A 141,879-nucleotide genomic window follows, 5' to 3' on the forward strand; every position below is an offset into this window, starting at 1 on the left:
TCACTGTCTGCCCCTCGTAGCCCTTCAAAAATAATTATGAAGGACAGCTACAACTGCTGCAGGGGTCAGTGGAGAGATAAGGAGATTGTAAACGTGTTATATATAAAATATATAGAGAAGGGCACACATTGCAACCGACCAAGTTGTTTTCAAAGAAATTGCGTGATAAATCTCCTAGCGGGATTCTATTAAGTTCTCTAATATGAATGAAGCGAAAGTCGCATATTGCTCCAAACAAGTTGGTAGATCTAACAGAATCATTAAAACATGTTATGATGACTGATAAACTGAGCTTGAGTGGAAATAATTTAGCACTTGAAGACTTTGTCCTACAACGCGACAATTTCATGCTGTGTTGCATTCAAAGATCAGTTTAGAACCTGGTTTAAGAAATCCTCCCTAATCACATTATCTGTGCGGAGTTGCCAGAAAATCACAATATAGAAACTTTTACTTATACTCCTTGAGTTGTGCAGCAGGTATTTAGATTACTCTCACAAACTGGTGCCGGCCTTTTCCCGAACATTGATGAAGTTTGAAGGTCCATTGGAAAAGAGAGTTATGGAATGATTCAGTGATCATCTGACTGACTGGCAGATAAAAGTGACAAAAGTGCACTCCTCCAAATTAGCCTTGGTAAAAATGGTTGCTACCTATCAGCTGGGGACGAAAATGATGTCCCCAATATCTCCTCCTTTAAATTGCCCAGATCTAATGTGCTGAGGAGAGATGGTTTAAGTTAATTAGAAATAAGCCTTGCAGAGGACAGAACAGGCAAACATTTTCAATCTTTCTCCCCTGAAAGGATGGAACCTTTCAGTTGCACTAACCGGATGGAGTGTGTCTGCTCTGGCTCTTCCACATATCCCGCTAATACAGGTACATGACCATGCATGCACATACATATATAGTAACGGGGATATATTCATTGTTTATTCCTCTGCAAACTCCATCGACTATTCTTTTTTTATCAGCGGGTTCAGCAGCATAGATTCTCATGCGACTATGACCTCCCAGTTTGCCTCCCCCTTGTTCAGCGTAATGCATTAACCAATCCCGTTTGCCACCTCGCCTGAATTGGTTTAATTAAATCCAGGGGCCTTAACACTGTCATGAATTTCAAAGAGTGCAGGGATGCGTGTATGCATATGCCAAAAACCTCCACCAGCCTGGTCCTGCCAAGTAAACGTTTGATCGTCATTACTTGATATTCATGCAGCACATAGTTCAGGTCCTAAAAATGAACCTCATATTCTTTAATATTCCTATGTTCATCATCATACATATTAATCATAGAATTAAATCAAGGCTGCTGATTTGTCTGTAATGGACTGTACAATGCATCTTTATCAGTTTCCTTAATTCCCTTTCTCCTCTCAGGTGCTTAAGCTGACATGAGACTACATTATTAATTCACTTAGGGTATAGGAGACAAGGCAATCAGTCAATTTGAGAGACACTGGAAGATTAATGTAGCCTTTTTATATTGATGATGGCTGACTGAATATAAGATACATTTAATAATAAAATTGTTCATAAGCGCTGAGAGCGGTATAATTGATGACCGTGGCAGAGGGGGCGCATATATCTTTCCTGTAATGCTGGAGTTCAAAACACCAGGCAGGAATAAGCTCTGCACACTGTGTTGAAACCAAAGCCTGGCTGAAGCTAGAGTGCAGCAAAGCTTTCTGGTTCCTGTATGCATTTTCTTGATCTGTTTATTCTGCACTGGTAAGAGGGAAGACAGGGGAAAGGAGAAAGAATTAGACTTGAGCTGATGCTTAGTGATGCCTAAACACTAATTACATTTTCACTAATGTTTAAATGGAGTTTACATATGGTCCTGTTGCAGTCATGTGGGGAAAAGCAGTATCTGCTCTACAGACGGTGGAGAAAATTCATTCAGTGTTATTCTCTCTCAAGGGTGTAAAGCAAAACCACTGCCTGCATTTGTTTCTGTATTTGGATGCTAGTGTTAGCAGTTGGGATATTAATATAATGTAGGTGGGATTAAGATACAGTTTCTGTTTCTGGTGTTGATAGTTTTCTCTCCATGGTCTCTCTATGGATAAAACGTTACATTAGATTATAAAACTGTGTTCGGCATTGTGGGGAGGTTAAAGAAAGGCTGCAATGACTGGGAAAAACCAGAGAAGAGAACAAATAGAAGTAAGGATGATCAGTGTCTGGGTAAAGATAATGCAAATAAGAGCGAAAGGCCCAGCCAGATAATCAATGGAGGCAGGCTTAGATTCACTAACAACAGCTGGACAAACAATCAAGTCTGAAAGTGCACGGCAGCAAACTAAGGTACGTGTAAGCAGGGGTTAAAGTGAGCTCTTGATCGTCACCAGGAGAACCAACACCTTGGTATGTGTACCTGAAAGACAATGCTCCACCGTGTAGCACCGTGCTTTTAAGGAGCATTTTCTGTCCTTGCATACTCAATGCTCAATGCTGAGTGTCTTCTTCTTGATATACCTTAGGGATCTCTGCAAACACAGCAGCAAAGCCTTTGATGTGCAATAAATGTAGTCAAATTTCTGCCTATTTAGTTTTTAAGCTAAAGCTTTGTCAGTGCCTTAAATTAGAGACGACAACTCTACCACCAAGCCCCATTTGCACATAACATGGCCGCAAAAAACATACTTGATATTGGTATTTGGATATAAGACCAGGAGCATAAATCTGAGTACAGACCTCCACCAAGTCCTGCTCAATCTCTCAATGGTGAAAGTAGTAGTAACTCAGTATATTGCCTGGAATGGGATCAGGGATGGGCAACTATTTCATCTCGGGGGCCACATAAGGAATCCAGGTTGTCAGGGGCTAAACAAATTCATAATAACATTCCGTCATAACCTAATTCTATTATATATCTAAAGCATTTCCAAACTAACATAACTGTTTCACTGATAAAATGACATGAATTATCAAATGAGACATATGAAATATATGACAGAACCACTACTTTTAAATCAAGATGTTTGGTTCTTAGTCAGGATATGCACACAGGCAGAAAAATGGCTACCTAAAATGGTGAAATGGAAAGAAAGTTGAACTCTTAGGAGGCTGATGAGGGATTGTGCACCTGAGTGTGTCAGTTGATTGAGTAAGGGAGGAAAACTCCGGGGCGGTGGCTCGTGGGCAAGTGGGGATGAGGTGTGTTAAACTATCTATATTCAATTATATTGCTACTACATATCTGCCTTTGAACTTCGCCAGTACAGAGCTACTGATGGCTCTATTGGAATTCAATTTTGTCAGGGCAAGGTATGAACAGCAGGATGTACTGGGTTTTATAAACAAAGAATACCTTTTGCTCAGCAGGATGCTCCTCTACATATTGGAGGTGGCAAAGCGAGACATGGTTGATCTATGGGATATATATGGAGAGCCATTAAACGATGTGGTAATGTGCCGGTTCTCTCCTGAGAATTTAGACTCTGTGATGTTTGCTCTAATTAGCCCACCATCAGTCTTTTATCAGTAATTTTCACTACGATTAGTGATGTTCTTCACCACACAGCTAATGACAGAAAGAATAGAATAGAACAGAAATAGAACGTCGGCTAACATATCAGAGAGAAGTGTTATTCACGGTTATTTGATATCTGTGGTACGGAATGTGTTTTGATTTTCAAGTCGTCAAATTATTTCGAATTCCATTTGTTCTTCATTGTGAATGGGAGGCATAGTTGCATTAAAGTATTCCTGGCATGCCTATGATCATACAATCGACTTGATTTCTTGATAAAAAATTCCTTGTGATGTTGTGAGCTTATTGACCTTGTTGATGTTTGCATTTCTAAAACACTGAAAGCATGTTTTGTACTCATGAATGCATTTTTGAAGTTAAATTCATGTTGTATATGAATACACAGTTGCGCTTTAAATTTCCTTGACATTACTGATTTTGCTTTGCAGTTCGTCCTGGCAGTTCGACTCACAATCAATACTGTATTTTCATGCATTTAAAGTTTCTCAGAAGGCACTAAATAACACATTTGGGATCTTTGTAATGGTGTGTCGAATCGATTACTTCAGCTTTAAGAAGTAAATTGTGGCACAAGCCTGCATACAACGTATTGAAGTCAATGCTATTTCTATCTATTTCTATTTCTTTTAATGTTGTTTATAGTGCATCATGTACTGATATGCAGTGGTAAATCTGATAACTTCTCTAAATTCGCTGGTTCCTTTATTTTTTGCATTTTCTTCAAGTTGTGTAACGTAATGAAAGCTGTTACATGGAATAAATACATTTTAATTGAGACATGAAGAATAATTATGAAATAAGAATAATAAGAATAATAAGAATAATAAGAATAATAAGAATAATAACAATTCCTTTTATCATAATGATGTTATTGTTGTTACTACGATTATACAGTAGTCATTGTCACACAGAATAGTTACCACAACAACCACACAACAAGCTACAGTTTGAAATCTGCCAACGAATTCAGAGCTATTTCTGTTGGAGGAAAAAAGAAGCAAACAGTTACTATGGCATTTAAAATAAACTTCAATCCCGACTTGAATACCTTTTGACTCAATACTATCACACAGAGCAGCATGACATAATGTTTGTTCTGAGAGTGAAAGCTTTCATAGCATTGATAGCATTCTTCCATGGAGATTGTTGCATCCTGATCCCATCAGCAACAAACATTCACAGAGTGTATAGGCCTATAGGCCCCAGTGAGCATGCTCAGTGTCTAGCGGCCAGTGAACAAAAATATTCTTCTTCATAATGTGATAGACTTTAGAAAGAAGACGCTCAATGACCGATCCAGGTCATTAAATCAAAGTACAGTGGATATGAATATTGTTTTGCTCTGACATATGGAAAATCACTTTAGAGAATGAGGAACACAGAAATGCTCGCCTGAAACACACACTGTCAAAGAAATGAATAAATTCAGCAAATGCATTGGGCAATTTCATGTCCATGTCCAGCCACTGATGAGATATGTGATCCTGTTTTGATGTGTACACAGCATAATGTTGAGGTTAGTCATTAATTTAAAAAAGCACCATCTGCTCTCTGCCTGTGCCAGAGCTCTCTGTGCCGGAGATCTGTCTACCCCAGCATGTTATGACGGACAGCTATTCAATAATGCACTTCAGAATAAGAGCACACATGTCACCACCAGAGGAGGTTTCTCTTACCGTGAGTGTGCAGAGACATATTACGCTCCCACAAGAGGTGAGCTGACCCAAATACGGTCAATACTATCTCAGTATCATGGGAGCTGCCCTCTAACGTCCACTGCAGGTCTGCTGGGGTTAACTAAGGCTTCAATTAATCAACACAACAGCTAATTGATCAGCAGTAATATGCTAAACAGAGTGCCAGTGCCATGACAGTTGTTTAGAAAGAGACTAGAATGGTTCATCTGAAGGCATAACATAATTCTAGTACGTATCTTTTCATCACGGCTGACATTTCCACACTAAAGCCCCTGGAATAATCTCTATACTGAAGGCCTTAATCAAAATTAATTCGTTCACCTCAACCTTACAGTGCAGTAAGTATGTATAGTTCAGGATTTGTATGCTGGGCTACACCCAGTAACCAGAGAATAGAAAGATCTGCATTGTCATACCCACAAGTAGTTTGGATGTATTTTAATCTGGGAATGACACACAAAGATATGATTAAGTCACAGACATGGAGGCGTGGTTCTATTACCGGCTCTGGCTCCTTAAGCAGCACCAGTAACTCGACTCCATGGACTCCTGAAAACAGCAGCGTTGACTTAACGTCCGCGCCAACCTCCTACAGACACCCTTCTGTTGATTTTATGCTCAAATCAATATCAAATGAGGTGTTTTGGATAATGGACTCACTCTGATATTGCAGGGTTTCCAACTGTAGACGGGTGAATGGATTTGCACGGATGAGAACAGAGAGCTTGTGAAGAAAAAAGGTTAATTGCTGCTTTAACTGTGTGTGTGTGTGTGTGTGGTATCATCAGCATGTATCAACAGTCATGTAACATCATACCTGTAAAATGTTTCCAAGGATATTTCCAGTTATCATACTTACAGACAATATCACCTTGGTATGCTTGGAAACAGGGTAGAAGAGACTACTTGTCAACTACTTTGTCCTCCCTCTAGTCTGTATTTGTCCCTCCAGTCTTTATTTCAGGCTAATGGCACATGGAGGTTGAGGACCATTAGTCTGCTTCCTGGACTAGAGCTGCACCTATTATACTGCTACAGCATAGCTTTCTTCAATGGGCCAAGCCTACTCTATCACTGCTCACCCAAGACCTTTCCCAGAAGGTCAGACTTCTCTAATGACTCGTGACTTCAGTCATAAGGAGGAGAGAAAAATTGAATGGAGAAAATTGCCTCCACTCAGACGAAGAGTCAGAACAAGAATTTAGAAGAAAGAAAAACAAGGAATGATAAAATAAAGAAATGGAAAAAATGAAGCGAGGAAAGCGTTCGGCAGCGGAGAATAATACATCAGAGGGACCATAATGGGACTAATTTTGACGCTGGTGGACGGGTAAGGTCATGTAGAGGTCACTGTGAAGGATGTGGGTTTAATTTGGTACGTACTCCTAAATGTTAACATAAATTAAGATTTGACTTATACACTGAATATCTAGAGTTCTTGGGTACAAAAGAGAGAGAAGAAAAATTCAATGTAACCTATTTTATATATATATATTGTATATTTTAAGTAGAAAGTGAAACACCAACATCAATGTGGTTGCTGCCATCACAGAGATGATCTGACTCTAGATCTTGATCCACATTTGAACTCCAGGATTCTCCACCGTCCACAGAGGACTAAGAGTTTTTTGTTGTTGTTGTTGTTTTCGTGTAACCTGAATGTCTTTGGATGGTGGGAAAACAGAGCGCCTGAGGAAAACACACCCACACATTGGGAGAACACGCAAACTCAACACAAAAACGTCCCAGAGGCCTTTGAACCACAGATCTGTGAGGCACCAGTGCCGCACCTACCACTTACAATGCCTGCCACTCTGCACGGGCTGAGGGGTGTGGATATTCTGTCTCTGTCCACAATGCATTGAACGCATCGTCAGGCTCTGATAGAGAACCCTGATTGCGGATGAAGAAGGTAGTATCAGTTTCGTGGGAGACTCAGAGAGCATCCCGTCCTTACTGGGTTTTTAAAAGTAGTGGAGATGGTGCTGGAGAAGTTCTATTTACCGTCTCCTGCTGAGAGGGAACATTGACAGACAGACAGAGACAAACAGGGGATGTCTGAGACAAAATCAGCTGGTATAAATGATGGTGAGACATCTGATTCAGACTCCCCATCAGTTTTGTCCCCAGTCTCCTGTCTGACAGAGGAAAGAACAGAAGCAGTGAATGATTTTTGGTACGTGCTTGTGTCCTGACTACTTGGAACCCTGACTGATGGCACTCTGCATGTCTTTGCTCTTCACACACCACTAGAAGACTAGAAGAAGGCGGTGTCAAGTTGATGCTGGACTTGATCATTCAGGTTGTGGAGGTGGAGTGGAGAGATGATTGGAGAACATTTCCATATTATCTCATTGATTCCATCTTTGACATTTAATGAATGTCATGAAATTCAAAGATAGTTTGTGATGTGGAGTGAGAGAGAGGGAGACAGAGAGAGAGAGGGAGGGAGAGAGAGAGAGAGAGATAGAGAGAGAGAGAGAGAAATTGGCTGCATGTCTTACATTCCCCCCGGTCTCAATTAAAAGACATATTTAAAACTTGTTGGAGAAACATGAAATATTATTTTACTCTGTTACACAAATATTACAAATTACTATTCTCCACCATATTGTACAGTAAATAAAACAGTATATTCAGCATGTGTTAGGATGGGAAAAGCTAACCACACACTGGGAAAACCCTTTAAAGTCCACGGAGAAGGTCCCAGGTACTGGACCTTCAGATCTCAGACCTGTGATGTGCTTCACTGCTGAGCATTGGTGCCTCACAGATCTTAGTGGCACTGAGGTATCACTGCATTTCAAGCTGTGTGTGATAAATCAAAATGGGAGGTGGGAGCACCTGTGGAAAGCAAACCCACACTGTGGTTGACGTGGTCTTTGACAGATTTGATCGATGTAGATTTTAAATTAAGAGTATTTTTCCCCAGGCTAAATCATGGCCGATCAATCCAGCTGTATATTATTTGTGTTTTGTTTATTACTTAAGATTTATTTTCTATTTTAACACAACATCAATTTTGATTAATATTATTGATTTTACACCATGTGAATTACAATTTTTTTTCTCTTTTTACAATTAAAAAAATAAACATATTGACTTATTTTTGCACATGACCCTTCATTTACACCAACATACATGTGGGTTTCTGCACACACACACACACACACACACACACTCACACTCACAGGCAGACGTGCGCGTGTGTGTGATGCTTTGGCAGAAAGCTGATCAAAGAATGAGTGAGGAAGTTGATTTCTGCCCCCACAGTGGACCAACAATGTGCAGGATTAATCAAGCCCGGCTACATGCAGGTTAATTAGGGTTAAAGGATAATTAGGATGCCATTAAAAAGGCAAACAACCACAGAGGACCTTTAATCCACACAATGTTGTGGTGCTGTGGCTACAGATTGTTTATTCATGGAAAACCAAAGGTGTGTGTATGTGAAAGGATCCTTTGTGTAAGTTCAAGTGCATACACAGTAGCTTGTTTTATTTTCATTGTTCATTGTAAGTGCTTTGTGGAACCATAACCTTGATGTAAAGGTCTTGACATTTTTTTACCTTTATTCCGTATGCTTACTGTGATTCAGGCGATAATGCTACTGAATTTAGACCGATGCACTCTGTAAACACTGGCATACACAGACCTTAGAAGCAGTAGTTTAGATAAAATGCTGCTGCAAGTAGATGGAAATGTTCAAACTTGTGAAGATAAAAGTATGTTTGATATGTTTCCTTCATTTTTGTCAGGTCCAATTGTCAAGAGGATTTAAAAAAATGGATATAAAATGTTTTTTGGCCTTTGGCCCCCTGGTGGATAATTGCGGTTGTTAATGCTTTTGGGAAATTCTCCAGTTCAGAAGTGATACATTCGCAATTTGTAGTAATTCCTCTGAAAAACAGTTAAAACACAAGTTTAAAAAGCTGGAGGTTAAAATGTCAAGTGCACATGGAGATGGTTTAAGTTGTCTCACTGTTTCTTCAAGATTTCGTGGTTAATTACCCCAAAATTTGTTCTTAAATTTGTTATTTTAATTTATTATGAAGTGGTGTTGGTGGCACAGAGGCCGACAGTGACCAACAGTTAAATATTCAGTAATTTTTCAAATTCATTAAATTTGAAGACTGGAGCTCAGGGGCTACTGAAGAAAGAGGATTGGATAGCTGTTAGTTCTCTTTAGATATGTCAAGGAGACGTTAGAGCTTTGTTTTTCTCCATTTGATCTCTGCTCCTCTGCACTCCTTCTTATGGGTTTAAACTACTGCAGTATTTTTTTCCAAGGAGCATCAAGTTTTATTATAATTTGTATAATTGTAATCCTAGCAGTCCTGAACAATTTATCAAATGTTGTTGACAAGTTTAAGAAAATGCAATAGTGGTCTGATTCATCACATCAGTATAAAGAGAGGACGGCCTTTTCAGTTCAATGTGTGTGTCCATGACTATGTGTGGGTTTGTTGACGTGCTGCCACACTTCAAAAGTGTCCAAAAGGGCAAATTATTCCCGAGCCACACTGTCATTAGATCTGTCCTTGTGAATATCAAAGTCACTCATTGTAACAACTTTGTCAAATTCAGTTGAGATGATTGACAGTTTCTGAACATGCATCCAGACATCCAGTACTTTGGAGATCTGCTGAGATGGTCAAAAGAAATATGCAACGCTCAGCAATCAAAAATCACAGCAACCATCCACTTGCTGCTGTCCAGGTTCTACCTGCCGATGGGGGTGCAAGTGGAGACACTAAACATCCAGAATGACTTGCATAGCCGAGACGTGAATGTGTCAGCAATGACCTCGCACATCCTCTTTGTCTCTCTTCAAATACAACAAATTGCTCCTGTTTTGTGCGCGCAAATGTGACACCTGAATGTTGATGTGACAAATTGGAATTGATTTGAGTCTTGGCTGAACCGTCGCAGGTCGTGACCTCGGAAGCTCAGCCGCAATTTTTTTTGTTCATGTTAGTATTCTGCACCACACAGCTTCTTCCTTGCAGGAGACATTTTAGCGTATTAAAAAAGCCAGTCTGCATTAGCTTTTGATTTTAGCCAATTGCAATAGTGTTGGTAAGTATTATGTGTGTTATTATTCACAGAGTGGTTAGCTTTGCAATCTTGCCCTAAAGTGTAAACATCTATCTCCCTCCAACATAATCTGGTTTATCATTCAGCCCTTTTCTTGGGCAGTAATAGTGAAACATTCATTTAAATATGTTATTTCATACCCCAGACTACCTGCATGACTGAGATCAACCTTCACCGACAGTTCATTATACATTTATCTATGACTACTCATTCTATCCTGTCTTCCTTCCATAAGTGGATGATTTCACAGAAAATATTTCAAGACCCCAGGCTGGACTTAAATATCTATTGTGTGCTGATGGGGGGTATTTGTGAGAGATTGCAAGTTTCCGGCACTACTCTTTATTTTTCTCCTACTCCTAATTCATCATGGCCTCTTTTTCACAGAATTACATTTAATGGTGATCGTTTCCATCTTAGGGTCCTTTGGCCCTGACAGCAGTGGCGGTGGCAGGACCTTGTAATCCTCTTTGGAGCCCCTGAATCTCTTGGGCTGAACTGAACTCTTTCCTTCTGCAGCACCCAGATGTATACTAGTTAAATTTATCAGCTCAAAACACCCTGGGCATGCCTGAGTGAAAGTGGCAGCTTAGCAGAGAAACCGATAGCGAGGCAATAAAGTGGCAGCGGGCATTTTATTCTGTCTTATTTTTATTTTCTTTCTTTCTTTCTTAAAAGGCTATATCTCCAGTCTCATGTGATCTGACTGCAGCCCGACTGAGTAATTCCTGAGCCGTGATAAAGGGGCTGGATAAGCATAATGACATTTGGGGGTGTGAAGTTTTTACTCACTTTAAATGGAGACAGAGATTCTCTTCTCACACCTCTGTGCTTATTTAAAGCCAGAGCCATGGCCAGGAATTTCAATGGACGTTCTTCATCACACACAGGTCGTATACATGTATGTGGGACCGAATGTGACCTGCATAGTTTTGCTGCCCTGCAGGTTCAGCTCCCTGGTAATGAGTAGGCACTGTGTTGTGTCTTGTTTGAGATTAGGGGTCCGTCTGTTTATCTGCCCAACCAGCCAGCTGTGTCAGCATTGGCTGTGTATCAGTATGTGTGTGTGTGTGTGTGTGTGTGTGTGTGTGTGTGTGTGTGTGTGTTTGTTTGTGTGCATGTCTTCATGGATCAAGGCATGACTGGGGATTGCGGGTGTGTGGGTGCAATCCATAGCTGAAACGATGCGAGAGAGAGAGAGAGAGAGAGGGGAAGCGGGAAATTGGCCAGTGAAAAGATTAGGTGGGACATTTTTGGTTCATTCATGTAATTCACTAATGTAACCCCCCCCCCCCACGGGTGGATTTGAGCTAAGATTGGAAAATCATTACAATATAAGGCATTTAAATATTGCTTGTATTACACTCGATAATGGATCACATCTACAGGCAAATATCAAAACTAAAGACAAAGGAGAACTGGCAGGAAAGTCCTAAAATTTAAATGGTGGAGGGAAGATTACCACATATAGATTTACTAAAGTAAATTATAGGCTCGGATAAAATGATTTCAACTCTAGAGCTCTCACACTGTCGGAAAGGAAAACTAAATGTTTGACAGACATAAGCGGTATTTTGAGTCTGGGAGAGATACCAAAAAAGTACATTTTCATCATATGAGTTTCACAGATTCAACTTGTCATACACAGATTGAAATCAAATGAACAAGCACACCCCAGCAAATCAGCAGTACAGCGACTGCAGGTGAGGTTGCCTGGCAAACCCTGGGAAAGCGGCTGAAAGGTCAGGTGACACATGTCGGCTGGCAAACACGACACTGTGTCAGACACATCCAAGACAAAACCCTGAATGCCCCATTCCTCCATAGGAACGTACAGGTAGCAGCAGCCGATGCAGCTTGAATGGAAAAGCAGTGGCTTAACTTTGATCTTTAGCCTTCAAAAGACTGAGCTAATGTAACGGCTTAAACATAATGCCTTACATCAGGGTGTTTGTGTGTGTGTGTGTGTGTGTGTGGGGGGGGGGGGGGGGGGGGGGGGGTGCTTATGTGTTGCATTGAGCAGAATTTTGGTAGGTGTCATTTGCAACAGACACCGTAGATTTGATGCCTGTGTACAGTATGTATGGGACGGTATGTGTATATATCTGCGCTATTTTTGAGCTGTTGTGATTGAAAGGTAACAAATCATATTCATCTCTGCAGAGAACGCAACCGCAGCCTATAATGTCCTTTGAGAAATAAAGAGAAATGTTCACCTGCATCAGCACCTCGGCTTAGAATCTGAAGTTGTTCATTTTTTATTACTTCTTTCAAGGGGTGGATTGTAGCAGTCTAAAAAGTCCTGTTGCAGCTTGTAAGCCCTTAAGACCCGGAGCTATGTGGCTTTCATAGGAGAAATCACTTGACGTTGATAAAACATCTGGAGCAAATGAAACAAGGGGAGGAGGGGCCTGGAAGGCTGAGAGGCAAAGAGAAGCAATTTTATGGCTGAGGTGCAAAGAAAAACACAATTACTGGAGAGGAGAGTTGGAGAACGGCACAGTGATGGCACACAAGCGCAAAAGATGAGCCACTGATTTGCCCTTCTGCATTGACTGAGGCTGAGGTCAAACCACACAGGACTGATTAGCCCTTACAGCAACATATTGAAGAGTCCGCTCATTGCCACAGACGATGGGCTCCTGACATTTTGTACAAATCATCAAAGATAATCATTAATTCCAATGTATCTAGACCCTGAAGCAACTTTTTGATTCAGCTTTTCCTTATAAGTTAAGGTTTGTTCCATGAAATTGCAAATATTTCTTTGCATTGCGTGGTTTTGAGGAGGCTTTGCTGGGAACTATAATAGCCGTATGCACTGCATAAGTGCCATTCACACTGCAGGTACCTTTTCACAAAAGCTCCCTATTTTTGTTCATAGGAAAAAGCCCCATAATGGACCCAGAGGTTTTGTTCATGAACAATTTCCTTCACTGCTATTGAAACGCAGTGTGAATGCCAGGGAGAAGTTCCTGCTGCGAATAGTTCCGGGATAAAATTTAGCTTTCAGTTGAGTCTTTGAGTCTTTTGTTTTGTTTTTCTTTTGGGGGGGGGGGGGGTTTACACCTTATCTGGCGCCGGCGTACATTCTCTGCTAAAAACAAAATAATCAAATGTCCCCAGTTTTTGATTTTATTTCTGTTTATATAATGGACCGACATAGCAGGCTTTCTAGAGAATAAAGCATTTTAACATTCTTTGGCTTTTCACTTAATTACACTGCAGGTCGAGCAGGCTGCATTTGCTGTCTGAATCGCTTCGCTTTGATTTACCTCATTCAGAGCATCCATTCAGAGTGCATTGAATGCCCTGAAGTATTGATTGAATTAGACAAAGAACCTTCATGAGGAGAAAAAAGAGAAAATGCAATCATATTCCCATTAGCACGAGGCTGGATGGGAGCAGTGCAGACTGGCTTTTTCCCCCCTTTTCCTTTCCATATTCAGCATTAATTACTCTTCATTTAACACATTCTGTTCTTTCCCTTTTCTCACTCTACCCACTGTTCTATGCTACATGCCACTTTGAGGTCCTGTCCATCGGGTTAGATCCCCTTTCCACCAAGGGTGTGCTTTGAATTAAACACTGAATAGGATATCAAACAATGGTCTCGGTGACTGCCAGACAATTTAGCGCTCATTTTCATTAAAACTTTTTGAGCCCTTGCTTTAATTTTGAGGGGAACTCAGAAATGAAATTCATAAGGGGGAGATTAATTTGATGTCTGCTGTGCACATGAATCTCACATTGCAGGGAGTGGTTTCAAAGAGCCATTGAAGAAGATGAGGGTGAGAAATACATTGTACTACATGAATGCTTACAAAGGACAGAGAGAATTGTCTCCTTTTATTCTGACATTGGCACCAAAATCTTCTCCAAGCAACTGTCTGTCTCTGTTTTCATCACGGACACACACTGGACTGGAATCTACTGTGTGTGAATGTGCTTTCTGCAGCTTGACTCATATTCCAAACTTTGCATGAGAACTCCAAGGTTTGTGAATTGATGTAAAATGTTGGTGTATTTTCCTCGGGGAGACAGAATGAAGCTCAGAAATCAGACATTTCATAGAACTCATGCACATGCTCTCTCTTTTTACATATGCAAATTTCCAATGCTGTCAGCTTAATCAGCTGAGTTTGGGTGTTTGCGAGATGACAAGCTCAGAGGGCTCCGTTGTAAACAAGCCTAAAGAAGGATGTAAATACCATCAAACCCTAGATGGGCAAATGGAAGCCTACTTTTAAAGCACTTATTTGCAGACTGTTGAGGCTCTTGAGGAAGATGAACACGACATGTTGTCAAGACAGGGAAAAGCTGTAAGGGTTGCAGTGATGGCTGATGTTGATCACTTTTGCAACTGAAAAGCCACAAGGCCTCATTAATGTCCCGACTGACAATCTAAACACCTGACTCCTGCTGGGCCACAATCTTGTGTCATTTTGCTCAGATAGTATATCCATATAACATAATAAATGCACCCATCTATATTCACACCCAAAGAAACAAAGGTAGAAAACTTAACCACCATAACAGAGATTGATTATGTTGTATTGTCTTACTCTAGGTTCTTTGCCATTATCATCCCCATGAGGCTCCCTATCTCGGGAATAAAACATCTGCTGTGTGGGATCTTAGTTTAACCAACGATTATCCACACAACAATTACGTAGGAACATTTTTCATGCTGATTCTTTTCCCCATCGATGCACATTCATCATTCCGGTGCATCTGTTGGTGTAATATTCCACCATAGTGACAGACAGGGCAGTGATTTAATGCACATGAACATTTGGCACTCCTCCATCACATGTTTCATATGTCTCTTGTGTTTATGTACCGAATGCAAATATCATTCAAATGTCATTTGGTGCTTTTTTTTGTAAACACTGCTATCATTTGGGAAATAACTTCGACAGACAAGGACAAACTTGTTTACCTCTTTGGTTTGTGCAACTCAAAGACAAAGAAGCACAACTTGCAGAGGAAAGATTTATATGTACATGTGTATTTATGGTGTGTCTGTGAGCTCTTAAGGCCCCCACACATAGATGACGTTGTGTGCTTGAGCTGCGGTGACCCTATTGTGAATTGGTTTGCTGTTCTCAAGGTAGTTTGGAGTGTGTGCATTTAACGGCTATGTTGGGGCAAACTGGTCTGTCGTGTCGAAAGAGAGAGCCGACCCTGAAAGTGAAGCTCTCAATTTACAGTTCTACTATCCAACCCTCACCTATAATCATGAACTGTGGTAGTGACTGCAGCGTTTTGGGACAGGGTGAGGGGAAAGGAAATAGGTAAGGAGCTCCGAGTAGAACCCTTGGACCCTTTGCATTGAGAGGGCCCCTTTGATCGATGCAAAGGGGCAGGGGTTCTGCTCCCAGTGGATGATTGGCCTTCAGCACATGGACATGATTGGCTGATTGATACTTCCTGAATGCCACAATACGAGTTACTCTACCTATTTCTTTTTTACATCTTTAAGAGAAAATACTATGCAGAAATACAAATTAGTTTCATATGCAAGTGATGTGATAAATGGCCATATAAAATGTTATTAATATTCATACTTACTGGCCCGACCCCCTATGGCTCACCCGTACTGACGGCCCTGCTTCAGCCCAAGGGGTATAAAGAAGCCTATTTGAAGGCAAAATCACTGATCGTGTGTCAAAACTAAATATGGGTTATATGGTTGGACTCTTCAGAAGATAAAAATAGTAATTGAAGTTTAAATGGAGAAGGCTAAGAAATACTTGTATTTTGACAGTGTGCTATGATAACTTCAGGAGTGTGACTTCTTAAAGAGCAGAGCTGAGGGCCATCGCAGCAGGGTGACATCATCCAGATCCTCTTTGAACAGGTTTTTGCTTAAGAGTTGCATCAGTAATGTCTTTAGGGTCAAGCAGTGACAGAAACGTTGCATTGCTTGCAAGTGTAGAGCCTTTTTAAATTGTCCTCTTTGATTCTCTAAAACATTTATTCCTTGAATGTTGTACTTTCAAATCTCAACAACGATAACAAAGCACTGTATTTAATAAAGCTTGCTTGATCCGTATTTATTTTCTTCACTGTAATTGTGCTTTGGATTCAGATTATATCCCCATACAAATGAGCTCGGATGGAACATTTCTAATTTCACAGATCAAAAACCATCGGTGCAGACACTATTGTCATTACTTCACATTAAAAATGCCTGAAGGCAAAGTGGTTCATCTCACTGCACTCCACATCCTCCCTTCAGACAAACTGTTGGAGCTGAAAGCAACATCAAACCTTGGTAGGCCTCGTAATGTGATTCCCCTCAAGGTAAAAGCTCATAATGTATCAGTGAGGCAAGTTTAAGACAATAGACATCCTCATCTTCATTCCCTCTCTGGATGTTGCTTTTAAACCTGTGCATGATGACGCCACATTAAAGAGATTTAAATGTACAAGCATTGACTTTGGGTTATTCTAGTCATTTAAGATTCTGTCTAATGCCATAACAGCTCACTTATAGCTTCTCGGCATTTGAACATACAGGCAATCCAAACAGACTAGACGGTTTAGCCATATATTCTGCCCATGAAATGTTATAATGTGTTTTTTTGCCATTTTTATTTTGACTTTGTGTATTTATGTCATGTACAGATTATCACCGGACCTTCTCCTGCATCTCACATGTTTTAATCTCGTCCCACCGTTAATTTCGTCCCTGTTTAAAATGATTGCATGAAATGTTTTGCAGAAGAAAAGTGCTTCAACTGCAGCTGCCCTATGACATCAATACCCACTGGAAAAAAAATCATAGTTTCTGATCAGTTTGAGCTATATTTATAAAGCTGATGTGATATTCCCTGTGCGTTGTGGTTTCCATCGCCCACATGCTGGTTTCACCTGCTGGAGAAATCTGTGACAGCCTGGCTGACAGTGATGGATTGATGAGGGCAATCTAAACACAGGTTGTCTCTTTCCTCGGAAGAAAAGTCTCGTGCTAGTGTCCCTCCTTTTGTCTCAGTTCAGCAAGAAGGGGGATCAAAAACAAACCTCCAATTGATTAAATAAGTTGCAGGCACATGTTAAGGATGTATATGACCATTATAGAAGGGGGGGGGGGTCACACACACCTAAAGACTTAAATTGAAGGGATAAGGTTTCAAAATGTGTCGTTCTTAGACTCCTAGTATTTGAAAACAGATGGGAGAGTTATGAGAAGTAATACTGAGAGAGTGGTAGACTTGTTAGACTGTATATTATATAGAAGGCAAAGTGTTCTGTGTGTTGTTATTGTAAATGAAGCACAAAAGTGCAAGGGGTTGCTGTCTGCACACAGTGGCGAGTGCATTTCTTATTTGAGCACAGTCGGAATGCTTTTGGTTTACTTTTCATCTTTTCCCATGCAGTCCAATGAGCACCTTTTTATGTCTTTGTTTGAGATTTTGTCTTGAACCAGTGCCCATTTTTCCTGTACAATATTTCATCTAGGTATCGCGTCTTTCACTGTGAAAAGGATCAAATCCATGTGAAGTCACAAATTGCTGACGTTAGAGTCTTTCTTTGTTTTGTTTATGTCTCAACTCAGCAAATTTGCAGCCCGCACCACTGGTAAATAAATATACAGTTCATGACACTTTTTCGGTAAAATTTGCTGAAATTCCATTTATATACTGATAGGAAACCATAAACTGAATTCTCTGTGAAACACATTGTGCCCCTGTGGTGCCTCCTACTTATGGGATCTATATAAACTACACAAATCATTATATTCTCTCCTTTTTTTCCTCATTTCCAGTCAACATTATAGAGCCTCAGCAGTGTCCAATAGCTTCCAGGCAGTAGAATATGACATATCAGCCTACTAGGGAACACAACCACACAAGAAAACCACCAAACAAGTGAAAATGATTTTTATTTTGCTTTAAGGCAGTGTGGCGCAAGTACGATATACTGTATGTAATGTGAGCTGCCTGCCAAGCGGAAAACAATGATAGGATACTCTGCTAAGCATCAAAATGACACTGAGCATTGCAAACAACAAAGAATCAAAAATATGCTTCAGCTTCCCCCGACAGATTGAAGAAAGCTAAGCAATATGCATTATCTGCCAGGGAACAAACTGCTGTACAAGTGGCTGTCAGACAATAAGCTGTTGATCCTCTAAGGCAGTGAAGTGGGTGACTAGATGTGTCAGTTTGCTGCCCACTCCACTGCCCCATCATGCTTTGCTGCTGGGAAAGTCATAGCCATCATCAGGCAAACTCTATACAGTGCAGAAGCTGTGGAAAATACTCAATTAATATGCCTTAACTACTATTGGAGGACATTAATACTACAAATCTTGAGGTCCAATTGTGGTTATCTTCTTTTCAAAGTATTCCATATCTGATGTCTGTATTTCCAAGATTATGTCACGGTGTCGTTTCTGAGATGGAGGTAAACACAAGGGAGACAGAAATTATAAAAAAAAACACTTAATTATGGTGAGTTATGTGTACGTTAAAGGGTTTATCAGGTAATTGGGAATTCTTTGTTTAGGATTTTGCAGTAAAAAAAAAAAACTCACACGCACAGCCTGTTTCACCTAAATATAACTTCTCTTATCTTAACAGTCTTGAGACATTCCACTGGGCAACACAAGTACCAGGAGCATTGCTTTTTATTACAGTGATTCATAACGCCGAACTCTAGTGGGTGATTGTCGACAAAAAACACAACAATATCTCTCAGATGAGTAGATTATAATTAGAATGTTGTAAAGCATTAAGCAAGGGACGAACAAAACGGGTCCTGCATGACAAATCTACATATTAATCATTTTAATTTACAAATAAGTACGTGTTCATGAGCGCATTAATTAAAAGCCATGTTGTCATGAGTACAGTTGTGGGCATGCTTATACAAAATGTAACTAAATTATTCAACGCTAAAAGTAAAGTGAGAGATGTTTTTTTAAATCGTGAATGAATTAAAAAAAACAAACTGCATTCACGACATCAGTTGAGAGCATAATGAATATCAATAAAAATGTATTATGTATGTGTTATATATATCTAATTGGATATGGATATGGGAGGTCTTTTTTTTTTTTTTTACAGGAAATTACACATCATTTGCCTCTTTCCAGGAATTTTCGAACCACCTCAGTTCTGCTTCTGTGCCTTCAGCTCCGTGTTCTGCTTCTTAACCTTGATGCTCACTGATGTAAAAATCCTTCTGTTGTTCACCCTTCATGCCAAACCTGCAGGTGTCCAATAAAATCTGTCATCAGTGGCACAGAGAGCATGCTGATGTGAAAAACTGCTTCTTCAATACTTATAAAAACACGGGGAAAAACTCACAGCGGCACTTCTCCCAGCTGTCATGGTCTTCATCACACACTTTTGTTTGGTTATGTCTCCTGCCTTTTTCATTTCGGCAAAGTTTACCAACCCTCTATGGGGCAATTAAATGCAGATAGCACAGACAGATACAAAACAAACTGACGCAATAAGACATATTAGAGAAAAAATTACAAAACCTTCAGTGGTAAATAATTTAAATGGTAGTAAGATCAAGCTCAACTCTCCTGTGGTGTGTGAGGCCGTGATAGCATTGTGCGCTGGGTTTAATTGGCAAATGTCCTGTTGTAAGAAAGCTGCCTGAGCCTCTGCATACACATACTGAATGTCTGTCTCTCTATTGGAACGACTTCATTCTGAGCTCCATAGTGACCAAACATGAGATCTTTTGAAATACTTAATTCCATCTCTCTGGCTTGGAACTTCTTCTCAGTCCACATTTTCATTTTCATATCCACCCTCTTCAAAAAGAGACAGACAGAAGACAAATTGCTGTTATGTTTAGTTTTGTGCAGCATCAAGGTATATGTCAGTATTATTTTCCTAAAAACTGATTTGGTTGGCAGAAACTGACCAGAGTCTGCACATTCAGCAATGATCCATCATGCAAGATTCACCAGCAGTTCCAGAACCATTAGAGAGTATTTGGACCAGCGAATAGTCCCTAAAAATAGTCTGTTTGGGTCCTGCTTCCTTGATATGAGATGGTTTCCCAGATCCAGAAAAGGCTCCTATGATGCACAGGCCAATAGGGAAAATGTATGGATCTTAAAAAAACAAACTCAAACTGTGCAACTGCAACTGGCAAAATACTATTCAAAAATGTTTCCACCAAAGAATAAGAATAAGAATAAGAATAGGAATAAGAATAAGAATAAGAATAAGAATAAGAATAAGAATAAGAATGAGAATGAGAATGAGAATATGAATAATACATTCCCAGTAGGAGCATAACATGCAACATGAACATGCTTTACACACACTTTTGGGGGAGCAAATGCACGTATTGGACGTTAATGTTGAGTTGCATAGCATTCAGGCAAACAATGCATGTGACTTGGCACAATACTGCATGCAGCCTGAAGGGAAGTAATAGGAATAAGCTGGTTGCCCAAGTGAACAGCGTAAGCAGCTTCTGGGGGTGTATTGTTAAACATGGCCGATGATTCCAAATGGGTTCATATGCTCTCTATCCAACACAACTATTAAATCCCATACGAAATTGCACTCATTCTGTAAAAATCAGTTTGCAATATCCAAGGGGGAAGAAAGGCTTTGCCCCTGTTGCCCCTTGTTTCAACAAATTAATTGAAATGATATTAGAGGCCAGTGAAGACATAAATTGGCAATGTTTTCATTAAGAATAGTAAAACAAAATCCTTTATGAGTTCTGCAGCACAATGAAGTCAAGCTGAATGAAATATACTTTACTCCAGCATGGGTTTATTACTCCACGCTGGGAGCTGAAGGAGATTTAACTCTCCTGTATACGCACGAGACGGACTTCAACCTGTCTGCTTCTTCCTACAGAATTGGCGAGTCACCCCAAATCCAAAGAGAGTTCAGTTCAGGGGGGCAAAAAGTGAAAACAAATGCATGCAGACACACTGTTACTACTTTCAGAACATATATGGACGCTATATTTTGGCAGAGTTATACAAATGCATGTGAAAGGCTTAGAAGTCTCCCCAAGGTGCAATTGTTATCCTGCATGTCCCCTTTCTGTGGCATGACAGGCCTGTATGGGTGCTTCTGTGTAAGTAATGCATTCCAAATGATACACTCCATAACCATCGTCCTACTCCCAACATTGTGCAGCAGGCATTATGTGCACTCTGTCTTCAGCTTTGCCTCCTCTATAATTTACTCTTGCAGCTGCTTTTTCATATTTTTCTAAATTCCATTAGAGTGTGACTCCAGTGTATATGGACATGTCTGATTTGACTACATACCTGTGTGTGTGTGTGTGTGTGTGTGTGTGTGTGTGTGTGTGTGTGTGTGTGAGTGTGAGAGAGAGAGAGAGAGATTCTGAGTGCCACAGTAATATGACAGTGGGAATACTGATTAGCTCAAATCAGGAATGTAAGCTTGACATTGATGTTATGCTAATAAAGCACCACTCTCCTCACACACACACACACACACACACACACACACACACACATTGACTCTCTTAGCATTAGATGTGAATTCTTTAACATGATCCCCTGATTAATGGAAAGCGCAAGTACTGATGCATAAATATAGAGCGTTGTAGCTCGTGTTTGACCGTTACATTTATAGTTCCTTTGTAAGTCTTCTCAAACATACAAGCCTCCCCCCTTGAACACATCGCACGCTGCTACGCAACAATATATGACCTTTTGATTGTGTACACAGCATACAACATAATGCATTATACATCCAGCTTATGAAATATAAATCATCAGCATGTGTGTTTAATTTTTAAAGTGTAGAGGCAACATTAATGCTTCTCTTTCCACGGTTGGTCGCTGTGGGTCAATATGTGAGACAAACAATGGCAATCACAGCGACTCAAGCCTCAGTGAGCATCGCACTTATTCTTATTTTGAAAATCGATTTATCTTACCGCGTGGCTGGACTGCTGTGTGTTCGTGCCAAGTCCTGAATCCTGAAATGTATTCAATAACAATACAGTAACTTTTAAGTTTACAGTGGAGGATTGTGTGTGTGTGTGTGTGTGTGTGTGTGTGTGTGTGTGTGTGTGTGTGTGTGTGTGTGTGTGTGTGTGTGTGTGTGGTGTCCTGTTTCCTACATTTCATTGTGTCCTACAGGCACCCATTTTTATTGCTGCAAAATGGTAATGAATTTTGATCTATATTTAGCGGAGTTTGCTCCCTGCAGACGAGTGCGACTCCTCACTAATCCAAGTTGCGGCTTAAATATCCTCATCCTTGAAATAAAGTGATTTTTTTTTCAGAAGTAACACTATATTTATAGTGTTTGAGTTCAGTGGAATAATTCTGCGGGGGATATAATCCTGTTGAAATACAGTAATGTAAAAGGCTGTTGAAAATTCTTAACGACGAGGTTTGGGAGACATTTCATGGGCGTTGTTCTTTTTGTATCTGATGTGTTTGCACGCAGAGGTGAGTGTGGAATGTACAATACAGGAAGATGCCTTGTGGGAAGAAACAGGGCGCTGGCAAAAACAGCACTCAGCAAAAATGTAAACATAACTGGATACGTCAATAAATCAATATTTGAATAAATATCTTGTAGTGAGGCCTTCTGCATTGTCAAAAAGCCTCAGAACGAGAAGTTCACCCCCCAAAAAACACCTACTCCACATTCTAATTTTAATAAAGCGCTAAAGATAAATTACCGATGCTCCATTTAGCGTTCCCATAGCACTAATACGCTGAGCTAAGCAGGAGATGGAACGTCTTAATTATGCCGCACTCTCAGATAATGATAACACTTGCATTAACCTGCTTGAAAAGTGCTGCATAAAGAGCAAACACACACACACATGCACGCACACACTGATGTACAGTTTGGGCCATTGATACACCAAGGTGAACACACACCTCACATAAACACCTCTTTGTGCTATTGTCTCACTTTTCTTCCCCGTTATATAGATTAACACTGATCAGGCATTTTAGTAGCGGAGGGTTCAAAGCTAATTATGTAAGCAAGGTCAAACTTAAGCTTCATCACCAGCGGCTCTGCTTTTTCCTCTGCAGATACCTGATATGACGGATCATTTCATTAGCTGGGAACTGATGCGCCATTGTCCATCTGCTGCATGAAGACGCTGTGAAAGACAAAGGCAAAGTACAAAGTCACTGGACTCATCTGGAGACGTTTCTGAGCAGGAAGCGGTCCTGAAGATTCAGAAAATACACCGTCACTGTGCCGGCAAAAATAGAAAACACGCTTTCAGCCTCAACAGACGATAACAAAGAAAGCATTCAGTAAAATCTCATTATGTTGGCAGATTAACTTGCATTCAGTTTGCTCTGCATGTATTTAGTGTCTGTTTTTCAAAGGCAGCAGCTAATTAAGCAGTCAACAACTGGGACTGCCTACAAGTCAGAATGTGAGAGTGAATGAGAGCTTTTGTTTAGCGCATAACTCTCAAATAGGGTGACCATTTCCATAACACCAAAAAGGAGGACATTATGCGGCATATCAATAAATTACCATGGTGTACATAGGACTCTGGTATACTCTCATTTACAATACAATTTTGTGTGGTTTGAAGATGTTTGTGTAGCTGAATAGGAAAAAATATTAATGAAGAGTCAAAAAGTTTGTTCACAGTATTTCAATTTGTTCAATACATTTTGGTGTTCAAAAACTGACCACTGAGATGAATCTTTTGTGCCACAAAACATAACGTGTGTGGACTCACTCAACTGGACTCAACTTTTTTGAAAAGCATAAATAACCTTTTATGTTAACAACAAAGGAGATTGTAAATAAAACAACATTTACATTCAACTGCTCAAAAAGTAAAGCATTTCTAAAGTGCTTCAGTCATGGGGGGACTTGTCTTCAGTGTCTTCATCTGTATGTATGTGTGTAGGTGTGTGTGTGTGTGTGTGTGTGTGTGTGTGTGTGTGCGTGTCAGTATGTGGGTCTCTTCACATGTAGCAGCTCAGGAGACAACAGCACCTCTGTCATCATGGCTTCCAAGCCCCCACTGCCCCTCGGCCTGTTTATATCCTGCAGGGACTGGTACAAATCTTCATCTTGGCGTTTCCCAGCGCACACAAACACACCGCAGACGCAGCTGTCAGTTACAATAACACAGTGGCGGAACAAACTTTGCAAATTACCTGAATAATACAGAGCAAAAACACCAACATGGCAAAGGAAATCCCAAGGTCCATAAACCTGACGGCCCAAATCCCAAACACGAAGGCCAGTTGCTCGGGAAAAGACACTCTGGCGTCCTTGGACTTTAGTTTCATTGATGAAGTGCCATTACTCTTGCTAATCCTTGCTTCTCCAACCAAACTATCCAATGTCCGCAAATATCTGTGTGATTTCCCGTTTCCTCCCACCATCTTAAACATGTATGTTGTTGTCCCTATACGTCATGCTTAGTATGTGATATTAAAAGAATCTTAATCTAGAAGTCTCTGTTCTGACGATGCCTTTACTTGCTTAAAGTTGCGTAGAATTCTTATGTAGAGCCTCGGAGACATATTAAACAACCATTGAATGTTCTCCAGGGTGAATTAACAGGCAACCTTAGATGAGAGAGAGAGAGAAAGATGCTTAAAGTTAGTCAGAGTTCAGCAGCAGCAGAATGTGCTGAGGAGTGGCTGAGAGTCCACGGGCTCTTCTTCCCCCCCCTAAAGGGAGGGAACCAGAGACTTAAACCCTTCATAAGCAGCCACCTGACAGCCATTCCTTGTTCGATCACAAAAAGTAACCTCATCTCCAGATTATCACTTAACAAGTGCATCATGGGAAAACAAAGAGACATTCTGGAGAAAGTAGCGTGGACCTTTCAGACCCAGCACACGCTGCTGCGCCAGGTCCTGGCAGAATGCCTCGGAACGCTTATTCTGGTGGTAAGTAACATTTATTTTTCATCCTCTTAAAGAAAAATATTTGAATAAGTAAGTTATCAGTCAGTCCACCCATTTGTTTTTGTGATTTTTGCTCTAAAAACAGACTTTGCTGCGAAATTTTCTGAATTTTGCGTCACATTTTTCAATATTGTTCCCATTAATCACAACTTTTACAAATTTGACTTATTTCCACAGCTGTTAAAAAGATCGACATGACAAATGAACACAAACTTTATGCATAGAACAACATTTACTTTCTCAGCATTCCAATTCCTGACACATCATCAACGTTCTTATCATCATCTAAAATTACAGTTAGGTAGCGTAGACAATCAATTCTATTTTTTATTTCTAGTAATATTTACAAAAAACAGCCAGACTTAAATATTCCAGCACAGCATGATGATAATGAGCTCATACACTAGGGAGGAAACCCCCGGAATCTTACTACTGTGTGCACCCCTGTTGCTTTAAGAGCTCCCAGAGTGGAGCGTGCTCCCTTTACATGCAGCGGGAAACAGTGGCGCTGCTCTCCACTTCACTCTCCCGGGAAATATAATACGAAAAAATAAAGAAACAAAGAGGAAGAAAACGCTAATGTCACTTCCCGCTCCTTTGCCTTTTACATGTTTCATATTAAATGACTAATTAGATCAATTGCAAAATGTTTACCACAGTCAACAGTCAGTTTTTTGGGGCGGTTGAACATTTGTCCATTCCTTATCAAATGTACCTGATACGGTTGATCCACTGAAGTATTTCAATGCGTTAGCTGATCAACCAGAATATGTGCATGTACTTCATTCGTGACACTGTCTACTGGAGTTGATGTAACATTTTGCTGCTTCATACTGAATGTCGTTTCTTTTGCTATTGACCAATGGCACTTAAATGCACCGTTTATCTCCAGCTGGATGGCACATCATGAGCTGGTTCACATCCGTAATGCAAGATAAAATCCAATGAGCTTGAGTGCTGGGAGTTGCAGCAAAACATATCCAATGTGAATGTTCCACTGGGAATACAAAAAAGAATCTCAGATATTCCCACTGCGACCTGCTGCTCACATCTGCTAACCTGTGCAAAACAACCTGGAATCCTTTTGTTTCTCATTAAAAACCCAACAGACAAACAAACGTACCCACAGAGGGGGGCCGACAGTGAAACGCCAGGCCCGTTTGTTATGCTGCTACCGAGCACCGACTGATCTCTTAATTCCGTGAAAACATTTGCTCTGCTGGCAATCAGAACCCCTGACAGGCTGCAGTTTTTTATTGTCAAGGGTCTGGCACACAAGTCCACCCACAACATACACATGACCTCCGAGGTCAGAGAGACACACCCTGGATAAGACGAAAAGCAAGGCACAGTTAGAGCGCTGACTCAGGGTCAGGACACTGTGGAGTTTTGTTATCCTCTCTGACTTATTTCATCTACTGTCTGTGTGCACTAAAACTTCCTTCGTCCAAAACATGTTTTTGTCCATTTTCTGGGTGGATTCCAAAAGATTAAGGTTGTATTTTTTGGTGTCCCCTCCCGTCTGCAGATGTTTGGCTGTGGCGCTGTGGCACAGCTGGTCCTGAGCGGAGGATCTCACGGCACGTTCCTCACTGTTAATTTCGCTTTTGGCTTCGCCGCTACGCTGGGGATTCTCGTGAGTGGACAGATCTCAGGTGAGGCGTGAACTCCTCATCTTTGGGAGGAAGTGAATCTATTAATACAGGATGGTGCGAAATGCCACCATGGGTTATACATACGTGAGTGTATTTACATGCATACTATACACACTGTTATCTATCTGTGCACTGATTAAGGCAAAGCTGTGTAAGGATTAATAGGGTAATAATAGAACTGAATATAGAAGTCTTTGCTTTATTGGTATCACATATAGCAATTCATCTTTCAATGTGTCTCTGGGAATGTTTTGCTCTTCAGTTTCAGCCGAAACGGACAAATGTTTGAAAAAAGAAGTGGGCTTAAGGAGGATAGAGAATTGACTCTTATGCGTATAAAGCTTATTCAAATTTCTAGTCAGTCTAGGTCTGTTACTCAGGCTACGCCGACGCCAATTCTACTGATCTCAATCTGATTATGGTGCTGGTTTGTGGCCTTAATCGGATTAGAGTCATGCATGTAATCCCACTGAGTGTAATTTAAGGGTGCATCATTCCGAAACTGTTTTTTTCATTCAAATTTAGTCTTTAGTGACAGGGAGTCACTGTTCTTGATGGCTTGATGGATGTTAAATATCAGCGAAAGGTACAAGCAAAGACAGTCACGTCACGTGGAGTGCAATATATTACCTCGCTGATGTGATGACAGCAGGAGGAAGTGGACAGGACCGAGAGAGAGAGAGAGAGAGAGAGAGAGAGAGAGAAATGTGGTCCATAATTGAAAGGAAAAGCAAGATTTTCAATTCTCATCTAAGTATCTTCTATCGTATGTAGCGACACTACAAAGGGTTCTCCAGTTCACTCATGCACACGTCCTCAGTGCCGTTATAATGAGGTGGTCCCCCTCTAACACGTAGCAGCAGAGGAAATAAGCTCTTATAATTAGGTAGATACCAACTCTGGCATGATTAAGGTGTGAACACTCGGCGTCGGACAGAAGCACATATAGGAATTTGGCCATTAAAGAAGTTTCTTCCCTCCATTGAGGTTAGAAAAAGACTTCTTCTTCCTCTGAATCTTTTCATCCCTCCAGTTTAATTTGAGGCAGGAAGCCCTTCCATCCTAACAGGACTTAACCGAGAACACAATTACTGAGGATAGTCGTGGAACTTGAAACTGTTTCTGCTTCACCATCAAAAGGAGGGAAGGTTTATATACCATAAAGATAGAAACAGTCTCTGGTTTTGGTTTCCTTGGGCGACTCTGATCATAGATATATTGTTTATGAAAGTGTTTGTTTGCTTTTCTTGTCTGCAGGCGGTCATCTGAACCCGGCTGTAACGTTCACGCTGTGTTTACTCGGGAGAGAACCTTGGAAGAAGTTCCCTGCCTATTTCTTTTTCCAAACTTTGGGTGCCTTCCTCGGTTCAGTGATCGTGTTTGCCATGTATTTCGGTATGTAGATCTCAGCCGTGATCACGGTAATTAGAGTAAAATGTGTAAAGTAGTCATTCAGGTCTTGTTTTCGGACTTTGAGAGATGGCCTGAGTGCATTCCTGTACTGCTATAATGCAAAGATCAAGCAAAGATGAGCAGGAACTGTTAAAAGGAAGAGTTACGAATAAGCCTCTGTGTACGTGTTTTCACCAGATGCATTATGGGACTATGGCCAAGGACAGCTCATTGTCGTGGGGGAGAATGCCACAGCTGGAATATTTGCTACGTATCCATCTAAGCACCTCGGCTTGGCGAACGGAGTCTTTGATCAGGTACAGTTCCAGTGACTTAATGCAAGGTTGAGTGCTTAATCTGCTCTGTGAGACTGATTCATGTTCATGCTCACAGATCACACACACACACATACACACACACCATCTAACTCACTCCAACATCTGTCTGCAGCTCATCATTAACACACACCACTTGTCCTTCAGTGTCCTCTGAAGTCATCGGTTAGGTTTTGTCTCTTGAATACAAGAAAAGACGATAATACACACACAAACAAACACACACATTTTGAGCCGGAGCTTGTTCAGAACGGCATTAACAAGATTGATTACAATGAGTTGGTGTCGCTATAGACCGATGCCTGACTGATACTGACTGGATGAGTGGTGTTCAGTGCGGACAGATCGTAGGCCGAGCAGGAGTTACGACCTGAACAACCGCTGCTTGATACATCGTGAAACCACAGAGACAGATTAATGAATGGAGCCGTGTCCGTCTCTTGGGAGGAAATGTCCTAAATCTCCATAAATAAAGAATAGAAATAAAGAAATAAAGAGTTTGTGTGTGTCATATAAAACACCCGTGCAAGTTCCAATAGGAAGACGGAACCAAATGAATCCAAATGAACCTCAAACTAAACCAGGACTGTGCTTAGAAACACACAATACACACACAAATTCAATTAGTATCTTAGAAAAGAGGATGAGAACAAGTTAATTAAGTGATAATATTAATAATAAGCTTAGGGGGGGAGTGAGCTACAGGCCAATAGGCTCCATATTGTTCCACCCTAGAGGAAACAATTCTGATGGATAATTGCAGAAACACAACAGTTGGTTAATGCCTCTAAGTTTTGGTCTTCATTTTTCATTCACTCCTGGCCTCTGGGTTTTTAAAAAGAGGTCTCTATATATTTGGATTCAATCCCCAAAGACTGAAATGCAGGTTTCTCTGTCACGCTGAGACGAAAACCGTTTTTATCAGTCGTCTGCGGCGTTTAATCGACTCTCGTCTTGATGTTTTAATCAAGCTTCCGCCGCATCTGTGAGATCAGCGCCTCTTTAATCCACTCTGGGAACGGCCCCTTATCCAGAGGTTCGCCCAATTTAAAAGCACAACTGCCATCCATTGAGTGGCCTATCGAGGATCTGGAGCGGCATCAATCCGAGCTCCGTTTCACGATCGGCCCATTTTGAGCCTCAGAGGAGCCTTCACTTCCCCCCCCCCAAGCGGAGGAAATGGTTTCCTCTCTGCATCTCTTCTGTCACCCCCCCCACACACACACACACATCCCCACTGCATCTGCTATCACTTGGCCCAGCTGTGCCCGTCGAGCTCGTTAGCCATTAACAAACAATTCCATCCAAAGCTGTCAGTCGACTCCAGCAACCCTGAAAATAATCATCCAGTTTATATTTGTCTTGGAAATGGCTGCCAGCCGCGTTGCCTGTCGTCTTTCTGACCGCGCGCACGCATGTGTGTTTGTGTGTGTGTGTGTGTGTTCCTTCACCTCATCTTGTCCAGCAAACCGAAGAAAGGCTTTGTTGTTCTGATCACTACAGTTCAAACAGCCCATAGAGCTGCACACAAAATGGCCACTTCACACTGTTGTGATTGAAAAAAGATTTTTCCCATCGATGTGCAGGTACGACGTGTAGGTAACACTATAGATGCTGCCTCAAAATTGTTGTCCACTCGCCCAGTCAACGAGTGTCAACACCTTTGAGTTTCTCTTAGTGGAGTGTGCTTGGCTCTACCTGTCAGCTCTGGGCAGCTTCGTTTCATCATCCAAGCTCAACCTGCTGATCTCGTCGGCCAGGAGAGCCGCGACCCAGCAGCTGCAGCGGGAACGCAAGCCGAACACCCGGCTGCTCCCCGTCGCTCTGGCTTTACCGACCTGCCGCTCTGTGCTGCTGCCTGTCGGCCTGGCTGCTAGTTGCCGGTCCTGAGCAGCAGTGGCACCTTGACTATCTGCTTCTCTTTACTGTATTTCCTCAGTTGTTAAACCACACTGGCTTTTGTAAATCTACTTCACCTCTGACATCGTGCTCTATATGAACTCCTCTGTGTTTGTACCATGAAGCTGATTGCTGTAGTGTCCTGAGCTGCAGTGATGAGGAAAGAAGCCAAGATATCCCTGCGCTGCCTCTGCCATGACTGACAGCGGAACACCTCAGTTGATGGTAGACATTAACTAGGCTTCCACGACTTATTGAATTTATTGAATAATCATTCAGTACATTAACACCAACATTATATCTTTGATTCTGATCCAATTAAAGCAATAAATCATTGGATTATGGGATTTACTGTCGCATCTAAACACTCCATCTGCCTACGTTTGGCGTAAGCATTCATCACCTGGTGTACTTCCTCATGTAAACAATAAAGTAATGAGTCATTTATATTCAGTGCACACAATCCCTGTATAAGGACCGTCCCTGTCCCACTGACAGTGCCAAGGCGGAGTGATCGCACGCTCTGCCTCCAAGAGAAATGTCTTTCACAGCTCAACGACCTAAATCGATCCAACTCCATATATTAAAGGGTTAAATGGTGATAATTTAGATCCAATTGTCTGAGCCTGTTATAGATTAATCATTAGTTAAATTGTTTGAATGAGAATTTATATGTTTCAATCCTCTATTCAGAGACTGAGGCCAAATCCCTCCTACTGACAGACTCACCTGAGGTCACACAGGAGTCAGACTGACTGACACACATACATTATCTATTCTCTCTATATCTATTCTCTATTCTACAAGTATCTATTGTAAGCTCAAGAATCAGATAATGCCCCCACACATCTGGTCACTAGGAGGGGTAATTAACAAACACACTGATGGTGAGGGAATGTTACAAGACTCCTGACCTTTGCTGAACCTTGGAGAGAGAATATAAATGTAAACAAAACAGAGCTGCATGTGTAATCTGAAGTTTTTCTATTCATAAATGGATAGAACTGCTTAATCTATGAACTATATTTCAAACATCTCTTGCTTAGAATCTTAAGAAGTCTAACTTGATGTTTATGTGTTGAACCAGCAACCTTGAGGTGCTTTGTCTCTAACAATGAAGTAATTAATCTGTAACAGCAATGATACCCAGTAACAAACAGCGATTCTCTTTGTGTCTCAGATTATTGGAACAGCTGCATTGATCCTATGTATCCTGGCTATAGTCGATCCATACAACAATCCCGTCCCCAGGGGTGTGGAAGCGTTCACTGTGGGCTTTGTGGTTCTGGTCATTGGCCTGTCGATGGGCTTCAACTCTGGCTATGCTGTGAACCCAGCTAGAGACCTGGGGCCCCGCATCTTCACTGCACTGGCAGGTTGGGGCGGTGAGGTTTTCACGTGAGTATCTGTGTGTGGTGTCGTGTCGTGTCAGGTCAGAGAAACGTCACCCAGAGAGGTTTTCTGAAGGGAGATGTGAAGCCTTTTTACCGCTCGCAAACATCTCGTCAGTGACTGGAGCTTAGAAATGAGAGCTATAGGCAAGTATCATTACACTTTCCTACCTGCCAAAGTGTAATAGCACGCCTCCAAACAACCATTCAAATCAATTCAGCATTTTTGCAATGGTTCAAACATCATTCCGAATCCCTTTCACCATCGCAGTATAACAACATGTGGGAAGAAAACAGGTTTCTGTGGAAGATTCAGCATTTCTACAGGAGACAAATATAACGCTGCTGTAAGCATTGCAACTATGACCTTCACACACCACCCAAAAAACACATAATGTAGGTTTCACCTGAAGGAGCGGCTGAAAGTATGAAAGCCGGAATGTAACATTTCCAAGTGTTATTGAACTGCGGTTTGCGATATAATTAAGGCAGTGCAACTTTAAGGCAGCACAAACAAGCGTTATCTACTGGAATAGTTCATTTGAAAACACCCATCAGCAAAACTTAACTTGAATTGTTGTGAGAATTGTTGTGTTTTATAAAATATCCTACCCCCCTTAACCCTCGACTACTGCTGTGAGAGTTGAACAGAGATGTCAATACCCGTGTCTCCATCCCGTCAAATATGGCAGACAAGACACGCTGGTAAACTTGACACACTGCAGGATGTTGCCAGGTCTTGCGTAAGCTCAGTCCTGGCAGTGCGAGGAGAACTGTGGATCAGATGCGTGGTTGACCTCGGGGTTACAAAGGGTCGCGGTTTTCTTGATAATGGCAAATCCAAACAAATCACCGACATTTCTCCGTGTTATAAACCAGCATGAAGTCTGCATACATATAATCCAGCAACCAACCGAATGAGAAAATGTAACTCTCTCGCCCGCAACACTTTTTTTTTGCCGAAGTGCAGAGTGAAAAATTCTGTTTTAGAAGCTTTTTGTTGTAAACGTAATGCAGAAGACCGGAGTTCATCCGACCACTCCTTCATCTTTCTTCTGTCAGATTTCTGTACTCGTTTTTTAAAAGTGCAATTTAAAAATCTGTTTTTGAAAGGGAGCACACAAATGAATGAAGCAATTAAGAAGCAAAAATGTGCTCTGATGAACATAAAGGGAACACGTCTTCATTGGCAAGACAGGAAAAATGTTCAATTAGGCTGAAAATAAAGTAAGATTTGACCCTTTTTGATACAAATTGAAAGTTTGACAACTGCTGTATAAAGTATGCGGTTCTGGTCCAATGAAGCCAATTTGAATGTGGTACAGTTTGCAATTTTGTGGTATTATGAATAAAAGAAATTCAAATTAGAGGAAATTCTAATCTGATGCAAGAATTTGTGGTGGATTCAATCTGACACAGTTTCCAGACCTCATTGTTGCTGTTGTCCTGAGGTGAAGGAAGTCTGTGGACTCTAAAATGGACTCTGTTCTGTCGCTCCAGCAGTTTTACAGCAGCAAATTATTCCTGAAGAATGAGGCAATACTTATTTGTCAGTAATTTGGAAGTTATAGAATCTCTATGAATCTCAACTGTTTTGATCCTACGCTGAAGTTTCACCTCACATACACCAGGGGGCGAATTAAGTGCCATTGTATCCGTTGTATCCGTGTGTGACAAGGAAAAAGGGGAAAACCACACTGATGACGATCCCAACAGATTCACCTTCATCGTACAGCTTTGTTTCGGTGTTTTTAACGAAACAGGATCGGTGACTGGAATAGAAATGAATCGCTTAACTACTACGTTTCCAATTTTTCTTTCTACAGAGCAAATTCCTGCTGGTTCTTTGTGCCCATTTGCGCCCCGTTCGTCGGTGCCGTAGTGGGAGCCGTGATATACCAACTAATGATTGGATATCATTTAGAAGGAGAAGCTAGAGAGAAGCAAAAGAACGAGGAAGAGGAGAGATTCAAACTTGCCACTGTCACAGCCAATGAAGATATGTGAACCATTCAGTCTAACCTGCTTTCTGTGTCTTCACGTCCTTATAATAACCAACCCATTGTTTGTTTAACATATGAACACTCAATAAAGACCTGAGCTGACTCCACTGACACATAAATGCATAGAAGAGACCAATTGCATCCTTGTCATTTGCTTACATTTGTCCCACTTTGTGCACAAAAGCAACATTTAACAAGCCCAGCGGTCACTTGTGTGTAAATCCTACTTAAAGGCTATATGTGGCATATAAATGCATCCTGCTGTGGGTTGTAGATCGACTCTAACAACCCCTATAATTATCTACCAGTAAGTCTTGCACCCTAAAGTGAAAATGTCCATGCTTGCCAACAAAGAGGAATAATTATCGAATTACTCAAAGGTTAATCAGAGCTGTGACTTCTTGTAAGAAAAGGTTCCAAGATATTTTAGGTCTCAGTGACCACTTACAAAATTTTCTCTTTCTAGCCTTCAGCTGCTTAGATATTTTCTCAAACACACATATTTCATTGCAACAGGTGATGATGAGGCCTCACTGATGTTTCTCCCCCCACACACACAAAGTCATCTGACAGAGTTGAATACAAGTTTTTAGGGATCTTGCCATTCTCATACTTTTCCATTCATAGCATATATGAATTGAAAGAAAATGACTCTGAACTCATAAGAGGAAAGCAGCGTCTATGCAAATGAATTCTGATCCATTTTCAATTGATATCAGACGTCCCCGAGATCCAACACAATAAGAGTAGGAAATCATATTCTGGAAATACGTTTCCAACATTTACCTATGGGAGGAAAGTGTGTTGAAAACTGTTTTTAATACCTAAACTTTATACAGTGGCTGGTATAGTCTTCTTAATAAAAAAAGCACAATATTATAGCTTTATTTTGGTGGCTGGGGATGCTGTGAGAGTCACTAGCATGCAAATAGTGCCCTTTCGTGATTTATAAATGCCCTTCAAAGCTGGTAACACGGCCCTTATAGTGTTTGGTGCCTCAGGTGGTTATCACTGTTAGAAATTCGATCTTGAAAGGGCACTAAGGGCAAAAAAGGTCAGAGGTATTTACTCAAAACACCACACAACCGCCCAACACAGGCGACCGTTTCACAACAAAGCCTGCAGTAGATGATATCACCAAAGCGTCTGCTTCTGCAGACTTCCATCAGCGCACAGTTATTATTATCTAAGAAGAAAACTCTGCATACTCAACATCAAAATAACAGCGATGACATTTTTGGATTCTGGGAAAGAAGATCAATCCGTCAGAGCTTACAAAGGTTTAAACTTCAGAGACGGATGTTTGACATTTGGAGTCCCTCTCTGGCGTGACCTTTGCAGCGGTTCAACAAACATATCTGGGCGTCAATTGAAAACATTCGCCTCTGAAATGATGATTTGCTTATCTGTTGACTTGCGATAAGGCAAATAAGCAGGTAAGCAGCAGGTTTGTGTGTTTAATTCAAATTTGTCACAGCAGATCAACATGCGGCGTGGCGACACTTTCTCACGGAGCTGATGAAGCCACGTAAAAAGAACAATCTGATTTATCCGTAAAACAAATGAGCATAAAGAGTGTGAATTCTTTCCAAAGTTAATTTGAAGAAGCGTAACTACCAAGCAAAACTGAATCAGCTTCTCCTTTTTGTTTTTGGCAGGAAATTGTTTCTTATATGGATGTTGAGGGAGACATATTGGCAGAAAAAACATTTGGGAAATGAAAAATGGTCTCTGTGACCATAAAATCAGCAGTGTGATTTGCAAGTGTAATATCCAGCCTCTTCCAAGACGGGGTACGTTTGTTTTCCTCAATTTCCGCACAATATCAAATATCACCCGGTGAGCAGACGCAAACATACATGGATCGCTAGTTTTCATTCAAGGTGAAACACAGTGAACAATATACTGGATATCACGTTCAGTCCCTTAGCTTGTCGCCGGCGTGACACCGGCCTTAAGAGTCCAGAGAAGGCAGCGTGGAAGCTTGAGCCACAGCGCCTCTGTGTGGTGAAGAGAAGAAACTGGATTGTTTAGCGAAGGTTAAGCAATTACTAATTACATAGTGCAACAATGACAGACAGAGGAAAGGTTCTCTGTTCTTCATGTGGAACTTTACCACTGTGGAAATGTAAAGCCTGATTGATCAAGTCAATGCTTTACAATTCCAAACCTCTCCAACAGCCGTGTTTATTATATTTAAAAGGATTATAACATCTATCTGGAAGTAAACACTTCAGCGGCAACAAAGTCAACTCACCTCTAAAATAAAAAAAACTACTTGTAACTATGTAGAAAACAAATTTCCTGAAATAGGTCTTAACTTAAACATACCTGGACTTCTCATTCATCATTTAAGCATTTCACTATCAGTCAATAATACACAATAAACAGCTGTCATCTCCTGTTTGATTCTCCTCTGTGCAGCATTAACAACATAAACATTGTGCACCATCTCGCTTGTTCTGCAGTTTGTTTCCTTAGCTGTGTTATTCCTTTGTTGACCAAATGATGGCATCACATCATCACATGGCTGCAGGTTATGTGAGTGTGTGACATTCAGATTGGAGATGGCATGAAGCCAGCTAAGAATGTAACAGATTATCACACGGTATATGTTCAGTTAAATTGCAGGTTTTGTTTGATTTAGCTTATCATCAAGTGGAAAACGCAATTAATTCTACATTTTTCATGAAAATCATACTTTCATGCATTAATGCGCATGTAAATGTGAAGAAATATTTACCTCCAAACATAAATAAATCTCTATATGATCTCCTTGCAGCAATATCGACACGCACATATCTATAAAATCCAATTTTAAAAGGTGCTTGTTTAATAGATTTGATGCATTTCCCAGAGTTGGATGCATTCAAAAGTCATAGGGCCTCAAAAGAACAATTGTCTCGCTTGCAAGATTCTGATTTCATTCTTAAATGGCATAAAACAATGCAAATGAAAGCAAATTTGCAAAGATATCATCACAATAGGACAAACCGTATCATGCGGAGATATCAATCCTTTGTCAAACATCTACATTATCTAATGTCGATAATGATGGTTGTGTGTTTTGTGCCCCGCCCTCACACAATTGCATTTCAGAATAGGAGTGCATTGTGACGCAGGCGTTCCTCAGCTGATGGTTAAGTAAGGTAGCAGAGGAAAGAATGAGAAACAGGCTTGCATAACTTAAAGCCACACCTGAGAGAGCTGCTGCTGCTGCTAATAAAATATGTACAGACAAGAGACATGACTCTATTTTCTGATTAGCACGGAACTGTAAACCTGACACCTCGACACCTCGACACCTATCTGAGCTACATCATAACCAACTCCACTTTAATCCCTGCCTGTTCTGTTTTACTGCAATTATTTCAGACACCAACAAGGCCCTAATATTCCAAACAGAGATTTTGGATTTACACATTCACACACACTGTTAACTACAGGTGCACAATTTTACACTTTTTTTTTTTTTTTTTTTTTTTTTTTTTTTTAAGGTCAGAGGTTGGGAACAATAGCAACAAAAATGCACCAACATAGATCAAACTTTGTTGGCTGTAACAAAAACGATTGAAAAATTGGATGATATTGGGTTGTATTGATAGATCAGCTAGAGCAGCAGTGATGTAATCTGCTGTCATGACATGAGAGATACACGCTCAGCCAGACCACCCAGCAGTAACCCATGCATCTGGTCTCTTCATCCAGATGGCCCCCCCTCCCTCCTCCTCCTCCTGAAGGCCTGCGTGATAATTCATCAGCTTATCAATTATAAATTCGAACTTTATTAAACCTATGCTCATTCAGCAAGACAGCCTGGTATCGTATTGGGAGAAATGAAACTAAATATTGCAATATTGCACCGTCAGAACTGGCAGTTTCACAATGACTTATTCAGTATCTAGAAACCCTGAGTCAAAGAGATTCATTATGGGAAAGAAGTACAGCATCGTGGATCGATCATCGCTCTTCTGTATCTTTATTCCTAACTGTTTCAAATATTGCTAAAGTGTTCTATCCTGCTGAATCACCAACGTCTTAGCTGGTTCTATATCTGGATCTGGATACATAGACATGGTTTTAATGTGAAATAAGCCAGAAACTTCTCTATCTGATATCCGGATCTGGATCTAAGTCTCGGAATCAAACCACAACACCTTTATACAAATCTATCCGTTCCATTTTCAGATGATGATGACACACAGACAAAGACGGCTGGAAACTTCCGAAGGCAAACACCTTTTAAATCAGTATGTTAATGTGTTCATTGACAAATCTGATTACGTGTGAAGTCGTTCATTTCTCAAAGTCAGGGGTTTTGTTTGCTACAGAGAAAAGCTCTAAATTGGTGAAACATTACACACTTCCCTGTTAATTCAGCGTGATAATGAAGGCAAAACAACCAATAATTTCCTCGCGATTCTCTCTATTGTTTGGCAGGTAGAAACCCAGGGTGTGTGCCACTGTTTGACTTAATTAGATGACAGTTAAGGGATCTGTAGAGTGGGAATAGACTCCTGGTTCATCTGCTACAAGCTCAGATTCTGAACTAAACTTACTCGCGGGCAATCAGGTTGCATCACATTGAGTCTATGTTCATTACGCTTCAAATGAGCTGGATAAAATGTCGATGAATAAATAAAAACCTTCAAAAAATGAACTCAGGCTCCAGAGGGTTTAATTGTAGAAGCAAAAGGAAGTAGGCAAAGGGAATGTCTCTGGTTTGTCAAACGGCTTGTTTGGGTCTCGTTTACTTCTCACGTCATGTCAGATCGTCGGTGGAGAGGAGTGTGTGTGTGTTTGTGTGAAGTGTGAGGAGTTTACTGTTCAGACTGTACTGAACCTGTGCTGCCCAATCCACTGCCAGACGTTACCGCAGGTGTGTAAGTATGTCATCATCAGTGCAATAGTCCGAGAGGGGCCGATACGCCTCACATTTCAGAGAATTCAGAGAAATCTTAAACTGATTTGATTTCCATTTGACATCACATTTCTAACAAATAAAGGATTACACAGCTCTCTTGTCCTCTCACATTACTGCATGTGAAATGTTGAAACTCACAGACGGAAACTATTTGCCCAAGTGAAGAGCCTGCTATTGCACCTTGTTCTGCAAGTTTTTCCCGACATCCTGGAAGACATGAATTATTAAAGACAATGCCGGCTGTTGTTTGTTAAAGCGATGACACATACCTGGCACTTCAATTCTTTTGCAGTTTTCTTCATATGATTCCACAATAGCTCGATTGTTATATTCGTATTGGAAGCAGGTCACCGCTGAGACTTAATGCACTATTATGTTTTAGAGAAGCCGATCCTAATACACCTTCATCCCAAACTGCCGAACTGTTTTTTTTTGATTCTACAGATGACTGAAACTTAACACGAATACATAAACACAAATTTACATTCCTCTTATGACTCCTAATGATCTATGACGCTCGTAAAAATGACAAAATGCCACAGCCAACTGCGACGATGCATTCAAGTTCAACTACCAGAGGAAAATCTAAGCCGAGAGAATTTCACACGCTTAATTTGAAAGCGAAATAAGCAAATATATGGAGTGTTTCATTAAAAAATATTCTGGTTCTGTGTGTTTTTAAGACCCCAGCAAGTAGTTGAGTAGTTCAGTCAAAGCATTTCTGTAGGTGTTAATACCAAACTAACCTGAACTAACTTGAAAGTGCACCAGTGGCATGTTGCTGCTCTATAAACCGATGGGAACTGATTTCGTTTTCATTATAGAACGAATGGGATGGAATTCACATCATCCCCTGAAGGCATCACTCAGCGGGGACGAGGTAGTACAACATGTCAAGTTCTCATCGCAGTCAAAGCTAATAGAGCAGATGCCAGCCACATATTAAGATGTAATTAAATACCAACCGTATGTTATGTTTGGATTGCCAATTTGTATGAAAGGAACAATACAATATAGTAAAACACATGACGGGGACAGTAACATGTTGCAATCTCTTCTGTTCTAAAGGGCTTTTTTCGCAGGAGGTATGGTGATTGAAGACCGGGGCAAAATCTCCGTGGATCCAAAATTGGATGAAGCCTTGATCCAATTATCCCTCATTAGATTATCAGATCAGTGTATTACAAACAATGTAAACCCTCTTCTGGCGCCTCTCCCAACTGTAGCTACAAGAGAAATTCATTAGGCTTCCAGTTTGTCACCAGAACTTGACCAAGCCCATAAGTATGACACACTCGTCTGTTGTTCAGCCTTGTTTTTGACCAGTAATGGAGACCATCTTCGCTATTGCGCCATCACACGTACAGACCCGCCTATTGCTCAGATGAAATCCTTATCATTCCTTAAAACACAACACACACATAAGGCCTCTTAATATTACTTCCAACCTATTCTCTTCTGTTCTAATATGAACAACAACAGATGTATATCCAGGCACCCGAGTTGAATACGAGTAATATTATACACAATCGCCACATAATCTCTGTTTCGAAAGAAAAACGCCACACCCAAAGACGTCAAACAATATCTTGTCACTTTGACGTTTCTCTGTGGACATAACACTTCACAAAAACCGAGTTATGCGCCGGCCCAATAAAAACAAGACGAGACTAGCTGATGACAGTTTCTATTCAGGGAGAATAAAGTATGGCTGCGCAGTGAGTCACCCCCAGAGACAATAGACAACTGACAACTATTTTTAATAGCGTTTAATTCTACAATACTTGTTTTTAAAGTACAACACTGGCTTTTTTGATGTCCTTGAATCATAATACCAAAGCAATTAGGTGTTATCCTGTAAATTTAAATGTCCTCAGTCACTGGGACGGATGCAGAATCATGCCATCGTCGCCGGCCAGGAAAAATGGTGTTGCTTAAAAAACAAAACAAGTTACACTTCCTGTTCCTTTACTAGTAATTACATGGCACTATTCCTGTGATTAACTTTCATGAGAACAACATCTCATTAAATTCTGTGTGAAGATACAACCACAAACGCTGTCACGTCACATGTTTCTGCTGCTGCATTCAAACTCTGGTGACAAATGTAATGCTGCAAATGACATCTGACTCTCAGATTTGACTTCTTTGTGAACATAAAAATACGTAAGTTTGATGTGGATACTTAAAGAAAATCAATGAATTGTAAAAAAAAATTTAAATTTAAAAAAAAATTGAGACATGACATAAACAAATTTCGTCTCTATTCTATATTATGTGCGGCATTCAGTTACACAGGTTTTGGGCAAACATCCAGTAACTGGTTGGACTGGTCTGACAACACAAGTCTTAGTAAGTAGTAAGACTTTGGGAGTCACTATCATTTGGGCACATTGTTGCGAAGAAACTGCAGGAGTGTGACTGACAGAGGCGACTTTATCCACAATCCTACGCATCTCAGCGGAGGAGAAACTGACTGACATCTCTATCCTGTCATTGGAAACACAGGTGAGAAACTACACTGAACTCTGAATTACACTTTGATTCATTTAGATATTTTAAGTATGTATGATGACTTATTTTATGGCTGCATTGTTTATCATGATTCATGACGCCAATACTGATGAAACGGGCAAAATCAGGTCTTCAGAATGAGGTTAGAAATATAAATACATGTGATATAACTAGATTAGAAGTTGAGAGGTTTCTGTCTTGCCGTGAATGGCATCAGATTTAAATCACAGATATTTCAACCATCAGTCTTGAAATTTGACCCACACACAAGTACTACAGTTACAAAACACACTAAGTAAACATAAGACACTTTTTTTTTCCGCCCTCACATGGCTGTTACACTCCTGCTGCCTCGTGCTGACTCAACTTACAAGTACAAACATGCAGTTAATATGTGATAAATGATCAAAACCCAGATTTGTTTGCCAGTCATTAGTCAAGATGTGAACCTGGAACACGGAGCCCATTGTCATTCCGATTGAGAGGCATGTTTCGGTTCAATACTGCTGTCAATCATATAGGATTTGAGTTTTTCCGGCGTTGTTCTACTTCAGACCGAGCTACATTTTTACATTTTAAAACATTTGTCATGACCTATAGTAGATAATGAACCCTTTGTCGTGTTCACCGTCAGCCCAACATGGAGACTTCGCACAGAAAGGACCAAGAGGAGAGAACCTACGCCGCAATGGAGGAGATCAAAGAGGAGAGCTTTTTGACGGATCTTTACGTTTTCATGAAGAAGAGAGATACACCCATAGAGAGAATACCACACCTGGGATTCAAGCAAAGTACGTACTTATCAAAGAGTGTTATTGCTTATTTACTAAATATTTAAAATCGTCAGAATCAGCAATCAAGCAAGATAATATCCTAATAATTTTAATAACACTGTTCATGTTCCTTTTCAGTTGACTTATTCATGATGTTCAAGATAGTCAGAGAGCTTGGCGGCTACCATCAGGTAAACAAATATGTCCAATTTAATCTGAGTCCATACAGTTTTACTTGCATATAGAAAACAAAACATAAGACCGAAGGGAAAAGGCTCATATTTGAGATTGTTACGTTTTTCGACGACTCTCCCAGGTCACCGCTCAGCAGATGTGGAAGCAAGTGTACAACACACTCGGAGGAAACCCGCGGAGCACAAGCGCGGCCACTTGCACTCGCAGACACTACGAGAAGTGAGTCATGACCGAGTCTGACACGGCGGCATGTGTTTGTGTCTGAGAGCGCTTGGCAGGATTTGCCCTTTTAATTATTTTAATCATCTCATTCTTTTTCCTTTCGCTCCTTTCTGCAGGCTGCTCCTGCCGTATGAATACCACATGAAAGGGGAAATAATGAACGCTCTCCCCCATCAGCAAAAACACTTCCACTTCAGCCTGGAGGACGACGGCCAGAGACCGGCTAAACGCAAACCTTTACCGATGTCTCTGCTCCAGGTTGGTTATTATTACACACTATTGTGACTCTAGGTGGGCGTTGCTCCAGAGTTCCAGTTCAATATGCCAAAGTAGTTCTGCCAGTCAGAGTGACAGGGGGCTGAAAAACACTCGGAGGTTCTGTTACACTCACAAGAGGCAACAAATATGAGCATGTGAGATTCTGAACTATCGCTTTAAGACATTGGAACGTCATGTCAGACGCACACAGCAAGGGATGGGAGAGGGGACAGAGACAGAAAACCCCAAACTGATTTGATTACAGTTAAATATTCATTATTGACTCTGTTTATCTTCTCGACAGAACCCTCTTAACCACCTGGCAGAGCCGCATGCTAGTAGCATCCCTCTGCAGCTCCACTACCCGCACTTCTATCATCCATGCCCCCCGATTCTGCCACCCTACGTTCCCGTCTCTCCCCCTGCGTCTCTCCCTCACAGCCCCCCTCCCGCCCAGTCCCAGTTTTCTTACCATCCGTCCCCTCTGACATCAACAGACCGGGTCACGCAACCGCTGGAGCACCTGCGGTACCTGGCAGAGCAGTACAAGACCTCATCTGGATTGGCTGAGCCTCTGAACCTCTGTGTCAAAGCATCGACGACGGCCAACAGTAACCCCAAGTCGTCCTTTTTTCCGCCCGCTTCCAGCAAGATCCCAAAGTTTTTGAATAAACCCTCGCCTCTGTACCCTTCAAGTATGGTGATGAGAAATGACGGATGTGAAGCGGTAGACAGCGAGGCAGGTGGAGGGGGATATTCTCCTCCAATCGCACCGTATTCCCCCAAAGAGACAGAGGGAAATGTCGTGGAACCCAAATCCACCACAGGCTCAAGCATCCCCATGTACGACGACCCTGCTCCGACTCCCACCGCATCGCAGGAGGAAAACGGCGAGGGCGCCTCAATAATGAGCAACGGGCCGGACTCTCCTAAGACAGCATTTACAAGGCCCAGGAAAGAGAGAGAGGCGAGTCCTGAAGGAAGCAAAAGGGCACTCGGCCTCAATCATCCCCTGCCAATCCCCCCTCAAGAATATGGACGCAAGATGGAAATCAAGATACCCTTGTCTCTGCTGCAAAACTGGATCAGGCTGTACGGGCCCCCGAACTCCAAGCAGCTCGCTCCTCAAGAGGAGCACAAGACGGGACAAAAGACTCACACCTCAGACATTTTCCCTACCAAGCTGTCATTTCATTCCCTAAACCGGGAGTGGAGCTCAGCCACCGACAGCCTAACGAGGGCGTCATGGCCCCCAACAGTCACCCAGCCAGCCAGCGATCACCACACCCCGAGCCACCATCATTTCAACAGCTACAATCCTTCGCATCAGGGTAGCATTCTGAAAAGCGCATCTAGCCGGGACGTTTTTCCATTCAATCGGCCGCAGGATATCAATAATAAGCCGTACAGCTCCAAACCCAGGAATGTATGGGATCCGTACCAGACAGAAAGCAAGAGTGCCCCTGTGCAGCTGAAGAGAGACTCTAATCCCCTCAGTGCTCCACGAGACTTTACAGACTCTAACCCCTTCGCATATGTCAAAGAGACTCCTGAGAGAGTGAGGCAGAGGCAGGAGCCGGGCAGCTCGGCTGGACTTGTGCTGAATTCTGGCCCCACCACCTTCCTGCACCTCTCCGAGGAGGAGGTGGTAAAGCTCAGGAAAATCATCTCCAGCTCATCGTGAGGGCCAGACGCCTTATGCACATATGTACATTGATATTCTGCCTGCTTACAACTGCTGCTACATATGTTGTTTTGTATAAAGTTCTTTGCATGTAGTTACATTCAGTAGTTACTTCATTTGGGACTGCTTGTATAAAAGTCGAAAACATTAATTTAATAATGTCAATAACTAATAGGGACGCATCCTATTTTTTGGTCAAATTAAACCGATTCATTCAAAAGTCATTGTCCTTAATAACATACTCCTAGATTAAGATTCTTCAAGTTGTGTGTAATTGCGTTTCTGTAGTCTTATTATTGAAGCGAGTGCATCAAAAGAATCCAATCAAACTGAATTGTAGCAGTTTTACGCAACAAAACTGTCCCCTAGATAAATAGTAAAAGTGAATTCAATCGCACAAGTGTGACCAAAGGTTTGCACACGTAGTAAACGTAAAAGTTTGTCAGAATAAAACCGCGTCAAAAACTCCCACTTGACTGGCAAAATGGAACAATCGACTGGAATCCATTTGGTTGTTTTTATCTGGGTTAGGCCGGAGGAGACGCCCTCCCTCACCAGGCCAATGGCAAACTCCTCTGTTGTGCCAAATCTAGCCATGACAAAGACGCCACACCTGTGTCACACAAGCTGAATGACATCTGTAGACTAGCTGACAATGTTCCAGGTTTGGGTGATGGACACTTTTGTTCCATGAATAGGGGTTTACCGTTTTAGCAATTAGAAATAATGTCGTTCGGCATAAAGGCTTCAAAAGCTTGATTTTTGTGCAATGTGCAGAGTAAATGTGTTTTTTTTTTACTTATTTATGTACAGAAATAACAATGTTATTGAACCTTTAAATATTTACCATGCAAATAAATCATAATCATATAAATAAAGGCACTTGTTGAATAATTTGTTGCTTGTTCATCTGTCATGTGTCTCTGCCTTCAGGCCTGTTGTTCCGATTAGAACAGAGCTACGTGACACTCGTTGTTCTCTCAGGAATTGATCTTTGCTTGTGTTGCATTTAAACCTGATATGTAAGTCGCTTTGGAAGTTTAAAGGTGATTAAAGCGATGAAACATATCGTCAGGGCAGCATGGTATATAATTACAATATGATCCAGGTCCAAAATCTTTATCGATGCGGCACTTTTTGGATTCCTTCACCGGTTCGATGCCAAGAAAAACATGTGCGCATCCTCTTAGCCACTGCCCTGGTTTAAGATTTTAATTATCTGCCATCTTGAAATTTCAGACATTCTCTCTCTCTCTCTGTGTGTGTGAATAGAAGATTTGTTAACCTTGCGTGCCGCCGCCGCCTCAGAGTGTCAGCGAGAGTTCAAAGACTAGTTGAGGCTTAAGTGTAAAGTATTTTGTTGTTGTCTTTCTTCTACCAATTATTAGACACTTGTGTTGTTTGCAATATTTCAAGTGTGACAACATTGCATCAAAGTCCCCGACACTCCCAGGACCTGCCTTTTCATACGCTGCATGCATAATACACTTGGAATGACTCCATTGTTTTCAATTAAGGGTAATAGCACCACTTCTTTTTATGATTTGGATACTATGTAATTATATCTTGCTTTTAGAAAGAGAAGAGATTGTTATGAATTGCAGCAGCATGGCCTCACCTCGTCTCTTTATCAGATTTATGGAACTTATTACAGGCATCAAACAGTAATGCCTCATCTTTCACATCAAAACCCAAAACTCGGTGATAACCTTTCATACCTTTTATAAGCATTTTTCTTCTTTGGTTCTGCTCCTGTATGAGAATGAATCTAAGTCAGCAAATATGTGGGCTGTTACAGTCCAGATTCCAGATGTAGATAAAGAAAGCTGCTGCTGCTACCAATTCAAAATAACTTTATCAGTGAGGTGAGCTGTCAAGCGGAGAACTTTCCGATTGAGATGCGATCACAATGCAAACCGGACAACATCAGTGCTCAACATACTGTGTGTTGTCTGACGGGTAGGATTGCATTCTGATCACGTGATTACGTTGTGAATGTAAACAGTTTGGAGATACTGTCCCGAGATTATGAAATGACTCGGTTTTCCATGTCCATGTCCGAAAGTCCATGTCTTTGTCCAGGTGTGGTCACAACATGCACACAGAATAAGAAGTTTGTCACAAGTCAAGTGGCAACGGTGGCCGGGGTCATCGGTAACTGGAAACATAAAAGCAGAGAGGACTGAAAAAGTACTAGAATAAGAAATCGGCATGCTTGCAGTGTTTTTGTTCTTTGTCCAACACGAATAGTATGCGACAACTCGGTGGTGGTAGGAGAGTCCTATGATCGTTAATATCAAAATAATTCTCAAAAGTCAAGCCCTAACAATTCAAGTTGAAAGTCAGAGGGTGGAGCACAGAGTGTTTCATCCAGGGAATTCATTGATGCTTGTTAACGCTAACATGCAAATGATTAATTAAATATTTGATTAAACAGGAAGCGGAGAGTTGCATTCAAGCATCCAAAGTGAAAGTATCAAATTGAGAAGATCGGGGGCATGACTGGAGGACTAGTTCGACTGTTTGTGTGTTTGATAGCAGGATTACTCAAAAAGTAAGATTTTGATGGGTTGTAAGAGTTACAGTGATTAATTGAGACTGTGGAGGAGAGAAAGTGGATGGTCCGACTGTTGGGCTTTGAATAATGAATGCTGGGATATGTTGTGTCGCTTATTTGAGAGTGTGGGTGTCTGTAAAGCGTACGCCGTGATCTGTTTTGCTCAATGTGACCTATTTTTATCTTGTAAGCAGCTGGTTTATTATTAGAAAGGGAAATGTTTCCATGGCTTGGTTGACTGACAGAGGAATGCGCTCAAACAAGGACTCCTCAAGTCAATGCTTCCCCTTAAAAAGTAGTGGAGTTCAAGAATTCACAGAAGTGTGAATTCCCTGGAATTAGGAATCAAAAGTCACCCCCGGGCTCATGACTCACCCACTGCCTAACCATAGAATGTAATACAAAGCGATTCATTGTGAAACAGGACTGCCATTTATTCTAACTTGTTACCTCACATATATCAACAATCAGTTCCTCTTGTGCCACCAGTTGGACCAGAATATCAATGCTATCCGTTGACCAATCACTGGCCATTCTCTGTACACAAACCATCACGTTCGCCAACACTGACACCACTTGCATCATTCTGTATTTACCAAACTAGGAAGACAAATCATCTGGAAGGTTAGTCAGTTATTGCTCCATAACACAGCCTGTATTGTAAATGAGAACACTATGGAAAGTAAAAACGGGTAATTATCATATTTGTGATCTCAGTTCTTTGTCAGCCAAAGATCCGGTTTCCTTTCATGTCTGTTTATTGGCATCAGTAATTGAATGATTTTTATTAAATGTTGTTGCTAAGTGGCATCTTTGGTCAAGAAGAGAGTTCATGACAGACTGAGTTGGATCAGGATCCACATATACAATTTCCTCACTTCCTCTACTAGGACATTTTTGCCTATATTAAGAAAACTAGATGCCAATTTTTGCTTCATTTAAATGAATTCTGGAAGTCTGTATCCTATGATTGACTATCAATAGGTGCACTTGATCCAGATATTGATCCAGGAATCCCAGATCCAGGCTGGAAACATTCAACCACCACCAAAGTATAGCTATGATGAACCTGATGCAGCAGAATAAAACAAAAAAGAATGCAGATCCAGAAGAGGATCGCAAGGAAATGATAGTAAAACTCCGGAAAAAAGCGACAAACAAAACAAGAATCTGCTTTTTGGGCATTAACGAGCAAAACATCTCCAATCTGTCAGTCATTCTAAAGTCTCACACATACCTCGTCTCACATTGTTTATGTTGACAAAAATGACCCATTGCAAGAATGCAGAAAACATCCGCCCGTTATCTGTGTGTGCAGGATTTCGCTGTGTGGCCTCACAAAGGTCCAGACTGACACATGGTTTGTCTTTATGAGTGTTTTCAGTGTTCATTCACAGCTGTTAGAGTCAGAGCAGGGTGCTAATTAGAGCTCATATCAGCTTCCTTATGGGCACACAAACAACAAACCTGGACTCGCTGGGTGTAACCTTAGTTTTTGGGCCCCCTAATAACTTAAAATACACAGAGTTTTTTTACTTACTTATTTTCGGTATCAATGCAGCATTATGTAATTTTATATTATTACTGCAATAGCTGTTATTGGCATACATTAACAACTTGATTATGTACAATCTTTGCAATTATGCCATATTTAATGAGTCCCTGCGTGCGTCTGTGTCTAGGTCAGTTGCAGTTCCTCCTTGTTGATGCTGTGAGGCGTAGAACAGATTTAATTACAAGGTAAATAACCTATAAACATCAAGGTGGAGTCATGCGACACACTTTACATAGGTTAACACGTCAAAACAGCAGACATTTATTGTCAGATTTAAAATTTGAATACACCCTCGGAGAACAAAGCAATCGTTAAATGTTGTCTACCTTATAATTTGCTAGTATTAATAGGTTCTAATCCTGGGTGCGTCTAGGATTTCCAAAGGAACTGAGATCATGTTACTCTTCCTCATTTCTGGGTTTCATGAGCATCAGCGGAGGTAAAATGCTTCATGTTAATGTTTGAGCTTGTGAAGTATTGGGGTCTGTGAGGTGGTGTTAGAATTATCATGTTTACCTTTCCTTGTGGTAGGAAGAGAGCAAAGTGCGGATCTCTGCAGATAAATCCTGGGACGCAAGCCCCTCTCTGCGGGACGGGGGTGTTACTGAGCAAGAGAGGGAAGAGGAAGGACAACAAGAAGATGAGCCACATACAAGTCACAACAACAAGATCAAGAAAAATGTCAAATATATCTCCCTCAGTTTCAGGAAATGTTTACTTTGGTTGAATGACTCATTGCTTTGAAAGGGGAATTCAAGTGAAACCTATTTCTATTTCCTGGACGGCTAAACTTTTGTTTCCTTATCCTTTTTCAGCTTTCAGCTTGCTTCTTATTCTGCTTGGAATGCAGTTTAAAACAGGTACATTCACATGCAACGCCGTCAACTAACCTCATTTTCCCTACTGTTGCCAGAATGCGAGTACATTTATATGTATACTGTGACGAGCACGACAGAAATTTGTGTAGGGAGTTGTTGGACATAATGTGCCTATTCATGATGATGGTGTCTGGGCTGTTGTCCCAGGTCATTGATGGAGAACGCCGTTTATCCCTTTTCAACCCTTCCATTGACTCTGAAACTGGTTTGTCGAGGCCAAAGCCATGCCTCCGGCTTTCTTCAGAAGAGCTTTAAGCATTTACAAACAATACATTTCATCTATCATGAAATTGGCAGAATGTTTGGCATGGAGGAATTGTTATTTTAGTACAAGCACAGCAAACCACGCATACTGATAAATGCACATACAAGTGAATACATGGGTATCGTCAGTTTGACCTTTGACTGACAAATTGGCATCACTTTGTTTGAGTTACATTACCTATTTCATGGTATAGTGACCCCTGCTTCAGTGTGACAGACTTCCTGCGGCATTGCTTTTCAATCTTCATGAGGTCGTCGCAGCAACGCCCCCAGTGACCTTCGGTGACATAAAGTACAGGAGTACTCAAATGCACTCCTGCAGTTACAGCACGTACTGTTCATACATTCCTGTGATGTGATAAATAAAGTCAACATGCTTGTGTGTCTGTGTTGTACATTATGTACTGTATGGTATGGCTGTTGCAGGCAGATTTACAGGCTGAGGGAGAGATTTCAGTTGCAGTACAGTTGGCAGTACAGCATACTAAAACATTCACAAGCCAAATATTCTAGAAGCACTACTTCCGTAAACGGATTCTGTAGTTGTGGCGAGGTCGTGCAATGAGCCACGAACATGATTTTCCTTAGAACGATCAGTCTACCAGGTTTGAAGCAAATAAATTGTACAATTATACGCTATAACACCATTAAAACCAATGGTGTCTAGACGATTACACTACAACACTTAGTTTGGCATAAAGACACAAGGCCATTGAGAGTGTTTTAATATTATTTTTTGGAAGTAATGTTCAATAAGTTCACTACCTTTGGGTGTAATACCACCTAAGTACCAATACCAACTCCAATACAGAGGATCTCTATCTGTTTGTACTACAACATTGAATTTGGCATTAAATCTGTAGTATTTTTATAGGAAATCGTGGTAAATAACTGACTATAAAGTGTACTGCCACCAAAATCACTGGATGGATGGATGGATGGAGAGATGGAGGGAGGGAGGGGTGGATGGAGAGATGGATGCACTCGAATGTAAACATTGATGCAAACAAAATCTGACACACTGTCAACTAAAGCTGCACACGCTAAGCAGAGGGGCTGTGGTGTGGGGCTGTCTATCATATCACGGCCAGTCATTACATACAGTAGAAACTCTCACTACATTCAGACAAAGGTTCATTTTGTGTGTGTGTGTACGTGTGCAAATGTGCGTGTCTTTGCTTCATGGAGATGCAAGTGTCAAAAAATTACCAGGAAGTCTTGAAGCAAAACGTGCATTATGCCAAACAAAACACACACCCTCACTTACCACACGAACAACAGCTGCTGTGCCAAAAAAGCTTTGGCACAAATCAAAAATCAAATTCAAATTGAGAGCTGGGAGCTGGGAGGATTTTATTGTTTAGTCATGCGTGGTTACATAAAACCTTCAAAGAACAAGGTCATCAATCAAAGACGGTCAGGTATGTAATCAACAGGATTCTGGAATTCCCCATCATGAACATGGGAGGAAGTAGCTCAGTGGGTAGAGCTTCCGTTTGGGAACCGGAGGGTTGCCGGCACCGAACGGTGCAAGGCACCGAATCCTCAATTGCTCCCCCCTCTGCGAAGGGTGTAACGTAATGTAAGTCGCCTGGATAAAAGCGTCTGCCAAATGCTGGTAATGTAATGTAATATAATGTAATGAACACCGCGGCTTGGCACGACACCATATTCCCCTATTCCAACAATAATACAATTAAACACCCTCAAACTGGAATTCTCATATTAATTTGACTCACAAACTACAGATAGGCGTTCAGTGTCTTGCTCAACAACACTTCAACAGGCTCCCTAGGTACATGTCTTCTCTCTGAACCATTCACTTTGAGGAACCCAATTAATTTAGTGTAAGAAAGCGCAACACATCGATTTCCGCATATATGTGTGTGTGTGTGTGTGTGTGTGTGTGTGTGTGTGTGTGTGTGTGTGTGTGTATGTGTGTGTGTGTGTGTGTGTGTGTCCTTTCCAAATACAGAGCACAACAGTTTGTCAGATCTGATATAAACTCTGAAAGTGACGCCTTTGATGGTATCTGCAGTACGTGAGCGAGTACATTTCATACCTTTATTGAACCGTTATCGTGATCATACCGCTGCATGCATGACCGAGGCATGGCCAGATCCTACATGGATATGAAAGAGCATTCAGGAATTGCAAAAACTAGTGCTTATCACGATTATCAGGATAACTCGCAGGTTCCCGTTTGCAAACGGATGGAAGGAGACTTTATTTAGATGAGGTTGGTATTGTTGTAGAAAGTAACAGGAGGGAATTTTGGAGGCGGTGACTACGCAAACACACTTGCTGTATACATTGAATGTACTACCACAGTGTCCAGTTAGGTGTCTTTATACGTGGAGTGATATCAAACATGGTGATTGTCTGCAGATACACACTGTTCTGTACCGTATGTATATGAGCAGCCCTATGATTACAGTCCTATAGACGCAACAATCCAAATCGTCTCCAATAAATCAATTAAAGGCAATATCATTCTGACATTCTCACAAAGGAAATCCTAAGCGTCACTGCACAACTCAATATGTCCCTTAGCCTCTAAAGTCGTGTCTTTGTCAGCTTTGTGCAAACCGTTTGCCTGCCTTTGTTGTGATTTTGGCTGGATGAAACACAAACACCTCAACAGTGTGACGATACTGTATTCAGTTGACGACACTCACAGGACTAAACACGCCTCAACGCTGCAAGATGTATCCCATTTTAATCATCATGTATCACTATGACAATGTCTTGTACTGTAGTAAATTCAAAGAAGCTGGATTCTGCAGCTTCTATTGGCAAACATGGAGCCACAGATCCATGCACATCACTTCAATGCATCATTGTATTAGAGAGGATTATAGTGTACAGGTGTCTTTCTGTTGTGTTCCTTCCCCTCTCCCATGTGTGACATGTCTGTTGTAATGACTCACTCATGTTATAGATGTGTTGCCATAGGGCCTCCATCCAGCGCTGTGTGTCCTCAGGTATGTTTGTGATGAGTATATAGGCCTGTTCCTTTCTCTGGCCCTGTGTATTGATGTTTATCCTCTGAGGATTTGCCTCTGGCGTACAAACAATGGTTTCCTGATAGGAATGAAACACACACACACACACACACACACACACACACACACACACACACACACACACACACACACACACACACACACACACACACACACACACACACACACACACACACACACACACACACACACACACACACACACACATTGTTACTTTGCTGATGATATTGCCTCGTCTGTAAACCTGGTAATGCATCATATCGGAACATAACTTGTTCCGCCAGTTGCATATTAACTCCTTTAATTCGATTAACTTTCATGCTATTTGTAAAGTAATCTCACAGTTTAAGAGTCAATTCATGCATTTAATGATTCTGTTCTTCAAGCCGCTCACAGGAAATGTTAAAGTACTGCACCAGCGCCCTCTAAAGGCGTCATAATGTCATTGCAGCCACCTACAACTAACTAACTGCGTCTCTTTCTGAGTTGGACTCTGCTCGCTTAGCACCAACCTTTCTGATGGGGATTGTAAGTAAAGGCGCACAGTCTCTCTCTGCATCCTCTTGACTCTGATGGCAGAAGAGGTTTGGCCCCCTGAGGACACCGTAGACATTCTCCCAGCAATTAAGATCGGCTCCAAGCTGAGGAAAGAGGGGGAGGGGGAGAGTGATGGGGGAAAGTGATGCTGGAAATGTTAAATGTTGGTGGTATCACCTAAGCATTAGAAGATGGGAGAATATATGAAAATCTCATCACCTGGACCTTAAGTCTGCCAGTTATGACTTGTTCCATCATGCACCGAGGCTGAGCAACTAACTGACAGCACATATTACCATACAGAGGCAACCAGAATGGACTGTCCTCTGGAAAAGAGAGGAAAGGAGAAGATTAATGGCAGTTTTCCTTTTCTTCAGAGAGGAGACGAGAAGAGACGAGAAACTCACCAGTCACTGCCAGAGACAAATCATGTGTCTTGAACCCATCATGGACATTTTGCATTCTCAGCGTAGTGTGAGCCAGCAGGTGGTATTTTGGTCCTCTGCAGACAGAATCTCAAACTTCATTTACTGTATCTAGTTTACACTCAGTGTGTGTGTGTTTGAGGGTATCTGTCATACTCACATTGACAGGTGTGGTGATGAAGTTGGCGACACCCTGCTACACCCCGCATCTCCCCCTGCTCCTCCTCCAACGCCGGAGATGTATCCGCAGCCGGCAGCAGACTCGAACGCGGCACGGATCTTTTTCCCAGAGGAGCCTCCCAGAGACTCGCCCAGTCGACTCAACCTCCTGGATCCTGGGGACAAATCCTCCTCCACACGGGTGCTGTAGAGCTCCACACGCAGCTGAAACCCTGGACCCACTTCATCACTGCTGACACACGGGTTTGCAATGACACAAAGGCATGAGTGTTGGAGATGGAGGTGGGAATAGATAAAAAAAAAAAAGAAGGCCCAAGCTTTAAGGGTACCTACAATATTATTGTGTCCTCCACGCAGATGTCAGTCAAAGTTCTGTCCACCATCATAAGATCACTCTCGTAGATTTCTGTGCCGCACTGGAACAGGCAGAACACAGCACAGCGATGCAGCTCTAGATTTCATGAAGAAAGAAATGAGTCAAGTATGAAATATAATCTAGATCTTTATTTTTAATGTATTGGTCTGACCTCAGAACTGAACATACTATAGAGACTTAAAGGTCTCATGATAAAAGATCTCAGCGATATCAAATTCTTCACCTTTTAATGGCCTTCGTTATCCGATCCAGATAAACTCATTATTCTTCGATACATGAGAAACAAGTTCACTCAATTCCAGCATCCAGAAAAAGATTATTGGACTTACCACCTTTGTGTTTGAAGTACTCAGAGTCTTTCCACATGAGGGGGATTCGCAGGTCTACAGAGTGCAAATGGATCATTTAATTAATAACACACATAGATTATGAAAGCCAAGTGCAGGAACTCGTGTGTGTGGATTCTGCCAGAACTCACCTGATAATGCTATTTTACCCATACATGCCAGTATCTCATTAGAAGAAATGTCTTCAGAGGACCTGCAGTTTAGGAAATAGAGAATGTATCCACCATTCTACACAAAGCCAGCACAAATTACCACCTTAAAACATTCATTTAAAGCTGAGACACATCACTAACATGGTCTTGTGTCTTAGCTTGATCAGATTAAGTGCTGTTTGGTTGTTTTGCACTCTATTAGATTGTAAGTCAGTGCATAAGTACATGATCAATATGCTGATACAGATAAGTAAACCCATTCAGTGACGTGATTAAATGTATAGCAATGTCTACAGAGTGATAAATGTGTGTCCTCTGTGTAATGTATTGCTGCAGAACAACAACAGCGTGTTCCTCTCCGAGTCTTTGTTCCTTGTATGCCTCCCCACTGATACACCACCTCTCCATTATCAATCTCCTCATTCATACATGCACCCTGTTTATCCTTGCACTGTGTCTGACCTGCGTCCCACTCGCTGCAGGACCTGAGCCTCTCTCATCTTCTGGAGTTGGCTGAGCAAGGCCAGTATACGGGCGTTGCAGGTTAACAAGCTCTTGGAGGCCTCCAGGGCCTGCTCTCTCTGGGAACAGGCTGCAAGTAGCTTACTGGCCCCCTCCCTCATTCTCACCTCCCTCTCAATCTGCCTCTGCACCTCCTCATCCTGCCAGGGATTACAGAGAAACAAAAATGTTAGCCAAATGGAGGGCTTTGGACTGTATCGTGACCAAAAGGAAAAAGGGGAAATCTGAAACAAACACTCGAAAGGGCTTGGAGGCTGAGCAAGAGAGAGAGAAGAACGTGTCACATTTTGAATTGCTGATGGTATAAAGCAATGATTTCATTTAATCAGGGTCTCATTTCTTCTGCCACCCTGCTGTTTGGGGGTCACCTTGGTGTCCTCTGGATTCAAACAGACTGATTACAGAAGAGTCCAAGAGCCCTGAGGTGACTCTCTGAGTCAAATTGGCGCATCACATTATTCTGTGGCTGAAGTCCACCTGTCAGGGCCCCAAGACTGAAAGTCACTTCAAGTAGATTGGATGGAACATGAGAAACAAAGCAATGGACATTGTTTATTTACCGTTTCATGATGGAAAATGCACTGTGCATTCTAGTATTTAAGCTTGATTACAAAAGAAAGCATGCATTTTAACTTAACTTTAATTAGTAATACATGTCGTTAAATGGTTGATAATGGATTTAAAGGCATTTTCACGGTCATTTCCATGTTCTCTTTGATTGTTAACAGCTGAATATATAATTTTATTTATTATTTGATATGGCCATTGTAATGATGATAAAGTGTTTTTCCTATTTTTCCTTATATTTCTTAAATATAGCCTAAACAAATTCAGCATATTACATAAGGATGTCCAGCATTTCAGTGCACAGTGGCTATTATGAATGGCAGTGGGTGTTACAGTATTGACGTCACTGGTCAATGAACATCCCGATTATGGATTAGAAGGTTCTTGCATAATTCAGTCATGTTTTCTGAACCAATAAGCCTCACTGGTATGTTGTGATTTAGAGTAGAAGATAAAGAGTTACATAAGCGTATACATTTCCTCATCTTACTCAATGTGAAGGTTTGAATGATTAATTTGTTCTGCATAACAAATTCCTATCTTAAGTCAAGTCACATTGGCAAAGGAAACAGATTGACAAGCTGCTTTAACTCTTTGTTTTTGTAGCCCAGACCTTCAAAGTACAGACCAAATCCAAAATCTTACAAAGATCAAATATGTGAGATCAAATTGAAATCTGGTGGAAAATCAAGAGTTAGGATTTCCTCTTGTGTTCCCTCAACAAGGTTAATTATTACAAATGAAATACGGAAGTAAATACGAGAACCAATTAAATTATTGATTTTGACGACATTTTGAAGTCGGTCCAAATCTCCACCAACTGTACAAAAGGTCTATTGATCTTGTTTTTGTTCTGAAAGTCAAGAAAGTAAACAAATGAGATGAGATTAATTGTAGATGTTCATTGAAGGCTCAATGTTACCCAAGAGTGTTAAAATACTCCATTCCAGGATACTTGACGAGTGGGTTAACAACTTAAAAGACATAACTTAACTGTAGCTCTAAGAAACTATAAAAGCAAATGTTCTCAGACCTACTTCAAATGACCACAAATACATAAACCAAGAGTCCAAAATATATCTCACATACCTGCATAGTGTCATTCATGTTCATTTTGTGAGGCGTCTCAGAGGTCCATGCAGCAACAAAACAATGGACCCAAGTGCACTGCTGGAATGGAGGTGAAAACAGCAGCAACAGGGCTTAAGCGTCACTGCCATAAAGTAGAGGCAGGGATTAGTGGGTAACTCTCTTTGCTTAGCACCTACACTATAAACTTTCATTTATTATTAATCTGTTGGCTAAAGTTGTTTTTATTGCAGGTTTTAGATGTGTTATCTAAAAAGAGACAGGACAGCCAGTTCTGGCTTGTGAAATCTATGCATTCCTGCTAAGATTGTAAACAATTGAGGCTTCAAAAGCATGAAGGACTATCTCTATCTCTAAAATATATCACATGACATTATTGCTTTTTCTCCAAAAGCAATAATGTTTTGGAATGTTTTCAAGGTTTTATTGGAGCTCATAGTACACTATTACCCGCCTAGAATGCTGCTCTCCCAGAATGCAGGCTTCCTTGTGGTTCCTAGTATCTCCAAAAGTAGAATGGGAGGCAGAGCCTTCAGTAATCAGGCTCCTCTCTTGTGGAACTATCTTCCAGATTCAGTATGGGGGCAGACATTCTCTCACATTTAGGAATAGGGTTAAAGCTTTCCTTTTTGATAAAGCTCATAGTTGGGCCGGCCAGGCTGTCTTTCGAAAATGGAGGCTGATTCCATAGAACATTTCACTTAACCTAAATCCAGTGCTGGAGGCATTTTTAACCCATCTCAAAAGGTGACATAATCTGACTTTCCAGTCCCAAGCAACAGCAAGACACAGATTGCATTCAATTTAGATCCAGCAGCACCAGTGTCCTGGTGCTGCTGGATCACAGGCATACTTAAATGTAGCTCAGCCGCCATTAAGATAAACATTTAAAAAAAACAAAAAAACATTTGCCAAACAGACAGAAATTCAGAAAATAGCAGAACCAATAAACTAGAAATGCTACACCCGCGCTACACATTTTACGAGTATATTGTGGAATAATAACTTAATGTTTCTGCTTAAATGCTGTAAGAACACAGGCTTAGGTACAGGGCTGCGGCGTACAGTATGTACCTTTAGTAGAATGAGCCACACTCACTCAAATTTGGCAGCAAATTGAAGCAATATTATGTTGATGTGGAAATCATTTTTCGAAAATACATTTTATTCCAATCATACAGAAGAATTAGGGTAACTTTTGTTTTATTTCTATTTTCAGTACGTGACATAAACAAAAGCCTGTATATCTGTACAAGGATGAATTTTCATTCCATATGCCACAAAATATCTTAACCTATTCTAGTAAGCAAAAAATAAATAGGTGTTTGTTTGTGAAAATGGTTGGATTACTTAAAATGAGATACACATATGCAATATTTACATTTTGAACCTGCAGCTACCATAAGTGCTTTTATATTACAACTGTTTGCCATTCATTAGGCTGAAAGCATAAGACATGATGCCCTTTCTCTGAAGGGAAACAGCGCACACAATGGATCACAGTGAGAAGCTGCCATGTGTCAGTTTGTCAAACTGCAGTCTCTATTTTGCTTGTTAATGTGCAGACCTACAATTCCACACCATCATCTACGCTAATGGCAGTTTTTAAAAAAGGAAAACGCATTTCAATTTAACGGAAACTTTTGTTCATGTGAACTCCTTTGCCAAAGTAAATTTTGCTTCACTTTAACCCTACAGAAAAAGAATTGTGATTAATCTTCATCCACTTCTGTAAATATGTCACTTAAGAAGTACTGAGAAACATTGGTGGGCTCGTCTTCTACTGAGCCTCCTTCCGCATGGTCGCTTTGCTGAGATGCTGAAACCTGCAACACAGAGGAACAAAGGATCAAATGGAATTCATTACCTTTCTTTTCTTTAAACGTGGTTGTTTAAGAATCCTTAACCCCACCCCTGCAGCCTTCTTACCACATCTGTACACAGAGATGCCGATGTTGGTTCAGGAGCTCGTTTGGCTTCCACTTGGGTGCGTGTTGATACTGTGGGGGGGGATGGTGACTGAACTGCTGGCGTTATACTGGGTGAGGAAATAGCATCTTGTGGCGTTGAGGCCGTAGGTGCTGGCAAGGATCGTTTTCTCTGTGGAGCTCTAACCTTTGGGCCTCGGAGAGCTGCTTTGGTCGGTGGAGGGCTGCCCAAAGAGGCGCTGCTGGTCTTCTCAGAGAGGAAGGAAAGGAAGCCTTTGGGTTTTCTGTCAGGCGGAAAATAACAAATACATTTTATTGCAATAAAGAGATGAAAGCATAATTCACAACATGGGAAGAAACACTTTTTTTCCTAGTTTGTCTCACCTGTTCAGATTGCGAGTCACTGTACTCTGTGTCAGGGAGTGAGAAGTCTGAGCCTTCACGCCTGAGTGCATGAGTGTGTCCTCATGATCACAGCTACCTTTTTGAGGTTCAGTTAAGACGTTGCTGTCTGCGGTTTCTGGTACGACAAAGGTTTGCGGTTGCACTGAGGGGCAGTGAAGTTCAGATTCTCGGTCAGAGTTTGACTGGGTTGGGATCAGTTCTGCTTCCTGTGCAGTGACAGTCTTGCTCGCTTGCTTTTTTGTGATAATGGGCTTCACCTGCAGCTTGGCTGAGTCGGAGACAAACAGGTATAGAATAAACTGAAGTCTGATTTGCAACGAGTATGCGTGATGAGGCTGAATTTACCCACCTCTTCTTCCAGTTACTCTCCGATTTTTAAGGGGAACATCAGTCTCCGCCCTCTCCTCTGTCTCTGGTACCTCTGGCTGGACTGTAGTTCTCTCTGAGTCATTAAGAAACACAGGGTGCGTCAACGTTTTGAACCACAGGTAATGACAGGAAACAAAAACACAACAGAGAGAATAATGCAATCACTCTACCGCGTGGATCCACTGGTTTTTCTGTGACGGAACTCTGTTGACAAAGAGAAAAGAACAGGTTGAAATATAGACATTTCATCGCGTCGCAGACAGATGCGATTCCTTACAAATTCACTCACTGACGACGCAGCTCCATCTGGCCCTGTGTTTTCTGTGCCACTTTCCTCTATTGGCCCAGGCTCGACCACATTAGAGAGAGGCTCCTCTCCCCCCGCTGCCAAACTCTGCTCAGGGGCTGCCTGGCTGATTAAAGTTGGCGCTAACCTCTGTTGCTGTAACGGTGTATTGTCTGCTACAGAGGGACAAAGGAGGGGTTCAGACCCGCTGCCAGCTGCCTGCTCTGATGAGGAGACGGGGATCTCGGTCAGAGAGAGGATGAAGAATTGTTCTTCTTGTTCAGAAGGGGCTTGCAGCCCTAAGAGAGGGGAAGATCAGGCAAAACCAAGGTGTCAATATCAACTTAGTGATGTATAATGGAGACTCTGGCACTATGATCTATGAATGACTTACTGTCCTGAAACACAACGAGGTTTGGGCAATTTTGGGTCCCTCCAGTAAATGGCGTACTTGCCTCCTGAGACTAAGAGAACATGGCAGAAACATCAGCTCTTCTTAGTTTGACTTTAACGGGATACATAAATGAAAAATCAATCGGTGACTTGCTTTACTTTGAATAAAAACTTGTATGTCCCTGTTTTTTGGTGAGACGTGATCAATTGCTGTGGCAGGACAAGAGAAACTAACACTTCTGTTACCTGAGCAGAGTGTCCAGGTGTTTGTGTCGGAGAGCACCCAGCATCATCTTGAGGGGTGGCTTGATTACCAAGTTGTTCAACAGCCCCATCTACTGGCTTCTGAATGTCAGGGCTGATTTCACCGCCTGCTGTTACTGAGTGAGGAGCAGAATCTGTGGACCAGAGGTTTCTTTAAGATGCTGAACAATCAACAAAGGCCAACAGTTAACAAACAATTCTGATTATCTGCTCGCCATCTTTCGAGGAAATGAATTCATTCGATAACAATTTCAAACCTGATTCTGGTTGTGTTGCGTTCTGCGCCGCTTGCCGTTGTGGAGGTCGAACGCTGCGGCCCAGGTTGGGTTTGGGTTTTGGAAGTCTTCCTCTACGGGTGTGAGGAGCTGTCTTTGAGGACTTGGATGAGTGTGTTGGTTCTGACGTACTGTTACAATAGAGAAAAACCCTTTTGCTTAATTTCATGGCATTAAACACGTTAACTGGTGGATCAGGAGAATGTGGCTGATGTCTTACCTTTGAGTAGCTTGTAAACTATCCTCCACTGTGTGAGTAGTCTCACTGCTCCCTGGGAGACATTGCTGGACAGCTTCTCGACTTGTTCCCTCCAAACTTGGCTGTTGGGCTTTTTCATCTGGTTCTGTGTGTTCATTAGTATGCGGTAGAGACTCAAGTTTGGACCGTGTGGAGCCGACATCTAAAGTCTGAACTTCAGAGACATCAGATGGGTGCTCTGTTGGTTTGGTGTTTGACTCTGGAGTGCTGGCGGGTATTTCCTGCTCGTGTTTGGAAGCAGGGGCCGTTGAGTCCTCAGTTCTTATCCTCTCCGAAAACACAGCCTTACTATTTGTGGTCTGGACTGTTCTGTCTGACTCTGGTTTGTCAGAGTTTGTTGAGCAAGAAGACGTCAAGACATCGTTGATATTCTCTGTGCTTTCCAGTTCTATGAGTGTACTGTTCCTGTTGTACGGTTGTGGCTCTGATGGCCCATGTGACAGGCTGTCCATGTGGTGCTGTTCTCCTCTGTTGGAGTCCTTAACCAATTGTAATTGTGACCGCCTAGTCCTTGGAGATGATGCCAAATTGGGTGTGACCTTCTGGCGTTGTTTTTCAGGCACATGTTGTTCTGAGGTCTCCGAGCTTGACGCAGGCCGATCTTCAGGTACAATATTTGTCTTTGCTTCTTCAACTGCAGAGGATTCTTCTGTGGTTCTTTCTGTGGAGCCTAAATCCAATGGTTGTGTCTGAACTGAAGTGGGACTGTTACTTTGCAGTGTTTTGTCATGAGGGGTAGTAGCACGTTGTGATTGAAGTTCTGCCTGTGCTACTGTGCTGATGGAGGACTCTGGGTTTGTAGTTGGGCTTGAGGACTTCTTGACAGCCTCCAAGTGGGTGACAGAGACTTCTGCGACTTGACCCTTAGAATGTACAGCTCTAGATGCCTGCCTCAAGTTTGGTTTGGGTTTGACTTTAGGGAATCGAGTCTTCCTGCTCTGACAAGTCGATGGAGCTGCACTGTCTGCATTCTGACTGGTAGATAACTGATCCACAGGTGTGACACACGTGGGAGAATGCTCACTGTCTTCTTTCTGACTGGTAGATAACTGATCCACAGGTGTGACACACGTGGGAGAATGCTCACTGTCTTCTTTCTGACTGGTAGATAACTGATCCACAGGTGTGACACGCACAGGAGATCGCTCACTGTCTTCTTGGACTGGGTTAGGATCTATTGTGTTTGACACAACTTGTGATTCTGTGACTGCTGAATCAGAGCTTTCTGGATTGACAGGTGTTGACTTCAGTTCTTCATCTGTGGACTGAGGGGTAGTGGCTTGTCCTGAAAAGGAGCAACTCGGAGCTGAGGTGGCCAAGTCTGGTTCAAGCTGAATACCAGGTTGACCCTCGGGTGTATTCTCCTGACTTTCAGATGGCTCTTCTGGCATTTTAATTTCAGTACAGGGAGGCTCATCTGTTAAAGATGCTGGACCAAAGTCTGCCATCTCTGAGAATGTTTCATTGGGAGCTGACTGTGACCGAGTGTCTTGAAACGGGTCCAAAGCAGCCGTGTGGCTCTCCTCCAATGTCCTTACTGGTGATCTCTCTGGTTGGGATGCTGACTTGGTGATCCTAGAGGTGTGGCCAAGATTAGGTTTAGGTTTCAGCTTGAGTGAGCACCCTCTCCTGGTCTGCATGGAGTTTTTCTTTGAGATATCTGAGCTCGACTCTAGTTGAGGAACAGGGTCCATTTCGGAGACGGCCTGCTGCATCTCACATGTTTCCTCACTTTTTTCAGTGACACATACATCACCAGTCTGAGATGGTGGCTCGCTGTCTGTGATGCAATGTTCCGTTTCCACTACATTAACCAACAGTGGTGTGTCTGTGACCGCATGCTCAGAGGCTGCAGGATCAGCAGGAGCCACATTTTCTACTTCTCGGGCTGCAGGCTTTAATGGAATCTCCTCTGGCTGTTGACCACAAGTTTCAGTCACAACAACTGATGTTGACCCTGCGATAAACAGACAGTTTTTATAATGTTTGAATGAAAAACAGTGCTGAATGCAGATTTCAAAATAGATCCCAACAACGTTCTGTTTCAAACCTGATGCGTCATCTTCCGTGCATGTTGGATTCTGTGCCGACTGACCCAAGTGTCCAATGGTAAGTAGGGTTTGAGCCGCCTCATTATAAATCTCATCCTGAGAAACTGGGAAACAAACCAAGACAAAAAAGAGCAAATTAATCATTTCAAACGATTGCATATTATGCTTGTCCAGCATACTGGGTTCAGCGTACCTTCCACATGGTCTGAAGACAAGAAGTCGATAACATCCTGAAAGACAAAACACACGATCAAACAATTAGTCGAAACAAAACGTATTGCAGAAGCTAGACTTAGTAAAAGTTGTCCTTCGCTGTCCTTCCTTTACAATTGCCAAAAATACACCTGGAAATAACGCCGGGTCCCGCAGTAACTGATTCAATAATCACCATTTGATCACCATCACATTAAATCTTTAAGCTCTGATCTTAAACCTTTTTTCGAATGTGTTAAAGTGCATATGTGGCAATGAAACAGGTACTACGTTTCAGGGAGGGGACACTTACAACCAGCAGGTCCAACTGATGCTCACAGGGCCCAGCTATGCCCGTCTCATCTTGTACCTGCTCACATGCAGCGTCGGGACACAGGGGGTCGTGGCTCATGCCCAACACATCGGGGACGCTGGCCAAGATGTCAAGCTAAGCACGGGATGGAGAAGGCGGGGTGGAGGGCGTGGATGACGCAATGGAAAAACATGCAACAAAGTAAGAGCAATTAATAAAAATCTGTTGAACGTAGCCTGAAGAATGGGAGCTGATGAATTAGAAACACAAAATGGACAAAACGGATAGAATGTATCCATGCAGGAAATCATAGTGGGTGAGTTTCTCCTCCATACCTCCTCCATAGTCTCTTCCACCTGTGCGATCACTGGTTCTGGGGAGCGCAGGCCAACTGGCACAAACACGGGGGCGCTGCTGTTCTCGTTGGAGCCGGACGGAGGATTCTGCCCTTCCTCCAGCTCCTCTTCCTCCCTCTGGCTTTCATCCTCTTCGTCGCTGTATTCTGACTGAGAAGCCCTGAGTGTGACCAGTTTGGGCTTTTTGGACTTTGGAGATAGGGTTGGCTTCGACGCTCTGGCTCTCTTGGCTGTGCACTTGGGCTTCGTTTTGGCGGCAGCCTTGGCGGACGCTGCTGGAGAGGCGGAGCCAGGTGGGCTTTCAGGCGCAGAGGCGTGTGCGTCCTCCTTGGCAGGGTAGTTTAAGTGCCGGGTGGGTTTCGGCAATCTCCCGTACCTAAACAAAATGATCAAGCATTTAACGAGTAACAATTAACTAGTACCACATTGAGTTGTTGAAAAATGGCATAAAGGTAGTTCTTGCATCCTTCCCTTCCACCTGGTCTTCTGCCGGCACGCCATTGTCTCTGGGTGGTGTCGTTGGGGTGCTTGGACTCAAATATATTTATAAATTTAGTACTACAATTGTACCTGGTAGGTCTTGGCGGCATAACACTGGAATCTTCCCCTTCAGAAATGTCATCAGCGCTTAATTTCTCCACCTTTGCTGGCCTCGACGGTGATGCATCTTTACAAACCTAAAAATGTAATGTGATGTTCAGTAAGACAAACCTGTACTGTATGTAGTGATATGTAGAAAGATCTGATTGTTAATATGTCACTCCCAACCTGCTTCTTGAGGCCTTCATCAGCCGTGCTCTCGTCCTGTACATCTGAGGTGCTGTCGTTAGGCTTTGTTGGGGGTGTTGGGTGTTTTGTAGCCCTCTTCCTGGCCAGGGCCAGTTGTGGCTTCAACGCTCTTCCTCGGGAGAGCTCAACGAGCCGGACTGTGGCGCCTTTGGCCGCTTTCACAGGCGTCTCCTCTAGCCTGAACAATCGGACAAATTATTGAAGATTAATGCCTGAAAATTAAAAAACACGCAAAGTAGTATTTCTTTTTAAATTCCCAGGGACCTCACATGTCTGACTCTGTGTGGTCTTGAGGAAGTGCAGCCTCAGCATCTTCAGGAACACAGGCGTCACCTACAAACAGAAAAACATAAACTTTCTAGAGCCAGGAGGTGAATCTATACAGTACGTGTCATAGTCAGTAGCATCCTGACATCACTAAAGCTCCTGTACCCTGCTCACTGTTTCCCCCATCATCGTCCTCCATGTTGTTTGGCTCTTCGGTTGATGCCTCATTTTTGTCCTTCCTCTTGCGCTTCCTCTTGGGTTGTGAAGCAGGGCTCCCTCCCTCATTTTCCTTCTCTCCATCCTCCTCTTCCAAGTCAAGAGCTTCGTGCTCTTCCTCCTCCTCCTCCACATCACTCAGCTTCCTTGCGGCTTTCTTTCCTGAGGAAGAGAAATGCACAACAGCTGTAAGATAACAGCTACAACCAGCAAATGTAACGAAGTGGGAAACATATCTGAGAACACTTTGGTACCTTTCGGTTTCCTACTGCGCTTCTTGGGAGTATTCTTCTCTGTGAGCGATTTGAGTTTCTTCTTGTTCTTCTGATATTCCAGGATCTTCTCCAGCAGCTTGGAAAAGTATTCAATATCCAGTTTGCGCTTCTCTTCTACAAAAACACAGTAGCGAGTTTAAACTGGAGCCGGAACAAACAAAGGCTTTCCTACCCGGAACAAAAAACCACGCTTGTTTAGAACCGGAAGGCCAATCTGGGGTCCCTGGATACTTACTGAACGCTTTGTCAATCCTCCAACCATTCTGTCGCTCTTCCTTTTTGAATTTGTTCTGAAAGGTTAAAAACAATTCCATAAGTTCTAACAACACTAGCATCCTGCTCCGTCTTCATCGTGATGTTGTGAACATCAGTGCCACAATCACTCACCTTTATTTCTGATCGAGCTCTGTGAGGAAATAGCTGACAAACCATGGAAAAGTCTGTCCCCACCATACTAATGGCCAGGAAGAACATGTCTGTCTCTGTTGACAAAACAGCCATCAAGTTAATTAACAAAATGCAAACAAATGCATAAGAATGAATCCTGTACTGTTATAATGTCAGGGTATTGAACCTTCATTGGACCAGGGCTTGGTGTAGGTGCCTTTCCTGAAGCTGGAGTAGGTAGTAGTGGAGCCGCGTTCAAAGATGGGGTCTCTATCCCCAAATGGATTTGGTCCTTTAGCGCGCTGGACCTCGACTGTCAAGCTGAGACGCAATTACACACATACTTATTCTTCTGGCAAGCATCTCACATTGTATTGAAATTGAATCCAATGTATCAAGACGGATCTTAACTCGTTTGTGTCTTATCCAAGGATCCACTGACCTCTCCTCGTCAATGATGAGTGAGCCGTCTTCTGCCACCTTCACCTGGGGAACCATGAGTCCGTCGTCGTCCTCCTCTGCTCCTGCTCCTGCTTCTGCCTCCACTCCGTCCTCCTCCTCCTCCTCCTCCTCCTCCCCTTCCTCTCTCTGACTTGGCAAGGAGGGGGATGTTTTAGGTGCATCTGCGGGGACACTTGGTTCCTGGGCTCTCTCTGGTGAACTATGGTTGGGGGTTGGGGGGGTGAGGGGTCATAGAATACGTTTGCAATGCCAGACGGAAGAAGGGGGTTGATGTTTTGACAACCTGTTCATCTGAGTGTGCCTGGTGGTCGGTAATGTCCAAAAACAAGACTACGGCCGCTCCTAACCCTAACAATCTTAAGACAGTTTCCCCATCCATCTTACTTATTTAGTCCTGATGCACAAGCAGCAGGAAAACCCCACGTCCACAACATCCAACATGAAGACAAACATTCATAAACCACGAGGAAGGAGATTGAAAAGGGACTGAACTTACTCCTCTCTCTCAGGAGAAGGCGCGACCACCGTCTCATTCTCCTGCCCGCTCTCTTCCAAGGCCGATCTGAAGAAGTTGAAACCATAGTCACGTGGGATAACGGCTGATGACAAAAGTGTTGTGTCTCAAATCAAATACGGAAACAATTACAACAAAACCCTGTACACGGAGGAAATTATGGTTTTCCATCTCTATCTATCTTATCTTGATGAAAGTGAAGAGGAGGCACTTACGTCATGGGGTTGGACAGTGGCAGGTAGTGGATAAGGTCCCTCATGGTCATCTTGGCAGGGTCCAAGGTATATTCCTTTACGCAAGACTTCTTTCTCCGGAGCTTCTGTGAAGTTAAAGAACAAAGCTTGTTTGACACTTTTAGTCATAATCCACAGAACAGCTAATACACCATACAGGAGACGGATGTTAACGATTCACTCGGCTCACCTTTTCTTTGTGAATCTCCTGTTTCAGCAGCTCTCGGAGCTTGCGGGCCTTTTCCAACCTCTGCAGGTCTGACGGGTCGTTCAGGAGTCGACTCAGGGAACACTTAGGCGGCAACGTTGACTGCCGTCTCTCGGACGACACCAGAGTCTTTGCTTTCTCCGATATTTCTCGAGCTTCTCTATCTGGTACAGAGAGGAAGACTTTATCTGGGGGCCTGGAAGGATCCTCTTTAGCTTGACTATTTTGACCGTTTTCTTTGACAGTTGTATCCTCATTCTGTTTCAGTTGGGGTTGGTCTGATGAATCCCCAACTGAAGAGCCAGAAATAGCAGAGGAGGGACCGGTGGGTTTGGGCTGCTCTTTGGGCGGTGCGCTCTCTTCTGAAAGCCTCCGTCTGCTTGGGGATCGGAGTCTTGGCGTCGTCGTTCCGGTTTGGCTCGACGTAGTTGGCTTATCGTGGTCTGGACTGGCACTATCAGATGGTTCCGAAACGGCCTTGGCGGGGGACTTTGGTGTTCGAGCAGAGATGGGGGTGCGTCCTGGGATCACTTTGGGCTTCACAGTAAAACGCTTCCTTCTCTGGAGTGCAGCCGGGGAGCTTGTACCTTCAGTCGTTTGTTCATTACCATCCCTGCACAAAGACATCTATCAGCATATGCAAACACACAAAATAAGAAACCTTCTGACATGGTGCACATTTCTCATTTGAGGCTGAATGAAATCTTAGTGAAAGGAATTATTAAAAGAAGGTGAACTGACTGGTCGGTTTACAGTCCGACCCTTGATCAAATCAATTTTCATACCTGTGAGGTTGTGTCACATCTGAGACAGAGCCAATAAATAACACAACACACACTCACTAAGGGTCAAAGAGCACCACAATGTTTACACCTTAGCTGCCACCACGAACAGTAAGAAATAAACAAGTACATCAGCTACGTTTTATGTCTGAACACAACAAGTCCAATGCAATTAATTTACCTTTTCTGAAGAAACTTTGCATAACAAAAAAGTAACCACAGCCCAAAGCAGCACTAGGTCGTACATTTAAGCAGATTAGTATAAATGTAGCGACAATTACGTGATTTTTTTATTTGACAGGTTACTTTTGAAAAGACCTGTGAATCTGTGAATCTGTGACACACACAACACACACAATGCACACAAAACACAAACCAGTACCACGTTCCAAAGTCTAGGTTGTCATGAAGAGACAAGAAGACGACGACTCGGTGTGAACGGACCTTTCATTTTCCATCATTTAACTTTAACTTCAGGCTTTTGTTGACACTAAAAACAATCTCCTTGAATCTGTGACTCACCCGGCAGCTGCTTTTGTTTCAGACGGACCGACAGCAGCCACAGTGACAGCAGTGTTGCTCTCACTCCCTTCAGTGTGGGCTTCACCAGTCTCTTGACTCTGTGGAGGGCCATCTTGAGGCGCTGCTGGAGCTGCAGGTTTGCCCGTACTAACACTGGGCCGAGTACTGACATTGGGCCGGACACTTATCCTGGATCTGCGAATCATTTGGATCTAAAAGGACAAAAAGTCAATAACAACAACAACATCACTTCTACTGCATCTAGGAAAGCGTTTTAAGAGGTGGTGCAGTGGGAAACACAGCACAAGTGACATTAAACGAGACATGGAAGAGAGTTGGCAGAGTTCAAAACATCACTGCTGCATTAGAGCTTTGAAATAGAACATAATATGAAGCATTAAGCAAATTAAACCAAGCAGTGAAGCCAAGAGGTGCCTCTCCCGAGCCCCATCATCTAATTCATTCACAAGGAGTCAAAACAATTAAAGATGAAATGAGGAAAGTGTGTCCCGGCGAGTAGAAGACAGAGAATAACGTGTCGATAATGGACAAAGGCGGAAAGTGGACAAAACTGTAATTAACTCGCCCAATTCCCGGGGAGAACTCTTTCTAAAGTGGCACCGCTCTGCTGTTTGTTTCGACGCCACAACAGCTACTTGTCTAAATTCGTCATAAACAATGTTCCTTGAAATACCAACATACCTTATTAGTAGTTTGCCATTTGTTGGAGGAAATAAGCTTTAATTAACCAACGGTGGAACATAAGCAACGGATTTCCATGCATACACTAATCCGCCATGTTGTTTTTCTTCTTCTTCTTTTTTCCGAATTGTGGCAGCTCTGGTGTAATACTGCCACTATCTGGACTGGAGTGACATGTCGTTTGTTTTGTATAATATTTCCAAAGAGAGCCCTTCAGTTAAAAACGTCATTGTCTCCTATACACATGAGCTCTAAAGAGTTCGTTCTCCTGCTATGTAAAGACAGTTTTCAGTGTGAAGGGATTGTGGGAAATACAGTCAGACTGATGCAATGGCGCGTTCCAAACTGAGTTTAACGCTCAATACCCCCATCTAGTGGACGGAGTAAGCCAAGCGCGTATGCTGATGAAACATACAGAAATATTTGAACACTGAAAACAATGACAATAGACAATAACAAAAGCTGACGCAATGTTGGAGTCATTAGTCTGAGCAGGTAGATGGTCAAAGGTTAAGTAATTAAAGCCTTATCAGCTGATGCCTTGTATACTCATGTTTTACAAATATCTTTTAGATCAGTCTGCTCTGCACATGCACCTGGAAATAAAACATGTGAAGTCTGTTTTATGGGTTTGTTTTATCCAGGGGCAGATGTAGACCATTGTGATTACAGAAGTGTATATCTTTATACTTGGAATACACTATATTATCATGTATACTAAGCTTTAATGATTAAAAATATGCCCTTTTTCCTATATTAAGACTTTAATTCAGCTAAGGAGTACCAACTTTATGACTGAAATCTGTAATATGAAACTTTGAAATGAACTTTGAATAAATGTCTGAAAATATATATTAGAAAAAAAACAGTTAATATCCCATCCTCAACTTTTATGTCATAATAACACGAGTATGGTAATTCTATACTGTGGCAAATGTATGTCTTTCTTTCTTCTTTGGATTCATCTGATATATGGCCTGTGAATGTGTTAATTGTCACCAATACAAAAAGTTCCATCAGTTTAATAAAATGCATCATCATGCAGTGGTATGATTGAATTATTTTATTTCTTTCATACAGACAATATCAGCAGTGAACATCTTTGGGCATGCCTTCTCTCAAACACTTTGCTTATTCCTTCAGCAGATCATGACGCATTTACTTCATCTGCCAGATCAACGGAGTTCAGAAATAAGGAAACTACTGATTGGACAGAAAAACAACAACATTAAGGGGTGAAGGGGTTAAAGAGATAGAAGGCTTCATCATTTGGATTGTCTTTTGCGTGTTGTCACAGCTTGTCCCCAAGATGTTCTTTGATGGTGTAGATCTCTGTTCACCACTCCATTGACTCCATCCAAGCTGCTCTGTGAGAGACAAATTGTGAAAATGGCAAAAACCCAATACAGACAAAGACAGTTAAAGAAAAAAACACACGTGAATAAAAAAAGCACTTGCCTGCAACCAAATAATTGATCAAGCAAAGGGATTTCCAAAAGGGTCATCAAAAGCAGCCGAGGAACCAGATGTCTGACCAACAGGAGTGCTCTGAAGCAAGAATGAGGACGAAGGACAAAGAGGTCAAAGTGAATACAGACATCAAATATGGGACACTGTGACATATAGAGAATTAGAATCCTCACTCAGGTGTGGCGCTTTCTTACCATGGGTATAAGTGGTGCTCCGAATGCACTGGCACTTGGAGCCCCAAATGCCTCATCAAACATGTTCTGATTGACGGCTGGTGCTGGAGTGTTTGTAAGAGGAGCGGGTGAGAAGGCAGCATCGAGGAGGCCTGGGTTAAGGCTCTGAGCTGGGACTGGAGCTGCCACAGGAGCTGGTTTAGGAACATCTACACGGACAAAGAGAAGAGGTCACAATTAGTCACAGTTCTCTCAGTGATGCATGCATCATCTCGACTTTCGCGATGTATGCTGTCGTGATTGGAGTCACAGCAGGTTTACCGTTCGGAACTGCCGACAGTTGTTTGATATCAAAGTCGTCATGATCTGCAGAATCCTGGGCCATGCCTACTTTATTAGAGAAGTACTGATCAAATGCTCCACCTTCACTGTTGCCAGGCGCTGCTGCAGAGTTGGACCCTTGCTCCCCCTTCCTTGCTGGGATGGCAGGGGGCTTGGCGAGCTGGAAGTCCTTGAACATTTCCTTTCCGGACTTCTTCTCCTTTTCTCCAAGGGGGTCCAAAGCCGTGAAGGCACTGTTCTCCACCTTTGGAGGGGCCTCCTTTACTGGTGGCCTTGGAGGGGGGCGTGAAGGATTATGCTGGTCGCCCATTACAGCGAACGGGCCGGGCAGGAATGGATTAGTCATGGCGGGCTGACCCCAGCCTGGGGCACCAAGTGGCCCAGCTTGTGGAGGCTGGGCCCAGGTGTGGTGCGGGGAGACGGGTGGGACACCAAACTGAGCTGGCTGGCTCCAGGCTGTTGGCGGTATAGGTGGGCCACCGAAGGCAGACGGCTGTGGGAAGGCGGGCCGGGGGCCTGGAGGCGCCACATGGGCGACACCACCTGGCATGGAGAACATGGAGGCGGGGGCTCCCCACATTCCTGCACCAGGCATAGTCGTGGCGGCAGGAGGGCCTAACTGGAGAGTCCCTGGAAAAAAGAGAGAGGATTTTTATAGAGGATAAAATGGGAACTCTTACTTACTCTTACAACTCCTTAGCTACACCTAAAACCCAAATGTCCCTATTGTGTATTACCCAGAGCAGCTATGGAGGAGGTGGCAGGTGCACTGGTGAACAGATCATTGGGACCAGAAGACCCCTCAGGCTGACTAGGAGCAGCAAACAGGTCTGCTCCAAACAAGTCGCTTGATGAAGACTATTCACATAAAACAAAGCCCCAAAATAATGTTACAACCATGTTTACATCATTCCCATACATGATAGCAATAATTGGTTTATTGGTGATTCAAAAAAAAACATAAATAAATGCTTTTAACATGAACATTATTACACATGCAAGCACCCCAACTTACCACTTCCTTATTCACTGAAGCATGAGTGTTAGAAACAAACGGATTGTGAGCAGAGATGTCCAAAGGAGATCTGACTGTTGAGTAGGACAGTCTGAAGCATGTGACCACCACGCATGCAGTTAGTCCCATTCACATTAGAGATAAAGCCAAAGAAAGGATGCCTCTACAGTGCCCTTAGCTGCCATTCTCAATCAAAAGTCTAATATTTCCTCTAAACCCAAATGCATCCTCAGGTATGTCGGAACAAACAGATGCTTACAACTCAAATGTGCAGAAAAGGAAAAGTCAGATAACTAAATAACATTTTTGGGAGCTGTGCATAAAACCAGTTGCAGACATCACACATGCAACAGAATGATTCATCCCGCTATGGAATTTCACCTTTGCACTCCTTCGACCCCGTCCAGCCTTAGAGCTCTGTGGAGGCGGGTTAATGACAACCGAATCCTTGCAATCTGACACTGGTGGTCGTTTGTCATGAGTAATGCCGTTAGAGAGGGAGGAAGTTTTCAAAGACGTATTAAAAAATGGGTTTTTGTTTGAAAGAACAGTCCCAGAGTCCGTCCCCTCCACCATGGCAACCGTGTAGCTCTCAGCCATTGTGCCACCCAGTGGCCACTGGCCATTACTGAGAGCAAGGATCATATTCTTACTGGATAAGCCGTTCGTCTGCTGACTGAGGTGTTGGGAGTCTCCATTCTCAACACCATTCATAATTGTTGTAATGCTACTGGCGGTGGTCTGTGTGTGATTGGTGGCATTGTGGGGAATCTGTGAGTTATTGGGGGCTGATTGGGTGGGTGATGTGGAGAGGGGGTCATCTCTGAAAGGATCACTGTCTGGGGTTGGAAAGTAGCCAAATCTGGAGCAAAAGGGATTCTCTGTTTGGGGAGATGCCCATGGGTTAGGGGCACAGGAAGTTAAAAAGGAGTTTCCCTTTATGCAATTCTGATTGTTGTCAACTTCAGCAGTAAAGTCCAGCAAGAGAATATCATTAGAGTCCTGGTTAACATGAGAAGGAAGGTGGGAGAGAGAAGAGACAGATTCATGAATCAGTTCTGCTGGAGGAGATAAGCACGTGTTAACATCATGTCAAATGAATCACATGGCGTGAAAAGACAATGCAAAGCTGCTACCTGTAGAAGATTTATGTTTCATAGTATCCCTTACTTCCAGTTCCCGCCTAAAGACTGTGCCTGACTGACATATTACTGATTCTCCTGGTCGGTTTGTTGCACATGTAACGATGGGACACATTACACCTTTGATTCTTTTATATTAGGTGATCTCTCAATACCGACGGTCCAATCAGTCGGAACCACTGGAAATATTCCCTGGATGTCACGTCAGCATACGGTAGAAAAATGGAAAATTCTGTGTGTTGTTTTCTACATTTTAAGCCTGAAGAGCAAAGTCACATGGGATAAAAAAGACGTGGATAAACAAATGAAGAAAAAGAGGAAGAACACTAACGCAAATGTTGAAATCAGGAAATTCAATGAGCTGGATAATTTCAAGACTGACTTGAGGGGATTGACTTTAATATTCTTATTATTCTTCCAATTAGTGCATCAGAATTTGAAAAAAACAGAGATTATTAATGAATTAAGGCATTACCAATATTAAATAAAAATGGATTCATTTTCTACTTGTAGCAGCTTTGAAGGATGACAACAAACAAACAACATTGTGATTGATAAACACATATCGGAAACTCAATTCCTAAAAGACTCTTTGGCAGAACCAATTTTAATTCGATTTTCTTGTAAGTCAAGAGTGAAATTGTCGCTCTTTATAGAATTGAGTTTGCACACAGAATGATCTGGGAAGGGATGAAATGATGAGGTAATGGAGTGAAGCCAGTTTGCTCAGATCCAATGAAACATATCTTAGGGAACAACTCCATCACCATGGGAGATAATCCAGAGTGACTCTTTCATATGCTGTTTTCTGAAAGAGACACAACTAGAGTATTGAGAGAAATACTTCCCCAGAAATGGATGACTTACACGGCCCGCTGTGCTTCAGTGACTATGTGCAAGTCCATGTCATGGCTAAGGAAAAGGGCACACTTGACATGAGGGTAGTACTTACAGTTGGGCCCTGGATGTCCGGAGGGGTTGACATGTCTCCAAAAAGGTTAAGCTGATCTACTGGCTGCATGTCAGAAAGTAACACAAAGACATAAATACTCAATTTCTTGGATGTTTCCGTTTAACCAATGGGTTCAAATGCAACAAAGCCTTACTTGGGCAGGTTTTACTTCCCCGTCCATACTAAGCAAAGCATCGCCGCCATTCTGAAAGAAAAAGCAGAAGGCTCAGTGTTGAGTAAAGGGGATCTATTTGAAGGAGAGACGGTTAGACTGCTTACCTCAACAACTGTGCTGCCATTTTCAACCTGTAAACAGAAGAAGACTGTAAGTGCTTATGCTTGTCGCATAACTCCTGGCAGGACGTGTCAATGCAGCATTTTAAGGTGTAGTTTGATGGAAAAGGCACAGGGAGGCAGTGTTGACACTCTGGAGGACGCAGCAAAACCTGTCAGTCTTCCCAGAGGAAATGTTTTTCATTTTCTCTTGGAGAGCAAATGTTCTCTCTGGACTAGTTTCGAAACGCTTTTGTCCAACTCCCATAATCCATGTTCCCTGTGCAGCCGTTACCTTCTGCGAGGCCTCTGTCTCTTTCTTCCTCATGTTGAAGATGACTTGGAAGAGATCCTTCAGGTCAATCACGAGTGGCTCAGCCTGGACGATGACAAACAGAGCACATTGTTCACCGTGGTTCATTACACGTTGCAGTCCTGCGGTCGTTGTGTGTTGTTGTGTTTCTCTCTGTGTGTTACCTGTTGGGCAGTCTTAATGGCAAAGAACTGATGCTGCCCCTCTGCTCCACACACATATCCAAACGCTCTGTTATCTGTCACATCTCTAGCGATGAAGGAGATCTTATTCACCACATGCTCCTGTTCAATCACCTAAGTGACACACACATATCATAAACATTTCCAAATGTCTGAAGGGAATACAACAGCTTGAGCTCCTCAAATGTGATTGAATGGCAGAACTCACTCCTGATTTTTCATCAATGATCTTGATGCCTGACATAGAAATGTTGACCCAGATCCTCTGTTTGTGTTTCCCTTGGGATCGAGCTGCGAATGCCATGCCCTGGACCAAGAGACACAATGAATAAGATAGAAACAAACCTACATATTAACTTATTTTGTATGTGAATTAAGTAGGCATGAGGAATGATTTAAAGCAGTGGTTCTCAAAGTGGGGGGGCGCGACCATCCTGCTGTCCGTGATTTTCAAAAACTTTTGATCTATAAAAGGGGGGCGCGAAAGAAATAGTTTGAGAACCACTGATTCAAAGCTAGAATCTGTAACTGTCTGAACAATGTCGCCCTCTGCAGGGGAAAAAGGTCTACAGCAAAAATAGAGGAGGCTTTCTGAAGGGAATAACTTTTTTTTTTTTTTTTACAAAACCTGGAAAATGTGACACTGTTGGACTTTAAGCAAAGCTCAAAAATACAAACATAGTGTGAGAGTCAGGGTGTCATCTAAGACATAATCTTAGTAAAATGCATAAACTGGCACGCCATGACAATTTGATTCCTCAATAACATGATATGAGGAACAACGTCTAATCTTAGTAACATGCAATTTCAGATCCTCACGCACATTTGTAGGAGTTTATTACAGGTCCCAGCTTTAAGAATTCAATATCCTTAATGTTTTCCATGTATCTAAATCGCTAACAGGACACAGAATTGGTCCCATGCTGCACCTTCAGTTTCATCATGGAGTCCTGGCACATCTTGTCTCCTCTGGCGTCTGGGACATCATCAATGCCAATCAGCTTGGCCTTATACCGCACGCCGTCCCCTTGAAACCTGGCCAGCAGGTACTCGTCTGATTTCTCTGCGACTGCAAAAAAGAAGAAGAAGAAAAAAAAAAAAAAACACTGTTCACCTTCACTAATCGACAAAATCAAATTCAAATTCAGCCTGAAAATTCCAATCGAAAATCTAAGCCACGGGATCAATGTGTCGCCTTTTACTACTCACCTTTCTTCTTCTCTTTCTTGAGTGGCGGCTTGGTTGTGGCCGTCGCAGGAGAGTTTGGAGGGGTGGTGGAGGCGGGTGTCGCAGGCGCCGACGGGGCGCTGGGGTCAGCCGGGACAGGCGCGCTGTTCTCCACCTCTGCCGACATGATGTGGACTCGACCTCAAGAGGACAGGTGAGCAGGCGGGGGAGGGGGGAGGGCTAAACGCAGAGATGGCGGCTCCGTGTTCCGGGGGGGTGGGGGGCAGGGAGGTCAACTGAGCAGAGGGTTTTTAGAAGCCGCACATGCTCTTCTTCTGCACGTCTAGGCCGGCGGAGAGTAGCAAAAGAGGAGGAAGGTGGGGGGAAGGAGACTGTTAGAGAGGGCAAACCAGGTCCTTCACACCTTTTTGGAAAAGGTTGTGTAAGTGGTTGCAGATTGATTGTGTGCACATTGTGCGCGATCATATTCTTTTAACAGCGCACTTGTAAACCTTTACAACCTCTGACTTCTGTCAAGCAAAGAAGCACAACAATCCAGATGATCTATAAAACACCACGTCTTCAGAAGGGTGAGACGGAGTAACAGCCTGTATCACACATTTAACCCGTTCTCCACACTTGCTGCGTAAGTGCTTCTGCCCTGTAAAACAGTCAGGGGATGATGAAGGACTTTCCTTTTTTTCATTAGATCCATAGTGCTGACCAGGCCACTGGATTTGAGAAGTAAATCACCAGTCCTGATTTAATAATAATGGTCACACCTGGATGCCATCTGTGACTCAGGTATGCATCTTCATACCAAGACAAGCAGGTCGACGTCTTCATCTGCCAACTGACTCTTTCATGCAAAACTCAACATAACTGCAGAGAAGAAAGTTAAACATCCCCTCACCTTCCTTGGGCTGCAACAAACTGGCTGTATTGTGATCCACAAGAACTCTCAACTAAATCGCAGTCTGAAATCGGCAAAGACATATGATAAAATAAAAACAAAATCTACTCTGAGTGACGTTGGACACAAACATCACAATCGGCTCGGTGAGGGTCGGACGTACCTTCGGGGCTAGATGGCTTCACTGCACTGAAGCAGAGCTGTGGTTCTGAGCAAAGGTTGCCAAGTGGACAAAGGTTGAGCAATTACAGGAGGTTAGTTTTTACGCTAACAAGCAAAAGACCTCGTGATGCCCAGCCAGTCGATTACAGACTGAAATCAGTGTCTTCGGAGTGACCATGAACACATGTGGAAGCTGGTCAATCTGGTCATGTGAAATCATGGGGCAAATGACCCAGAATGCAATGCAAAACGTGGTCCACACTCGTTCACCTTCAGGCAGGTAATCTGTTCATTCACAAAGGAAATTGCAGCTATACAGGATGCGATAACAGATAAGATGTGAGGTTCATTGCCGGTTTGAGCCCACGATGACCTCATATCTGACCGTATCAGAGGTCCACGTGTGTGTATCGATACAAATACACAGCAACGTGGAAGCTGCTGTACGCAAACTTTGAATCTAAACTGAAGTGTTCAACGCAGACGTATGAAAAATGTGCTATAATTACCAATGCCTCACAAGAGCTACTGTACAGCTGTAAAACAATAAACCTTTCATTTTATGCAGAATGGAGCTTTGAAGACATGGAAACATGCAGGGCAGAGTGTATGTTTGGGGACGGACGCGCGCACACACACACACACACACACACACACACACACACACACACACACACACACACACACACACACACACACACACACACACACACACACACACACACACACACACACACACACACACACACACACACACACACACACACACAGGGTGGTTGTTAATGCTCCATTACCAGGGACTGACACATGATTTTAGTTGTCCAGTAACTTCAGTAGTATCAGAGTCCTAATGCTTCACCCCCACTGCCAGAGAGAAGCCTAATAAAAAAGGATGAAATGTCAGCAGTTCTGAGCAGATTGGAGTTAAAGGATTACATCTTAATATCTAACCTGCTATTTTACTGCTGACAGATGACGGACGAGGTCAAAACAGGGCTATAAGATCCTCCATTATAGAACGTGGGCCTATGCTCACAATACAAACAACAGCGGGGGGGAAAGTTTCAGCCTGAGACGGACCACAGAGCACAAGTGTGAATTCAGCAGAATAAGAGCCGTGAAAGGACAGAAATGTCACAATCCTGAGCTGTCAGGAAATGTAAACTACTGCACATCTGGAGGAAATCAGGGAATGACTCAGTCTGCAAGTGAATGAGATGGTGAAATACCACAGGCCCACTGTGAACACAGAGGGCAAACACTTTTTCATACAACCTGAAAGCGGCCCAGCAGTAAAACCGGGCTACAATGGCTTTCTGTACCACTTAAGAACCCATTTACAGTCGTGTTCCGAGAGGCCTTTTACTGGGGGAAAAACTTTGAGATGACATGCCAAAGTCGTTTGTGCGATCGGAGCCAGAAAAAGATCCCGAAAATGCCACAGAGTCACAATCTAAACTGAGAGAACAACTTTAAAGCAGTTTATCTCAAAGCTACCAGTAGGATTTAGGCGAAATGAAGGAAGCTGGGTTATTTTAAGCAACCTTTTTCTAAATTTACTTGGAAGGAAACCAGTTCAAACCAGTAGTTCAGCTCGACTGACAGTACTTTCACTAACTTCAGCCAAAACACTACCTGTAATTCTTTGGTTTCCCTTGAGTGAACACACTGATGCAAACTAATGTTAATAACAGAGAAACTCACCTTTTCTTTTTTTAAACGCACCCAGAGTTCTGTAAATCCTGGAAATGTGGAAATGCTTTTCAGTGTGTGTGTCTCCCTGGTGATGCCTGTGTGCAGCTCTTGGTGTGAATGAGTCAAATCAAACACAGCTTCGGGAAATGAGCTGGAGTCAGATGTGTTCCGCTGTGCCGTGGACAGAAAGGAGAGAGGGAGAGAGAGAGAGAGAGAGAGAGAGAGAGAGAGAGAGAGAGAGAGAGAGAGAGGCTACTGCAACCTCCCAGTTTAACCCTTAACTGACAGAGGAGTGCTGCACAGAAATGGGGGAGGTTGTCTTACTGGGAACACACCCCCATACACCCCCCCACACACACTGTACATTTCCTGTAAGCTTGCACATAATGATGTAAGATTTTCCCCTTTATAATCTGATCCTAATTCAAATGAAGTACAACTTGAATTGAAGTGTGTATGCAAACGAAATGGCGTCAGTAAAGTGTGATCTGCTCTGGTGTTTGTCTGTCATGGAGGAGCAGGTTTGACGTTTGGCTCATAGGGTCACCGGGTCACTGGATGGAACCCGGTGGGAATATCACCCAACTTTGCAGCGCTTCATTGATTTTTTTTTATAACTTTCATTGGGTTCCAAGCCAAGAAACACACACTGTATGTTTACCGCTTACCTCACCAGATTCCCCCATAAAACCACATGGTAGACAGCCACTTCCAACAAAGACGCTCTGACAGCTGTCCAGCACCAAACAACCAGGAAACAAAAGTAACTACTGACCTTTCCCAGATAAATGACGACGGGCATCACATGGATAGAAACAACAGTGAGTGGATACTGTTGCTATAATTAACTTACAATGTTTATCAATGGGCTACAACTCATTTCTTTACATTTTGAACTTTATACTTACATTTCTTCAGCTATTTAACTCACAAGACTCATTTGTGGGTCGCACTTGTGTCTGATGTGGTGTGTGTGTAGATGTGAAAAGGCTCATTCTGACACAAAACAAACGGCCGAGACTCCATCACACTTACCTCGCGCAGTGACACATGCTTCTCCCACACACACACACTCACACACTGCAGGCATTAGTAGGCTAAATATCTCCCAGCTGACAGATTTAATTTTTAAACACAAGGTGCAGCTAATAGCGCTACTATTTACAGTTTAATTCCAATTAGTGATGTCAGCATTGGGGGCCCTGGTTCTGTGTATGCGGTCTTACAGAGACGCCTACATGGAGTAGAGACATCATTAATGTTTATTAGTAACACCTGCTGTTCCTGTTTAACAAGTAAAATGTGTAACAGGCATGAAAGGCCTATAATTGGCCGGCATGGTAACAGTTGTTGTAACAAAGTTCTCCTCCCCTAGTAGTCAGAAATTGATTAAAGCAACCTTAAATTATATATATGAGTGTAAAGTAAACTCGTATAGTTTATTTTAAGGATTTGAATAAAAAATGGCTGCAATATTTAATTTACTGCATCATAAAAACCTGTCAATCATTTAAATTAAACCTTTCTTACCAACTAACAATGTGCAGCTAGTGATGCTGTTTTCAATTGATTTTATAGGATTTATCATTCTGGTCCTTTTATACAAATCAAATATCATGACTCGGATGATTTTTCATTAAATGCTGATGTTTTAAAGTTCCTCTTTGTCTTGTCATTATACGTTACATTCTTTCGTGGAAGATGCTTTTAGAATCTTTATTGCAACATACTATATTTCTATTATTAATTGATAACAAATAGGCTATCAATAACATCCATCACCTTGTTCTAATGATCCTAACTTCTGGTTTATTATTAATTAAGATGCCATATCATATAAATTTATTTATTTATTATCTTATTGGCATTTACAATTTTGGCATTATGAAGCATGAAGAACTAGATTTTCTATTGTTTGTTGCCAGGTTTGTGTAACAAGACCGGACAATGTATAGAAAGTGGAAATGTTTGGGTGCCCTTTAGCCTAGAATGGTAAAGGAATTCATTCTTACACAACATGAGTGACACAGACTCACTTTTGCTGTTACCACAAGATGAAAACCGCAACATCCCTCTTCCATCTTCTCCTGCGAGTCCAAAGCACGCTCATTTGATTTGCGATAAACTTAAACAACACGTAGGTTAATACCATGACAGAGAAAAGAAAGAAAGACAGAAAGAAAAGCCTTTGAACAGAGTGAGCTGTTGGCTGAAACCGGCCTGCTTCGTCATCTAAGTCAAGTTTGCTTCCTTCACTAAATGATAAGGAATAATTGTGACTCAACTATGACAGTTTTGTTTTTGCTGTTGTAAGCATCCAGTGAGCACATTTCAGTGGAAAAAACATCATCTGTCAGATAGGAAATGATGTTATGTCTTGAGATTCACAATTTTCGCAATATGTGTTTGTTTAGGTTCAGTGAAGAGAAGAATGTGGTAATATAGCAAAATCGAAATGTAATCAAATGATTTGAAGAAAGATAAAGCAGGATACATCTGAGTGATCAACCCATAATCAAACACTACAATAATAATATTCTTTGTGCTGATTCAACTCCACACAGTAGCAAAAAATAGTTTAGTTCATAATACAGAATCAGAAGCAATTTTGTCTGACCTCAACAATGAATTCCTTGCAAACCAAGATATGTGAAGGTGTCTGTGTAGTGTTAGAAAGGGAGGAGGAGAGAGAGGAAAGGGACAAAGGAAGGATGTCCTTCCTGGCTTTGTATCCTGTATTCTGCTGACAGAGGCTGTAATTAAAAAGATGAACCCCTCGGGGAACCAGATTATAACACACTGAGAAAGTGTCTGTTTTCCTATCCAGTGGCCAAAGTCCAGATTGTATGAACGAACGCTCCTTTTCATGACAAATTCAACAGCCATTTTGTATGAGGAGACATTTTGTCAGATTTGAAAAAATCCAAAGACAAATGCAAAAATTGTGGTGATCATTATAATATTAATTTCCACATACAGTATCTTATATTGTGCAAACAGACAGATGCCCATTTTGACATTTAACCTATAGTCAACAGTATTCAGCATTTGATAATAAAGCACACAAACATTTTTTTCCCATTTTGGCCATAATGACATCTGTGTGTGTTGTGTCTCTGTGACCTAGTAGCATGTCTGATGACGTTAGGATAAAGTAATGCTTTCCTGTTCTTCTGAATATGTCAGTGACACGCCCACAACCGCCCACTTTCATAGGTCAAAACTTTGGATTCCACATTTTCCTGTCGACGATAAAATAACGAGAGATTTAGGATTTGTGTTTTTTCTTAAAGGATGGTTCAGAAAATAGACCACACAGTATTTCAGAAGCCAGTTCAGTTCAGCACATTATAAAAATGCTGACAGAGGCAATCTAATGGGAAGCGTCCTTTCCTTAGTTTATGACAGGAAGGCCACAATCCAAACATCAAGCGTTTAAGGCCTGAATCCTGCAGTCATAACCAGAACCTCAGATAGCCACTTATCTCCAGTCCATAATTGAGGCAGTCTTTGATTTTATCCTCCCTCTGTCTGTCTCCATTCTTTTAACTCTCAACTGCCAACACAAGTACAACCTTTTTTCTTTGCTGCAGAAAAATGTACTAAGTAATGACATGGTATTCTATAAAACATGATGACAAAGCACTTGTAGTGTTTAAATGAGTGGAGACCAGGACACCAGGCGGTACCAGAAGTCCGTCCACAGACCGTTCAAACGTACCCTCCAAAAAACAGGAAGTCTTTCTCCGGAGAAATATGGGCCAAGCACCTTACCTACCCTCTGGTTTCCTGAGAAAGCAAGGGGAAACTGTCAAACATGGTAAAAGTGGTGACTTCAGCACATATTTGCGCCTCTCTAGCGGGCCATGACCACGCAGCCATGAGACTAACCCGACTCTGCATGCAGGCGTTTATCAAGGCCAGGGAAAGAGACGGGAGAAGGCAGGCCCCAGATTGACTGTGGAGACATCAGGGAATACAGTTCGGCTTGTGTTTATTCAAGTCAGCAGAAAATATCCGTCAGTTTGGGAACTTAACAGCTCTTTTACACTCTCAAATGAACGAGCGAAGACATCTGACTGTAGTTTGTGTGTTGCTGAATTATTCCAACGATAATACAAAACTCATACCTGATACCAGATCAAGGAAAAGTGAACAATCTGATTGTAATGTCGAGTCCTACATGCTTTCCTTATTCTGCTTTCCCTTAAGTTTATACACACTCTTCCCCCCCCCCTCCTTTTGAAGAACAAGAACTGCTCGGTCAGCAAACGCCTTGAAGATCACATGATAGATCATTAGGTTCAACAGACTGGCACTTCCTGCACATTGTGCAAGTGCTGCTTGCACAAAACAAAACCAAAAAAACACCAAAATATAAGAAATTGCAATACATAAATGCAACTGGATGTGTTATGTCATACTATTGACATCTTCACACTTGTGTTCAGTACACAAATCCAAAAACCGTGTATGACTAAATATACTGGACATTTAATTTATTAAATGTCGCCATCTAGTGGAAATTAACTTACACTGCAACACATACTACACAAATCAGAGCAGCAAACACTGAGCTGAGTGGACACACACCCATACACACATACAATGTCCTTATGAAAACAAAAGTGGTCTGTCATGTGTGTGTCTGTGTGTGTGTTGTATGTGTGTGTTGTGTCCTGTCATACAGTTTCCTAATTTCCCACAATGACCTAAATGTACCATGTCAATGTACTACAAGAGGGAAAAAAAGCTGCCTCCTTCAATATTTGCTCTGCTTTCCTGTAAACCTGCCTGAATAATTGCATCACCGCGGAAACATAGAAATTAACAAACAGACAACAAAAAGATCACCAGCCAAATCTCAAACCACAAAACAGAGATAATAAAGTTATGAATCATGAACAATCAATGTAACTTCAGGATGTAAAAAAAAAAAATTACAATTTAAAACTTATATCACTGCAGAGAGGAAGATTAGTGTGCAAGAAAATGTTTCCTGTGAGTAAATAAACAGTAAACAGAATGAATGAATGAACGAATGAATCATTTTGACTTTTGCCTTCTTATTGCTTCATAGGACTGACGAGTCTTCGCCCACGTCGTGAAAGAAACGCAAAATATATTGACTCGAGAGAGTAAAACGTCCAAATACAAACACACTTGAGCTGTAGAAACTCTGCCTTGGGAGTATCCAGACTCCAAATCAATATTGCTACACTTGAAAACTAAAAAAACTAAAGCATTGATTTTTTTCGGGGACAGAACAACAAAGTCCGTTTTTTGGGTGCATAATCATTAACAGAGTGGGTGCATATAAGAAGCCTACCCTACTTACCTGATTCGATTTCACAGCTTCATCATGAGGACTCTAACATTCTGTGGCCTGTGTCTAACTCTGGCACTCATTGGTGAAGTAAAGTACGTACACCTTTTACCTTTTTCACGACAAAAGAGTTCCGTTTGTCATGTGCTATAAAAGGATCTGGGGTATAGAAATCAGAATTAACTGAGATGCTTCAATTGTATATTTAAGGGGAGTTCCAGATCCACCTGCAGTGAACTGTGCATGGAACCGCTGGTCAGACTGGACCCCCTGTGATCCCTGCACCAAAACTCGGGTGAGTCTGTTGAAGGTGTATCAAAGTATGAGTCTGTAGTGGCAAACAACAACAAAGTGTTATATTGTATTGGGTGAATTCTCAGAGGCGCTCTCGCAGCGTGTCGGTGTTCGGCCAGTTTGGTGGTCAGGCCTGTCTGGGCTCCATCGGTGACAGGGAGTCCTGTGCGACAAATGCGGCGTGTGTTGTCCCGATGCCTCCTGTTTGCGGCGGCACAGAGTTCCAGTGCGAGTCAGGTACTGCAGTTTCTTCCTCTTCTTCTTCATCCCTTTTAATCATTTTAGTCCCTCATCATCGTCATCATCAACTCTATCCCACTGCAGGTTATTGCATCAAGAGGAGACTACAGTGCAATGGCGACTACGATTGTCAGGACGGATCAGATGAGGACTGCGATCCGGGGAAAAGACCCTGTGGTCAGACAGTCCTGGAGAGCAATGAGCAAGGCAGGACAGCCGGATACGGGTAAGAGCATTGTCAGTGAACGGGCGCTGGACTGTTAATTGGTGGGATAGCATTAAAGCGACATACTGGTATACATAGACGTAAATAAGTGACTCTTTATCAAGTTGCTGAACCTCTACATGAGCAGGAAGCTCAAATACCTTAACATGGTCATTGTGTCCACACACCAGCGTCAACCTCTTGGGCTCAGATCCCAGAATGAACCCCTTCAACAATGATTTCTTCAATGGCATGTGCCACCAAGTGAGAAATCCCAACACTGGGATTACCGACAGGCTCCCCTGGAATGTTGGCGTCCTCTCATATCAGGTAGGCCTTGTGAGGAAGTATGCGTTTGCATTGACTATATGCCCTCCTGTAACACTTTTCCGACCGCGCCTTTCCAGACTCAAGTTGAAGAAACGTTTTCCAGAGAGCTCTACGAAGACACACACAGCCTTTTAAAGGAAATGATGACTGAGATTACTCTCAAGCTTGATGCCGGATTGTCCTTCAAATTCAAGCCGACTGAGAAGTCCATGTGTTCTAGCAACTGTGGCGCAATCCCTGAACCTGAAACTAATTCTGAACCTGAAACTAATTCTGAACCTGCACCCGATGCCGACTCCGCACCCGATGCCGACGCCGCACCCGATGCCGACGCCGCACCCGATGCCGACGCCGCACCCCGTGCCGGTGCTGCGCCTGCTGCGCCTGCTGCCAACCCTGTCGCTAAACTTAAACCAGAGTTCAAGTTGTCTTTGGAGGCAGGATTCACCAGGACTGAGATGTTAAGGCAAGTCAACGAGTACACCAAAATTAAGGTAAATAGTCTCAAGCTATTTCCAGAGCAGAAATCAATTTCTAGCACATCAGAAAACATCAAAACACGCAAACTAAATCATCTGCATTGACTGATTCTTCCCTCCTGTACCCTCAGAACAAGAGCTTCATGCGAGTGAAAGGCAAAGTCCAGCTGAGCACCTACAGGATGCGCTCACGTCAGCTCCAAGTGGCAGAGGAATTCATCGAGCATGCCAAATCTCTGCCTGTGCAGTACGAGAGGGGCATCTATTTCGCCTTCATCGAGGACTACGGAACTCATTACACCAAAAACGGGAAGTCCGGTGGCGAATATGAGCTGATCTACGTTCTCAATCAGGACACCATCAAGACTAAAAGTACGTAAATGTGCGTTCCTTAGGTGTAGGTTCCCGAAAAAGTTCATGTTCTTTCATCAGTTTGACTTGATTTCCATGTTTCACGCCCCTTTCAGATCTGACGCAGAGATCGGTTCAGGATTGCATCAAAGTAGGCATCTCGGCAGAATTTAGTGCCGGGGGCCTGACTGATGGATCGGCTCATGTCAAACCTGAATATTGTAAAAAAGTAAACCCAACCGGAACAGGTCTGTACGTCCATTCTGCCACACCTGCGCAAATTTATACAAATCCAAGAAAGTCGCTATAAACGGTTTGCTTCCTTTACACAGATGAGCATTCCGGAAAAGCACTAGTGGACAAAGTGATTACGTCGGTAAAAGGAGGGACTCTAGAGAGTGCTGTCGCCATGAGGGCCAAATTAGATCGAGAGGGAGTGATGGATATCAGTACCTACCAGGATTGGGCCCGGACCATAGCCATGGCCCCCGCACTGCTTCACAGCGATGTAGGGAGCAACAACACCTCCTACTTTCCTTTGTCACTTCTGCTCCAAAACATAACTGAAAATCTCTGACGTTGCTATGTCTACTCTTCCTCACAGCCGGACCCCATCTATTCATTGATTCCGCTGGATATACCCGATGCCAACGCTAAGATATCCAATCTGAAGCAGGCCACAGAAGACTATGTCGCCATGTACAACGTGTGTAAGTGTAAGCCTTGTCAAAACGGAGGCACCCTGGCTCTGATGGATGGGAAGTGTATCTGTCTCTGCCAGAGTCTGTTTGAAGGTTTGGCCTGCCAGAATTTCAGAGGAGATAAAGCGCCATATGGAGGTAAGGGGAAACAATGAAAACGCAGAGCAACTGGATTCGACCCTCTTCTTTCTTTGGCTTGCTCGAGTTAATGCGGACGTTAATGGCTTTGCAGGTACCAGACCGACCGTCCCTCAGGAGGGCAACTGGTCATGCTGGTCCAGTTGGCGTCCGTGTAGCAGAGGGATGCGGACCAGGACACGCAACTGCAACACGGAGGGTCTCACCGGCGCCGCGTGCAGAGGAGATGCCGTGAGCGAAGAGTACTGTTAGATTTCTAACACATACATCACTTTGGTTGAACTGTGAAAGAGCTCTAGACTCAAAGAGCGGATCCATATTGAACAGTTCAGAGACAGATGAAGCAAATTATAAACATGTTCGTTCATTCATAGATGTTTTGTTTGTAGATTTTGTGTAAAGAATAATATTGAATTTGGAAAGTATCGAGATTGTAAATTTGTCTTTCCTGGTACATTTACATGTGACCCCAACACCAATAAACATAAATGGTTCCAAAAACATGTGTGATTTCATTAAATGCCCTCTTCAAAGAAAACAACATCACAAATTGTATCTTTTGATTTGTTGTACATGTATAGTATAACATTAAATCATCTAAGTGGTTTAGTTTAATAATAGCATGCTGAGAAAAACAAGAGTGTGTGCCGTCCAATAGTAAATCATGCTTCTATCTGGACACTGGAGAACTTTGGTTTTTTTACCTGTAAACAATACCGTCTTTCAACTGTGGCTCGCTTAAAAGAGTGTTCGCAGAAGTCTGTATTAATGGGCTAATAACTCATTTGTGAGAACACACACACACACACACACACACACACACACACACACACACACACACACACACACACACACACACACACACACACACACACATTCCAGCCAGCTGTAGTAAATGAGAACCAGATGAGTTGGAGGCTGACCGTGAGCCTTAAGGATGTCTCTACTATCTGTATGTTCATCTCTTAGGTGTCATGTAGCTGAAGCTGCTCACCCACACACATGTGAACACGGAAACCTGATGGGGATTTTTCCATATTGCTGTAATACCAGTCAGTTTTCCTTAAAAAACACCTCAGCAAATTTGAAATAAGGGATCTAACAATATTACCTAAAATGTCCACCTTGTGTCCTTTATTACACTTGGGATACGCTATGATATTAGATTTTGTCTCAGTCAAGTCGAGTCAATTTTATTCTCAAAGGGCTTTACAGACCCACAATATCAGGAAAATTCCAAACCCCGCCCAAAGCGCTTAAGGAAGACGAGGACAAACTCAAAGAGAACCTTAACATATAAGGGAAAAGGGAAGAAACCATCTCAAGAGGCAATTCCAAGAGAGATTCCCACTCTTCCTATAGCCACATTTTCCAATTCTGCCAGATCACGAGGCATTCGGAGAACATGAGAGAATACCTCCTACCTCCTACCTGTTCTGGTTGTGTCTGCTTGATCACCCTGGGAGGTGTGCTGTGTTGTATTCCCCAAGACAAATGGGAACAATGTCAAGATATCAGGCAGAGCTACATCATCTGGAATAGGGAACCCCAACAGGAGCTATCAGGTTAAGATCTATAAGTGAACACCTGAACCTACTTTACCTTACCTCACCTGGAGATGGAGGTTCTAAATGCCAAAAGCAGCTTCAGAATTGACAGGTTTGATTCGGATGAGAAGCTTCAATGCTTCACCTCTCCCTGCTTCTGTTCATGTCATTCTTTCCCTATTCTACTCTTCACCATTGCTCATTATTTCTTTGAGTCCGTCCGCTGTTCAAACAAATTATCACAGTTTGGCTCCTGCTTCAATGCTCGTGGATTTGCTCTCACAACACCGAGAGGGATGAGTGTCATATTTGCTTAGCTTAACAAGCTTTGATTTTCCCGTGTGCTCTGGGATTTATATTTATACAGACATTTCAGCGCCAACAGTAGAGGCGTGACTGGAGATCCTGGTACCAGGGCCCAGCCGTCTTATTAAGCAAACTAAAGCGAGTGAGACAGTGGCAAATCCATGTGAGCGCTGCTGCAGCCTTGCACAACAATCAGGAATGTGCACAGGCCAGTCAAGTAAAGGAGGAAGAAGCAATGACACAAGCTGATTTTGAAAGTGTTAAATATGCATCTGCTACATACAACAGCTATTAGAGACATTTTGTGGAGTAAAAGGCGAAATATTACCTTCTTATAGTGGAAGAGAGTGTGCGTGTGTGTGTGTGCGCGTGTGCGTGTGCGTGTGCGTGTGTGTGTGTGTGTGTGTGTGTGTGATGGATGAATACATACTTGAGGACTAGCTGCTGGGGGTGGTGGCCCCTGGCCTTCAGGATGTCAGCATAATGGAGTAAAAGTTTGGGACCTTATTGTGCTGTGGGAGAGCCCATTCACTGTGGACAGCGAGCCGGCCTGGAGCCATTATCTTAGCCTAAAATGTTTTGTTCTTTCTTCACTCTTCAACATAACAGCTCGCACAAAACAATGAACCTCTGCTCACCGATAGACTTCCCTGTTCTGTGTTTACTCATATACACTCATAAACCGAGTGACAACTGAACATTTGACTTTTTTGGTGCTTTTTTCAAGTTTTCAGTGTTCTCTGTAATTTTCTTCTTATATTTTATTGTCTATTTGTATTTTGAACGCTAATCCATGAGTGTGTACGATCACAGAATCTCCCTGCAGACAATAATTGTTTTTGCATGTGAAAATACAGTTCTTCAATCTCAATACACACAGAAAACAGATTAGTTTGAAGATATTACTTTTTATAATCCCACAGAAAAAAACTTAACACAAATAAAATAAATCTTTTTCCCCTTAATGACAAATAAATTATTTTTTAAGATTGTTGTTCAGGCACTTACACAAAATGGAGATTCAATCAAAGCTTTCTTCCGATTCTGAATTCTTTTGCATTTTGTAACTCAGATCAATTCTGCGTTTACTTTTAAAATGTGATCCATTGTCGTCTCATCTCGTAAACACATAGTGCTCCCTTTCACTAAGGAAGAGGTAAAGGATATTCCTTCAACAAAGGGTGTGAAAGGCTCCCCCCCTCCCCTCTCTCTCTCTCTCCTAAACGCCTGGACACAGTTGGAGTTGCCCCCTCCCCACTTCCCTGGGTCACCAAAGGCATTTGATGTTTTAGAGCGCGGCTACGGCAGATTACTTCACACAGCTGCCCCGGCACCGTGGAAATGAAGTTATGCCCCCTTGTCATCCACGTTTTTTTGTCTTCCCTCCTCCTCCTCCTCCACTTCTTCCTCAGCCTTTCTCACCACTCTCTGGCTGAGCTGCAGGGGAGGCAACCTGCAGAGAATCCCTTGCAAACCCTCCCACGTAGGAAAAACTTATCCTATTGGTTGATAATATATTCTCTCTCTCTGCATCATTATTCAGAGACATTCAACTCCAAACTACCTCCCCCTCCCAAACCAAACCCCCCCCCTGACCCTCAATCATAAATCAACTCCCCCTCCACCGCAAACCTTTCCCACCTCTCTACAGCCCCACCCCCCTGCTTTTTGTGGGTCACCAGGGTTTATTCACTCCACGCCGTTATGGGTAGGTTTGTTTATTTTTGGTCAGAACTGAACTGCAATCCAACTGTGGCGGTCTGTTAAACTGATTCCAGCATATAGTCAGTAGCCTCTTTTTTATTTAATCCCACTTAAGGTAGATTTTACGAGTTGGTTTCTTCTTTAAATAAAGAAAAACAAACCCCAAACTGAATTTAATTGTGCAATATTTGTTACACGATGGTCTTTTTTTGCTATTTATAGTTGGATTACTTGTGCTGTCAATCTGTGTGCTACATGGAAGGAGAACAGAGGTGGGAGAAGTGGATTCCTGTTTACGTTTTGATGTTGCCAACATATTCAGACTGTCTCTCTTTGGTTGAAACGTATAACTCAATTAGCACCAGCTTTCTTTAGTCAGGGACTTTCAAAATAGGCTCAACAGGAAAAAGAAAGCCAAATAGTTTTGGAAAGTTCCACTGTGACTGAAAGACGAAGACAATAAGCCAAGTGAGAAAAACAGATTTGGAAGTGAAGCGGCTTAAAAACCTTAGTTGCTCTTTCTATGTTAAAAGCTGCACAATGCACCAGGCAAGGAGAACAACAACAACAACAACAACAACAGTTTCTCATCTGAGCAGATGTTGCCTGGGAAAGTGATCAAGTCTAGTCACCAGTATGTTTTTACTTACTTACTAGACTAACCTTGAGGGCGAAGGATTTAGTTACGGGGCAGTGGGTGAGGGTGGGGCTGGCTGGCTGGGTGGGTGTGGGGGTCACCAAGCAACAGTTTGAGTTATGATGAGGCAATTTTAATGAGCTTCTGCTCCCTACAGCAAAAAGCCCCGGTTGACTCTTTTCTGTTTCAGCATGGGAAAAAAACAACATTCCCTTTTTCCTCTGGTGCCAAAAGTTAATTGAAAACATTTCAGGGCAAAGTATAGTCTGGGGCCCCTGCATGACTCTCATCCCTTCATTATCCTCAACAATAATAAAAAGGCATTACAATTATTAATGGTTGGAGCAGAGGCCGGCTCTCTTAAAGGGACAGCGCTGAGTTTTTTTGCATCTCGTGACAAATGATCCAAAGAAGCCTTCAACGCAGCCATTATGTATTGTTTGCTCGAAACACATTCTATAGATCACGGCTCAAACACAAACTAAAGCATATTTATTTCATTGTTATGATATCAAGTGAGCCAGATTTTATGAGGCCAAGCCAAACAAGAGGGCACCATTACTTGGAATCAATACTCTAGCGTACAAATTATTAGTTGTTTAACTGCGGAAGCGCTGATGCCGAGCTTAAAGCTGAACTTTCTCACATAACTCCCTCTGTCCGTCCTCCCCCTGGGACCGCATGTGTCCCCGCTCTCCCCCCACCGTCTACAAGGGTGACAGAGCAACAGAGGGAATGAAGTGCCCCCACATTGTGCTGCTCCACCATTGTGTGTTTTTGCACCTCCACAATAGAGGTGCCACTCGACTTCTCTTCCAATCTATAGGCTTGAGGGCCCATCTCTCTTCCTTGAAAAACAACATGGCTGCTATCAATGCTTTCACGGAGAGGACACTTCTCTCATCATGCGACAAAGCACAAGCATGTAAACAGACGTACGCAATCACAACCATTAACACCGATCGTTGTAGAGTGGATCTGATTGTGTATGAGGCGAAGTTTCTGCCCTATGTTCAATATGGTGCAACGAATAGAAGCCAGGATTTGCTGGACACACTGTCAGTTTATGAAATGTTAACCTGTTTACAGTAGGTGGCCTTTTGATTACTGCTGATGTATTGCTCACTCAGTCTGTTATATTTACACACTTTAAGGAAGAAACAGAGATAAGGAAGGAGACACCTTAATTAAAAGTGGAATAGAATTGAAGTTCGAGGCAGAGGAAGAATAATTGTAAAACTCATATTTATTTAATGCACATATACATTCAGAGGTGTGTGTGTGTGTGTGTTTGTGAGTGTAATGGGCACTTAATAGCTCCACTCACACAGACACAGGCTGCTTTTTCTCAGCAGGTCTGTGTGAAGACTTCTAACAAAAACACAGGGGTGGGGATAAACAAACTCTACCAAACCCGTCTCGGCTCCATTTGTGCTGCAACTCCCCGCGGGGAGGAGTCGATACTTTCTCACTCGTGTTTGAACACTCTTCACAAATTAACACTTTATACCTTACACAAACAGCTGTGTTTACAAGGTCAAGTCTGTCATTCTTAGACGCATTATCTGCACAGGGATTTAGACCATTTACAGTGGCTTACATCAACTTTGGTTTGCAATGAAGGGCTTGTGGAGAAAGTATCGGTGCAGCTGGTGACAGAAAAGCTGCCCTGATGTCACAACCTGACATCTGACACGCTCACACGCTCACATAGTGATGGACTGAACCTGATATAAAAACTCTGGGCCTCTTTCAATGTCTGACAAAAATGTATTTTCTTCTTCTGTGGTCACAAATGACAGTAAGAGAGTGGGTTTGACCTTTTTCTCTACAGTGCAAATCTCTTATCATTGGTAGACGTTTGACAAATGTAACTTTTTTTTTTATACAATATACACTTTACAAATGACCTTTATTTATATATCTCGCATACAAAAATAGACTCCTTCAATATTCTATGATATTGTTGAGTGTGAAAGAGGACATTTGACACCATAAAGTTTGAATTTGAATTGTTTGCAGTGATGAGTGAGTTTCTGTAGGTGAAACTTATAGAAGCTTTTTTCAGTTAAACTTGCTTAGAACCAAGATGGTGGTCAAGGCACTGAGCGCAGACTGACAGGGTGTGGATCCGCTTGAGTTCTCCACATATGTATAATCCTCTTGGTCCAAATAGTCATCGTCAGAGTCTTCCTCGGTGTCTGAGAACCCGCTGCCCTCGAATCTGTCCTCGAAGCAGAATGTTTTCATGCTGACTTTGATGTACTCACATATGTTCCTCTCTATGCCGTCACACACGCATGTATCAAGTTGTTGCGCTTTGGGGATGGATCTCATGCCGGCTATGACTCTCCGGCAGCCATCGGAACATCTTTCTCCTCCGAAAAGCTTCCGACAGTGAAATAAATAATCCCTCATCGCGGAGCTGCAGGCCGGATCCTTCTCGCACTGGCGCCGGGCCTCGGTGCAACCCATGGTGCTGGTCCGGGGCAGGCACGGCTCGATAGCTCGTTTGGTGCTCATGCAGACCGGGTCCAAACCGCAGTCGCAGTCCTCCAGTGCCGGGCCGCTCTGGGTCAGATTGAGCTGGATGAGGGAGGATATGCAGTGGCTTGGACATTTCCTGCGGTCGCCGTTGATGACAGACGCACACGCGTAAAGGTACTGATCGTACGCGTAATGGCACTCCGGCTCTCCGTGGCACTTCAGGATGGCTTGCCAGCAGACGAGCCGGCGACTGTGATTAGGAGATCCGACACAGAGAGCGACGAAGAGGACGAACACACTGCATATCAAAAACGGCGTCTTCCTCCTCCTCCTCTTGTCCACCAACATGGCACGACTTGCCATTTCCACGGAGAGTGAACTTTAGAAATGTCTGACTTCATAAGGGCCTCGGTAATTCCATAACAATATCACAACTTTTGGTTTTAGTCCACATTGGTGGTTTGCGTGTGATGTCAGCGAGTTCCTCTAAGCCACTACGGCGCCACCGAGAAACAAAGTGGCCATAATGAGCCAATACGGTGCCAAAAAGCGGTGGAATAGATATCTGACGAGTTTTAAAAGCGTGTTGGGGGCGTCAAGCTCCGAAGTAAGTCGATCTTTTGCTATTAAATAACTTTAAGATCCACAAAAAGAGTCCGAAAAACTTTCTTTGCAACTTACTTCAAAGACTCCCCGGTGTCCTCAGTTATTCTTAAAGTTAGATCAGTTATCCGCCTCCGCGTCCAGCCCGCATCCTCTCATTCCAGCTGCAGCTCTGTAATGAGGGCTGAGCCGCACTGATGGGCTGATTAGGTTACTGCGACAACGGATTCTGATTGGTCCAATAAACTGTTGTGATTCCCCCCGTCACACATAGGGCAGTGACGTCAGGCAGAGTTTGAAACTTGATAGATAGATAGATAGATAGATAGATAGATAGATAGATAGATAGATAGATAGACAGATAGATAGATAGATAGATAGATAGATAGATAGATACATACATTGTTAGTTCTATTTGAGCTCCTTCTATCTAAAAGCGTCTTACTATAAAGTGTGGCTCTCAAACTGAGGTGACTGGACCACAAGTTGCCCCTTGGATAATTCATGGTGATCCGGCCACAAGACTTAAACTGTCAGTTCCTCACCTCGTGGTTGATCGGGACACGAGGTGCCGCCTACATTAAATTCAAACTCATGTTGTGTTGGAAGAAAGATGGCTGTGTAAGTTGTGGGTCACCTACTGAGAATGCCATAGTGGCTACAGCAGCAAAGTGACTGGGATGCGATTTCAAACATGACCCTGAGGTGTTGGGTTGCCAGCAGAATGATATAAGGAAGCCCATGGAATTAGGCCAGGACACCTCGGTTTGACCGGTTTTCCAAATGTAAAGCTGAGAAAATAGCATTCAGGAAAGAACTAGTTTATACAGCCCACTCAGCTGTGCAAGTGTAACTACAGAGTGGTGTGAAATCCTGAAGGCTCAACAGCCTCACCTTTTGGCAGAGGACATTTCCTATTGATTCATAACACGTCAGAGGCAAACAGGGTGAGGGGAAATAACAACTCCAATCACAGGGTGCTGACAGACACAGCAAGTGCACTGTGTGAAGCCCCTCTGGAACCAAACACAGCTCTGTGTTTACTTCTTGCTCCTCACCAGTTGCCTGTAGTGCAATTCCCGGAAGGGGGCCACGGGGGCCAACAGGCCAAATGAGAAAAGAAAACCACTCAGTCACTCGGATCGCTCTGTTCCTCTGACCCCATCACATCACCATACTATGATCGCAAAGATGTGGCAGCTCTCAGGGGACTCTTCGACCCCCCAATTCCAATTAGAGAGATTAGAGAGGAGTCAAGACAAGTGCAGAAGAGTTTTCTCAGCCATTGCTCTCATACGCCGTCCCTCCCCCTCCCCCTTCCACCTCATCCAGCTGGCATACCACAACAACAGGCTGACTGGAGACTCGCTTTACAGCAACATCAAAGTGGAGGGCATCTCGAGAAAAGGCCAAATGGTGACCTGCTCTGTGTTTTCCGTTAACTACAAATAGCCTGAATTAGCTCAGACTGAACACGGTGCTCAGCAGTGAGACACACGGCTGCTGTGTCACTTTTGTAGTCCCGCATTTAACTGTGGTTTTCTTCATCTTGGTGTTATTGCTGTTCTTGGCTCTTTACAAAATCACACACTCTGCAGCAGCGCACAACTAGAACAAAGCTGTGCTCCTGAAAAAACTTCCCAGCAAACTAAAGAACACACCCTGTCCATACTTTCACTTAAGTGCATAATGCAAAGCAGAACCAAAATCCCATCAGCGTTGGACGGAGGCCAGACAGGAACAAGGGCCAGTTTCACTCGAGGCTAGCGGATCTGATGGAGCAGACAGCTGCTTTCCCCCCTAACTGTACCTCTTGAATTACTTTAATACGTCACGTACATTCCTTACTTTTATACCTTGCTCCTCAGATCATTGTGAGGGAAACATGGTGCACGGTGTCTTTACTGTTTCACTCCACCGTCTCCATACATCTCAAAGGAGCAGTTTGTGATCCATAACCCGTACATGCGGTTTCTCGCGGCAACTTGCATATAATAACGACTCCAGAATTGGAATGCGGTTCTCAGGAATAGACGCATGCAGAGACAGACATGCTCCTCAGTTTGTCTCCACTGCTGTCAGAAGTCATTATACACAGGAGCGATGCCAGAACAATCCTCTGAACGTTGTATTCAAGACGTTCCAAGCCCACAGAGAGAGAGAGCGAGGGAGAGAGAGAGAGAGAGAGAGAGAGAGTAAAGCAGAGAGGGGGGAGGGGGTTTCAATATTAAAAAGCTGCCAAGTGTTTTCCTGCCTTCTTCTTTCTTGTTTCTGTAGCTCATGGAAAATGCTACTCAGACTCCAACACAGAGATTTTCTTTCATTTTTCTTTGGACCGTGCAAGAGACTTAACATGCTTTAAACCCAGTGGTTCTCATAATGTGGTAAGAGTCCCACTAGTGGTACTTAAAGTGCCCAACGGTCCAACATGTGATAAGACATTCCTTTTAACATTTAAATATATTTGAATAAACTATACAATCTGAAAATCAATGAGTTGGGTTCAATTCAACATTTAATTCAGATTGGTTCACTATTTAAACACGTGCCAAGAGTCTGCAGATCGGTTTTCATTATATAAGGAAATGAATGGATAGCAGTTATCTATAAGGCAGGGAAAACCTCAAAAATGGTGAACAGGACATCAAAGAGAGGAATTGATGCCCCAAAAACATCTAACATACCCGATCTGTGCATCAGCCAAGCTTTTATTCTCATCACTCATCTTATTTATATGCATGTTAAACCTTTGAATAGACTCCTAAGTCAATAAATCATCATGTAAACATTATAATTTGGTAGCAATATACAAAAGGTCATTGTGAATCAAAGTTGCAAAAGGCTGATGTAGAAAATGAATCATATTTTCCCGAAAGGTGAAACCACAGAGGTGCTGCCTGCTTCAAAAAGAAGAATCTCTCAGGCAGAAAGGGGGATTCAGTTTTTGAAATGTGACCTTTCCTCCGCCCTGTTAACTCTAATCATGTATCTCTCCAATAGGAAATAGCTGCTCAAGCGACTTACATTACATTACCACCCTTCGCAGAGGGGGGAGCAATTGAGGGTTCGGAGCCTCGCTCAGGGGCACCTCGGCAGGGGCTCGAACCGGCTACCCTCCAGTTCCCAAGCGGAAGCACTACCCACTGAGCCACTGCCTCTCCTGCCTCATCTACAATGCATTTATTTTTTTTGCCAGCATTTCATCTCCAGGGTCGAGACATTGTGCTCACAATTCAAGAAATGCAGATGCAATCCGAGTATAGTGTGCATGTAAACATACTGACTGTGACTGTAGTTCCAACATTACAATACTTACGACAACAGATGCTTAGTAACTGCAGTACTTGTGAGTATACTGACAATTTGAGTCATCGTGAGGCATTCAACAACAGGAAGACACACTTATCTGCTCATGGAGATTGCGGTGGACTTGCTGTACCTCACATGAGGCTGTCTTCAGTGACAGTAACCATACACACACTTTTAATCCAAACACACTATCCTGAGTGAGGCGCAGCAGCAGTGGTGGTGGTCTGCTCCACCACCCGTTCCCATTACCAACACCATAGTTTAAATCAATATAATCTCAGAGTTGACTTTTTACCGCTTCCAAACACAAAATACCACAATTACAAGTTAAACCCCTCAAAAGATCACCAAGGAAATCAACCTCATGGTTCCCCCAGAGGTTATTCAGAGTTCAGAATCCTGGATTGTGTCCCTGCTGAGCTCTTTAGTCTGCTCCAATGTCTTCAGCCGATAATGTTTGATGTTAATGGGGGAGCAGCAACATCAGGGGTGGTCAGGTCATTATGAATCAAAGGGGAATATGTAGGAACATCTACTAAGTATGTTACTACTGTGCCGACGTATCAGTGTAATGGCTTTGTGATGTGATAGCTTTACAGCAATTCCACTGTGCCTGCAGCATCTTCAAAGGAACGTATTGATGTGTGATATGTGAGAGAATATGTGATAAAGCATGGAGACTCCTTTTCTCAATATCTAATGTGAGTGAAACACCATTGTTTTTGCATAGCTGGTCGTTATGTGACTGCGTGGTTATTGTAGGACATTTCATGAAATCTTCTTGCTACAAAACATTCAAAATGCAGAGCAAAAACATTTCACTTCTCTGTCCATGAATCTGAGGAATGAGGTCAATTTGGTTGTCACACAGAGCTGCATGCGGAAATTTATGCCACAGGGAAAATGAAATGGAATTGTGAGATGGTATCTGGTGATGTTGAGGTACCAAGCCTACATTTATGGCTGTCAACTCTTAAATGAGAGCATCTGCAGGGGTGCTGGATGCATGAAGTGATCCGTGGACCAGCATTCAGGTACTAATATGGGCCCTGTCTGGAACAACGTTTACAGAGTATTTGGATTAGCAGTTAGCTCCACTCAGGGTGGTCTAGGATACGAAGTTTATGTTTAATTTAAACACAGGGTCTCCTCTCAGGATCTGTGTCCTGTCTCAGTGCTGAGGGAAATCATCCCCAAGATGTCAAATCCATATGGTACATGTGCTGCAATATTATATCTGAGCTATGATGGAAGCCAGTAGCATAGTTTCCTTCTTTGGCCTGTACACATAAAGTGTGTTATCTATGTCATACATGCCATTGACATCTTTACACACACATTACTTCTAACTCTTTTGTCTTCAGTTTGATTAACCGCCGGTCAAACTGAAATGGACCCCGGGGTGAGAAGAGGTTGTCAACCACGCAGACATGCAACAGCTGTGCCACCATAACACTCTGGATCTGAGTGAAAAAGTAAACAGAGCCTGTCTGGACACGGCTGAAGTCAGTCGGACAGTGAAATGAGACAAGAGCACATAGCAGCGTCCTCACCAAGACCCGGACAGGGTGAAGACCACATCAGTCAAACACATGAAACAGCTTAAAAGGAACAAAGCTGAACCAAGTATTGCATATTTGATTATAAATTACCTTTTTACTGTTCTCTTAAATGGACAATCCTTTCATTGTACTGGGTTTTAATGTTCAAAGTTAATATGTTTGGTAGAAATATACAGTAAACAATTGTTCTATGGTGGAAGGCCTGACACATTTGAATACGTTTACCTCTGTTGTTTCAAATCCCCCAGCAGGCGTCCATACCAGGACACAGTCATAATTGTACTGTTTTTGTTGGCTAATTTTGTGACAAATTAGTTCTTTGGCTTAAACACAGTAAAATTATCTTTTCCTACCCATGTTTATCCAGTATTTAGTTGAATTGTATGACTGTTACTAAGTCCAGGCCATATGATTTAATTTTGTCATTTGTAGTTTCATATAAGTGTCCACAGGCGCGCACGCACACACACACACGCAGACATACACACATACACACAGTTGCACACATACCACACACACAGTAGCAAGCGAAAAATAAACAGGCTGGGTTTTGCTTTTCCTGCAAAATCTAAATATTGACTCAGTAACCTATAATCATACAGAGTCTGAACAAAATCGAAATAAACAAGTGTGTCTGTGATGTGTGAGCGAGTGTCTGTGTCTCTGTGGCAATGCAGCCCCTCTGAGTAATGCACAGAAAAACAAAAAGGCTGAAAAGACACCAATTATTTCATATTCTGGCTTGAAACAAAAGAATCCTTTTCAAATAAAAGCTCTGAACCTTCCAGCGCCGATCAAACATCTGCAATCAAATCACATCGGTTAATTTTCATACAAATCACTTTGAATATTCCAGTATGGTGAGGCGTTCAATTGCCAAGGCGCGAGTAAAGAAAAAGGCCATAAAAATTCCATTTTGCTCAGAAGAGCTCTCAGAGGAGCTTTTGTGTTTCCAGGCCAAGTTTCCAAGTGCACAAGCAGTGTGACTTCAGAGTGACAGCCTTTGATCCACATTAGAGAGTGAGAGTCACCAAGATTAAGATTAAGTTTTATAAATGACTGTATTTTGAACAAACTGTATATATGCCTTATGTTGTTCCCGCTGGAGAGTGCAGCACAATATCAGGGATAGTTAAAATATGTGTTTGTTGGCTTTGATTGTTTTGTTGTTCCACGGACAATAATGTCTGTCTAAATAAACCAGGGCTAAATGAGGCTTTTTAGTTCTCATCGTGGATGTTTTTGCTTTTCTCAGGGAGTCTTTATGCCTCATTAGCGCTGCAGAAAGACTGAAACATTTCGGGCTCTGCTGGGGCCTGTTGGGATGAGCTGCCAAAAAACGATCCTTGGCTATCAAAGAACTACAACAGGGTCTCAAAGAGAGCAAGGCTGTTTGTTATGGACCGAAAGATGAATCGGATGCTCCTCCGCCCTCCTACTTTTATGTCTTCTCAGTGTGAAATTGTGGCTGTTGTTCATTGTGTTGTTATTATGGGACCAATGATCAAAGCAAAAAGAGTTAAAAATTACTTTAGGTCAACATTTGACGTCATCATGAACAGAAAACTATTCTTTTTCTGGTACAAATATAAACTAAGGCACCCTGCTTTGTTAAATCTGTCATTCATTTGACTGGATTTGGACAGAGGAATCTATTTTTGCACTTTTTGCATGATTAGTTACTTCTTACCTCTCACACATTTCAACCTATGTGAGCAAAGTGGACAACTTGTAGAACCAGTGAGTGAACGAACACATTTTCACTTTATTTTACAAAAATACAGGGTAAGTCTGTACAAATAATACACAGCAGCAACACCCTGATATTTGCACAGTGTGAGGCAGAGTAGGCTGGTATGATGAGGTTAAAGATCCGTTTCTTATCACTACTTAACATGTTCATTCATCAGTGCTGTTGAGGGAATGAGTAGAAAACACTCGGCTATTAATCCTGATTGGTCCTGCTGGATCCTGGTTAGTCAGTCGCTTTTGATTGTTCTTCACCAAACTTGACCTGTTAAACCGTAAAAAAAAAAAACAGCAACACCATAAAAACTCCACAATTTTGCTGGTTGATGCCTGTTAAGCCCAATGCTATTAAGTGACTACCTCATTTCTCGTGCTTCTTAAAGATGGATATGTACTCCTGCACATCGTCCGGGGAGCCCAGGACCACAGGGACCCTCTGGTGGATGGATGTGGGCTGGATGTCCAGAACATTCATGGATCCTGTTGTGGCCAAGCCTCCTGCCTGCTCCATGATGTATGCCATGGGGTTGCATTCATACATCAGCCTGAGCTAAAATAGAAGGAGGAGTCATGACTGTGATACATCAGTTTACAGTTCTCTTTCCTCACAGCAAGCAAGCATAGAAACCAAACCCTTAATGGCTCTGTTGCATTTAGCTCTCACTCACTTTTCCCTTTGGACTTTTGACATTGGCGGGATATAGGAAGATTCCTCCGTACACCAAAGTACGATGAACATCAGCAACCATTGAACCAACGTATCTCGAACCATATGGTGCAGAACCATCCTGAAAACACAAAATCAGTAAGCAAATTTGTAAAATCCTCTGAAAGATCCTTTTCCAGGAACAATTTGAAGATCAAGCATGAGTATTGTAAACATGCTTGAATATAAAAAATGGCAATTGTATTGGTGTTACCTCTGGAAATTTCTTCTTCTGCAGATACTCTGTCACATCTGGATAGAACTGCTGAGCATATCCCTCGTTCAAACTGTAGATCTTTCCCTTCTTCTTAATCTTCACATCTCTATCCACCAAAATGAACTCACCGATGGACTGGAAGAGAAACGCGAGAGAACCGATAAGAAACTACAGCATATCACCATCAAGACGACTAACCGAGATTATATCACAATAACAACACAGCACTATCATTTGGGGAAGGGCATTCTACTGAGGTTAAATCATTTACTGGGTCCAGCATGAAGCAGTGGACTCCTTGACCGGTGGAGAGAACCATCATGGTGGCACTGCCATACAAAGCATAACCAGCAGCCACAATGTTTCTTCCTGGTTGCAGTGCATCCCTCTCACATGGCTCATCGTCCGTGGTCTGTAGAACAGCACATGAAGAGTGATCAATGATTCATAAATGATTGACAAACACAGTAAAGTTCAAATGATTCTGTGACACCAAACAGTTGGAAATAACAGCTTCTATGTGTTTTGTATCAGCGAAAATGACAATTATTGCAAACCTTTTTGTAGATGGCAAAGATTGTTCCAATTGAGACAAGGCAGTCAATGTTTGAGGAACCATCCAGTGGATCAAAACACACAATGTATTTCCCCTGTTGGCCAACAAATAAGAAGTTTATGAGCAAACACGCTACAGATGTGTCAAGAACAAAAACCCATAAACATAAAGAAACACACAGTTGCACACACCTGCTTCTCAGGTTCTACAATAATGGCCTTCTCGTCTTCCTCTGACACCAGTACACAGGAGGAAAAGGAGGATTTGATCATGTTGATGACCAGGTCATTGGACAGGATGTCCAGTTTCTTCACTTGGTCTCCTGTTACATTGGTGCTCCCAGCAATACCATAACTGGAAACACCAGAGAGAAACTCAATCAAATTGCTTATTCTGTTCCTTTTAATGCTGCTTTACACACAGTGGGTGAGGAAGGCCTAAGAAACGTCCATTATCTCTATGACCCCTGCCCTGGATGATTGCACAAATGCATCGTCAAGCCACCTTTGGCCGTTGCCCAAGTTAAACCTGCTCACTGCTTTGCAAATCTTGTGAAACTACCAGCTAAGATCAAACCCAGACACAGTGTGAAGCCTCGAGCCTCACACTAATATTTAGACGCATGAAACCAAGGAACATATTCACTGTATTATTAGAAGAAATAATATGCTCACAGGTTAGCGATGCCGGCCTTCCTGACAGCAGTGGAGATGGCTTTGACCGCTGTGCAGATGGAGTTGAGCAGGTTGGTAAGCTCCCCTGTTCCATGAGCCTTCCTGCCCTCCTCTAGGACAAACCTGGTGAGGGTCAACACGTCGGTATCGAAGGTACCTTTGTCAGACATGATGCTGTTAAACGTGAAACTGGGACCTGCTTCTACTGGCTCCGATCAAAAAGGTGAGCGGAGTTAAAAGAGGAGTCTATACTGAGATATGGAAGAGACGGGGGTGTGTAGCTGCGTTAACCAATCACAAGTGTTCTCTCTCGCCGCAAGACTGTCATGCATGTGAGTGTGGTTTTTAGGAGAGCAAAGTTCATAGATAATGAACTTTTTTTTTGTTTTAAGGTAAGGACAGTGGTCTGCTCCCGTTCCTGCTTTGAGCTTTATCTTCATTTATCTGTCACTGTGTGCTGTTGAATAGATGGAATTGTTTGAGTGAAAAATAAATAAAATCACTTGAGTGAGTTACAACAGTGCAATGAAAAGCATTTGCACCCATTATTACTTTTTACCCATTACTACTTTCTAGCTCCCAATTCCCTTGTTTGCCCTTTTCAAACTATTTTCTGTCTGACTATAAAATAACATCTTACTATTGTCACAGAAATCGCTTAATTCTAAAATTAGATTGTTCTTTGATCATTCTTAAGATGTGCCCTGCTTTTCACATTATTGTTGACCGACGTGTGACACACAGAGATGCCCCCCCCCCCCCCCCCCCCCCCCCCCGCTCTACAGCTGGATCAATGTGCCTCCTGATTAAATCCAATCTTCACAAAGATCGACATGACGTTTGTGTTTATCTTATTGCTATTCACTTACATCATTGCTATTCACTTACATCAACAAACCCTCTGTACTTAGATATCTGCTGTAATGCTATTTAGCTGAACTGATGAGAAAGTCTAGATTATTTCAGCTATTTAGTTTTACTATTGCCTCAAATGCTGTTTAGACTTAAATTAGGCCTAAATGCATAGTCAGCAATTGTTATGTATTCTTTCGTATTCATAAAATTGGTGCCCAGCTTCAGATTATTGTTAATGATTCAAAGTACTTAACTATTTATCTCTGAATTTATCTGGATTAACCATTGAAACTGATCAAGCACGCTTTCCCTGCATGATCTTAAATAAGTGTAAAGTTCAATTCAGAGGTCAAATCATTGACCTTGTCTGCCCTTTTTATGTAACTTTTCTACTTAACAGAGATAAAAAACATTATGTGGCATATACAGTATATTAACAGGGACCAGTGTGTCTCTGTCTCTCTCCGTCTATGCATTTACATGTCTCCGCACACATCTAACTAGTTTATGGCCATCCCAGTGTGTATAACACAGATTTATAAAGTGACTTCAAAAGGTTCACAGTTACATGACTTGCAACACGAGCAGACTGAAGTTTTATAACAGGAAAACAAAGGTGAACTTTGAACAGAACATGTTCTACTAGGCATGATGATAGACAGCACAGTCAGCTAATAGTGTGTGGTGGGCAAAAAACATTCTGGTTAATTATTAAAATGTTGCAGATGAAAGAGTGAGACCCCTCCTTACTCATCTGATGAAAGCAACATAGGAGTTCCTCATACTTGTCGTACTGTTAAATAGAACACTAAACTGCAGTAGTTTGGCGGAAGGCTTTAAAATTGCAGTTATTTTCTTTGTATGGATCCAGATTAACTTCATTTATCCAATATGTTTCTGAGAGCACAGTACACCTTCAATGATAACCTCCATATTTCTACAGCTTTGGTGTAAGAAATGTCTTTCTCCACTGTGTCCACATGGTGTCACTCTGAAGCAAATCATTGATTATCAAGGGAGAAATATATTTAAATTTGTCAGGAATGTGGTCAATTCCTGCTGATTCTGATTGGTCCTGAATCAAATTAAGTTTATAATTATAAACTTTGTAAAACTTGTCAGTTAAGTTAAAACGTTCAGCAGTTAATATGAGGAGTGTGAGGTTGTGACTTTTTCCTGTTGATTTGAGACTTAGTTAGTTTGGATGTCTTGGCATTTGTCAATAAAAAATGAAAACAGAAGCTTGATGTCAACCTGGGTGCAGTTGTTCCTGGTGTTATGTGGTGCTGCAGCCTGGCAGCCACCTGCCAAAAAAACACACCATACATGCACACATTACTTTTCTCATCATCATCGTCGTCATCTCCATATCATCATCACCTCGTCACTTAAATTGCTGCCCAGAAGAATAATCAGAGACTAAATAAGTTCACCTCTTTCAAAAAACATTTTATTCAATCAACTTGTGTTCATTTTAACAAGATTTTGTTTGATTTGAGTATCATGTGTCTAAATCAGCACCATACATTAGGAAACTAGAATCTTTCTACAGAAAATCACTGTATTCTGCTGGTTAACATCATTCAGAAGCAGCACTCAAGTGTGCCCGTGAATATGAATCAGGGGGCTGGGGTGCTCAACCTCAGCGCCTCTGAAAACGCGCTCTGTGCATCATCAGCAAGCATGTTGAGGAAACTATTTAGCGATCTGTAGGTTGAGAGAAACGACAAGCTCAGTGCTACTGGGATTCCCAACACTGGAAGAAGCCTAGAGCTTTCTTCTATCACAGCTAGGGCAACTTCAACAGTAGATAAGGATAACAGCTTAAGAATAAACTCTCTGCTTATTTTAGTTGCACTCAGTGCAGACTTTGTGACCGCTTTAAGGTCACCCACAGGCACACCTACAGTATCAGCAAGTTTTTGCAGTGAGTGGCTATCAACCCCAAACCCAGCCTGATACTTTTTGATATTGTCGACAAGGATGGCTATGTCAACAGCGATGGAAGTTCCAGGAACTGGTATCGCTGCAACAAGTGCAGAAGCAAGAGCCAAATACTTGATTTGGGCTTCGAAGGCCATTTTCTTCTTGTTGATGACCTCCAGGCTGATGATGGGCATGGCGAGCAATAGAGCCTCCCTCTTATGCGCAGGAAGTTCTTTTTCCAAGGTCTCCTGTAAGTTGGGGAAGTCAAAAAGGTGGAGCTCAAAACTGGAGACCAGGAAGACCTTTGGAGACGCCACGCCTAGTTTTTGAAGACCTGCGTCACAAAAAGATAAACAACAGTGAGAAATATCAGGGTTGGTTCTTAAGTACTGACCCTGGGAGATTTATTCAGGGTCTCTCATACAGGGTCATACGGGGTCGTACGGTACCTTGAATGCAGTCATCTCTGATTCGTGCAAGAGTCCTTTCAGCATTGAAATCTTTCTTGCTTCTTTTCTCATCCTGCATGTTGTGATCAATCTTTGAACGGATGAAGTAGAACTTTTTCTTCATCCTCTGGATCTCCAGAGCAAGCTTCACGTCATTTTCTCGGAACCGATCATTGGAAATGATGATGAAGAAGTCATACTTTTGGAATTCCATGCGCTTTAGGTACTCCCCAGCTGGGAATGTGGTGGTCCCAATACCAGGGAGGTCCTACAGCTTCACATTGGGGTAGACAGGATGGGGGTTAGGCGAGGGCTCTAAGGTGGTTTCCACGCAGCCAGTGGGGGCTGCATCCTCATCCTTGTTGTCTATGCATCTGAAGGCATTGATGAAGGTGGACTTACCAGAGCCTGTCTCTCCTGTTATTGCAATGTTTAATGCAATTCTGTCCTCCTCATCCCGATACTTATTGATCTTTGCAGCTGCAGCAGCAGGGCCGTTTTTCTCCATGATTTCTCTGATTTCATTATCAAAAGGATTTTCCATGTTAAACCTGGAAAAATTAAGGAAAACAAAAGGTGAAGGCTGAAGCTTTTTTTATTCTCTTTTTGATTAAGTGCTGGTTTTCCATTGTTTTTGCTTGGAATTTTCCACAAGAAATGTCCTAAAACTAAATCTGCAGCCCAAACAGTACAACATGCAAATGTGAAATTTGGAGGGTAGATAAAGTAAGATGAGATCTAGCCACAAGACACTTTACAACCATGAGGGGACACTAAAATGAGGCAAAATGTGTAACTTGCTTTTTTTATTCAAAAATCTATTAACGACACGTTCACTCTACTCGAACAGGCCGCGGCAATTTCTGCCAAGTTTTTTTCCTCACATTTGGAAAATATTCTAAAGGTCCAACCACTCTCTAACTGGTGAGAAATGATTCTTTTTTAATTTCGGTCTATATCTTATCAATAGATTCCTCAAATTATACCAATCTTCCGAATCCTTCCGAAAGTTCCCCCCCTAAAACACAAAAAATGTGTAATAAGTTTTGGTGGTATTACATACCGTGATGTTGTACAATCTTAAACAGTGTTCCTTTAATAATGATGCACCATTTGCTATATGACGTGTCCATAAAAAACTACAATGCTGAAATGAAACTGCTCCAAAGATTTTTGACTTGGAGATACCAAATTAGTGGTTCAAGGTTATTTGGATCTTTATTATGAATTTATTTTTTGTATGCTGGAAACCTGGAAATAATTCATTTTTTAATGCTTAAATACCAATTGCTGTTGTGTGATGTGGTAATTCACCTCACTGTAATCAAAGTATATGCTGAGTTATTGATTAGATTTGATCTCAATGCTCTAAATAAAGAAAAGTTTATGAGATCTCATGTTAGAAATAGGAAGAGAACAGAATCACTCACTAACATCAGACCTCGGAGAAATTTGTGATAGAGCGCAGCCCAGCCCGCAACACACACACACGCACACACACAAAAGGAACTCTTTAGGTGACTACACAGAGACCTCTTTATTTGTATTTTTAATATTTTATATTTTTAACTGCAGCAGCAGAGACCTGTGAAGCATGATTTACAAGAAATGCAGGCGTCTACCAGGTGTACTATGAACTGCGCGGGCACACACACACACACACATAAACACACGCACACACAAGGCAAAGCAAGTCAAGGCAAAACATTTTTATTCATATAGCACATTTCAGCAGCAGGGCAATTCAAAGTGTTTTACGATATCATTAAAGCATCAAGAAAACAAAAGGACACTTAAATACAATTAAAAACAGAAAAGGAAATTAAAACAAGCTAAAACAGCATAAAACAGGTAGAAATTAAGTTACAGTGCAGTGAAAGAGATGGATTATTTGGTATGATTAGAGGCAGCGGTGAACAGAAAAGTCTTCAGCCATGATTTAAGAGAAGTGAGAGTTGCAGCTAACCTGCAGTTTTCTGGGAGTTTTTTCCAGATATGTGGAGCATAAACTGAATGTTGCTTCTCCATGCTTACTCTTGACTCTGGAGACAGAGCAGCAGGAGCAGCTGATGGAGCAGCAGCTCAAGTCCTCACACACGCACGCACGCAGGTTTCTGTTTGTTTCTCTTAACATTTCATTTAGAATTTATTCAGGCATTGATTTAAGTTCTTTGTGTTCTATTCGTATGTTCTATCTCAGAAGAAAAACTAAGTGAACAGAACTGCAAACACAGCCTCATTTTATCATGATTATCATGTTTTACAGATGAAAGTGTTTCTTCTATGATATCAGCAGATACTCACTCAGACGCCATCATGGGAGATGTAGCACTCTAAATTTCAGACTTTTCAAGCCGTATGAAGCTTCTGCTGTCCAGGAGATGCTGGGAACTGTTGCGATCCAAATGGTGCAGCGGTTTATAAGAGTCATGCCCTTTCAACAGCAACCAATGAAAACACAGACCTGTGTGAGTGACAGGCAGTTTGAACCCAATGACCATGCTCAGTGCTTCCTCACTGAAACGTGGCAACAGCTGTTCCTGTACATCAGCTGATTTACCAGAAATGCATTGGCTGCTCCCTCACTGTTGTTCTGGGCGCCGCCCACGCATTTCTGGTAAATCAGCTGATTTACAGGAACAGCTGCTTCCAATTTAGATTGACGAATAGGAATCCTGAACGGCTGCTCAGATTTTTTGAGCTTCACAAGTTGTTTGGGGGGTTGTTGGGGAGGCCGAGGTTTGGGTGGTTGTTGGGGAGGCCGAGGGGGAGCCAAACTCAAGTATTGAGACCTTTTTCTTCTTGTTGATGACCTCCAGGCTGATGATGGGCATGGCCAGCAGCAGAGCCTCCCTCTTATGCACGGGAAGTTCTTCTTCCAAGGTCTCCTGTAAGTTGGGGAAGTCAAAAAGGTGGAGCTCAAAACTAGAGACCAGGAAGACCTTTAGAGACTCCATGCCAAGTCTTTGAGGACTACTGCATCAAATTTAGAACAGCGTGCGAGGTCTGTATACTCTACATGTACTGAATATAGGTTATACTCAGAAGTAAAACTAAGTAAACAGAACTGCAAACACAGCCTCATTTTATCATGTTTATCATGTTTTCCAGATGAAAGTGTTTCTTCTGTAATATCAGCAGATACTCACTCAGACGCTATCATGGGAGATGTAGCACTGTGCTCTTAAGTTGTGCTCTCACATAGTCTCTCCATCTTGATCCAAAGGCACCTGGTAGCTTTCTAAGTGCCACTGGTCTGGCACTGCCCCTTGTGGTTCCCAGCAGCCTGGGACAGAGAATGCGAGCACTAAACAAGCCAGCCCGTCTGCACAAATTGCTCAAAAACTCCCAGAGAGTTGACAGACAGACCTCTGAATGTGGCCATGTTCAATGGTGCTTCTCGTCACAGCGACTCTGCTCCCTCGTGCTGCTCTCAGACTTGTGTGGCGTGTGTGGGGATGTTTACAGGGAACTTGTGTGGGGTTGTTGATATTTAGTGTTGACAAAACAGGGAGGTGGTGCCAGTCTGTACTGCTGAAGTGGCAGATTTGGAGTTGAAGGGGCATCGGTGTGCAAATAGGTTTTCGAGGGTCTCCTTGCGACACAACGACACAACGACACACTTCCCTCTTGAGTGAGCAAATACAAGCAGGGAGAATCTGAGGGTGAGCAAAGAACCTTTGAGTGTGAAAGCAGGGTTTTCGGGGGAATTATGCCCTCAAAATAAAAGATGTTGCTATCTATTAGTGGCAGGAAAATAACGGCATAAAGAAAGAAAAAGCTGCAAAGTTGAGTATGAATGTGCGGTTCACGTAACAAAAGCCATCTGATTTAATGTTAATACAAAAATACTGAATAATGCAAGCGTACCTAGACTTTGAAGCTTTAAATCATCTCATATGAAACAACATGTGCCACTGCTGCATACAAACATGTTTTTTTGTAGTTTATTGAGAATACTTAAATGATAAATACATAAATAACAAATAGGTTGGTTTGGAAGACATGATCCCACTAGGAAATATTGTTGACCGGACTAATTCAACTCAGTTTGTGCTCTGTAAGATCATATTTTCAATTCTCAGCTGAATAACAAATAATACAAAACTGTATACCAATAATACATAAACTTCCATCAGTCATTTCAGCAAGGCTGGCTTTTAACAATTAATAGATTTAATATGTTCACCATCAGTCCTTTAGGTATTCTATTTTCTACATTTCAAGTTCGATTTGCTCGTCAGTAAATAAGCGTGTAAGAAATTGGCATTAAAATATTAAAACAATGGCGAAAACTAAGAGGAGGAAAGTGCTAGGAAGGCGTTTTAAACACCTTAAAACACCTCATTCTCACTGGCAGAAGAGAGATGAATTGAATTTGGGCGATTCGTGGACGGTGTAAATGAAAACGATGCAGCAGTGCCTCGGACGATCGATCCATACACCGATAGAGCGCATGAATAATTTATTGAGGAAACTTACTCCACGGAGCTGTGACAGCGGCCCGCGCATGCGCAGCAGTGACCGCGGGGCCGCTCGATGAGAAGTTTCCTCCGCACGGGAGTGACATAACGTTTCAACGGCGAAAAACAACAGCAAAAGACGGTTAAAGCGAGACTCACAGTCGCTATAGTAACTTTGTAAAGTGGTAACGCTGTTTGGGGCATTTCTCTTCACTGTTATTCCATCACCCGAGAGCGTTTTTGTTTACGTGTACAGCCCTCTTCCTCCTCCTGCACAGGTGAGTGACATCTTATGATGAGGGCAACGCAGGCAGCAGCTCTTAGCATTTAGCACGATAAACACCTGCAAAAATGGTCGTACTTTTATTGTTCAGTAGTGTCCACACACCTTAACCTTTAAATAAATACATTGACCCTGCTTTTACCTTCAAAAAGCTCTGGTTCTTAAGAAATAGTCCAAACACTTAACATATTGAATTAATTGATAACAGAAAAGAAAGCACTGGAATGAGCCTGACTTCATCAGTGATGCCATCAATCATCACAGCCTCAGTTTCAGAAATGCAAAGCAGCCCATGGCCACTAGGGGGCAGATAGCTGCTCTGTGTGGTAATAATGAATGAAATAATGATTAAATGAATGAAAGAATCTAGCTATGGAAGTGTAGCGGGGGTGGATAGGTGTTTTTCATCTAAAAATGTGTCTACAAGAACGTAGGACTGAAGTTAAGTTACATTGAATTATACTGTATCTATGAATACATAAATACATTTGGATAAAGTATTGTATGTATCAAATTACAATTAGTATTATAAATATACATATTATAAACCTAGACTCTTAGGTCATGTGTAGGTTACAGGATAGTTTTTCAGATGAAAAGTAAACTAAGTACCTGTAGATGGCACTGTGGAATTTCACTAATGCCTTTTTATTCCTCAGCTGTGGGAATCTTTTTCCATGCCATTTTACAGTATTTAGTTATACTTGCATGTACACCAAATTCGAAATATAGATCACAAGAAGCTACGGCAATTAGTAGAACTGACATCGAAGAGATATTATTTTAATATTTTACATAGTTTCCACTGCAGAACCTATATTCATATTGACAACATTTCTCCAATATATATACATTCTGCAGCTATAATGTATGTATTATTGTATTACTTAGACAACTGCGTATTTCCCTCTTGCTACAAATTGCGTGTGCATTTTGAATTTCAATGGATTCATATCTGTAATCTTGTGCAAAATATAATGCTCAGTCACAAACTGTAGGGGACCCGTCAATCCCTGTTGTTTGTACTCTTCAAATAGGCATAACCTATACACGATGTAAGATAAGATACAACTTTATTCATCCAGAGGGAAATTGCTGATGTGTAATCTACACTAGCATTGCAGACAAATGTATAACTTGGTATATATAACAACAAATACACTCAGAGGTCACTCTATTAGGTACACATCTATGCTACTTTTTGAGGCCACATTTTGTGTTGGTGTATAAAGCCAGATCTGTGGTTTTATATGCATGTATTTCTAAATGTGCAGGATATAATGGTGCTACTCTGAAATACTGCTGCTCATCTGTAAAGACAATTCTGCTACTATACTTCAGATGCAGCTGAATATATATAGAGGGCCTAAATTAAGACACACACATGAGCCTGTTGGCACATTGTCAGTCAGATTCTCTGAGGAAAAAGTCTCCACAACGCAACCGCATGCTGAGAGAAAGAGATGCTTATTTCTGGAAAAGTGATACCTCCTTGCAATACATCACAGTCATTGTTGTGCTCAGCTTTTGCTTAGAGCACATTTACAGAATTATATATAATATGCCACAGTGTTGCATTTCCTTTATGTAAGCATTGTAATTGTAGCTGTTATTGACGAGAGAGAGAGAGAGAGAGAGAGAGAGAGAGAGAGAGAGAGAGAGAGAGAGAGCTTGAACCAGTGGTCCAGCAGGCCAACACATGCATAAGGGTGTTCCCTTATACATGGTAATAAAAGCAGATTATAAACATTGGAAACTTAACTATTCTAACAGGACACAGGTGAATGGATCACTCCACCACTGATATTTCATGACTACGCAAAGGGCTCGAGGGAGTTCCATCTTGCCAAATGTGTCAGGTAACTACTTTTATGATCATATCATTGTTATATCTTGGACACTATCCAAGTCTTATCTGTAGTTTCTTGTATATATATGTATATTGTTTAATGATTTAAAGTAAGTCACAGTACCATTATCATACGTATTTGCTTATGTATAAGTTTCTGAACCAAAAAAAAGATTTCCGTTTTTATTCAGACGCTGAAACCAGAGGCAGAAAAGACTGCCAAGAATATGGCTGGGCACCCACAGGGAGAGTTGCAGAGTAATTATAGAGTGGGTCCAGTCTATGTAGAGAGGCATACCATTTGGAAAGAAGTGTCGGGCCAATGTCTATTGAAAGGGTCTACACAATTGGTATAGCCTCCTCTGTCCCTCCTTGTGGGATAGGCTAGAAAGGGTTTCTAGTCAAAAACATTTTGAGATGAGAGAAGGACGTTCTAGACACGAATCAAAGTGGTCACTGAGGAGCACATAATACTGAGGTAAGGAAAGACGAATGGTACTCTGGCTGGCCAGGTTAAGAATATATATTGCATGTGTAGTAAGCCCTACATATTGCATTTTGTGTATTTGTTTTTGTTTTGAAAAACTAAAGTTTGTACACTAGGTTGCTTGCATTGCAAAACAATGTTCCCTTCTATGTTAACAGTGAAAGAGAGGTGGTGATAAAACTGTACACTTGTGTTTTAGACTAGTTAGTGGTGGTGTTGTAATGAATATATGAAATGTGTTTCTCAAATTATGTCCATCACTTTTTAGGCAAACAAAATATTAGAAGGACCTCTCAGTATAATGCAGCCCGACAAAACACCACCAGCTATCTTCTCAAAATTGAGTTGAATCAAAACAACTATGATAAGCATTAAGAAAAATACATACAAAATTTGATTTTATTGCTTGACTGTTGTATTACACCATTTAATTTGACTACACACGTGTACACAGCAAACTGAGTGAATTAATGAATGTACATATTTGTTGTTGTGAAGAGTTCTGGATATTTAACATTTTGAGTGTGAAATGTTTTGGGGTGATTAGTAGTCATGGCAAAGCTAATGTGTAATTTTGTAGTTATTCAATTTGAAATGTCTAGCTTTGAACAAGATTGCATGGTGAGTCATTTTGGTAGCACCATAATCAGTCAAGAGAATGTCACCAGACTTTCTTTTTGTTTCCCACTTTCCACCCCAGAATTATGATTTGTTTTTCAAAGAAACAGTAAAAATGAAAAAAAATACTTCTCCTGTTATTATTTTGACAGGTCAAAGCAGTGAAGAGCGTGTCCCTAAATGTCTCAAGACACTCTACATTTATCAGCCTGGTGTGGGCTATCTAGAGTGTGTTGACGAGTTTGAGCACAGCAGCACCATTAAGCGCCTAAGCCTTAAGAGAAGGCCCAGATCGGCCTTGAATAATGCAGAGAAAACACAGAATGACATTTCATCCAGCCAGTGGCATTCTGCAGAATCCCTGTCATTATCATCCAGCAGTGATGATACGAGACTTATGGCCATGTCGTCTACACCCAGAGGTCGACCCCCTCTTCCTCCACCATATGGTTCCTCCTCAGAAACCAAACTCTCCAGGAATGAAGGAACCATAGCCACTCAGATACTTCCCAAGTCAAAGCCTCAGCCCACAGCAAGATCTCATGCATTACAGAGGCAAAACTCCCTGGTGGAAAAGACACTTATGGAAACCCACACAAATTTGGATCAGGAGGGGACCATACATTCTCCACCTGAGCCCCATCCTCGTCGACGATTAGCCAGCTTTGGAGGAGTAAGCTCGACTGGGTCCCCCTCCCCCTTCACTGGCTTAGGCGCTTATAACCAGAACAACAACGGTAACAAGCCTCCAGGCACAGGAAGTGATATGTATCTCAATCTTAGCTCCTCAATGGCTAGTAGAGGTAGCACAGGATGCCTGAGGCTGAGCCCACAGAGCTCTGGAAGATCCACCCCAGTAAGTCTTGGCCCCATGCATCTGCAACATGTCCGTGACCAAATGGTGGTAGCTCTGCAGAAGCTGAAGGAGCTGGAGGAGCAGGTCAAAATTATCCCTATCCTACAGGTAAAGATTTCAGTCCTTCAGGAGGAAAAGAGGCAATTGATCTCTCATCTCAAGGACCAGAATGACAGCCTGGATGTAAATGATTTGAACTGGAAGAGCATATATAGCAAGGTTGATGATGAAGGAGTAGAGGGTTTAATGCAAAGTGACTATACTAGTCTTAGGGAGTTCAGGCAACTCACTGAAGAGATGCAGGAACTTGAAAGGACCATAAAAGGTGGGCACCTGCAAGCTCAGCATAGATTAATTCACAGCACGCTGCATGGCAGAACGACAAAGTCAGATGCTGTTGGAACTGAGAACACTAAAGACATTAACTTGTCAAAATCGACAAGAGAAAGCAAGTATGTGTACACGGAACAGGTAGAGACAAGGTCCATTGCAACAGGGGTTTCTGAGGTTAATCTTGGAATTTACACAGAACGAGAAGAAGAGTATGATTCTCAGCAACTAATAATTGAAGCTCTGAAAGACAAAATACGTCACTTAGAAGCAGAATTGAAAGAATCAGCATTGCAGACAGAGATGAGCCGTCTGAAACTGGAGCTTAAGACCGCAGGAGCAAGAAATCGGGTTGACAAGGCCTCAACAGTGCGGCCATCCACTGAGTGCACAGGCACTGAGGCCAGGCCTCACACAAAGAGCCAGGGGGTTGGTAATCACATCGAACTCCGAGACGCCGGTACAGGAGAGATGATGGGAGTGAAGAGATGTACTGTAGGAGTATCTTGCCACCCTGAGCTAAAAAATGTAAGCTCAGGACCAGATGTACCTATGAACCACTGGGAGGTCAGGGAGCGAAAGGAGAGGAGGGAAAAGTGTGTTGGGATACAAGTTATTACAAACACACAAGGAGTTGGCACAGAGATAGAAGTATGTAATGCGGGAACCAACACAGAACCAGTAGAGAATTGGGGGTCTGGAAAAAGAGAGATCAATTACTGTTCAGTGGCTTGTGGGGACTGTTCTGTTGATGTAATTATTAGTGAGGCAAAAGAAGTGGTATCTTATGGTATAAGTACAGAACCAGTCAGGGGGGTTGATATTGGAATCATGGCATCACCCCAGACAGTCTCACAGCGCACCAACACAGTAACCAATTCAGTGTCCCGCTTTACCAATACCAAAGATGCATTTAACATGGACTCCAGCACCAACACTGTCCTCAGTATGCAAGACAAGCACACAAACACTACTCAAACTGTTACAAGGACAGTGTCTGTAGGCAACGGGGTCAGAGACATCAAAAGTGCCAGAGAGACTCGCTCGATTGGTGTAGGAACTGCAATTCTGGTAGGAGGTGCCCTAAGACAAATGTCAATGTCCAAGATGACAAGAGATTTTGGTGTTGGCTTTACAAACATTCATGAGAATTACCTGGTTGGACTGAAAACACGAAATATGGCCTCTGGACCATCACATCTTCCCGATCCTATTAAGACAAGGAGCATTGGTGTAGGAGAGGGGAAGATATGGAATTTTTCAGTTTCATCTAGCACACCAGACCAGATGCCCCAGCAATTACCACAGTCCCAGTGCGACCCTGACCTGAACCATTACATAGAGAAGATGCAGAGATTCCTCCAGGAACACGAGGACCTGCTTACAGACAACTACAGTGACCAAAGGAAAGAAACTGCTGAACAGCAGAGCAGACCAAGAAATCGGAGCTCCAAGTCGTGCTACAATAACGAAGCTGTGACACAAGAAGGGAGCGAAGACCATCATTTAGATTCTCAGTCGCAAGGTAGGAATGAGGAAATTTGGTTTATTTTCTATGCTCTCGTGGACTTTAAATTGCCGTTTTCACCATTTAAGACACATAAGAAATGCAATTTTTTGTTGATGTAGCAAAGTTCCAGTCCCCAGCTCAACTCTCAAGTGACTCCCGAAAGAGTAGCAAAGGAAGTCCAGGTATCTGTCACTTGGGCAGCATTGATTCAGAGGTGAAAAGAAGGATACAAATGTTAGAACAACAGACATCTTCTACTCTGCAAGGTAAAATGAATGTGTTTCTATGTGTTATAATCCCTTTATGAACATCCATAGACTGTTTCTGGCTCGTACTGGTGGGATATGCAGCAAACATCCCAAGAATGCAATCTACATATGACACAAAAATACCCGTGTTCAAAAATACTCTATTTCAAGACCACCCCCAAGACACAGTTTAAACTTCCATGAATTTTAGAGGAAGTGGCTGTCTCTGGCTTGGTTAGTTTTTGAGGCATGCACTTGCAATGTTTGGAATGATATCTGGTTTTAGAAAGTCTCTTACCACACAGTGGTTTGTGGCTGAAGGTCTAAATTTGAATGAATTCACAGGAAGGGGTTGTGTCGGGGAATGTTGCCCTCCAAATTTGAAGGAATATAACTGTCAGATTAAGTGTTTTGTACCCGTTCAATTCAATTGCTGTGTACATGCTATGGTAACATACATGTCACATTACATTTACACGTCACAGTGATGTATTAATGAAGTGTAATGTATGTTGTGATTCAGAGGTTTGTGTTCCTTTGGTTGTTTTATAGACAGGCCATGTAATGTGAGTAAGCTGCAGTCTGTAAAGAAAAAACAAAATGGTGACCAAGGCTGCAGCAGCAACAGAAAGAGCATGACGTTTATGAAAGTAACCACAGGGTAAGAATCTGAGGTCAAACTTTACCTCTCTCTCTCTGTCTCTTTCTCCCGCCGTCTCTCTCTCTGTGATAAGTTTATGTGTGTTTTGCCCTCAGATTAGACCCTGTGTCAATTTACGAGCTCTCCGTCAGTGAGGCTATTTCTGTGGGAGTGAAACAGAGAGGAGACAGAAAATTAAAGGATGTTTCTGGCCTTGATGGAATACAAGCAGGAGATGGTGTTTCCAACAAGGGCCTGAGAGGGTCAAAATCTCAGAGACAACAGAGGTATTACAGCAGAGGACATATGGTCGTAACCACAGCCGATATCATGCTGACCAGAGCTACTGGGGCTAACATTGGATATTCATCAGAATTGGAAATTCTGATTCTACAAGTTCATGAAATGGCACAGTGTAACCATGGCTTTTGGTTACACTTAGGTTTGAGGTGATGCATTAGAAGCAACACCCTAATATATTTTACTGCACAAGTGTAAGATTTAAATAGTAAACCTGAATGTGTACTTGCGCCAAATAACAATATAATTTTATTCCTTTCAGGTTGAGGTTCAGTGAAAAAATGATTCCCGCTTGTGAAGCCTTAAGGACACATTTGAGCAACGAAACAGTCTTGTCAAGGAAGGAACTGGTATGTTTTGTATTTGTTTTTGGATTCAATGTTTGAGACATTGATGTTCCCTCTACGTGTGCAACCAAGTGTGTATGTGTTTGGAGGGGCATGTGGGGGTGGAGATGGGTGTGGAGAGTTTGGATTTGGGCACAAAAACTTCAGGAATGTGTCCACTCTGTAATTTTTTACAGTGGAATTTCTCTTGAAATCCAGCTAAAGTGAAAGGCCAGTGACATTTCACTATAATTTTTAACATATTAAGGAAAGAGGAGTGCACAAGAGGGGGTGGACAGAAAAAGACAGATTTCAGATTGACACTTGAAATACACACAAAACTCAGAAAAAATATTGAACTTTTCTTTGTGTAAGAAATTCAGAAGGAAAGTCTTTTCTTCCATTGTGTTTTACTGTTTGTGAGTGAGTTATGGGTTTATTGTGTCATTTCAGATAGATCTCTGTAATTACACACCCTGGACTTTCCAAAGCAGAAATTGCTCTGTCTATTGTAAATGATGGCATCTTGTGAGGAAGCATGTTTTTTGCACTCTTGTCTCCCTGTCAGGATGATTGTCTACAGACACTTCAGCATGAGTGGTTCTCTGTGTCCAGCCAAAAGGCAGCTGTTCCGGACATTGTGGACAACTACTTATCTACATTTCGGGGCATTTCACCAGCAGTGTTGCATCATGTAGCCAATATGGCTGATGGCAATGGAAACACAGCTCTGCACTACAGTGTGTCTCACTCCAACTTTGGTGTTGTCAAGACATTGCTTAAAGCAGGTAATATTCTCACAACTAAGCCATGTCATGTTCTTACAATCTTGCTGTATCCCAATGTGCTGACATGTAGACTCAAGAGTACAAGAAATATCAAATCAGGTGCCACCTTGTAAAGTGCAAGTCCAATTTGTGAAGTCAGGGAGTGAGAATTAGCGAAAAGTTCCTAGGCTCTCCCACAATGAACATGTACATGACTCTGCTCCTACAGTCTCTTTAGATCATCTTTTACCCTTTGTTGCAATGGCAGGTGAGGCCAGTAGCTCAAGGAAATGTCAGGACACAGATGTTCCAAGTGTGTATGTATAGGTGTATGTATAGGCTATGCAATATTAATTCATCCCATGCTACATGCTATATTTAAAAAGTGTAGCAGCGCAAACATATGTAGATTCAATTAAAGAGCAACAAATCACATTGTTCATTGAAAGTAGTACTCTAGAAGACTGCCTTAATTGTTTTAATACTTTTTAGATCCATCAATGATTTGGGTTGTGCATTATTGCCTATACATTACATTACATTACGGTCATTTAGCAGACGCTTTTATCCAAAGCGACTTCCAATAAGTGCGTCAACATAGGTAGATAAAAGAACTACAATACATAATCTAATTTAGTGTGAAAGGACCTGGCTCTGGAATAAACACTTAGACAAGGCAAGTAAGGGGTACTGTAGTTACATACTGGATACAACTAAAAAGTATCACCTTGTACACTCCCCACGTAATAGAATGTCTTCATGGAGACTTTAAACATCTAACGGTGGGTTCTTTCTTTCTAACTTTACCTTTTATTTGTTATTTTCACTTGGGTCAACCGACCACCATCTCTATAGAGGTGTGTAACATGAATCAGCAGAACGAGGCAGGATTTACACCCATCATGCTGGCTGCACTTGCAGCTGTGGGGACACCAGGAGACATGAGAGTGGCAGAAGACCTATTTTCAAAAGGAGATGTCAATGCTAAGGCCAGCCAGGTCAGTATGCCCACGTCAAAATTAATGGTATGGTGTTCTGCCTACAGACTCTCTTGTGTGCTTCTCTGAATTGTTTCCATATAATGTGCTCAGTCACTAAAGCTTGTATTTTCATATTAAAAAAGAAAACATTTCAATTAAAGGTACTCTTACAATCATTCAGTTAAAAAACACAGCTGTGAACACCCTTTACTAGAGACTGCTACTCGTCCTTTGAGACCACTACTATGTAACCTTCTTTTGACAGTACTTTTACTGTACTTTTTACTTCATTAAGATTAACACTGTTTCATGCTTGACCCCTGCATTCATTCCTCCAGGCAGGTCAGACAGCACTGATGCTGGCCGTGAGCCATGGCAGGATGGACATGGTGCAGGCACTCCTGGCACAGGGAGCAGAGGTGAATCTCCAGGACGACGAAGGCTCCACTGCATTGATGTGTGCAAGTGAGCATGGCCATGCTGACATCGTTAAACTGCTGCTGGCACAACCAGACTGTGATGCGACCCTGACTGACAGTGTATGAGTCATTCCTACAATGCACTTTCTTTGAGACTGGCAGCTTCAAGCTGTGAATATTTAGACCTATCTTTCATATGCTGTGGAAACAATGTGGGAAAATCTGTTTCATATTTGAAATGTATAGATTTAATAAGTTAGCCTTTTGGTAAATATATGACAAACAAAACGTCTTATAATGATTATAAATGATTTTGTTTGTATAGGATGAAAGCACAGCCCTGTCCATTGCATTAGAGGCGGGACATAATGACATTGGAGTGCTTCTTTATGCACATGCCAACTTCTCCAAAGGACAGACGGGGGTATGTTGGTCAGCATATTAACAGTGACACTTTGAAGAAGTAGACCCTTTCTTCGGTTTTTACAGTGTGTGTGTGCGTGTGTGCGTGTGTGTGTGTGTTCTTTGTGTCTCCACAGGCTGCTGCTCGTCATGGTGGCAAGTCAGTCTCTTGCTCTGGAGGAAGAAGCCTCTTTGAATAAGGTGATAGCGGCCATGGCCATTTTGTTGAATGGATGTGTCACCTATTAATTCAGAAGTAATCAGATAAATCTGATTTCAGTTTTAACAAGCATAATCTGCATGGGCCCAATTGTAGTTTTGTTTTATTGTAAGTGATGGAGCAGTAGCACAGGGGTGTCCAATCTTTTTTAGACATGCCAAAGGTGATACTAACCGTCTGTCCCAGTTGAGAGACAAAAACCAGTGGGAACTCTCACAGTACATGCACATCACCTGATAACATCAAGTAAAAGCTGGCCACACTACAGTGACATGATAAAACATGTTTTTCAATTTGAAAAAAGGAAAATTGATTTCCTCCTTAATGACACCTTTGGCCCTGTGAGGAGGCTGCTGGTTTCTCAATCTCCCAGTAAGAGCTAGTTGAGTGTGCCCTGTGTGTAGGATAACTTATGAATACAAACCTGATTGTGCCCCGTGTAAACTGTGCAGCTCCTCATTTCCATTCATATCCTCAAACTGATGTATTCTTTCTTCTGATGTCAATGCATCACTGTGCCAAATTTACTGAACGACTCAACATTCTTAGAGAATTTCATTGTTTTTTTTAACATTTCTACAGTTATGTCTCTGGATAACTGTAAACCCTGTCTGGGAGCGGTGATTTCAATCTGTTATCTTACTGTTGAAATCCCCAAACAGTATTTCATCATCTTTGAATGACATTTTAGCTTTACAAGAATACAAGTCTGTGATTTGACACCGTTGCTTCCTTTCGCCTGTGAAAATGGCCGGCTGGGCTGACAGTTAAGATTTTCGATCTCAATATTTCTACCAAAGATAAAAATGTAAGAATTGCAAATAAGAGGAACACAAATGTACAGCTTTCTTTCTTTTTGTGGAAATGATTTTGATTGCTATTCTAACCAAAGCAAAGAGAAAACAGGAAAGGGCAATTATTGTATTCTCTTCAGTGCTATTAAAGGAACTTTTGTTGTGATTTGGCACGATATAAATGAAGTTGAATTGAATTGATTTTGCAGTTGGCCTGTAAGTATGCAGTTTGATTGGCCATACAATCAAGATCTACTGGGCACCCTAAGGAGAAGCCTGTAGTTGGCATGGAAGCAGCCTGTATGTGTTTGTTTGTATGCAGGTGAAATGTATGAGGTGACACACATATACGAAGAACAATTAATAATCAATAACATTCAATAATTAATGACAGTCTAGTGTACTGACTACAAGATTATCTAAAGGCAAGCATGAAAGGGTATTATGAATGAATAACTATCATGATGTAATGGTAGCGTTTTCTCTAATCATTTTTAATTCTCATTTATTTTTGATTGTATTCTCAAAAGTAAAATAATCCTTTTTAAGTTCAAAAGGGTGTGAACTTTGTAAATCCATGTTTTACTGAATAAATATATTGTTAAAATCAGATTTCTGTGTGGTACCTAATGATGCCATGTGTACATAGTGTTCCCGGCTATGGATTGGCCGTCTTTTAACTACTGTCTACTTAACACATCATTTTGTATAAGTGATTGATAAGTTCTGAGCCTGCTGCTTGAAGAAATGACCAAACGCTGTAACGTTCTTGCAGTGAACGTGAATGTGAATGAGTTTTTTCTCTGAGCTTTGAGGGGGATGAGAGCATATAGAAAATGTACGGATGGAGGATGGTACACAAAAGGTATGTAATTAGCTTGCAGTGGTGCATGAGTTAATTGACAGTTGCTGTGAGTAGAACCTGTATGTAAGTCGGAAAAGCATGTGCAACAAATAACATTAATTATCGCGTCATTGCCTTTTGGTTTGTCAGTGAGTCATCAGTGCAGTTATTGTTCATGCTATTGCATGTTATTAGTTATGTTTGTGAGGGACAGAACAAAATGTTTACAGGTTCAAGTTGTACACAAAGTCACAGTCTGCGTACTTTAGGAACACAAGCAGTTCACCAATAGGGGGCAGTACTGCATCTTTTTCTAATCCAAAACCTTTTCACAAACAATCAAATGTATACTCTTTAAAAAACCTACGACCTTTAGGTGACAGTCGGCACCCATTACCTGTTCATGTGTGTAATATTGCACTGCGATTTAAGCCCTCCTTTGGCCATTTAAAGTCCTAAATGTTGTGCTGAGTGTTCTTTATGGGCATGCTATCATAACTGACAAGTCAATTTCATAGCAGCAACAACAACAAACTCCATTTTGTTTCATTTTCACTCATCCAAACAATGAAATATTATTCATTCATTCAATCTCGCTCTTACATTTCTGTTTTTGTTTTTTTTTTTGTTTTCACATACTTGTCCTGTCATCCTGTTGAGCCAAACTGCAAAGAACACAACAAAGGGCCTCAAACTCACAATCTTGTGATCACCAACCATTAGCTTTACTCACACCTGTCTACAGGGGGCTTCTAGTTAAGAATAGTTGAACTTTTTACAGCTGGAGCACACTGTAAAGTCCATTCACCCACCTCACTTTCCTGTGGGTGATCACGGGAAAGGGGTCATAAACAGAGACATAGGAGAGGAAGAAGAAATGAGGCCCGGTAAACTTTTTTTTTTACAGTGGGTTCCTCACAATGAAATCTGTTGTTTTAACAGATTAACAAATATTGATTTCATTCACACTCAAACAATTATTTGATGTTCTGGAGGACATATAGCTGTTCAGCAGATTTATACTACCATCTGTGGTCTCAGTGAATGGATGAAAATGTGTCCAGTGATTTTAACATCAAGGTCAGTTACAGCACCATCTAGTGGCGGGTAAATGTCGTTTAGTAGGCAGCAAGTAGTAGGCAACTTGTTTTGTCCCCCAGTTGTCAAAATGTGTATTTAAAGTCGAAACACTTATTAGGTTGGTTAGTGGAAATTGTATCTGACCGCAGAATAAAAGTCAAACGTTTATCACCACTTTTATTTTGGACTTCTAATAACTGCAACGTCACGACCATTAATTTTTGTTTTTAACCAATTTTCCATCCATGTTATTGTTTCTTATTGCTCTAATGCTCTCCATTAAAAAAAAAAAAATCTGTTCCTGTTGGTTTTATATTCACTGATGTTAAGTAGTTTTAGCAGCAGTTTATATTATAAAAGGCAATACATATAAAAGAAAACATATTATTATTATGATAATATTCAGACTGACCTAATGCGATGGCTGGAACTGTTTCTCCTTGGTGATGCGTTTGATGTCCGTTGGCAGTGATGCAACTCGCAGCTGGTTTTCCAGGTTTGGGTCAGTCAGTCTTGAGCGGAACCGAGCCTTTGCAAGAGTTTGTAGAGAGCTAAGAAGCTGGTAGCTGGAAACCTTGGAGCTTGACATTCAGCTCTGAGAGGTACTTGGTAATGTCCACCATGAAGGCCAAGACACGCAGCCATTTGCTGCCACTGAGTTCAACGACCGGTTTCCCCTTCCTCTCCATGAACGGCTTTACTTTACCCCATTAGCTCACTCACCACGAAGCTGGTTTCGAGCTGTAATGACGCCCGAAGTTAACCTTTTTCGTAACAGCCAGCGCGTCCCCTTAGACTAGGCGTACAGACTTGCCTCTCACTTCCACAAAAACGTAGTCGTTTATCCATTTTTCTTGGAAAAAACGACATTCAGCATCAACTTTTCGTATCTTCGTCGCCATGTTTGGCTACCTGTCAATCACCGATAGCAGGTGCGCTCTGTTGTGTTCAATGACTCTGACCTTGGCCCGGAAAGTCAAACACTCGCTCTTTTTATTCCAAGGTGAATTAATTGCTCTCCGGCAAAAAAATGTCCTACGTCTATTTAATTTGTGTGTTTGTGTATTGTCTCCCCACCCCTGGTATAGATACATACATGATTGATGTGTGATTTGACGGAGAGGTGAGTGAGGTCAAAGGCCAGATCCATTGAGCCTGTTGATGTCCATTCATGCTTGTTACACAATAACAATAAACTGACTGGTTTATTGGCATCAGGGGAAACAATGTCCATAACAACAAATAAGTACATAAATAAGGAATTCAGAGTAGAAGAGAAAGAAGAAGGCAGATTGTTGTCAGCTGGAGCTTAAATAGTCCTGCTATCATCAGGCAGATTGATCCAGTTAGATCGATCCACCTGCACTAGTACACTGTAGAGAGAGAGACAAAGCAAAACGTTACACAATCACATGTGCATATGGAAACCCTGTGCCTGAAAACCACCCAACCATTTTGTAGATGATTATCCAAGCTGGGGAGAGAAGTGCAATAATTGTCCAAATGCACCTTCAGACATGTAACAGCATATATAATAGCATATAAGGGAGCAAGATCTTCAGGACATCGTGGACTTAAATGAAGTAATTTCTATGTTCTGTTTGTTAAAGGGGAGAACACTCAGCAGCATAATAAAGTCATTAACTTATAAAAGCACTACATGTTAACTCAACTCCAGGAATTATCCATCAGCCCTGAATGTGCGGGGACAGGAGACGTGTTAGAACAAGTGCATCTCTACTGTCTTGTGGTCGTTCATTAATTTGAGCACTAGTGAAAGACACAATGAGAGATAGAAGAAGACAGTTTGCATCATAGAAACGAATCCGGATTACATGTGTTGCTCAATGTATTATCAAAAAAAACACTCACTAGAGGAACACAAAATGGTCGTTATCATCAATGCTGTGGTATCTCTGCACGGTCAGCCTGTCTGCGCTCTGATACACGGATACAGGAGCACACAGTGCCGTCCGCCTTTGATTATTGAACCACAACCTATAACCTTTGGCGACGAAATGTGATGGTAAGTAAGTCACCTTAAGAAGAATCATCATGAAGGTCACCAAATTAACTGATAGATTGTTTGTGCATCTATAATCTGGAATCAGCATTTCCCTTCGTGTGTAAAATCACTGAAACGTGAAAGGAGTGTAAGGTGTGTAAGAAATGTGTATGCAGACATAAATCCAGACAGTATTTTAAGTATAGAATAGTGGAAACAGTGTAGAAAATCTTGATTCAAATGAGTTTAGATTAGACTTAACAAAAAAAAAGTTCTATTGCTTTTCTCCGAGTATACTTATTATGGTCTGTATTTGGTTATCAAGTAAAGCAAAAAATGTCCTTGGACACATTGCCTGGAGCTTTGCCAACTCACTGTTATGTTAGTGGGTTTGAATTCAGAGCAGGTTTCTGTATGATTCCCATCTGTGTGTCTTTTCATCGTGTCCATGTTCATGAAAGAAAAGATCATCAACACTTTCCAGGCCGGCAGACACTGACATCATCTCCTGTGGATTCTGTCAATGAGCTCTCCACGACAGAAGCTGATGTATGACTCACCTTCTTTTTTTTTTTTTATATCATCGTCAATGTCGACAACGTATTTCTATGATCCTTTCCTAAGAGATACAGAATGTTGAGCTATTGATGAAAGGCTCACTGTGTTTGTTAATTGGCTACATTGACATGCTTGACATTACGACTCGCAGGGGGGGACCACTGATCAAAGGTACGCTTGGATGTGTCCGTGTTTGCACCACTGCTAGATTAAAATTGAATTCTGGCTTCAAATACGCCATACATCATTTATCAACATCCAGAAAGCCTAAACCCTGGCACAGAGGCCCCCTATTCCTCAGGGGCTTTGATAGCCGGTGCAAGAGAGGAGTGTTTCTCTGTGTCTGAGCAAACCAGGAGTGGAGCAATTATGTCATAAAAAAGTGGAACATTCATTGATTTCAGTAGTTGAGAGGCTAAAATGATTTATTTTTCTCGAAGAACATTGGCAGGGGATGTAAAAATGTTGTTATTTATTTTTCAGTATCTGCAAACATTTATGGGGGTAAAAAATGGGTTAAATCAGGCTCCCTTACCATGTGTCGCCCTTGGAGCTTTAATATGTGTGACTTAGCGCACCGGAAGTCTCTCCCCAGCGCCAGCAATAAAAATCAAATAATATACAAGGTCCACCATCAAATTTGCTGTTGCTATGGTAACACTCAGCAGTTTTGAGCAAGTGGATGTTGGGAGCGAAACGCCGCAACGTCAGGGGGTCTGCCAATCCCTGTCATTACATACCGAGCCATCATTTGTGTAAAGAATTCATAAATCTTAAATCTAAATTGGATTTGAGCAATATGCATTATTGAAAAGCAGAAATAAAGCAGGGCTGCCTCCGTTGTGCGTGTCTTATAGCAGCCAAAACGGTCGTGAGATCAAGCAGGCATATAGGGGGTACGAGCAGTAAATTATAATTTCATGCAAATTAATCCAGCAATTACCCTGATCCAATGGCCGTGCAGAGGAATACAATTTCTGATGCAATTTATTGGCATTTGCTGGTAAATGATTGTTGCGGCGAAGGGGTTGCCTTCCGTTTTGCAAAGCACAGTAGACTTGAAATTTGGGATTTGCACATATGACCAATATAAGACTATTAAAGTATTGAAGAAGACATTTAGAGGAAAAAGAGGCACCAAATGAGGGTTCAAAAAGGGTTCACTGTGGTCTGCCTAGTGACATTCAAAAGGTTTCACTCAAGGAATATTCCTTTTGGGCAAAACCCTTAATCTGGTTACAGTTGGCTGTAAGACTGAGGAATATTCTGCAAGAGTCAAAGTGTGACAAATGGCCTTGGCCAGACGATCGACTTAACTGTGTCATTGGATAAGAAACCTTCACTGTGGATCAGCCTGGGACCATCGTGATTTCTCCCTGGAACTCACAGGATTCCGATCCCTAATCCGAGTCTCTGCATGATTGAAAAGGACAGTTTGTCATTCTGAGTTTGATTTTATCTGAAGAATACACTTGGCAGCAATCTTATATTATCCTATGGAACGCCTATTGCAGTTATAAAATGACCAGATCCATGCAAAAATCCTAATGACTCATTCACTGCCATCCTGTTGTGGGATGATTTAACAGTATAACGTGTGTACTGTCCTCCTGTAGCATTTTGTAAATATGAAGAACCCAAATTGTTATATTGGGATATTTCCCTTTCTGTCTTGGTGCAGAATTTACAGTGTAATCCCACCGTATGAGGCAATATCTCATGTGTGACAATCACCCTGATGGAATTCTGGCTTAATTATACACGCATACATCACACACAAACACACTCACGCTTGCATATATGAACCTTGAATATCTGTATCGCTGCAGGCTGGGACTCATGGTTTAGAAGCTCTGCACGTCCTTCGCTGAAATGCACCAGCAAATTTTGTTTAGAAAAAAAAAAAAAAATGGACCCGATAACTTTAACAGCAGGGTAGGAAAAACGTCCGTCGACAGTCGATAATAAAAACATGCAGAGGGACAGACAAGCTTGGGGCCTTCCACATTCAGGAAAAGGACATCGGAGAGCTGCAGACAGGAGACGAGTATGGCATTTGTATTTTCCCCCAGCCCATTGATTTGTATATGAAAACATAGCGCTTTTATTCTCCCCCCTTCTGGGCTCTGCTTCTGAGTGATCAGCTGATGAAGAGACTAGCAGCTCGCCGCTATGCTGGTTTGCTAATTCTCTCCCCCCCAGCTGCAGCCGATCCTGATAGCCAGCCTGCGGATTGCAGTCAGGTAAATATCCTCCTCCATGTCTTTTCCTCTCCGGCACAGGATTCAGCCAGGCTACATCGCATGGGAACAGAGGAAGAGATGGATAAAACGCGCGCGCGTCTGTGTGCGTGTGTATGTGTGTGTGTGTGTGTGTGGGTGCGCGAGGGAAAGAGCAGGAGTCCTATTGTGTGTCTATTTGTGTTTGTGCGTGTGTGTGTGACTGTGTGAGTGAGAAGGGGAGAGGGAGTGTGTAGGTGTGTGTTCGAACAGATGAGAGGGAATCTTAGCCAGACGAGTCAGGGAAGAGGCAGGCTTGTTATGAGATAGCACAGGCATGGAGCAGCACATGCACACACTAACACCCTTACGCTCGGCACACACACACACTCAATCAGGCAGCTTTCAGCAGTGTTGTATGTCTTTGAGGATTACCCTCTATCCCTCTGTATTCCACTGGAATGACTGCAGTCCCTTAGAGACACCAGTGGGGCTTTCAAAGCTTGTGTTTGATCCGTGCGATGATGAGCGGGATTTCTTTTGTTACCTCTGTTATGCCGTTGTCTTCTGTAACTCAATTCTCTCTCGCAAACATTTGTCTTTCATCCCTCCCAAAGCATGCACCTAATATTTAATGTGTCCATTCGGTGGACCGCTGAGACTCATTTCAGTATTGGTCATATGCTGCTTCACAATTAGGAGAATCACCGATTGTTTTGTCATCGATAATTAGAATGCACGCTCATGTTCAGCTGCTGCTTTCACATGTTTGTAGACAGATGCTGAGATGTGTTGAATTAAACATTTCAGCTGGCTTTTACCCCTGGACACCATGGTTTTCACAAGTGCACGGTCTGTTGTGTGATGTGAGTGCTGGTTTATGTGTCTGTTTGATTTATGCATCAGTATTCCGTTCAGACTGGCCAGCATGTCCCTTGTATTTCCTCCCTCTTCTCTCCAGCCGAAGCTGCTGTCGCCATCGCCGACCGCATGCATGTTCATGTTTCCGGCCTCTGTAATTGCCTTTGTTGAAAATACAAGCGGTTGTTGCAGATGTTTGAAAAGGATCAATGCCATGATTTAAAATAACTCGCCAAAGTGACCACACAGCAAAACGTCACCATAACGCCTCATTGGTGTGGATGAGGGTGAAGACAAAGCTGGGAAAATGAGGATAAATGAACTGTGTTGACTTTACGGTGTGTTTTTGGCATGTGTTCCTTGTAAAATAACATTTCCTAATCGTGTGAGAACACAGCCCCCGGGAAGAAAAAACATCAATCTGGCCTAAATTTGCAGAGACAACACAAGCATTTGGCATCGTTTCCCTCTATGCAAATTTGAATACCACACACACAAATATATAAATAAACTCTCCGCACTTCAAAAACAAAAACAGACCCTTCAATGTTGAATAAACATTGCTCATCAGACGGCAATTTGAGTGTTTCAATTTGACTGATAGGCCGGGCGGTTCCAAGTACTTCAGATTTGGGGGTTTTGTGATGACTGATCAATCTACGACGTACAGCAATTAACTCACGGTGAAATTCAGAGGAAGAATTCAAATGAATGGAAATAGTCTTGACAAGAAATCAATGACTCCCTCAGTCACTCATCCTTCTCCACTTGATGTTGTCCTCGAAGTGATGAAATTCAGACAGAATAAAAACAACGCCACAGGATCTGTGTGTATAACTTAATTTCACTATGCCACCGCCCGAAGCCTCTTTCCACTTGTTTCATCTGGTTTGCTATCTTGAACATTCCTCTCCCCCCCTCCCCCCCTCGCAGCCCAAGGAAGGACACAACGGTTCCTTGGAGGACATGGAGGCAGACATCAGTTTGAAGAAACGCAAAAGTGATCACCAGGGAGACAAAGAGCCCCAGACTGTTCAGGAAACAGGGGAAAAGGTCAAAAGGAAGCGAGGACGTCCACCTGCTGAGAAACTACCTCCCAATCCACCTCAACTTACCAGACAGCTGAACACACTGGTGGATATGGTTATCAACTACAAGGACGGGTACGGCAGCGTTGGGTGTGCATAACTGCTGCATATAGACGGATGAGAGACTAAAAATCAAGTTTTGTTTCCACCAAAAGCAGTCAATCACCATATTTGATATTAGGGTTGTGTTTTTCCCACCACGTAAACTTGCTGTGATACTGCAGGTTGTCTGCTAGATGGGGGCACTTTCGAGCTGGACATTAGGAAGGCAAGACAGCTGGAGTTCTAAGCCATATTCCTTCCAGACGATAGATATTCTGCTATACTGATAAAAATGAAAGCCGGGGTGTGATTCTCGGTATTAAACTACGCAGAATGCCCACAGCTGAAAGTGTGACGTCAGAGAGGGGAGGGGTAGCGTGACTTACTATGTATCTTTATCTGGGAGAAAAAAACAACAACTGTAGTCGGAGATGCTCAGTGCTCAGTCAAATATGCAAAATGTTGTTGACCAATCTGTCAAAATATCTGATTTGGCAATTTCAACATAATGAGAATATTAAATAATGAAGTCTGGACATGTTTTAGACATTGTGGTGACTTCTGGGCTGGGTTTTGATCTAAGAGTTACCCGTACCTTGTGCTTGCAGGCTGGGTCGACAGATCAGTAAAGGTTTTGTGCAGCTTCCATCCAAGAAGGAGGTGCCGGAGTACTATGAACTGATCCGAAAACCTGTGGACTTCAGAAGGATCAGGGTATGTATCACTACACACTTTCACAACAAATCTTATTTATAATTTCAAAATCTAATTCACATTCAGACATTCACGTACAAAGGACATTCATTTAAAATGTATATAATAACAACAACAATAATAATAATTTTATATACAACATTCTATAATAATCTTAAATTGTAATTCAATAAAAATAGATAAATTGTGTTTAGATAACAGGTGTACCATTATTAGTGCTTTGGTGTCGTGCATGCTGATTATGTATTGATTGTAATTGATTTTATCTACCAAACAACTTAACACACGGAATGTGACGTGGAAACTAAGATTACCATCAAATAAGCAACAGTAGATGAGGGTTAGTAAGGTCATACGCCTCAGAAACCTCAACAAACATCACATGAACGAGCCATGAGGACATGTGCAGTTTTAGCTCGCGAGCTAGCTGCACAACTTTGTGTGCTTAAGTAATGAAAAGGTAACAAATGTTTGTTTGTTTTTAAACAGCGGCTCAAATGATATTGAAAAAAGTTGAACAAGATAAAATATTTGCTCACCCTCGTCTCTGTCCAAATATCATTAACATGTTAAAGTACGTGTTCAGCTTTCTCCAAAACACAGTTATAACAAAGTGAGCGACTGGTAACATACTGATCCAGAAGCAGAGAGTAAGAAAGCCAAGGATCCTACATTCACTGAAGGCAGCAGTGAGCAAGACAATGGTGCCTTCGAATGCGTTTGGAAATTTAGCAATTTAGGGTAAACCGCATGTAAAGACGAAATAAAGTGGCAAACATGAAATGCCCAAATCCTTTCAGTGTTTGACGGCGACATATGAAATAAACATATGTGCATTGAAATGATCAAAGTAGCCGTTGCCAAACTGATTTCACTTTCCCGCTGTTTGCCTCATTTGGTGAAAATGTCTTTTGCATATCCTAATTAGTGATTGTATTGCAGTATTCTTACTTTAAATTAAATAAGTATTTTTGATGTACAAGACATGCAGTCAGTGAGTCACTGGAAGTGACTTGAAATTGAAATGCATTAAATGAAATGCATCATTTTCACACCCACAGCCTACAGAGACAAGTGACAGCAGCTGTCAAAGGCCAACCTTCATTTTCTGAAAAAAATGTATGAGGAGGAGTATTCTTTGAGGGGGGATCTCCCTTGGAATTGCCTCTCCTGAGATTTCTTCGTTTTTCTCTTATACATTGAGGGTTCCTCTTGAGTTTTTCGTTGTTGTCCTATAGAGCCTTGGGCTTTGTTGTTGGCCTGTAAAACCCCTTTGAGACATTAGATATGATATTGGGCTATAGACATAAAGTAGACTTGACTTGACATGACACTCGGAAGAGCCTCTTCTGCTTAATATGAACCACTATCAGATTTAAAAAGAAATAAGCATCTTAATAGGTTGACTAGGTTTTGCATGTTACCTTATGAAGCAACATTGCAACAATGTGCAACAATGTGCAACAATGATCACATTTCCTGAGTGACAGAGGATTATAGAGGACGATTTTGAAATCCATATTTGCATATTTCCATAGTTCTTGGCACTTCCTTTTCTGTGACTGCCTTTGTCTTGCATTTCCTGTCAAACAATAACAATCAATTCTTTTATGAAGATGGTTCATATGAACACAATATCCAGATTTGGGCAACAATGTTGAACTTTTGTTTTCAGGAACGTGTGCGTAATCACAAGTACAGAAGTGTGGGGGATTTGGAAAAGGACATTATCCTCCTGTGTCACAACGCTCAGACTTTTAATCTGGAGGGATCACAGGTGAATTTTTTCATTTGAAAGCATAATTTGCAACAATTGTTCTTTCTGCACACACCTTGTCAAATCCGGAGTTGTTGTTGTTGGCGTGCGTGCGTGCGTGCGTGCGTGCGTGCGTGCGTGCGTGCGTGCGTGCGTGCGTGCGTGCGTGTGTGTGTGAATCTGAACATGTTAGTGTCTGTGTATTTACTAGAATTTGTGAGCGCGTGTCTCTGTTTATCACTGCAGATTTATGAGGATTCAATTGTTATTAAGTCTGTTTTTGAGAGCGCGAGGCAGAGAATTGTCACGGATGAAGAACAGAAAGAGGCGGTTAGCACCAGTCACAGTGATAATGGTGGTGGAGCTGAAGACCAATTTGTTCCATCAGCAGGTGAGAGATGAAACAAAAACATCATCAGGTTATAGACTAAATAAAGAAAAAGGGAGACAGGGACAAACAATACTGTGGTAAACACCTGGTGATCAGACAGACAGACACACACACACACACACACACACACACACACACACACACATATATATATACACATATATATATATACCTATATATTCTTGGACCTGGATCATGCCCTTCCCTTCCATTAAGTTTCATTAACCTGTTCAGTGCTTTTCTAATAATACTATGCATTCCAGGAACATTAATCACCAACATTATCAAAACCATTACTAATAATATTATTTCTTTGTTTCTGACCAGTGACTCCGTTACCGGTACAGCTGAAAAAGGGAAATAAGGAAGCCAGAAGCAGAAACACAATGGCCAAGAGGCTCCACAGTGTTTTAGACAGTGACGAGGATCTAGAGGACAACACTACAAAAGATGAAGGCTGAACTGAAGGGGCTTTTATTTTTGTATTCTGGTTCGCATCTGTTCTGTCACATCCCCTTTTCAGCAAAAGAAAGGTCATTCAAATTAATGGACGGGGTCACACTGAGAGGTACTTCTGTGAACAAAGTGTTCAGTCTGATGAATTCGCAGAAGCTCTCATGTCTTGCTCCTCGTTGTGCTGTTCTTTTCATTTTTGCAGCTTTTTAACAGTATTTATTGTTTCTTTTTAATTGGCCTTAGTCCCTGTGAGTGCTTCTTCAGATATAACGTCCAAACAAGTATCACTGACTGTTTTTAATCAATATAGTATGATTGTATAAAATGCCTTTATATATAATGGAGCATGATATATACCTTCTGCAGTTGGATCTTCCAGAACAGCACATGATGAAGACAATGTAAACGTGTTCAGGGCTCAACTAATGAAGCAATGAGATGATAATGCTTTGATAAAACAAAGGTCAGATGATACAGTGTTAGTACTGAGAGAATGCCTTTTCACTGTTTCTGATACTTAATGGAATACATTTGGGTCTCCTCAATTTGACCGTTTATATCATTTGTGCTACAGTATATTCACATATTGTATAGTTTGTGTCCGAGAAAAGTAAAAACTGATTTTCTGTCGCTCCCCTGGTTCTTGGGGAGGATGGAAGACGTCGTTGTTGAGACAATCCCTTGATAAATATGTCACTTAAACACTTGGGAAATAAATTTTATCAAAAAGTCCACCCGGCTGTTTTTATGTCTCAGTCAGAGCAGAAACGACTGTATATGCAACCAAAAATGTGTTATTATAACCACATTTCAATGCTCAATACTTGTACAGAATAACATCTAAGCTTTGGTTTAACGGCAGCTGTCAACTGATGACAAATAGTATGGATTGATTTCTTTCTTCAAGCCATTTCAATATTAATTTGATCAAAATCCCTTAGCCCCTTATGTTATTTCTCACCCATAATTACATTTAGTATGAAAATCATCTCCAATACCTTGAGGAAAGTGTCAACTCTTACAACGTTCATGTTGCAACCAGGGTGTTGGTGTGGTTTTACAGTCTTATTTGTAAAAAGAAGCAGTTGCAGCTTCCAGTCATCAAATATCCACAGAGAAATAAGCATTTTGTGAATTGGCAGGATCATACAGGAGTAATGTAAATATGTATGTATGTAATATATGTATTTGTGCCAATCGGCCAATAGGTGGTGCAAGAGAGCTGTTGTTCTCCGGTCTTGTAATTGTGGTTATATCCATAATTGTTGCAACAACATCGAACTGTGACAATTTTCATGATAGTTCGTGATTCCTGTGATATATAATGTAAAGCAGTTCAAATTCAAATGGACTGTGTGTCCCAGTGGTCACAGAGTGGGAGGCAGGGTAATTTAGTTCCCACTTCACCTGGAGGAAACCCACCCACACACACACACACACACACACACACACACACACAACGTACCAACCTCCCACAGAAAGGTCCGGAGGGATTTGAGCAATGAGGGCACAGTGCAAACAAACCAAGCTACCATCTCAGTCATACTCTTGAAAAGATAAAGAATTTTCCAATTCCAATTTTCAATCTTCAGCAGTCCACAAGACTGATATCTTATTTATCCTTTCCACTGCATGAGCGTTTATGAAAAAGATCTCCGAAAAGTGAGACTGAGGTATAGTAGAAGAAAAGTTGGAGGAAATTCTCTTTTATAAACAAACATTAATTAAGAAATCCAGCATTTCTGTGTTTTATAACTTCAATTCAAAAGTGCATTGCAAGGTTTGTATATGATAAAGGGTCTGTGACATAATCTGTTTCCTTGTAAGGGTAAACAATGAAAAGTGACGTGATGAAAGCAAACATGATACATGCTAATGAGAGGTGTGTGCACCTTTCAGTCATGCAACAATACCCAATCAAAAGCTTTGTTTGGCCCAGTGGTGATATGTTATCTACATTGTTAACCAGCTGGTGGCTTTCTAGTTATCATACAATCGAGATACACATCAATCATGAGAAATCACATGAGAGCACTCCTCTTCATATCACCATCGTCCCTGCCTTAATTTGCACGTCCATCAGCGTAGTCTGTCAAAGTGCATTCTTTGGCGAGGTCCCCAGGAAGAAAGTGGTAATGAAAACTAAATCAGTCAATTGACGGTATTTAGATATGCTGGTTTAATGAAATATGGAGTGTCGGAGGTAAAAAGCTCCCCACAGGCGTTCAGAGATTCAGAAACGTCCTCAGTGTGGGACAGCAAAAAGCAAAAGGCTCTTACTGTAAATGGCTACGGGAAACAAAGTGGCACGTATGTCTTCCTGATGATCACCTCACATAAAATAACACGTAAAACCTAATGGAAAAGCGAGGATAGAGACACGGGGGCAGGTAGGCACTCTAATGGCTTTTGGAGATTAGTGGGTCCATAAAGTGACTTTAATCTGTCAATCCTCTCTGACAATCCATTTTCTGTTCACCCAAAGGACAGAGATTTAATATAGATAGATAGTCTGCGTAGACCACATCCATCACGGTTCTCACAAATTATCTCTAGTATTACTTCATTGCCTTTGACCTCATGTCACTGTCAGTAGGAGAAGGACCGCATGTAACAACTATCAATCACTTATCACTTATGTGACATTTTACATTTGTCATTTGAAAACAAATGAATCCCAGCAAATACTGAGCCAGTCAAAGAATTCACAATGTCACAGAGAGGCAAAGAGCTGTTTCCATGGTACTAACCGTTCTGCCAGAAAGTGGGTTTATATATAACCTTAAACACACATGCGCTTCTCATGTCTCACGCTAACACTTTGTGTTACAAAATGTTTTGTGTTACACTGTTGAAATGTAAGGGAACAGCAGGTCATTAATGAATACAGAGAATAATGGGCAAACTGTCAGCGTCCAAGCTCAGGATTTCCTCCTAATTACTTCTTACTTTACTGACTTGGTTTGCTGCATTGAAATATATTTTGCACATTCATTTGTATTAGACACAGCGGCTGCAACTGAACAATCAGTTCAGTTCATGTGCAGTTTCTCAGGGGTTTGAAACCTTTGTATTCAAGCCAAGAACAGGCAATTAAGTTGCCAACTATGACATCTCTTGCTGACTGCTCACAACGTCAGAAGTAATTATGTACTGGTCAATATGACTCGGTGAAATTCTTTTACTTCCGAACACATTGATTCACTTTTGTGGAGAATTGCTTCTCAGACGCTTTGGTAGATCTTGAGAAGACAAACTGCACAGCCATGCTTGTGTCATGTGAGTATTACCCTGACAAATGACACAGGGATATGAGGCAGGATGAGGTTTGACACATTGAGATGACCAAACAGCAAACCATACAGAACTGATTCACATAACTGTATAAACTCCATTTTGCAAACAGCGAGAGTTTTAAGTCTGTCATATCACCAGGCAACAATAGCGCTTGTGAAACCGTTTTATTGTGAAATATGAATTTACATATTCCTCCACCTTACATCATCAGCACCTGACGTAACTTTCCCTCACCGCTCAACATCTACATAAAACTTTCCATTTCCAATTTTTTACAAAAGCCTCTTTCATGTCACATAGTCTCTGCTAGAACAAGAATAAAAAAAAACAGCAGATATGTATCAGCGTCGGTTCATTATAGCATTTCAAAGCTGTTTATCCTACAAAGGTGAGATATCCATCTGGAGGACCTCAAAGCTTGGGGGACACCGGGAGAGCATTTTGTTCTGGAGAAAGTTTCAAACGTTCCACTTCACTCATTTGACTCCTCATTACTTTTGCATTTGATTAACACTTTGTGAACCCTTGTTACCGTCATTCACTGTCAATCAAGGTCCGATAAGCATCTCAGCAGATGGACAGAAAATATTTATGTACACACTAGGAATAGAATCCTACTCTGAGATTACAGCCTGCCTGCATTGACTCATGTTGACTGGGCTGACCAGATCTGTAGCAACTAAATACAGGACGGACTCACCGCACACACACACACACACACACACACACACACACACACACACACACACACACACACACATATACACCAAGCACCACCATACCACAGCCAAGATGAGTCAAAAGACAGAAGCAGCACATCACAGTTACAGGTTTCAATATCAGGACAATTTTTTCCTACACCAGAACTGGATCTTTGCTGTTGTTGTTGTTGTTCCTATTCAGAATTTGAAAAAATTCTCATTTGCCATTTTGAATAAATTCCAGAGTTTATTGTTATTTTACAATCACATATTCACAGCACACCGCAAAAGTCTACAGTAACAGCATTTACTTTTAAGATTATTCATACAAAAGAAAGAACAAAATGTGAATATTTTATTGAATTGAATATTTTTTTTCTGTCTGAATATTCTTTCTGCACCAATTCAATCAAATTTTCCCCTCTTACGAGATTGATAGCACCATAGTTGCTTTTCACAGCGAAGATCTGCCTGACCCTCAGAGACACATCCTCATTTTACGACTGCCAGTATAGTATAGGAAGGTTTTCATACGGAGGAAATGAGGAAAAGGGAACTGTATTGTGCTGAATCTATAGGTGCTGAAAAATGATGACCTGAACTCTTCTGCTGCGCTTTAGGTTTGGACGCAGCAGAGCTGAATAAACCCGGCATTTAATAAAGTCATCAAGCACGTACACAAGACCAGATGAACGCGGCGCTGTGCACGTATGGCAGCACTTTGATTTCGCGCCCACCTTTCGCCATGCAAAGTGTAGCTTTGGCCACATTCTTCTCCCTCATGAATGTTTAAGACTGGGTGACAAGATTGCATGTACGTGTGGAGTGTGTGTCCTGCTCTACACTCTTCACCTTCGATTACTGTGTGACTCTGGGTCCTGTAAATTATGAATCACAAAATGTTCATCACCTCTGGCTTGTTGTTGCAAAGACAAAGGGAATGTAGTATGCTGCTATTGTTTCTCAAACTATACACTTCAATTCAGGACATGATTTAACCCTTTAGGGGAATTGTTTGTCACCTTGTGGCACTACACACCGTGGTAGACACACAGTATGTACAATAGGAAAGAAGAGAACAGATAGGTAGGTAGGTAGGTAGGTAGATAGGTAGATAGATAGATAGATAGATAGATATATAGATAGATAGATAGATAGATAGATAGATAGATAGATAGATAGATAGATAGATAGATATATAGATAGATAGATAGATAGATAGATAGATAGATAGTTAGATAGATAGATAGATAGATAGATGGATAGATTCCCCATGTGCCTCTTGCTGATCGTGTCATGTGTCATCTAAATTTAGTTGCAGTTGCACATTGTGTTATGCCAGTGAATAATTAGGTCATGCCTGAATTTGAATTTGGCAAAAAAAAGGATGTCACATTAACACAGAGTTTGGGTCTCGTTCCAAAATGCGGTGACGACGTGACGGAAATTATTGGCTGTGAGTCTCTGTGACCTGCAGTGATTCATAGTGAATAATTAGCTTTGATTGAAGGGGTACTTGGATCTAAGTCTTAGTTTGGTTTCAGAGTGTCTGATCTGTCTGTCCATCAGTCCTTAAGGGAGGCAGACGCCCACCCCCCCACACACACTCTTTGGCCCCAGCAGCAATGGCACCGACACATTCCAACTTTCTCTTGGCTAAGATCTTGTTTGCGTAGGTGCTGTGGGGGACTGGAGGCACTGAATGTGCTTCAGGAGTTCCTCTTCCTTAAAGGTCCCAAGTGCAATATGTTGCCCGCGACTGGACAAATTGCTAAAGAATTTCTTAGAGACGTGCATGATCTCCAGAGGATGAGTTGAATTATATGGAGAATACTCAGACTGTTATCATTGCAGGCCAGAATCTCCATTTGTCAGTTTGGGTCTTGGCCGGATATTGTGAAAGTATTTCAAAATTGGATTTTGAGGCAATCTTCTGTGGATAATCATGATTCCCAGGAGATGCAGATGTTGTCGAGAATACCACAACTTTTCCTCTCGAGCGTTATGCTGCACAATTTGCATTTATGCCTTCGGTTCTTGTCAAGATAGTGAAAATCAATGTGAGGATATTATGGCGTTTTTGCAATTTGCAGATGATTGTGGTGTTCAGAGGATGCAGATGCACACTAAAGACCAAAGATACAAAAGTTGCTGTGATATTTGCTGAGCATAATCTTGACTTTGGTCACATTTGGTCTTATGTCCCCTTCTTTGTGGCACCCTCCTTTACAAAAGCAGTTATCTTTCGATCCATCCATCTATTCATCCATTCATTCTTTTGTAGCACAGCCTTCACTGTCTGGGGCAGACGTACTATTGACTGTATGAATAATAACTACCTACTTTTCTATCTGGAAATAGTCAGCAATATTGATTACACTCGTTCACACTGAAAAATAAATCAGTGTAAAAGTTAACTCATATTTGAAGACACAAAAACGTCTTTCCCATTTTGATTATTGCTCGTATTTTCCGAGCTGCTAGAAAAAGCAATTTGAAAGACTTGAAAGCCAGCGTCCTGTATGATAAGAATCATAATGATAATAACAACAAACTTCCATGATTCACATTGAGTTCACCAAATTCTAACACGTTTTATTTTGTACAATTATTTAGCAACATATATCTTTTGAAACAGAATATACACTCACACAAATATTCAATAAGCAACACATACGTATATGTTGAGATATGTTAAGTAAGTACTTTCATTGTAATAAGTGCAAAGGTTCTCTCTGGAATTTGGCTGGAAAATTATACAAACCGCACAAAATGACAAGATGAGAATCTTAATTGGGATGAGGTAGATGGAGCGGCGAAACTTTAAAGCCCCGGATCTCAAAAACGGTCAGGTAGAACCTTGTTACCAAGGCTCAAGGTCATAAACAACTCATTTAGCAGTCATCACTGTTTATTTTGACCTCCATGACAATATCACAATAACCCATTTTTAAAAAACGTTCTTAAAATGCTGGATCTATTCAAAGCCGTGCAGGCAACACCAATATGAGTTCTCCTGCAGCATGACATACAAATGACAATAATCTTACTGTGTGTGAGACAGAGAGATTTGTTAACCGTTTAATTGGATTGTGACTCTGAAACACAACACTGGCAACACGTTTCGTGATTAAAAAATGTCCATTCTCAATGTTTCATTCTTGATTTCCAATTTCAGGCTTTAACCAACATGTAGGCCAGTCTTTGTTTGTTTTTTAAATTCAATTAAAAATCTTACCCTTCCATGTTGAGCATTCAATTTTCATGCACCTTACGGCAAAATAGAAACGACCATTCCTCTAGTGTTGTTAGGTTAGATTGCAGTTTTTCCCTCTCACCTGGTTTTAACTGAAACATATTATACAATGTTAACAGGGTGACAATCCTGTAGGAACTTATTCGCTTTTGATCACCTCTGCACACCCTGATCTCTACAATCACTAGTGGGGTTTGATACCTTGACAGGAAGGACACGTGCAAGCTTTTGACAAGAAGACCCTGACCTTCTCTGCAGAGGCACATCACAGGGTTTTGTCCATGCATTGAGGGCTCTGAAGCGTTACTTACATCTCCTATGACTGACGAAAGCTGACACAATTGCCATCCTTGAGCCTCTACTTCACCCTGGAGAGATGCGGTATTCTACACTCGAAATCTCTGCTTGGCAAAGATCACCTAGGAAGCCTTTCATTCCTCCTGAATTATTCAAAACGTTTCTGGAGTACAAAAAAAATGGCCGTGAGAGGAAAATAAGTTTGGCTGCATTTTTTTTATAAAGGCTTGATCGTACCCCCATGCTATTCAGTGAATCTCACAGGTAGCTGAGAGAATCCGAAAACCTCGCAGCACACACTGGATAATTGAAAAGCAATGA

General features: G+C 41.9%; 11 protein-coding genes and 1 long non-coding RNA gene across 16 annotated transcripts; 6 read left to right on the forward strand and 6 right to left on the reverse strand.

Moving 5' to 3' along the window:
- Positions 1-19,360: 19,360 nt before the first annotated feature.
- LOC143010993 (rhotekin-like) lies at positions 19,361-56,921 on the reverse strand. The gene is made up of 14 exons (XM_076163636.1): positions 56,904-56,921; positions 55,188-55,501; positions 54,705-54,766; positions 54,556-54,609; positions 54,184-54,301; positions 53,831-54,082; positions 53,653-53,747; positions 53,465-53,571; positions 53,221-53,349; positions 52,613-52,766; positions 49,861-49,959; positions 49,057-49,144; positions 23,328-23,394; positions 19,361-19,513 (listed from the first exon to the last, which is right to left on the reverse strand). Exons 1-13 carry the CDS (start codon positions 56,919-56,921, stop codon positions 23,349-23,351), a joined length of 1,536 nt encoding a protein of 511 aa, XP_076019751.1. The 3' UTR covers positions 19,361-19,513; positions 23,328-23,348.
- Positions 25,058-33,862, forward strand: LOC143011189 (aquaporin-3-like). Its single transcript, XM_076163966.1, has 6 exons — positions 25,058-25,165; positions 26,712-26,838; positions 28,096-28,233; positions 28,429-28,547; positions 31,645-31,862; positions 33,682-33,862. The coding sequence occupies exons 1-6, from the start codon at positions 25,058-25,060 to the stop codon at positions 33,860-33,862; spliced, it is 891 nt and encodes a 296-aa protein (XP_076020081.1).
- Positions 41,146-45,322, forward strand: arid6 (AT-rich interaction domain 6). Its single transcript, XM_076164363.1, has 6 exons — positions 41,146-41,290; positions 41,931-42,087; positions 42,208-42,260; positions 42,386-42,483; positions 42,603-42,744; positions 43,049-45,322. Exons 2-6 carry the CDS (start codon positions 41,937-41,939, stop codon positions 44,426-44,428), a joined length of 1,824 nt encoding a protein of 607 aa, XP_076020478.1. The 5' UTR covers positions 41,146-41,290; positions 41,931-41,936; the 3' UTR covers positions 44,429-45,322.
- A 397-nt stretch (positions 56,922-57,318) lies between the features above and the next one.
- On the reverse strand, positions 57,319-69,650 carry LOC143011172 (uncharacterized). 2 transcript variants are annotated; one of them, XM_076163930.1, is made up of 28 exons: positions 69,352-69,650; positions 68,650-68,861; positions 67,328-67,958; positions 67,120-67,223; positions 66,887-66,952; positions 66,371-66,589; positions 66,116-66,249; positions 65,929-66,023; positions 65,777-65,831; positions 65,521-65,655; positions 65,216-65,428; positions 65,053-65,116; positions 64,763-64,961; positions 64,565-64,671; positions 63,974-64,370; positions 63,639-63,773; positions 63,327-63,363; positions 63,133-63,237; positions 61,044-63,039; positions 60,806-60,954; positions 60,531-60,682; positions 60,286-60,355; positions 59,895-60,190; positions 59,776-59,809; positions 59,586-59,678; positions 59,216-59,504; positions 58,833-59,115; positions 57,319-58,729 (listed from the first exon to the last, which is right to left on the reverse strand). In XM_076163930.1, the coding sequence occupies exons 2-28, from the start codon at positions 68,853-68,855 to the stop codon at positions 58,616-58,618; spliced, it is 6,378 nt and encodes a 2,125-aa protein (XP_076020045.1). In that variant the 5' UTR covers positions 68,856-68,861; positions 69,352-69,650; the 3' UTR covers positions 57,319-58,615. The 2 variants fall into 2 exon arrangements, with proteins under 2 accessions (XP_076020045.1, XP_076020046.1); XM_076163931.1 differs by having other exon boundaries at positions 58,836-59,115; positions 69,352-69,649.
- A 749-nt stretch (positions 69,651-70,399) lies between these two features.
- Positions 70,400-79,436, reverse strand: dab2 (DAB adaptor protein 2). 4 transcript variants are annotated; one of them, XM_076163992.1, is made up of 15 exons: positions 79,160-79,436; positions 76,423-76,723; positions 76,143-76,282; positions 75,422-75,520; positions 75,196-75,327; positions 75,014-75,097; positions 74,725-74,751; positions 74,600-74,650; positions 74,446-74,508; positions 72,733-73,353; positions 72,074-72,194; positions 71,316-71,966; positions 71,016-71,203; positions 70,810-70,899; positions 70,400-70,713 (listed from the first exon to the last, which is right to left on the reverse strand). In XM_076163992.1, exons 2-14 carry the CDS (start codon positions 76,565-76,567, stop codon positions 70,828-70,830), a joined length of 2,394 nt encoding a protein of 797 aa, XP_076020107.1. In that variant the 5' UTR covers positions 76,568-76,723; positions 79,160-79,436; the 3' UTR covers positions 70,400-70,713; positions 70,810-70,827. The 4 variants fall into 4 exon arrangements, with proteins under 4 accessions (XP_076020107.1, XP_076020108.1, XP_076020105.1 ...); XM_076163993.1 differs by having other exon boundaries at positions 70,400-70,718; positions 71,418-71,966; positions 79,160-79,435; XM_076163990.1 differs by having other exon boundaries at positions 70,400-70,718; positions 79,160-79,434.
- Positions 79,437-84,460: 5,024 nt separating this feature from the next.
- c9 (complement component 9) lies at positions 84,461-87,715 on the forward strand. Its single transcript, XM_076163813.1, has 11 exons — positions 84,461-84,571; positions 84,687-84,771; positions 84,857-85,007; positions 85,095-85,236; positions 85,407-85,545; positions 85,623-86,039; positions 86,156-86,396; positions 86,492-86,623; positions 86,708-86,883; positions 86,980-87,214; positions 87,309-87,715. Exons 1-11 carry the CDS (start codon positions 84,513-84,515, stop codon positions 87,464-87,466), a joined length of 1,935 nt encoding a protein of 644 aa, XP_076019928.1. The 5' UTR covers positions 84,461-84,512; the 3' UTR covers positions 87,467-87,715.
- A 4,932-nt stretch (positions 87,716-92,647) lies between these two features.
- gas1b (growth arrest-specific 1b) lies at positions 92,648-94,761 on the reverse strand. The gene has a single exon (XM_076164340.1). It carries the CDS (start codon positions 94,256-94,258, stop codon positions 93,473-93,475), a length of 786 nt encoding a protein of 261 aa, XP_076020455.1. The 5' UTR covers positions 94,259-94,761; the 3' UTR covers positions 92,648-93,472.
- Positions 94,762-101,114: 6,353 nt separating this feature from the next.
- Positions 101,115-103,517, reverse strand: LOC143011027 (fructose-1,6-bisphosphatase 1-like). Its single transcript, XM_076163677.1, has 8 exons — positions 103,272-103,517; positions 102,789-102,951; positions 102,599-102,691; positions 102,313-102,453; positions 102,039-102,176; positions 101,787-101,906; positions 101,393-101,668; positions 101,115-101,281 (listed from the first exon to the last, which is right to left on the reverse strand). Exons 1-7 carry the CDS (start codon positions 103,439-103,441, stop codon positions 101,480-101,482), a joined length of 1,014 nt encoding a protein of 337 aa, XP_076019792.1. The 5' UTR covers positions 103,442-103,517; the 3' UTR covers positions 101,115-101,281; positions 101,393-101,479.
- A 337-nt stretch (positions 103,518-103,854) lies between these two features.
- Positions 103,855-109,013, reverse strand: LOC143011026 (interferon-inducible GTPase 5-like). Its single transcript, XM_076163676.1, is given in 3 exon segments — positions 103,855-106,386; positions 106,502-107,052; positions 108,806-109,013. Coding segments are annotated over 3 exon segments (1,206 nt in total). The 5' UTR covers positions 108,820-109,013; the 3' UTR covers positions 103,855-105,745.
- A 1,969-nt stretch (positions 109,014-110,982) lies between these two features.
- On the forward strand, positions 110,983-113,396 carry LOC143011029 (uncharacterized). Its single transcript, XR_012964880.1, has 3 exons — positions 110,983-111,242; positions 113,021-113,106; positions 113,288-113,396. It is a non-coding gene; the product is annotated as an uncharacterized LOC143011029 (long non-coding RNA).
- A 393-nt stretch (positions 113,397-113,789) lies between these two features.
- On the forward strand, positions 113,790-121,215 carry LOC143011023 (KN motif and ankyrin repeat domains 1-like). The gene is made up of 10 exons (XM_076163673.1): positions 113,790-116,912; positions 117,017-117,163; positions 117,698-117,806; positions 117,902-118,072; positions 118,348-118,435; positions 118,980-119,199; positions 120,034-120,176; positions 120,497-120,697; positions 120,903-121,001; positions 121,117-121,215. The coding sequence occupies exons 1-10, from the start codon at positions 114,242-114,244 to the stop codon at positions 121,177-121,179; spliced, it is 3,912 nt and encodes a 1,303-aa protein (XP_076019788.1). The 5' UTR covers positions 113,790-114,241; the 3' UTR covers positions 121,180-121,215.
- Positions 121,216-128,627: 7,412 nt separating this feature from the next.
- On the forward strand, positions 128,628-134,012 carry LOC143010995 (SWI/SNF-related matrix-associated actin-dependent regulator of chromatin subfamily A member 2). Its single transcript, XM_076163637.1, has 6 exons — positions 128,628-128,723; positions 130,494-130,723; positions 131,299-131,404; positions 133,080-133,181; positions 133,407-133,551; positions 133,879-134,012. Exons 1-6 carry the CDS (start codon positions 128,628-128,630, stop codon positions 134,010-134,012), a joined length of 813 nt encoding a protein of 270 aa, XP_076019752.1.
- The last annotated feature ends 7,867 nt before the right edge of the window (positions 134,013-141,879 follow it).

This window comes from Genypterus blacodes, unplaced genomic scaffold, assembly GCF_046128005.1.
Source record: "Genypterus blacodes isolate CSIRO-AG114 ecotype Tasmania unplaced genomic scaffold, CSIRO-AGI_Gbla_v1 ptg000133l_1, whole genome shotgun sequence".
NCBI classification, from domain to species: domain Eukaryota; kingdom Metazoa; phylum Chordata; class Actinopteri; order Ophidiiformes; family Ophidiidae; genus Genypterus; species Genypterus blacodes.

Excerpts from the sequence above, each read along its gene's own strand:
- LOC143011189 (XM_076163966.1), top strand. The coding sequence starts at position 25,058 with ATGGGAAAACAAAGAGACATTCTGGAGAAAGTAGCGTGGACCTTTCAG. Across the intron at positions 26,839-28,095 it reads CGTGAGTGGACAGATCTCAG|GCGGTCATCTGAACCCGGCT; the intron begins GTGAGGCGTGAA and ends TCTTGTCTGCAG. Across the intron at positions 28,234-28,428 it reads CGTGTTTGCCATGTATTTCG|ATGCATTATGGGACTATGGC; the intron begins GTATGTAGATCT and ends TGTTTTCACCAG.
- arid6 (XM_076164363.1), top strand. The coding sequence starts at position 41,937 with ATGGAGACTTCGCACAGAAAGGACCAAGAGGAGAGAACCTACGCCGCA. Across the intron at positions 42,088-42,207 it reads ACACCTGGGATTCAAGCAAA|TTGACTTATTCATGATGTTC; the intron begins GTACGTACTTAT and ends GTTCCTTTTCAG. Across the intron at positions 42,261-42,385 it reads AGCTTGGCGGCTACCATCAG|GTCACCGCTCAGCAGATGTG; the intron begins GTAAACAAATAT and ends CGACTCTCCCAG.
- LOC143010993 (XM_076163636.1), bottom strand. Across the intron at positions 54,610-54,704 it reads GGGTAAAATAGCATTATCAG|ACCTGCGAATCCCCCTCATG; the intron begins GTGAGTTCTGGC and ends TGCACTCTGTAG. Across the intron at positions 53,572-53,652 it reads TTTGTCTCTGGCAGTGACTG|AGGACAGTCCATTCTGGTTG; the intron begins GTGAGTTTCTCG and ends TCTCTTTTCCAG.
- LOC143011172 (XM_076163930.1), bottom strand. The coding sequence starts at position 68,855 with ATGATTCGCAGATCCAGGATAAGTGTCCGGCCCAATGTCAGTACTCGG. Across the intron at positions 66,590-66,886 it reads CCTTCTCCTGAGAGAGAGGA|TTCACCAGAGAGAGCCCAGG; the intron begins GTAAGTTCAGTC and ends CCCCAACCATAG. Across the intron at positions 60,955-61,043 it reads AGTTTACAAGCTACTCAAAG|TACGTCAGAACCAACACACT; the intron begins GTAAGACATCAG and ends CTATTGTAACAG.
- dab2 (XM_076163992.1), bottom strand. The coding sequence starts at position 76,567 with ATGTCGGCAGAGGTGGAGAACAGCGCGCCTGTCCCGGCTGACCCCAGC. Across the intron at positions 74,752-75,013 it reads AGACAGAGGCCTCGCAGAAG|GTTGAAAATGGCAGCACAGT; the intron begins GTAACGGCTGCA and ends TTCTGTTTACAG. Across the intron at positions 72,195-72,732 it reads GGGGTCGAAGGAGTGCAAAG|TCTTCATCAAGCGACTTGTT; the intron begins GTGAAATTCCAT and ends TTATGTGAATAG.
- c9 (XM_076163813.1), top strand. The coding sequence starts at position 84,513 with ATGAGGACTCTAACATTCTGTGGCCTGTGTCTAACTCTGGCACTCATT. Across the intron at positions 86,040-86,155 it reads ACGAGTACACCAAAATTAAG|AACAAGAGCTTCATGCGAGT; the intron begins GTAAATAGTCTC and ends CTGTACCCTCAG. Across the intron at positions 86,884-86,979 it reads CCGCACTGCTTCACAGCGAT|CCGGACCCCATCTATTCATT; the intron begins GTAGGGAGCAAC and ends TCTTCCTCACAG.
- gas1b (XM_076164340.1), bottom strand. The coding sequence starts at position 94,258 with ATGGCAAGTCGTGCCATGTTGGTGGACAAGAGGAGGAGGAGGAAGACG.
- LOC143011027 (XM_076163677.1), bottom strand. The coding sequence starts at position 103,441 with ATGTCTGACAAAGGTACCTTCGATACCGACGTGTTGACCCTCACCAGG. Across the intron at positions 102,952-103,271 it reads AAGGCCGGCATCGCTAACCT|TTATGGTATTGCTGGGAGCA; the intron begins GTGAGCATATTA and ends TGGTGTTTCCAG. Across the intron at positions 101,907-102,038 it reads AGAAGAAGAAATTTCCAGAG|GATGGTTCTGCACCATATGG; the intron begins GTAACACCAATA and ends TTGTGTTTTCAG.
- LOC143011023 (XM_076163673.1), top strand. The coding sequence starts at position 114,242 with ATGTCACCAGACTTTCTTTTTGTTTCCCACTTTCCACCCCAGAATTAT. Across the intron at positions 117,807-117,901 it reads TTTATGAAAGTAACCACAGG|ATTAGACCCTGTGTCAATTT; the intron begins GTAAGAATCTGA and ends TTTTGCCCTCAG. Across the intron at positions 118,436-118,979 it reads TCTTGTCAAGGAAGGAACTG|GATGATTGTCTACAGACACT; the intron begins GTATGTTTTGTA and ends TCTCCCTGTCAG.
- LOC143010995 (XM_076163637.1), top strand. The coding sequence starts at position 128,628 with ATGAAGAGACTAGCAGCTCGCCGCTATGCTGGTTTGCTAATTCTCTCC. Across the intron at positions 130,724-131,298 it reads GTTATCAACTACAAGGACGG|GCTGGGTCGACAGATCAGTA; the intron begins GTACGGCAGCGT and ends TTGTGCTTGCAG. Across the intron at positions 133,552-133,878 it reads CCAATTTGTTCCATCAGCAG|TGACTCCGTTACCGGTACAG; the intron begins GTGAGAGATGAA and ends GTTTCTGACCAG.